The 144,179-nt window shown below is 48.5% G+C and overlaps 1 protein-coding gene across 1 annotated transcript; it reads right to left on the bottom strand.

The window, feature by feature from the left end:
- Positions 1–23,766: 23,766 nt before the first annotated feature.
- Positions 23,767–93,737, bottom strand: LOC120909824 (T-cell surface glycoprotein CD4-like). Its single transcript, XM_040321552.1, has 10 exons — positions 93,524–93,737; positions 65,089–65,159; positions 60,775–60,942; positions 49,859–49,996; positions 40,698–40,931; positions 37,925–38,272; positions 34,518–34,760; positions 34,127–34,251; positions 33,976–34,043; positions 23,767–25,449 (listed from the first exon to the last, which is right to left on the bottom strand). The coding sequence occupies exons 2-10, from the start codon at positions 65,129–65,131 to the stop codon at positions 25,416–25,418; spliced, it is 1,401 nt and encodes a 466-aa protein (XP_040177486.1). The 5' UTR covers positions 65,132–65,159; positions 93,524–93,737; the 3' UTR covers positions 23,767–25,415.
- Between the last annotated feature and the right edge of the window lie 50,442 nt (positions 93,738–144,179).

Below are 144,179 nucleotides of genomic sequence, written 5' to 3'. Positions count from 1 at the left end.
GTCGCACCGAGTAAATAGATACCCAACATGTCAAACCTCAAAATTGCCTGTGCCGTGAAATGGTGACAGACTTCAGTACTCAATATTTTCCATAGGTGACGTCTGAAAAGTACCTCCAGGTCCTCAGAGGGGCGGGGTTAGTCTCCCGGTCCTCAGAGGGGCGGGGTAAGTCTCCAGGTCCTCAGAGGGGCGGGGTTAGTCTCCCGGTCCTCAGAGGGGCGGGGTTAGTCTCCAGGTCCTCAGAGAGGCGGGGTTAGTCTCCAGGTCCTCAGAGGGGCGGGGTTAGTCTCCAGGTCCTCAGAGGGACGGGGTTAGTCTCCAGGTCCTCAGGGGGGCGGGGTTAGTCTCCAGGTCCTCAGAGAGGCAGGGTTAGTCTCCAGGTCCTCAGAGAGGCGGGGTTAGTCTCCAGGTCCTCAGAGAGGTGGGGTTAGTCTCCAGGTCTTTAGAAAGGCGGGGTTAGTCTCCAGGTCTTCAGAGAGGCGGGTTTGGCTCCAGGTCTTCAGAGAGGCGGGGTTAGTCTCCAGGTCCTCAGAGAGGTGGGGTTAGTCTCCAGGTCCTCAGAGAGGCGGGGTTAGTCTCCAGGTCCTCAGAAAGGTGGGGTTAGTCTCCAGGTCCTCAGAAAGGCGGGGTTAGTCTCCAGGTCCTCAGAGGGGCGGGGTTAGTCTCCAGGTCCTCAGAGAGGCAGGGTTAGTCTCCAGGTCCTCAGAGAGGCAGGGTTAGTCTCCAGGTCCTCAGAGAGGTGGGGTTAGTCTCCAGGTCTTTAGAAAGGCGGGGTTAGTCTCCAGGTCTTCAGAGAGGCGGGGTTAGTCTCCAGGTCCTCAGAAGGGCGGGGTTAGTCTCCAGGTCCTCAGAGAGGTGGAGTTTGTCTCCAGGTCTTCAGAGGGGCGGGGTTAGTCTCCAGGTCCTCAGAGAGGCAGGGTTAGTCTCCAGGTCCTCAGAGAGGCGGAGTTTGTCTCCAGGTCTTCAGAGAGGCAGGGTTAGTCTCCAGGTCCTCAGAGAGGTGGGGTTAGTCTCCAGGTCCTCAGAGAGGCGGGGTTAGTCTCCAGGTCCTCAGAAAGGCGGGGTTAGTCTCCAGGTCCTCAGAAAGGCGGGGTTAGTCTCCAGGTCTTCAGAGAGGCGGGGTTAGTCTCCAGGTCCTCAGAGAGGCGGGGTTAGTCTCCAGGTCCTCAGAAAGGCGGGGTTAGTCTCCAGGTCCTCAGAAAGGCGGGGTTAGTCTCCAGGTCCTCAGAGAGGCGGGGTTAGTCTCCAGGTCTTCAGAGAGGCGGGGTTAATCTCCAGGTCCTCAGAGAGGCGGGGTTAGTCTCCAGGTCCTCAGAGAGGCGGGGTTAGTACCGCATTAAAGCTGAGTTCCAGGTATGGATATTTTTGTGTAGCTACATCATCGCCCCGCCTCCTCCAATCAGGGAACTCTGTTCTCTCCGTGGCGCCTTGTGGCTCCCTGGGGCCCCATCAACTGTTGTGGCAGCCATTTTGGGCACACTCAGTAGGATATCATCTGAGGGCAAATTAACCTACTGGCGTGTTTTTGGAGTGCCCAACCGAGGTCCTTCATGGCAGGACCCCGCCCCTCGGCCCCCTCCCCCCGCTCCGCCCCTCCGCCCCCGCCCCGCCCCCAGGACCTCTTGGGCCCTTTTTTTCTGTGGCTCAAAGTGTGAAATGATCTCCGCGGCTGCGTTCGGCACTCCAGGGTTTGCCGTTTCTATCTGTAGACCGGCACACAAATTCCATCCAAGGCCAAACCGACCGGCATGGAAGCCATCGCGGCGAGGCAGAAGTGCTAATCACTAAACCACCACGTTGTCCGGGTTTCTTTCCGGTAATATTCGTCCTCCTTGTGTGCGGGAAGAGCGACCTCCGGGGTCTCCACTCAAAGCCGATTCTTCTCCACTTCTTAGTGTCCCTATTTTTAGCATCTTATATTCTCCTCGTTATAAACTCCACTAAATGTTCCCTTTACGCGTTTCACGGCATTCACGTGACTTTCCATTGCCCCCGGCACTCATTCTCATGAATATCTCACCTTCCCCCGCCGCCGCCATGGTTATTTATATCCGGCAGTCACACGTCTGTACTAGATGGAGGAAGGAGAAGAGCCTCGGAAATGCACCCGCAACTGGACGCTTCCTCCACTCTGCAAGGCTACTACCCAACAACGAGGACACCACCTCTATCATCACTGAGCAACGAGGACACCACCTCTACCATCACTGACCCACAAGGACACCACCTCTACCATCACTGAGTCACGAGGACACCACCTCTACATCACTGAGCAATAAGGACACCACCTCTACCATCACTGACCCACAAGGACACCACCTCTACCATCACTGAGTCACGAGGACACCACCTCTACATCACTGAGCAATAAGGACACCACCTCTACCATCACTGACCCACAAGGACACCACCTCTATCATCACTGAGCAATGAGGACACCACCTCTATCATCACTGAGCAATGAGGACACCACCTCTATCATCACTGAGTCACGAGGACACCACCTCTATCATCACTGAGCAACGAGGACACCACCTCTACCATCACTGAGTCACGAGGACACCACCTCTATCATCACTGAGCAATGAGGACACCACCTCTACCATCACTGACCCACAAGGACACCACCTCTACCATCACTGAGTCACGAGGACACCACCACCTCTACCATCACTGAGCAACAAGGACACCACCTCTACCATCACTGAATCACGAGGACACCACCTCTACCATCACTGAGCCACGAGGACACCACCTCTACCATCACTGAGAAACAAGGACACCACCTCTATCATCACTGAGCAATGAGGACACCACCTCTATCATCACTGAGCAACAAGGACACCACCTCTACCATCACTGAGCAATGAGGACACCACCTCTACCATCACTGAGTCACGAGGACACCACCACCTCTACCATCACTGAGCAACGAGGACACCACCTCTATCATCACTGAGCAACGAGGACACCATCTCTACCATCACTGAGCAACGAGGACACCACTTCTACCATCACTGAGCAATGAGGACACCATCTCTACCATCACTGAGAAACAAGGTCACCACCTCTACCATCACTGAGCAATGAGGACACCACCTCTACCATCACTGAGCAACGAGGACATCACCTCTACCATCACTGAGCAACGAGGACACCACCACCTCTACCATCACTGAGCAATGAGGACACCACCTCTATCATCACTGAGCAACGAGGAAACCACCTCTATCATCACTCAGCAACGAGGACACCACCTCTATCATCACTGAGCAACGAGGACACCACCTCTATCATCACTGAGCAACGAGGATGCCACCTCTATCATCACTGAGCAACGAGGACACCACCTCTATCATCACTGAGCAACGAGGACACCACCTCTATCATCACTGAGCAACGAGGACACCACCTCTATCATCACTGAGCAATGAGGACACCACCTCTATCATCACTGAGCAACGAGGACACCACCTCTACCATCACTGAGCAATGAGGACACCACCTCTATCATCACTCAGCAACGAGGAAACCACCTCTATCATCACTGAGCAAAGAGGACACCACTTCTACCATCACTGAGTCACGAGGACACCATCTCTACCATCACTGAGCAACGAGGACACCACCTCTATCATCACTGAGCAGCGAGGACACCACCTCTACCATCACTGAGCAATGAGGACACCACCTCTACCATCACTGAGCAACGAGGACACCACCTCTACCATCACTGAGTCACAAGGACACCACCTCTACCATCACTGAGTCACGAGGACACCACCTCCATCATCACTGAGCCACAAGGACACCACCTCTACCATCACTGAGTCACGAGGACACCACCTCTACCATCACTGAGCAATGAGGACACCACCTCTACCATCACTGAGCAACGAGGACACCACCTCTACTATTGCTGAGCAACGAGGACACCACCTCTACCATCACTGAGCAACAAGGACACCACCTCTACCATCACTGAGTCACGAGGACACCACCTATACCATCACTGAGCAACGAGGACACCACCTCTACCATCACTGAGTCACGAGGACACCACCTCTACCATCACTGAGCCACGAGGACACCACCTCTACCATCACTGAGCCACGAGGACACCACCTCTACCATCACTGAGCAACGAGGACACCACCTCTACCATCACTGAGCAACGAGGACACCACCTCTACCATCACTGAGTCACGAGGACACCACCTCTATCATCACTGAGCAACGAGGACACCACCTCTACCATCACTGAGCAACGAGGGCACCACCTCTACCATCACTGAGCAACGAGGGCACCACCTCTATCATCACTGAGCAACGAGGACACCACCTCTATCATCACTGAGCAACGAGGACACCACCTCTATCATCACTCAGCAACTAGGACACCACCACCTCTATCATCACTGAGCAACGAGGACACCACCTCTACCATCACTGAGTCACGAGGACACCACCTCTATCATCACTGAGCAATGAGGACACCACCTCTATCATTACTGAGCAATGAGGACACCACCTCTATCATTACTGAGCAACGAGGACACCACCTCTATCATTACTGAGCAACAAGGACACCACCTCTATCATCACTCAGCAACAAGGACACCACCTCTACCATCACTGAGCAACAAGGACACCACCACCTCTATCATCACTGAGCCACGAGGACACCACCTCTACCATCACTGAGCAACGAGGACACCACCTCTATCATCACTGAGCAACGAGGACACCACCTCTACCATCACTGAGTAATGAGGATACCACCTCTACCATCACTGAGCAACGAGGACACCACCACCTCTACCATCACTGAGCAATGAGGACACCACCACCTCTACCATCTCTGAGCAACAAGGACACCACCTCTACCATCACTGAGTCACGAGGACACCACCTCTACCATCACTGAGCAACGAGGACACCACCTCTACCATCACTGAGAAACGAGGACACCACCACCTCTACCATCACTGAGCAACGAGGACACCACCACCTCTACCATCACTGAGCAACAAGGACACCACCTCTACCATCACTGAATCACGAGGACACCACCTCTATCATCACTGAGCCACGAGGACACTACCTCTACCATCACTGAGCAACGAGGACACCACCTCTACCATCACTGAGAAACAAGGACACCACCACCTCTACCATCACTGAGCAATGAGGACACCACCTCTATCATCACTGAGTCATGAGGACACCACCTCTACCATCACTGAGCAACGAGGACACCACCTCTACCATCACTGAGCAACGAGGACACCACCTCTACCATCACTGAGCCACGAGGACACCACCTCTACCATCACTGAGCAACGAGGACACCACCTCTATCATCACTGAGCAACGAGGACACCACCTCTACCATCACTGAGCAACGAGGACACCACCTCTACCATCACTGAGCAACGAGGACACCACCTCTATCATCACTGAGCAACGAGGACACCACCTCTACCACCCTTGGGCAAGTGCTCTAGTCCATAAAGTCCAGCATTGCCTACTCTCCAGCCTAAAGCTCCCCTTCTTTGCTCTGCAAGGGTACTACCCAACACTGAGGACACCACCTCTACCATCACTGAGCAGGTCCTTGTTTGCGCCCCCCCCCAAAAATGTTGAGTACTAGCCGCCACTGGGGAGGAGGAAGAAGAAGGAAGTACGAAGGAGGAGGAAGAAGAAGGAAGTAGGAAGAAGGAAGGAGGAAGAAGAAGAAGGAAGAAGAAGGAAGGAGGAGGAAGAAGAAGAAAGTAGGAAGAAGGAGAAGGAGGAAGTAGGAAGAAGGAATGAGGAGGAAGAAGAAGGAAGAACAATTAAGAAGAAGGAAGGAGGAAGGAAGTAGGAATGAGGAGGAAGAAGTAGGAAGTAGGAAGAAGGAAGGAGGAAGAACAATTAAGAAGAAGGAAGGAAGAAGAAGGAAGTAGGAAGAAAGAAGGAAGGAGGAAGGAAGAAGAAGGAAGTAGGAAGAAGGAAGAAGAAGGAATGAGGAGGAAGAAGTAGGAAGAAGGAAGGAGGAAGAACAATTAAGAAGAAGGAATGAGGAAGAAAGAAGGAAGGAAGAAGAAGGAAGTAGACAGAAGGAAGGAGGAAGGAAGTAGGAAGAAGGGGGAAGAACAATTAAGAAGAAGGAAGGAGGAAGGAAGAAGAAGGAAGTAGGCAGAAGGAAGGAAGAAGAAGGAAGGAAGAACAATTAAGAAGAAGGAAGTAGGAAGAAGGAATGAGGAAGGAAGAAAGAAGTAGGAAGAAGGAAGTAGGCAGAAGGAAGAAGAAGGAAGTAGGCAGAAGAAGGAAGAAGGAAGTAGGAAGAAGGAATGAGGAAGGAAGAAGAAGGAAGTAGGAAGAAGGAAGTAGGCAGAAGGAAGGAAAAAGAAGAAGGAAGTAGGCAGAAGGAAGGAGGAAGGAAGAACAATTAAGAAGAAGGAAGAAGAAGGAAGTAGGAAGAAGGAAGTAGGAAGTAGGCAAAAGGAGGAAGAAGGAATGAGGAAGGAAGAAGAAGGAAGTAGGAAGAAGGAAGTAGGCAAAAGGAAGAAGGAAGGAAGAAGTAGGAAGAAGGAATGAGGAAGGAAGAAGAAGGAAGTAGGAAGAGGGAAGTAGGAAGAAGGAAGTAGGCAAAAGAAGGAAGAAGGAAGTAGGAAGAACAATTAAGAAGAAGGAAGGAGGAAGAATTCTTCTTACTACTACTACTAATGTTATTTTAATGATGGTAATATTATAGAAATATTATTATTAGTAAGAATTTATTTGGGTTCCAATAATATTAATAATAATAAAAAGAAGAAGAAGAAGAAGGAGCAGATTTGTTATTAATAATAATAATAATAATAATAATTAGGATAATATATCGGTATTAGAATGATTATAGATTTATAGGGGGGGCACGGATATCGGATTCGCGTTTTTTTCTGCTTCTCTTCCGATCGTTGTGGTGAATAGCGATCGTTATATCCGAGTGAATCGGCCGATTGTGTCAGGAAATAAATGAAATGTGGGCGGGGATCTGGCGTGGAACATGTGAGGGGGGAGGGGTCTGATACACTGAGAGACAATGGGAGCGGAGGGAGCGGGAGTGCGATGGCGGCCGTTGCTATAGTTACCTTCTTGATGCCGCTTGTAAGACTATAGAAGAGGAGGGGGGGGGGAGGGGGTAATGTCTGATCTTAGAGGATCGGATCTGTAATATTACCAAATAAATGCAACAAATGATCCCATCCAATCAGAAATCATCACAGCCCACCAATCACCTGACGAGGGAAAGATGAGATCTGATTGGTGGTTTATAATTCTGTATATTGTCTTCTCAGAACCTTTACACTCTCCATGTATGAAGGAACTCTCCTGTCATCACATCGTTACATTGTTATAGTGTTACATAGTTACATAGTGTTACATTGTTATAGTGTTACATAGTTACATAGTGTTACTGTATATAGTGTTACATTGTTATAGTATTATATTGTTACATTGATACATAGTAGGTGAGGATGAAAAGACACAAGCCCCGCCTCTGTGTGATGATTGGTCAGGATTAAATTGTAGCAACTGAATAATAATAATAATAATAAAAAAACATTTTATTTTATGATGAAAAACAGCCCTTGCGCTCCAATCCGGTGACTTTGGCTGATATGATGTAATCAGTCTGCTGCAGGCAGGAGGAAGTATTTCCTCAGTCTCCCCTCCCCCAGTGATCAGACTGTACATTGTAACTTTGTAGCGAGTCACAAGGTGAGAGGCTGCAGCCCCGGGGCTGATCTGTGTCAGACATTTGTGAACACACAGCCAAGTCCTGCACAGGCACCAGGATTTACCTGATGGGGTCACCTCTGAGCGGGTGCAGGAAGTAGCCGGTGACCCCGGATAATGTCTGAAGAACGATGGCTCCAACCTGCAACACAGAAAAATCAGCGTACAGAATGGAAATTGGCAGTTGAGTTTTGGTGTACTGTAGGGAATTGGCTTTTGAATCTTGGGGGGAATCGGCAGTTGAGTCTCGGAGGGAATTGGCAGTTGTGTCTGGGTGGGAATCGGCAGTTGAGTCTTGGTGGGAATCGGCAGTTGAGTCTAGGAGGCAATCGGCAGTTGAGTCTCGGAGAGAATCGGCAGTTGAGTCTCGGAGGGAAGCGGCAGTTGAGTCTCGGTAGGGAATTGGCAGTTGAGTCTCGATGGGAATCGGCAGTTGAGCCTCGGAGGGAATCAGCAGTTGAGTCTTGGTGGGAATTGACAGTTGAGTCTCGGAGGGAATTGGCAGTTGAGTCTCGGTGGGAATTGGCAGTTGAGTCTTGGGGGGAATGGGCAGTTGAGCCTTGGTGGGAACCTGCAGTTGAGTCTTGGTGGGAATTGGCAGTTGAGTCTCGGAGGATATTGGCAGTTGAGTCTCGGTGGGAATCAGCAGTTGAGTCTCGGTGGGAATCGGCAGTTGAGTCTCGGTGGGAATCGGCAGTTGAGTCTCGGTGGGAATCGGCAGTTGAGTCTCGGTGGGAATCGGCAGTTGAGTCTTGGAGGGAATCGGCAGTTGAGTCTCGGAGGGAATCGGCAGTTGAGTCTCGGTGGGAATCGGCAGTTGAGTCTCGGTGGGAATCGGCAGTTGAGTCTTGGAGGGAATCGGCAGTTGAGTCTCGGAGGGAATCGGCAGTTGAGTCTCGGTGGGAATCGGCAGTTGAGTCTCGGTGGGAATCGGCAGTTGAGTCTTGGAGGGAATCGGCAGTTGAGTCTTGGAGGGAATCGGCAGTTGAGTCTCGGAGGGAATCGGCAAAAAAAATATTATTTTTTATTATTATTATTTTTATTATTATTGAATATGTTTTATAGCACAAAGTACAAATATTTTTTATTTACATTTCATTTGATATGTTTTATAGCAGAAAGTAAAAATTATTGTTGTTTTTTTTTTTTTTTTTATACATTTTATTGGATACGTTTTATAGCAGAAAACACTAAATATTTTTTTTTTTAACATTTTTATTGAATATGTTCTGCTACAATATATATATTGTAGCAGAAAGTACAATATATATATATATTAAAAAAAAAAATATGTTTCATAGCACAAATTATTGTTTTTTTTACATTTTATTGCATGTTTTATAGCAGAAAACACAAAATGTTGTTATTTTTTTACATTTTTATTAAATAAGTTTTATAGCAGAAAGTACAAAATATTGTTTTTTTTTTTGTTTTGTTTTTTTACATTTAATTGGATATGTTTATAGCACAAAGTACAAATTATTGTTGTTATTTTTTTACATTTTTATTGAATATGTTGTACAAATGTTGTACAAAGTACAAATATATTTTTTATTTTTTTACATTTCATTTGATATGTTTTATAGCAGAAAGTACAAAATATTTTCTTTTTACATTTTTATTGAATATGTTTTATAGCAGAAAGTACAAATTATTGTTGTTTTTTTAAAAAAAAATATTGGATATGTTTTATAGCAGAGGGTACAAAATATCTTTTTTTTTTTTTTTTTTTTTACATTTTTATTGAATATGTTTTATAGCACAAAGTACAAATATTTTAATTTTTTTTACATTTCATTGGATATGTTTTATAGCAGAAAGTACAAAATATATTTTTTTATATTTTTTTAATATGTTTTATAGCACAAAGTACAAATTATTGTTGTTGTTTTTTTTACATTTTTATTGAATATGTTGTATAGCACAAAGTACAAATATATATATATATTTTTTTACATTTCATTTGATATGTTTTATAGCAAAAAGTAAAAATTATTGTTGTTCTTTTTTTTTTTTTTTTTACATTTTATTGGATACTTTTTATAGCAGAAAACACGAAAAAAAAATTTTTAACATTTTTATTGAAAATGTTTTATACCAGAAAGTACAATATATATATATATATCTACATTTTTATTGAATATGTTTTATAGCACAAAGAAAAAATTATTGTTGTTTTTTTTTTACATTTTATTGGATGTTTTTTATAGCAGAAAGTACAATATATATATATATTTTAATATGTTTTATAGCACAAAGTACAAATTATTGTTTTTTTTCACACGTTATTGGATATATATTTTTTTTTAGCAGAAAACACAAAATATTTTCTTTTTAACATTTTTATTGAATATGTTTTATAGCACACAATACAAATATTTTTTTTTATTTTTTTACATTTCATTTGATATGTTTTATAGCAGAAAGTACAAAATATATATATATATATATTTTTACATTTTTATTGAATATGTTTTATAGCACAATGTACAAATTATTGTTTTTTTTTTTTTTTACATTTTATTAAATATGTTTTATAGCAGAAAGTACAAAATATATATATTTTTTTTACATTTTTTTTAATATGTTTCATAGCACAAATTATTGTTTTTTTTTTAAATTTTATTGGATATGTTTTATAGCAGAAGGTACAAAATATATTTTTATTTTATTTTATTTTTTACATTTAATTGGATATGTTTTATAGCAGAAAGTACAACATATTTTTTTTTAAATTTTTTGGTAATTTTTCATTTATATTGCAGAGGTGATCATTTACCACCAAAAGAAATCTCCATTTTTGTGGAAAATATAATACAAATGTTGTTTTGTGCACAGCGTTGCATGACCGCATAATTACCAGGTAAAGTAGCGCAGTGCTGAGTAGCAAAACATGTCCTGGTCATGAAGGGGGGTAAAACCACCCTGAGGTGAGGGGGTTAAATTTGCGATAGTTTATTTGTATGGATGGGCGGAGGTGTCATTCTCCTGTCAGACACTAGATGGCGGACTTGAACCTAGCAGCGTCGCTCTCACATGTTTCAGGTCTCTTCATATTGGATTTATAACAATCGCCTTCATCCGATTTTATCGTCCATCAAATGTGAGCAAAAAATACATTTCCTGTCAGCCCCGGTGGGTGGCGGGGAATCAGTCTGGGGGGAGGGGGAGGAGCCGAGCGATTCGGGTGAAATCGGCTGAATTCGCATTAATTTGTTTTATATTTGTGAAGGAAACTTCATCAGAATTATCCGCGAGTTTCCCCCGATGTGACTTCCTCAGGACATTCAGTGTAACCCCTTCGTGCCCAAAACTTTTTCTGACATTTTGTTACTTACAAGTGAAAATCCGTGGGCCAGATTCACATATACTTGCACTTGCGCCGCGTATCCTAGATACGCTACGCCGCCGTACCTTACCTGGCGTATTTTGAAATCCTCAAAGATTTTGCGCCTTAAGTTACGGCGGCGTAGTGTATTTCTGGCGGCGGAATTTAAATTGGATGGGTAGGGGGCGTGATTCATTTAAATGAAGCGCGTCCCCGCGCCGATTGAACTGCGCATGCTCCGTTTCAAAAATTCCCGCCGTGCTTTGCGCGAAATGACGTCGCAACGACGTCATTTTTTGAACTTAGACGTGAGTTACGTCCATCCCTATTCACGGACGACTTACGCAAAAAAAATTGAAATTTCGACGCGGGAACGACGGCCATACTTAACATGGCAAGTCTATCTATACGCCGCAAAATAGCAGCTTTAACTATACGCCGGGAAAAGCCGACTAGCGACGACGTAAGAGAATGCGACGGCCGCGCGTACCTTCGTGGATCGTCGGAAAAAGCTAATTTGCATACCCGACGCGGAAAACAAAGCAAACTCCACCCAGCAGGCGGCCGAAGTATTACACCTACGATCCGAAGCCGTACGCCTGTCGGATCGAAGCCAGAAGCCGATGTATCTTGTTTTGAGGATTCAAACTAAAGATACGACGCAGGAAATTTGAAAGTACGCCGGCGAATCAGGAGATATCAGTAGACACGCGGCGTACTCTCACTGTGGATCTGGCCCTGTATTTTTTGAACCCCCAAAAATGTTATATATTTTTTAGTAGAGACCCTAGAGAATAAAATGTCGTTCTACGGAATATCTAATGTCACACGGTATTTGCGCAGCGCTCTTATAAATGCAATTTTCTGGGAAGAAATAAATGTGAAAGATGATGTCACGCCGAGTAAATCGATAGATTTCTTATTTATTTTATTTTTTATATTTTTGCACTGTCCCTTAAAAAAAAAAAAAAATGATGACTTTTTTATTGCTGTCCCAAGGAATGTAAACATCCCATGTGACAGTAATAGGAGGTGACAGGTCCTCTTTATGGAGGGGGAGTGTCCAGTATTGAAGGGGGGGAGTGTCCGGTATTGAAGGGGGGAGTGTCCGGTATTGAAGGGGGGAGTGTCCGGTATTAAAGGGGGAGTGTCTGGTATTAAAGGGGGAGTGTCTGGTATTGATGGGGGGGAGTGTCCGGTATTGAAGGGGGACTGTCCGGTATTGAAGGGGGGAGTGTCCGGTATTGAAGGGGGGGAGTGTCCGGTATTGAAGGGGGGAGTGTCTGGTATTGAAGGGGGAGTGTCTGGTATTGAAGGGGGGGAGTGTCCGGTATTGAAGGGGGGAGTGTCTGGTATTGAAGGGGGGAGTGTCCAGTATTGAAGGGGGAGTGTCCGGTATTGAAGGGGGGAGTGTCCGGTATTGAAGGGGGGAGTGTCCGGTATTGAAGGGGGGAGTGTCTGGTATTGAAGGGGGGAGTGTCCGGTATTGAAGGGGGGAGTGTCTGGTATTGAAGGGGGGAGTGTCCGGTATTGGAGGGAGTTTCCGGTATTGAAGGGGGGAGTGTCCGGTATTGAAGGGGGAAGTGTCTGGTATTGAAGGGGGGAGTGTCCGGTATTGAAGGAAGGAGTGTCCGGTATTGGAGGGGGGAGTGTCCGGTATTGAAGGAAGGAGTGTCTGGTATTGAAGGGGGGAGTGTCCGGTATTGGAGGGAGTTTCCGGTATTGAAGGGGGGGAGTGTCCAGTATTGAAGGAAGGAGTGTCTGGTATTGAAGGGGGAAGTGTCCGGTATTGAAGGGGGGAGTGTCTGGTATTGAAGGGGGAGTGTACGGGATTGAAGGGGGGAGTGGCCAGTATTGAAGGGGGAGTGCCCGGTATTGAAGGGGGGAGTGTCTGGTATTGAAGGGGGGAGTGTCCGGTATTGGAGGGAGTTTCCGGTATTGAAGGGGGGGAGTGTCCGGTATTGAAGGAAGGAGTGTCCGGTATTGAAGGGGGGGAGTGTCCGGTATTGAAGGAAGGAGTGTCCGGTATTGAAGGGGGAAGTGTCCGGTATTGAAGGGGGGAGTGTCTGGTATTGAAGGGGGAGTGGCCAGTATTGAAGGGGGGAGTGTCCGGTATTGAAGGGGGAAGTGTACGGGATTGAAGGGGGGAGTGGCCAGTATTGAAGGGGGAGTGCCCGGTATTGAAGGGGGGAGTGTCTGGTATTGAAGGGGGGGAGTGTCCGGTATTGAAGGGGGAGTGTCTGGTATTGAAGGGAGGGGGGAGTGTACAGTATTGAAGGGGGGAGTGTCCGGTATTGAAGGGAGGGGGAGTGTACGGGATTGAAGGGGGGAGTGTCCGGGATTGAAGGGGGGAGTGTCCGGTATTGAAGGGGGGAGTGTCCGGGATTGAAGGGGGGAGTGTCCGGTATTGAAGGGGGGAGTGTACGGGATTGAAGGGGGGAGTGTCCGGTATTGAAGGGGGGAGTGTCCGTTTTGAAGGGGGGAGTGTCCGGTATTGAAGGGGGGAGTGTCCGGTATTGAAAGGGGGGAGTGTCAGGTATTGAAGGGGGAAGTGTCCGGTATTGAAGGGGGGAGTGTCTGGTATTGAAGGGGGAAGTGTCCGGTATTGAAGGGGGGAGTGTCCGGTATTGAAGGGGGGAGTGTCCGGTATTGAAGGGGGGAGTGTCCGGTATTGAAGGGGGGAGTGTCCGGTATTGAAGGGGGGAGTGTCCAGTATTGAAGGGGGAAGTGTCCGGTATTGAAGGGGGAAGTGTCCAGTATTGAAGGGGGAGTGTCCAGTATTGAAGGGGGGAGTGTCTGGTATTGAAGGGGAGGAGTGTCCGGTATTGAAGGGGGAAGTGTCCGGTATTGAAGGGGGAGTGTCCGGTATTGAAGGGGGAGTGTCCGGTATTGAAGGGGGGAGTGTCCGGTATTGAAGGGGGGAGTGTCCGGTATTGAAGGGGGGAGTGTCCGGTATTAAAGGGGGGAGTGTCCGGTATTGAAGGGGGGAAGTGTCCGGTATTGAAGGGGGAGTGTCCGGTATTGAAGGGGGGAGTGTCCGGTATTGAAGGGGGGAAGTGTCTGGTATTGAAGGGAGGAGTGTCCGGTATTGAAGGGGGGAGTGTCCGGTATTCAAGGGGGGAGTGTCCGGTATTGAAGGGGGGAAGTGTCCGGTATTGAAGTGGGGAAGTGTCCGGTATTGAAGGGGGGAGTGTCCGGTATTGAAGGGAGGGGGAGTGTCCGGTATTGAAGTGGGGAAGTGTCCGGTATTGAAGGGGGGAGTGTCCGGTATTGAAGGGGGGAGTGTCCGGTATTGAAGGGGGGAGTGTCCAGTATTGAAGGGGGGAGTGTCCGGTATTGAAGGGGGGAGTGTCCGGTATTGAAGGGGGGAGTGTCCGGTATTGAAGGGGGGAGTGTCCGGTATTGTAGGGGGGAAGTGTCCGGTATTGAAGGGGAGGTGTCCATTATTGAAGGGGGAAGTGTCAGGTATTGAAGGGGGGAGTGTCCGGTATTGAAGGGGGAGGGTCCGGTATTGAAGGGGAAGTGTCCGGTATTGAAGGGGGAGTGTCTGGTATTGAAGGGGGGGAGTGTCCGGTATTGAAGGGGGGAGTGTCCGGTATTGAAAGGGGAAGTGTCTGGTATTGAAGGGGGGAGTGTCCGGTATTGAAGGGGGGAGTGTCCGGTATTGAAGGGGGGAGTGTCCGGTATTGAAGGGGGAGTGTCCGGTATTGAAGGGGGGAGTGTCCGGTATTGAAGGGGGGAGTGTCTGGTATTGAAAGGGGGAGTGTCCGGTATTGAAGGGGGGAGTGTCCGGTATTGAAGGGGGGAGTGTCCGGTATTGAAGGGGGAGTGTCCGGTATTGAAGGGGGGAGTGTACGGGATTGAAGGGGGGAGTGGCCAGTATTGAAGGGGGAGTGCCCGGTATTGAAGGGGGGAGTGTCTGGTATTGAAGGGGGGAGTGTCTGGTATTGAAGGGGGGGAGTGTCCGGTATTGAAGGGGGGAGTGTCCGGTATTGAAAGGGGAAGTGTCTGGTATTGAAGGGGGGAGTGTCCGGTATTGAAGGGGGGAGTGTCCGGTATTGAAGGGGGAGTGTCCGGTATTGAAGGGGGAGTGTCCGGTATTGAAGGGGGGAGTGTCCGGTATTGAAGGGGGGAGTGTCTGGTATTGAAAGGGGGAGTGTCCGGTATTGAAGGGGGGAGTGTCCGGTATTGAAGGGGGGAGTGTCCGGTATTGAAGGGGGAGTGTCCGGTATTGAAGGGGGGAGTGTCCGGTATTGAAGGGGGAGTGTCCGGTATTGAAGGGGGGAGTGTCCGGTATTGAAGGGGGAGTGTCCGGTATTGAAGGGGGGAGTGTCCGGTATTGAAGGGGGGAGTGTCTGGTATTGAAAGGGGGAAGTGTCCGGTATTGAAGGGGGGAGTGTCCGGTATTGAAGGGGGGAGTGTCCGGTATTGAAGGGGGGAGTGTCCGGTATTGAAGGGGGGAAGTGTCCGGTATTGAAAGGGGGAGTGTCCAGTATTGAAGGGGGGAGTGTCTGGTATTGAAGGGGAGGAGTGTCCGGTATTGAAGGGGGGAAGTGTCCGGTATTGAAGGGGGAGTGTCCGGTATTGAAGGGGGAGTGTCCGGTATTGAAGGGGGGAGTGTCCGGTATTGAAGGGGGGAGTGTCCGGTATTGAAGGGGGGAGTGTCCGGTATTAAAGGGGGGAGTGTCTGGTATTGAAGGGGGGAAGTGTCCGGTATTGAAGGGGGAGTGTCCGGTATTGAAGGGGGGAGTGTCCGGTATTGAAGGGGGGAAGTGTCTGGTATTGAAGGGAGGAGTGTCCGGTATTGAAGGGGGGAGTGTCCGGTATTGAAGGGGGGAGTGTCCGGTATTGAAGGGGGGAAGTGTCCGGTATTGAAGTGGGGAAGTGTCCGGTATTGAAGGGGGGAGTGTCCGGTATTGAAGGGAGGGGGAGTGTCCGGTATTGAAGTGGGGAAGTGTCCGGTATTGAAGGGGGGAGTGTCCGGTATTGAAGGGGGGAGTGTCCGGTATTGAAGGGGGGAGTGTCCAGTATTGAAGGGGGGAGTGTCCGGTATTGAAGGGGGGAGTGTCCGGTATTGAAGGGGGGAGTGTCCGGTATTGAAGGGGGGAGTGTCCGGTATTGTAGGGGGGAAGTGTCCGGTATTGAAGGGGAGGTGTCCATTATTGAAGGGGGAAGTGTCAGGTATTGAAGGGGGGAGTGTCCGGTATTGAAGGGGGAGGGTCCGGTATTGAAGGGGAAGTGTCCGGTATTGAAGGGGGAGTGTCTGGTATTGAAGGGGGGGAGTGTCCGGTATTGAAGGGGGGAGTGTCCGGTATTGAAAGGGGAAGTGTCTGGTATTGAAGGGGGGAGTGTCCGGTATTGAAGGGGGGAGTGTCCGGTATTGAAGGGGGGAGTGTCCGGTATTGAAGGGGGAGTGTCCGGTATTGAAGGGGGGAGTGTCCGGTATTGAAGGGGGGAGTGTCTGGTATTGAAAGGGGGAGTGTCCGGTATTGAAGGGGGGAGTGTCCGGTATTGAAGGGGGGAGTGTCCGGTATTGAAGGGGGAGTGTCCGGTATTGAAGGGGGGAGTGTCCGGTATTGAAGGGGGGAGTGTCTGGTATTGAAAGGGGGAAGTGTCCGGTATTGAAGGGGGAAGTGTACGGGATTGAAGGGGGGAGTGTCCGGTATTGAAGGGGGAGTGCCCGGTATTGAAGGGGGGAGTGTCTGGTATTGAAGGGGGGAGTGTCTGGTATTGAAGGGGGGGAGTGTCCGGTATTGAAGGGGGGAGTGTCCGGTATTGAAAGGGGAAGTGTCTGGTATTGAAGGGGGGAGTGTCCGGTATTGAAGGGGGGAGTGTCCGGTATTGAAGGGGGAGTGTCCGGTATTGAAGGGGGAGTGTCCGGTATTGAAGGGGGGAGTGTCCGGTATTGAAGGGGGGAGTGTCTGGTATTGAAAGGGGGAGTGTCCGGTATTGAAGGGGGGAGTGTCCGGTATTGAAGGGGGGAGTGTCCGGTATTGAAGGGGGAGTGTCCGGTATTGAAGGGGGGAGTGTCCGGTATTGAAGGGGGAGTGTCCGGTATTGAAGGGGGGAGTGTCCGGTATTGAAGGGGGAGTGTCCGGTATTGAAGGGGGGAGTGTCCGGTATTGAAGGGGGGAGTGTCTGGTATTGAAAGGGGGAAGTGTCCGGTATTGAAGGGGGGAGTGTCCGGTATTGAAGGGGGGAGTGTCCGGTATTGAAGGGGGGAGTGTCCGGTATTGAAGGGGGGAAGTGTCCGGTATTGAAAGGGGGAGTGTCCGGTATTGAAGGGGGGAGTGTCTGGTATTGAAGGGGGGAGTGTCCGGTATTGAAGGAGGGAAGTGTCCGGTATTGAAGGGGGGAGTGTCCGGTATTAAAGGGGGGAGTGTCCGGTATTGAAGGGGGAAGTGTCCGGTATTAAAGGGGGAAGTGTCCGGTATTGATGGGGGGGAAGTGTCCGGTATTGAAGGGGGGAGTGTCTGGTATTGAAGGGGGGAGTGTCCGGTATTGAAGGAGGGAAGTGTCCGGTATTGAAGGGGGGAGTGTCCGGTATTAAAGGGGGGAGTGTCCGGTATTGAAGGGGGGAGTGTCTGGTATTGAAGGGGGGAGTGTCCGGTATTGAAGGAGGGAAGTGTCCGGTATTGAAGGGGGGAGTGTCCGGTATTAAAGGGGGGAGTGTCCGGTATTGAAGGGGGGGGAGTGTCTGGTATTGAAGGAGGGAGTGTCCGGTATTGAAGGGGGGGGAGTGCCCGGTATTGAAGGGGGGGGAGTGCCCGGTATTGAAGGGGGGAGTGTCTGGTATTGAAGGGGGGAGTGTCCGGTATTGAAGGGGGAGTGTCCGGTATTGAAGGGGGAAGTGTCCGGTATTGAAGGGGGAGTGTCTGGTATTGAAGGGGGAGTGTCCGGTATTGAAGGGGGGAGTGTCCGGTATTGAAGAGGTGGAGTGGCTAGTATTGAAGGGGGGGAGTGTCCGGTATTGAAGGGGGGAGTGTCCGGTATTGAAAGGGGGGAGTGTCCGGTATTGAAGGGGGGAGTGTCCGGTATTGAAGGGGGGAGTGTCCGGTATTGAAGGGGGGAGTGTCCGGTATTGAAGGGGGGAGTGTCCGGTATTGAAGGGGGAGTGTCCGGTATTGAAGGGGGGAGTGTCCGGTATTGAAGGGGGGAGTGTCTGGTATTGAAAGGGGGAGTGTCCGGTATTGAAGGGGGGAGTGTCCGGTATTGAAGGGGGGAGTGTCCGGTATTGAAGGGGGAGTGTCCGGTATTGAAGGGGGGAGTGTCCGGTATTGAAGGGGGAGTGTCCGGTATTGAAGGGGGGAGTGTCCGGTATTGAAGGGGGAGTGTCCGGTATTGAAGGGGGGAGTGTCCGGTATTGAAGGGGGGAGTGTCTGGTATTGAAAGGGGGAAGTGTCCGGTATTGAAGGGGGGAGTGTCCGGTATTGAAGGGGGGAGTGTCCGGTATTGAAGGGGGGAGTGTCCGGTATTGAAGGGGGGAAGTGTCCGGTATTGAAAGGGGGAGTGTCCGGTATTGAAGGGGGGAGTGTCTGGTATTGAAGGGGGGAGTGTCCGGTATTGAAGGGGGGAGTGTCCGGTATTAAAGGGGGAGTGTCCGGTATTGAAGGGGGGAGTGTCTGGTATTGAAGGGGGGAGTGTCCGGTATTGAAGGAGGGAAGTGTCCGGTATTGAAGGGGGGAGTGTCCGGTATTAAAGGGGGGAGTGTCCGGTATTGAAGGGGGGGGAGTGTCTGGTATTGAAGGAGGGAGTGTCCGGTATTGAAGGGGGGGGAGTGCCCGGTATTGAAGGGGGGGGAGTGCCCGGTGTTGAAGGGGGGAGTGTCCGGTATTGAAGGGGGGAGTGTCTGGTATTGAAGGGGGGAGTGTCCGGTATTGAAGGGGGAGTGTCTGGTATTGAAGGGGGGGAGTGTCCGGTATTGAAGGGGGAGTGTCCGGTATTGAAGGGGGAGTGTCCGGTATTGAAGGGGGGAGTGTCTGGTATTGAAGGGGGAGTGTCTGGTATTGAAGAGGGGGAGTGTCCGGTATTGAAGGGAGGGGGAGTGTCCAGTATTGAAGGGAGGGGGAGTGTCCGGTATTGAAGGGGGAGTGTCCGGTATTGAAGGGGGGAGTGTCCGGTATTGAAGGGGGAGTGTCCGGTATTGAAGGGGGGAGTGTCCGGTATTGAGGAGGGGGAGTGGCCAGTATTGAAGAGGGAGTGTCCGGTATTGAAGGGGGGAGTGGCCAGTATTGAAGAGGGGGAGTGTCCAGTATTGAAGGGGGGAGTGTCCGGTATTGAAGAGGGGGAGTGGCCAGTATTGAAGAGGGAGTGTCTAGTATTGAAGGGGGGAGTGGCTAGTATTGAAGGGAGGGGGAGTGTCCGGTATTGAAGGGAGGGGGAGTGTCCAGTATTGAAGGGAGGGGGAGTGTCCAGTATTGAAGGGAGGGGGAGTGTCCAGTATTGAAGGGAGGAGGAGTGTCCGGTATTGAAGGGAGGGGGAGTGTCCGGTATTGAAGGGAGGGGGAGTGTCCAGTATTGAAGGGAGGGGGAGTGTCCAGTATTGAAGGCAGGAGGAGTGTCCAGTATTGAAGGGAGGGGGAGTGTCCGGTATTGAAGGGAGGGGGAGTGTCCAGTATTGAAGGGAGGAGGAGTGTCCAGTATTGAAGGGAGGGGGAGTGTCCGGTATTGAAGGGAGGGGGAGTGTCCAGTATTGAAGGGAGGGGGAGTGTCCAGTATTGAAGGGAGGGGGAGTGTCCAGTATTGAAGGGAGGGGGAGTGTCCGGTATTGAAGGGAGGGGGAGTGTCCAGTATTGAAGGGAGGGGGAGTGTCCAGTATTGAAGGGAGGAGGAGTGTCCGGTATTGAAGGGAGGGGGAGTGTCCGGTATTGAAGGGAGGAGGAGTGTCCTTAATTGAAGAGGGGGAGTGGCTAGTATTGAAGAGGGGGAGTGTCCAGTATTGAAGGGGGGAGTGTCCGGTATTGAAGAGGGGGAGTGTCCGGTATTGAAGAGGGGGAGTGGCCAGTATTGAAGAGGGGGAGTGGCTAGTATTGAAGGTGTTAATGTAAGGTAGGTAATGAAATCTCCATGGCCCCCCTACATTCTGGGGCCCCCCGGGGCAGCCATGTTTTCTGTCACTCTTATCATCCGTGTCCCGGGTGGGTGAGGGGTTAATGGGATGGCGGCTCTGGATGCGGCACGGGTGGCGCTGCGACGCACAGCTGGCATTCTGTATATAAAGAGATTAGGGGGGTAATAATCCGCAGATTGATGGCGCGGGGGGGGGGGGGGGGGGGGGATTACATGGATGGATCCTGGAGAGACGCGGCAGATCACAGGCGGGACCGGCGGCTTAAAGCGTAACTCCGTCTTCCTGACACAATGTAGACAGCCAGGCATGACAGCCGCATCGGTTCCCAAGCGACGTCTTGATTTCCTTTCTACTTTGTGGAATGGTTGTCAGTGAAGAACTCAGCGGCCCCCGGGGGCCCCCCACAGGGGGCGGAGTTATGAAATCTACATCCAGAAATAAAGAGAACTCCGCTTTGTGAGGAAAATAATAATCCATTGTATATCCGATCGATACAAACGTCAGATTGTGATTGGATGTTATTAGAAATGTCCTTTCCTTATCGATCCGCAGCCGCTGTCATTTCCTGTAAAATACAATATGGCCGCCTGGAGGCGCTCTGTACACAGCTGGTATACAGAGCTCCGCCCCCCCAGAAATATAATTGTGTGATTGGCTCACTGATTTTCCCAGGAGTCCGCACTAAGATACAAGTCAGATTATTGGGCATCCCCTGCAACACAAATGTCATTTTTGGAGAGATTCTTCCAATAGGAAATCCCGTCTAAAGGGATGCAGATCCTGTCACTTCCCTCATTAGAGCCCTGCAGGTGCAGCAGCTGATTGATAATTATAGAGTCCCTCCCAGTCACTTGGACGCAGAGAAAATAGGATTTTTTCATACAGCTTACCCGTAAAATCCTTTTCTTGGGAATACATGACGGGACACGGAGCCTTAATTACTTCATGGGTTATGTAGTCACCTCAGCTGATTGGACACTGGCAAACCCAATTAGAATTGACTTCCTCCCCTATATAACCCCTCCCACATGGGGAGTGCCTCAGTTTTGTAGCAAAGCAATAAGTGTTCCCAGGGCCGCCATCAGGGGGGTGCAGGCGGTACACCTGTAAGGGGCCCCCGGAGGTCCCCAGGGGCCCGGATGGCAGCCCCCTTTTTTTTTATTTATTTGTTATTAAAAATATATATTTTTTTTTTTATTAAAAACAAAAAAAAAATTTTTTTTAGAGGTCCCCAGGGAATAATATTTTTTTTAATATATTTTTTTGATTTTATTTTTTATTAAAGGGCCAACTTTTTTTTTTTTTTAGGGGTCCGGAGGTCCCCAGGGCCCCGGATGACAACCCTCCTTTTTTTTATAATTTTTTTTTTTTTTTTATATATATTTTTTTATTTCTTTTATTTTTATATATATATATATATATTTATTATTATTATTATTATTATTATTATTATTAAAGGGCTCAGAGGTCCCCAGGGGCCCATGTGGCAAACCCCCCCCTTTATTTATAAATGTTTATTTTTTTATTTTTGTTTATATATATATATATATATATTTTTTAAAGGGCCCTAGATGGCAACCCCCCCCCCCCCCTTTTTTTTATAAATGTTTTTTTTTTTTATATATTTATATCTTTTTTATTTATTTTTATTAAAGGGCCTGGAGGTCCCCAGGGCCCCGGATGGCTACTACCCCCCTTTTATTATATATATTTTTCTTTATTTCTTCATTTTTTTGTAAAGGGCCCCCCCGCTTCTCAATTCGCAGCAGCCCCCCCCCCCGCTTCTCAATCTCAGGCGGAAGCACCCCCCCCCCCGCTTCTCAATCTCAGGCGGCAGCACCCCCCCCCCCCCCCACTTCCCTGCTCCAGGAGGGCCCATGCCTGAAGCTGTGTAAGGGGCCCCATAATGGCTAGAGTGGCGAGGAACTGTATCTACTACTACTGAGCGCAGGATTGCTCTTTCTCATATCCAGGCCTGATACTGCGAAGTTCTAATCCTAACCTTTCCTCTCTCCTCAGGTTGATATTGGTCATGTTGGGCCGAGAAATAAAGTATTGAGAAAACCTTCATTTATTGTCTGGACATTCGCTCACTACTCTACTCATCAACTTCCCCCCTAGACAACGGTAAGAGGTAACTTAATACGCCGATCCCAACAACCAGCGGCTCCTGAGGGGGTAGCGCTACACTACGAATAAGCATCCCGCGATGTGAAACGCGTTAGCCATTCTTTTCCTGTTCTCCATCTTTTATTTTTGACTGTACAGCTTTGGATTATTTTTGATTTAAATCATTAACCCCTTCCCGACCTCCTCATGTACATTTACGTCAGCAGAATGGCACGGACAGGCACAATCACGTACCTGTACGTCCTCTGCTAGACGTGGGTGGGGGGTCCGATCGGGACCCCCCCTGGTACATGCGGAGGTCGGGTCCGCTCGGGGAGCGATCCGGGACGACGGCGCGGCTATTTGTTTATAGACGCTCCGTCGCGATCGCTCCCCGGAGCTGAAGAACGGGGAGAGCCGTGTGTAAACACACCTTCCCCGTGCTTCACTATGGCGGCGCATCGATCGTGTCATTCCCTTTATAGGGAGACTCGATCGATGACTTCATTCCTACAGCCACACCCCCCTACAGTTGTAAACACACACTAGGTGAACCCTAACTCCTACTGTGCCCCTTGTGGTTAACTCCCAAACTGCAACTGTCATTTTCACAATAAAATGACAATGTTTCCAAAAATGTGTCAAAATTGTCCGAAGTGTCCGCCATAATGTCGCAGTCACGAAAAAAAACGCTGATCGCCGCCATTAGTAGTAAAAAAAAAAAAATATCAAAATGCAAAAAAACTACCCCCTATTTTGTAAACGCTATACATTTTGCGCAAACCAACCGATAAACGCTTATTGCGATTTTTTTTTACCAAAAACATGTAGAAGAATACGTATCGGGATAAACTGAGGGAAAAAAAAAATGTTATATATGTTTTTGGGGGATATTTATTACAGCAAAAAGTAAAAAATATTGCATTTTTTTAAAAATTGTGGCTCTATTTTTGTTTATAGCGCAAAAAATAAAAACCGCAGAGGTGATCAAATACCACCAAAAGAAAGATCTATTTGTGGGGAAAAAAGGACGCCAATTTTTTTGGGAGCCACGTCGCACGACCGCGCAATTGTTTGTTAAAGCGACGCAGTGCCGAACTGTAAAAACCCCTTGGGTCTTTAGGCAGCATATTGGCCCGGGGCTTAAGTGGTTAAAGACGTCATTCAAACGGAGTGCGGCAGTCCAGGATATTTTCTTCTCTCATTAAGAGGTCCGACTCAGCAACTTCCCATCATCTACGGCCCTGGAGCCCAAATCAGCAGCCCGGGGGCCACACAGTGCCAAAGGGGCCCCTGCACACAGCAATCTGGTTCGGTGCTTACTCAAAGCAGGCCAACAATTCTTTAGACTGACTTCAGGGTGTAAATGGTTCGGGTTTCTTACTTTCTATCTTAAAAATAAAGACGCTGAAGTGTGACCCGAGCCGGATAAAGGATAATGAAATACCACATGCGACTTACACTGCTTCTATACAATGTATTTATTTAAAAAAAATAAAAAATCACAGTTAGCGCCATCTAGTGGTCATGTTGCAGTATTTTCCTGAAACACCTCAATCAGAAAAATCCTGCATTATGGCCACTAGATGGCGCTGACTGTCATAGGAAATAAGCATTGTATACATAATAATGTGATTATTTGTGACAACTGTGCAAATGCTTAAGGCGTAAATAAATATACAGTATATAGGCCCCTCATGTAGCTATTTAATGCAGAACAAGTGCTTTTTCAGACAACTGTAGGGAGAAAAATATGTGGAAGCTTTGACTTGTAAAAGGGGAATTTCATAGCGATGGTCTTCAGCAGTCCCCAGTCTCTGACCATCTCCTGGAGGGACTATCCCCCGTCTTCAACAACTCGCTGGCAGCCTGACCAAGTCTTGTTCCATGTCTTGACTCCAACCTCTTTCTGTAGCATTACATACACTGACTATTATGTGTGGCCCTATGGTGATGTCTGGGGCCGCACTTGTGGCCCCCTTTATAAAGTAAGTTGACCACCATTGGTCTATGGAGCTTCAGTCAGATCTTTCACTCTGTGCTCCTCCTTCACATTTCACAAAATAATCTTGGAAGATAGAGGGGGCCACAAGTGCGGGGGGTGTAAGCTGACCACCCTATGGAGTCTCAGTCAGCCCTGTGGCCCTCCTTCATATCTGACGGATTTGTCTTGGATGATAAAGGGGGCCACAAGTTCGAAGGTTGTAAGTTGACCACCCTATGGAGTCAGCCCTGTGGTCCTCCTTCACATCTGACAGGGTTGTCTTGGAAAATCAGGGGGCTTCCTGTACCTGTGACCCCTTTATCAAATAAGGGGACCACCATTGGTCCATGGAGCCTCAGCCAACTCTTTCACCCCGTCATCCTCCTTCACATCTGTGGCCCCCTTTATTAAGCAAGTTGACCACCCTATGGAGTCCCAATCAACTCTGTGCTCCTCCTTCACATCTGACAGATTTGCCTTGGAAGATAAAGGGGTCCCCATATTTGTGGCCCCCTTTATGAAGAAAGGTGACCACCACTGGTCTGTGGAGCCTCAGTCAGATCTTTCACCCCGTGCTCCTCCTTCACATCTCACAGATTAATCTTGGAAGATAGAGGGGGCCACAAGTGTGGGGTTGTTGTAAGTTGCCCACCCTATGGAGTCTCAGTCAGCTCTGTGCTCCTCCTTCACATCTGACAGATTCGCCTTGGAAGATAAAGGGGTCCCCATATTTGTGGCCCCCGTTATGAAGTAGGGAGACCACCATTGGTCTATGGAGCCTCAGCCAGCCCCGTGCTCCTCCTTCACATCTCTCAGATTCATGTCCGATAAAAAAAATCTTCTGCAGACTATTTGTCTATATACAGCGGCAGTATATATATATACAGTGTGATATAAGTCCATACAAGGGGCGGGGCTTATATATACAGTGTGATACAAGTCCATACAAGGGGCGGGGCTTATATATACAGCGGCCCGTAGACGGACCATCATCATGTCACATGACCGTCTCATGGAAGAGTCGGAAGGGGCCGTGAAGTATCCAGTTCCTCATTGGAGGGATCTGATCTCTTCCAGTATAGGGATTCAGTCCATCTAGAAGTGCAATGGCCTGCAGGGGACAATCAGTGCAATATTCTGCAGGATATCCAGCGCAGTCAGACGTTCTCTCTGAGCCTCTTGGGTGCAAACCTGGAAGACAGGAGAGGTCAGAGGTCATTTACTATATATTACCGATATAAATATATATATATATACACACACAGGGGAACCTCGGGTTACGAGGAACGCGTTTAACGTGCATTTTGAAAGACGAGCAACGGGGGAGAGCACAGCACGGAGGGGGACAGAAGATGGCACAGGGGAGAGCACAGCGCGGAGGGGGACAGAAGACGGCACGGGGGGAGAGAAGACGGCACGGGGGAGAGCACAGCATGGACTTGGACAGAAGACGGTAGGGGGGAGAGAAGATGGCACGGGGGAGCACAGCACGGAAGGGGACAGAAGACGGCACGGGGGGGGGGGGGGAGAGAAGACGGCACGGGGGAGAGCACAGCATGGATTTGGACAGAAGACGGCACAAGGGAGAGAAGATGGCACGGGGGGAGCACGGCACAGAGGGGGACAGAAGACGGCACGGGGGAGAGCACAGCATGGATTTGGACAGAAGACGGCACAAGGGAGAGAAGATGGCACGGGGGGAGCACGGCACAGAGGGGGACAGAAGACAGCAGGGGGCGGGGAAGAGAAGATGGCACAGGGGAGAGCACAGTGCGGAGGGGGACAGAAGACGGCACGGGGGGAGAGAAGACGGCACGGGGGAGAGCACAGCATGGACTTGGACAGAAGACGGTAGGGGGGAGAGAAGATGGCACGGGGGAGCACAGCACGGAAGGGGACAGAAGACGGCACGGGGGGGGGGGGGAGAGAAGACGGCACGGGGGAGAGCACAGCATGGATTTGGACAGAAGACGGCACAAGGGAGAGAAGATGGCACGGGGGGAGCACGGCACAGAGGGGGACAGAAGACGGCACGGGGGGGGAGAAGATGGCACGGGGGAGAGCACAGCACGGATTTGGACAGAAGATGGCATGGGGGGAGCACAGCACGGAGGGGGACAGAAGATGGCACGGGGGGGGGGGGAGAGAAGATGGCGCGGGGGAGAGCACAGCACGGAGGGGGACAGTAGATGGCACGGGGGGAGAGAAGATGGCACAGGGGAGAGCACAGCACGGAGGGGGACAGAAGACGGCAGGGGGAAAGAAGATGGCACGGGGGGAGCACAGCACAGAGGGGGACAGAAGACGGCACGGGGGGGGGGAGTAGATGGCACGGGGGAGAGCACAGCACGGATTTGGACAGAAGATGGCACGGGGGAGCACAGCTCGGAGGGGGACAGAAGATGGCACGGGGGGGGGGGGGGGAGAAGATGGCACAGGGGAGAGCACAGCACGGAGGGGGGACAGAAGACGGCAGGGGGGGAAAGAAGATGGCACGGGGGAAAGCACAGCACAGAGTTGGACAGAAGACGGCACGGAGGGAGAGAAGACGGCTCGGGGGAGAGAAGATGGCACGGAGGGGGAAAGAAGACAGCAGGGGGGGAGCACAGCACGGAGGGGGGCAAGACGGCATGGGGGACGAGAAGACAGCACGGGGGGGAAGACAACACTGAGAAGACTTGTAACTCCCCCCACCACCCGATACCTGACTGCCCAGGTATCGGGTGAAGCATCGGAGTACAAGTTCCCGGGGGAAATGCTCGGTATCGGGACATCCCTAATATATATATATCCTATCTACAAGGGTATCCTATCTCCTTCAATACGTTGAGTGCACTTTATATATTAATCGATCGATGTGCCGACCGTATTAAAGGAGATCGCTGCACCTCGTAGGTAGAAATATTTATTGCACGTGGAGAGCTGATTGGACGCAGACTGGCGTTTAGCTCCTCCTATATCATTTCGTTTTGTAGCGCGGTGTTCTTATTTAGCTGTAAGGATAGTGTGGAAGGTTTATTTATAAATATATAGCAGTCTCCCAATATATTACATATCTACACTGATCAGCCATAACATTATGACCCCCCCCCCCCAGGAATTATGGGGCCCCTTACACAGCTTCAGGCATGGGCCCCCTGGAGCAGAGAACCCTAAGGCTGCCGCAAATTGAGAAGCGGGGGGGGGGGTGCCACAAATTGGGGGGGGGTTGCTCTGGGGAACTCTAGGCCCCTTACAAAGAAAAAAAAGAAAGAAAAAAATATATATCCCTGGGGACCTCTGGGCCCTTTAATAAAAAAATATGCAGCGCTAATAAAACACTTATAAAGGTATAAAAGTGAGAAACATGCGTCAATGTGATAAGATCACAGTAGCCTGTGAATGAGTGTCCATTTGAAATGAAAAACACAAAACAAAAAGTCCATCTATAGGGGGTGTACGGCCACATCCTCATCACAGGAAAGACTTTCTGCACGGTGAAGACAGGAGTAGATGGAATACTCTTACCGGATAGCGTGGATCTGCTTGTCAGCGACAACAGATCATAAACGCATGGAAGGACTCCACTCGAATCTGCTCGGCTGGACGAGGGCCCGATGGTAGACTCCACACAGGATATCCAGATGGATGGCTGTAGTCCTGGACTGGAACCTCACCGTGGGTGTACTCGCTCCAACTCAGATTCGTAGACAGGAACAGAAGGTCAGCTTGTTCAAAGCGACAAACGATGATGTAAACAGTGGTGTCCACTGATGGAAGGTGCGCACAAACATGGAGTATGAAAAACTTTGTATCCCAGCAGGTCATGCAGGAGAAAGAAAAAAAACAATGCTCCGGATGGTGCAGGTAAAAGGATAGGTTTTATTGTAATAAAACCAAATTACATAAAAGTGATCACTTCAGTATAAAAATGGATAAAAGCAATATGGGGAGCAGGTATAGCAAGCCCGACGCGTTTCGTCCAAGTGGACATCAGATGCCCCAGTTGAAGTCCACTTGGACGAAACGCGTCGGGCTTGCTATACCTGCTCCCCATATTGCTTTTATCCATTTTTATACTGAAGTGATCACTTTTATGTTATTTGGTTTTATTACAATAAAACCTATCCTCTTTTATCTGCACCATCCGGAGCATTGTTTTTTTCTTTCTCCTGCATGACTTGCTTGGATACAAAGTTTTTCATACTCCATGTTTGTGCGCACCTTCCATCAGTGGACACCACTGTTTACATCATCGTTTGTCGCTTTAACCACTTCCCTACGGCCGTACGACTATTGACGGCCGCAGGGTGGTTCTACATCTCTGAGCCGCCGTCAATTGACGTCCGCCCCTTTCCGCGCTCCCGAGCGCGCAGCGGGGAACTTCTGTACTGGCCGTGTCCCTTGGACACAGCCAGTCACAGATCGCCGTGAACGGCCAATCGGAGCGGCCGTTTCCTAGGCGATCTGTGCGGCCAATGAGAGACGATCTCATATGTTTACATATGAGATCATCTCTCATTCCCGGCTCTCGCAGACAGCGGTGCTGTCAGGGGAGAGAGGAGACGGATCTGTGTCTCTTGTACATAGAGACACAGATCGGTCACCCCCCCAGTCACCCCCCTCCCCCCACAGTTAGAACACTAATATTAGGGTACACATTTAACCCCTTCCTCACCCCCTAGTGTTAACCCCTTCCCTGCCAGTCACATTTATACAGTAATTAATGCATTTTTATAGCACTGATTGCTGTATAAATGTGAATGGCGCCAAAAATGTGTCAAAAGTGTCCGATGTGTCCGCCATAATGTCGCAGTCGCAATAAAAATCGCAGATCGCCGCCATTACTAGTAAAAAAAATAATAATAAAAAAATAATAATTCTGTCCCTTATTTTGTAGGCGCTATAACTTTTGCGCAAACCAGTCGCTTATTGCGATTTTTTTTTTTTTTTGTTTACTAAAAATATGTAGAATACGTATCGGCCTAGACTGAGGATAAAAAATGTTTTTTTTTAAAAAATTGAGCTATTTATTATAGCAACAATTAAAAATGTTTTATTTTTTTTTCAAAATTGTCGCTCTATTTTTGTTTATAGCGCAAAAAATAAAAACCGCAGAGGTGATCAAATACCACCAAAAGAAAGCTCTATTTGTGGGAAAAAAAGGACGCCAGTTTTGTTTGGGAGCCGCGTCGCACGGCCGCGCAATTGTGAGTTAAAGCGACGCAGTGTCGAATCGCAAAAAGTCCTCTGGGCAGGAAGGGGGTTTAAGTGGCCAGTAAGGAAGTGGTTAAACAAGCTGACCTTCTGTTCCTGTCTACGAATCGGAGTTGGAGCGAGTACACCCACGGTGAGGTTCCAGTCCAGGCTTACAGCCATCCATCTGGATATCCTGTGTGGAGTCTACCATCGGGCCCTCGTCCAGCCGAGCAGATTCGAGTGGAGTCCTTCCATGCGTTTATGATCTGTTGTCGCTGACAAGCAGATCCACGCTATCCGGTAAGAGTATTCCATCTACTCCTGTCTTCACCGTGCAGAAAGTCTTTCCTGTGATGAGGATGTGGCCATACACCCCCTATTGATGGACTTTTTGTTTTGTGTTTTATTTTTCATTTCAAATGGACACTCATTCACAGGCTACTGTGATCTTATCACATTGACGCATGTTTCTCACTTTTATACCTTTATAAGTGTTTTATTAGCGCTGCATATTTTTTCACTGTTTCTATTCAATTCTTGTCATATTGCTTGTGTAGCCGCTCACTTTATATTTCTAGATTAGCGCCGTTTTTTCTCTTTTTTACCCTTTAATAAAAACAAAACAATAATAAAAAAAAAAATAAATGTACATTTTTTTTAAATAAAAAATAAATAAAAAAAAGGGAGGGTTGCCATCCTGGGGCCTTGCGACCTCCGGGGGCCCTGGGGACCTCTGGGCCCTCCAATAAAACAAAAAAAATAATAAAAAAAAGGGGGGGTTGCCATCCGGGGCACTGGGGACCTCTGGACCCTGTAATAAAAACAAACAAAAAATATATAAAAAATGTATTTAATTATTTTTATTAAAAAAAGGGGGGTTGCCATCTGGGGCCCTGGGGACCCCCAGGCCCCTGGGGAACCTCTGGGCCCTTTAATAAAAACAAAAAATAAATACAAAACAAAATAAATATATCATGTTTTTTTATAAAAAAAATTAAATAAAAAAAAAGTGGTTTGCCATCTGGGGCCCTGGGGTCCTCCAGGCCCCTTACAACAAAAAACATAAAAAAAGGGGGTTGCCATCCGGGCCCCTGGGGAACTCTGGGCCCCTTACAGGTGTACTGCCTTTACCCCCCTGATGGCGGCCCTGGATATATGAATACCATAGAGTTGTGTTGCTGAGCGGCTCATCATAGGACAGTCTCTAGTAGAGATAATAGGGGGCCCCCTGGTGTTGGAATCGGGGAGAAGACGTGAGACCCCCATGAGACACAGGAAGGGAGAAGCATGATGAGAGTTCTATTGATAATAACGCTTCATGATGTGATTACATTGTAACTTTATACTAGTTGGAAACAGCGGCGGCTCATGAGGGGCGCCGGACACATGGATTCCAATGAGGTTCTAATTGGCTAAAAAAAAGGGTGGGCTCGGGGCGCAGAGCATTACATCCCGAGCTCACCCAGTTGTGTGACAATAACAGATGAATATTCACTAATATCTTCCTGCTTCTCCTCCCAGCCAATCAGGAAGCAGGTCCTGAAACCCGATTGGTTGCGAGTCCTAAGTCCTGATTGGCCGGGAGAAGAAGTCGCCAGGGTCGTGATCTGGATGGGGTAAGTGCAGGGTTGGCAGGGGGGGCCTGGTGAGCGATGGGGGGAATTGGTGAGCGAGTGCTCGGGGGGGGGGGGTCTGGTGAGCGATGGGGGGGAATTGGTGAGTGAGTGCTCGGGGGGGGGGGGCCTGGTGAGCGATGGGGGGAATTGGTGAGTGAGTGCTCGGGGGGGGGGGGGGCCTGGTGAGCGATGGGGGGAATTGGTGAGTGAGTGCTCGGGGGGGGGGGGGCCTGGTGAGCGATGGGGGGAATTGGTGAGTGAGTGCTCGGGGGGGGGGGCCTGGTGAGCCATGGGGGGGAATTGGTGAGTGAGTGCCCGGGGGGGGGGCCTGGTGAGCGATGGGGGGAATTGGTGAGTGAGTGCTCGGGGGGGGGGGGGGGGCCTGGTGAGCGATGGGGGGAATTGGTGAGTGAGTGCTCGGGGGGGGGGGGCCTGGTGAGCGATGGGGGGAATTGGTGAGTGAGTGCTCGAGGGGGGGGCCTGGTGAGCGATGGGGGGGGAATTGGTGAGTGAGTCCTCGGGGGGGGCCTGGTGAGCGATGGGGGGAATTGGTGAGTGAGTGCTCGGGGGGGGCCTGGTGAGCGATGGGGGGGGAATTGGTGAGTGAGTGCTCGGGGGGGGGGGGGTCTGGTGAGCGATGGGGGGAATTGGTGAGTGAGTGCTCGGGGGGGGGCCTGGTGAGCGATGGGGGGGATTGGTGAGTGAGTGCTCGGGGGGGGGGCCTGGTGAGCGATGGGGGGAATTGGTGAGTGAGTGCTCGGGGGGGGGGCCTGGTGAGCGATGGGGGGAATTGGTGAGTGAGTGCTCGGGGGGGGGCCTGGTGAGCGATGGGGGGGAATTGGTGAGTGAGTGCTCGGGGGGGGGCCTGGTGAGCGATGGGGGGGAATTGGTGAGTGAGTGCTCGGGGGGGGGCCTGGTGAGCGATGGGGGAATTGGTGAGTGAGTGCTCGGGGGGGGGGCCCCTGGTGAGCAATGGGGGGAATTGGTGAGTGAGTGCTCGGGGGGGGGGGCCTGGTGAGTGATGGGGGGGGAATTGGTGAGTGAGTGCTCGGGGGGGGGGGGCCTGGTGAGCAATGGGGGGAATTGGTGAGTGAGTGCTCGGGGGGGGGGGCCTGGTGAGTGATGGGGGGGGAATTGGTGAGTGAGTGCTCGGGGGGGGGGGGGGTCTGGTGAGCGATGGGGGGAATTGGTGAGTGAGTGCTCGGGGGGGGGGGGCCTGGTGAGCGATGGGGGGAATTGGTGAGTGAGTGCTCGGGGGGGGGGCCTGGTGAGCGATGGGGGGAATTGGTGAGTGAGTGCTCGGGGGGGGGCCCTGGTGAGCGATGGGGGGAATTGGTGAGTGAGTGCTCGGGGGGGGCCTGGTGAGCGAGGGGGGGAATTGGTGAGTGAGTGCTCGGGGGGGGGGGGCCTGGTGAGCGATGGGGGGAATTGGTGAGTGAGTGCTCGGGGGGGGCCTGGTGAGCGATGGGGGGAATTGGTGAGTTAGTGCTCGGGGGGGGGGCCCTGGTGAGCGATGGGGGGGGCCCTGGTGAGCGATGGGGGGGAATTGGTGAGTAAGTGCTCAGGGGGGGGCCCGGTGAGCGATGGGGGGGAATTGGTGAGTGAGTGCTCGGGGGGGGGGGCCTGGTGAGCGATGGGGGGAATTGGTGAGTGAGTGCTCGGGGGGGGGGGCCTGGTGAGCGATGGGGGGAATTGGTGAGCGAGTGCTCGGGGGGGGGGGCCTGGTGAGCGATGGGGGGAATTGGTGAGTGAGTGCTCGGGGGGGGGGCCTGGTGAGCGATGGGGGGGAATTGGTGAGTGAGTGAGTGAGTGCTCGGGGGGGGGGCCTGGTGAGCGATGGGGGGGAATTGGTGAGTGAGTGCTGGGGGGGGGCCTGGTGAGCGATGGGGGGAATTGGTGAGTGAGTGCTCAGGGGGGGGCCCGGTGAGCGATGGGGGGGAATTGGTGAGTGAGTGCTTGGGGGGGGGGGCCTGGTGAGCGATGGGGGGAATTGGTGAGTGAGTGCTCGGGGGGGGGGGGGGCCTGGTGAGCCATGGGGGGGAATTGGTGAGTGAGTGCTCGGGGGGGGGGGCCTGGTGAGCGATGGGGGGGAATTGGTGAGTGAGTGCTCGGGGGGGGGCCTGGTGAGCGATGGGGGGAATTGGTGAGTGAGTGCTCGGGGGGGGGCCTGGTGAGCGATGGGGGGAATTGGTGAGTGAGTGCTCGGGGGGGGGCCCTGGTGAGCGATGGGGGGGAATTGGTGAGTGAGTGCTCGGGGGGGGGCCTGGTGAGCGATGGGGGGGAATTGGTGAGTGAGTGCTCGGGGGGGGGCCTGGTGAGCGATGGGGGGAATTGGTGAGTAAGTGCTCGGGGGGGGCCTGGTGAGCGATGGGGGGAATTGGTGAGTTAGTGCTCGGGGGGGGGGCCTGGTGAGCGATGGGGGGGGCCTGGTGAGCGATGGGGGGGAATTGGTGAGTAAGTGCTCAGGGGGGGGCCCGGTGAGCGATGGGGGGGAATTGGTGAGTGAGTGCTCGGGGGGGGGGGCCTGGTGAGCGATGGGGGGAATTGGTGAGTGAGTGCTCGGGGGGGGGGCCTGGTGAGCGATGGGGGGAATTGGTGAGCGAGTGCTCGGGGGGGGGGGGCCTGGTGAGCGATGGGGGGAATTGGTGAGTGAGTGCTCGGGGGGGGGCCTGGTGAGCGATGGGGGGAATTGGTGAGCGAGTGAGTGCTCGGGGGGGGGGTCTGGCTGGGGGGAGAGGGGAGGGAATGTTCCGTGTCAGGTGGTTTCTGCTCTCTGTGTCACCGTTGTCACCAGAACAGAACAGGACAGGAAATTCAACAGTTGTCACCAGAACAGGAAGTGAGGGGAAATCTTCCAATGGGGACAACAGATATAAATATTGAAGAGTGCCCCCCCCAGTGCCCCCGGGGTGGTGCCACTTACCCGTTGCACTCGCACACCCTCTGCTGGTGGAGGTTCTCCAGTAACCAGGCTCTGTACCGCGCACGCCTCTGCAGATAGAGAAGAGATCAGATCCGCGCCGAGCGCACCGATCACAGAGCAAAACACTGACAGCCGTCCAATCAATACTCACCACCCTGCGACACCGAGCCGCCATGACCGCGACGATCACCGCGAGTAACAGGAGGACGACGACTCCCACCGCCACCGTCACCCAGAAGAGGGCGCCGGAGGGATGGAAGAGGCTCAGGGTGACCTCTGCGGACGAAGAACGAAAGATAATTATCTATAAATCGATCAATCGATCACCTGCCAATGAATAGATTTATACGAATATACAATATCTCACAAAAGTAAGTACACCCCCCTCAGTCAGATTTCTTGTATCTTTTCATGTGACAACACTGAAGAAAAACGGGAGGGGGGCCGGCCGGGCCTGTAAGGACGATGTCACATGAAAAGATACAAGGGGTGTACTTACTTTTGTCTCTCTCGCTATCTTATCCCCCCCGGTGGTCGCTCACCCAGTGTCAGATTAGCGCCGGCCGCGATATTTCCTCCAATCAGAACATTGCAGGTCCAGTTCCCCAAGGTCTCGGGCACGGCGGTGATATTCTTGGTGAAGGTTCTCTGTCCCGGCGCTCCGCACACCTTCTGTCCAATCAGATTGGAGCCCCAGCAGAGCTTCCCCTCCGGGTCCAGGCAGGTGACGGAACATGCGAGGGTCACATTGGACTCCATGCTGAAGAAGGCCGGGGAAGCCGAGACTGCGAGGAAGAAGAAAACGCTAATGTGAGATTTCCACCAATCAGCAGAGAGAGACATTTTCTTTCTCACCACCAACATATAAAACTATGGTGTCAAAAGTATTGGGACGCCTCCCCTCCCCCCATTATATATATACCCCCCCCCCCTCCTCTACACTATGGTGTCAAAAGTATTGGGACGCCGGCCTTTACACACACATGAACATTAATGACCCCCCCAGTCTTAGTCCAGAGGGTTCAATATTGAGTTGGCTCCGCCCTTTGCAGCTATAACACCTTCACCTCTTCTGGGAAGGCCGTCCACAAGGTTTAGGGGTGTGTCTATGGGAAGGCCGTCCACAAGGTTTAGGGGTGTGTCTATGGGAAGGCCGTCCACAAGGTTTAGGGGTGTGTGTCTATGGGAAGACCGTCCACAAGGTTTAGGGGTGTGTCTATGGGAAGGCCGTCCACAAGGTTTAGGGGTGTGTCTATGGGAAGGCCGTCCACAAGGTTTAGGGGTGTGTCTATGGGAAGGCCGTCCACAAGGTTTAGGGGTGTGTCTATGGGAAGGTCTGTCCACAAGGTTTAGGGGGGTGTCTATGGGAAGGTCTGTCCACAAGGTTTAGGGGTGTGTCTATGGGAAGGTCCATCCACAAGGTTTAGGGGTGTGTCTATGGGAAGGCCGCCCACAAGGTTTAGGGGTGTGTCTATGGGAAGGCCGTCCACAAGGTTTAGGGGTGTGTCTATGGGAAGGCCGTCCACAAGGTTTAGGGGTGTGTCTGTGGGAAGGCCGTCCACAAGGTTTAGGGGTGTGTCTATGGGAAGGCCGTCCACAAGGTTTAGGGGTGTATCTATGGAAAGGCCGTCCACAAGGTTTAGGGGTGTGTCTATGGGACGGCCGTCCACATGGTTTAGGGGTGTGTCTATGGGAAGGCCGTCCACAAGGTTTAGGGGTGTGTCTATGGGAAGGCCGTCCACAAGGTTTAGGGGTGTGTCTATGGGAAGGCCGTCCACAAGGTTTAGGGGTGTGTCTATGGGACGGCCGTCCACATGGTTTAGGGGTGTGTCTATGGGAAGGTCGTCCACAAGGTTTAGGGGTGTGTCTATGGGAAGGCCGTCCACAAGGTTTAGGGGTGTGTCTATGGGAAGGCCGTCCACAAGGTTTAGGGGTGTGTCTATGGGAAGGCCGTCCACAAGGTTTAGGGGTGTGTCTATGGGAAGGCCGTCCACAAGGTTTAGGGGTGTGTCTATGGGAAGTCCGTCCACAAGGTTTAGGGGTGTGTCTATGGGAAGGCCGTCCACAAGGTTTAGGGGTGTGTCTATGGGAAGGCTGTCCACAAGGTTTAGGGGTGTGTCTATGGGAAGGCTGTCCACAAGGTTTAGGGGTGTGTCTATGGGAAGGCCGTCCACAAGGTTTAGGGGTGTGTCTATGGGAAGGCCATCCACAAGGTTTAGGGGTGTGTCTATGGGAAGGCCATCCACAAGGTTTAGGGGTGTGTCTATGGGAAGGCCATCCACAAGGTTTAGGGGGGTGTCTATGGGAATGTTTGTCCATTCTTTCAGAAGGACATTTGTGAGGTCAGGCACTGATGTTGGATGAGAAGGCCTGGCTCAGTCTCCGCTCTAATTCATCCCAAAGGTGTTTAGGGGGACGGCCATGTCTTGGTAGGTTTGCGGTTGTGCCGTACTCTTTCCATTTTCCGATGATGGATTGAACAGAAGCTCCGTGAGATCTTATAACCCAACCCTGCTTTATACTTCTCCACAACTTTATCCCTGACCTGTCTGGTGTGTTCCTCGGCCTTCATGATGCTGTTTGTTCACTAAGGTTCTCTAACAAACCTCTGAGGGCTTCACAGAACAGCTGTATTTATACTGAGATTACATGACACACAGGTGGGTTCTATTTACTAATTAGGTGACTTCTGAAGGTGATTGGTTCCTCTAGATTTTAGTTATCAGAGTAAATGGGGCGCCATACAAATGCCCCTCCCCCCACACACTTTTCACAGATTTATTTGTATCATTTTCCTTCCACTTCACAATTATGTGACACTTTGTGTCTCTCACAGAAAATCCCAATAAAATACATTTATGTTTCTGGGTGTAACCTGAGAAGATGTGGAGAATTGTAAGGGGTATGAATACTTTTTCACATTCATTCTATGATCCGGATATCAAATATCTTTGGACAGGAAGGGGAGGAGTCGGGACGGTTTTACTTTCAGGGATATTTTCCTCAACTCGACAAATAAGATGAAGCTCTGCTGACTTTTTTTTTTTACTCATGATCCTAAATCCTCCCTCCAGCTCCTCCCCTTCAGTCTCACACAGGTGTACCGACTCCTCCCCTTTAGTCTCAGACAGGTGTACCGTCTTCTCCCCTTCAGTCTTACACAGGTGTACTGGCTCCTCCCCTTCAAACGCGCACAGGTGTACCGGCTCCTCCCCTTCAGTCTTACACAGGTGTACAGGCTCCTCCCCATTTTTTAAATCATAACCTTAAATCCTCCCTCCGGCTCCTCCCCTTCAGTCTCGCATGGGTGTACCGGCCCCTCCCCTTCTGTCTCACACAGGTGTATCAGCTCCTCCCCTTCAGTCTCACACAGGTGTACCAGCTCCTCCCCCTTTCCTTAACCATTACCTTAAATCCTCCCTCTGGTCCCTCCCCTTCAGTCTTACACAGGTGTACTGGCTCCTCCCCTTCAGTCTCGCACAGGTGTACCAGCTCCTCCCCTTCAGTCTTACACAGGTGCAGGCTCCTCCCCTTCAGTCTCACACAGGTGTACCGGCCCCTCCCCTTCTGTCTTGCACAGGTGTACCGGCCCCTCCCCTTCTGTCTTGCACAGGTGTACCGGCCCCTCCCCTTCTGTCTTGCACAGGTGTACCGGCCCCTCCCCTTCTGTCTTACACAGGTGTACCGGCCCCTCCCCTTCTGTCTTGCACAGGTGTACCGGCCCCTCCCCTTCTGTCTTACACAGGTGTACCGGCTCCTCCCCTTCAGTTTTTTATAGGTGTACTGGCCCCTCCCCTTCTGTCTTGCACAGGTGTACAAACTTCCTCTGGTTTCACTGCATACTGTGAGCGTCTCACCATGTGCACTAGAAGCCCCCCCCCCCTCATTTCCTGGCTGGAGGGCATCCGGCATCATCTAGCCCTTTCCTCCGCAGCCCCCTATATCTTACCTGTGACGTTGGACACACAGACCTCCCTGGTGAGGCGTCTCTTGCGGGCCCCCAGCTGTAGGTGGATCTCCATGCGGTAGGGGCCACACTTGGGGTTGGTGAGGGTGAAGCTCAGGTCTTTAGATTGCTCTTCTGATATTTTGGTGTCACACTCCGCCTCCCAGCACCCGGCTCCGCCCCTATCCGCCATCTCTTTGATCTTCTGGGAGGAGAAGGAGACGTTCCCTCCCAGGACCCTCACCTCCTTCTCTAAGGGGGTCTTCCGCACACCGAAATTAAAGATCCACGGGAGGAGGAGCGATCGTTTCCGATCGGAGATGTACACGATGGACGGGGAGCGGGAGAAACCTGAGGGGGGAGGGGAAACGTTTATATAGACAGGCAGAGATCACAGAACCGATCATTAACACTTACAGGTCCTGTCCCCTCCCCCCACCCAGCCTGTGATTGGACAGGTAAAGGAGAAGCAGCAGACTCATGAAAGAACCTCACCCTGCTCTCTCCTCCTGTCCACACTGCACAAATATCACGTGACCACCGTTTTATTCTCCGGGGCCTCTGCTTTCAGAAAATATATCATGTTTGGGGGGCAGGGCGGCCATCACACATTTTGGGGCCCCTTACACAGCTTTAGGCAGAACAGAGAACTGGGGGGGGGTGCTGACGGATGCAAGATAATAAGGGGGGGCGGCCGGGCCTGTAAGGGGCCCTAGGGACCATCGGGCCCCTTACAGGTGTAATGCAAAAAACATTGGGGGGGGGGGGGGGCCAGGCCTGTAAGGGGCCCCGGGGACCATCGGGCCCCTTACAGGTGTAATGCCTGTACCCCCCCCTGTTTGGGGGTTCTAAGTAACTTCCTAGCTAGAAAAACTTTTTATAATAACGTGTGTGAAATATGAAAAAATTGCCTTGGACAGGAAGTGGTTAAAGGTTGGTGGGCGGGGTGGGGGGTGGCTCCGGGCGGGGTGGGGGGGTCTCCGGGCGGGGTGTGGGGGGTGGCTCCGGGCGGTGGGCAGGGTGGGGGGGTCTCCGGGCGGTGGGCGGGGTGGGGGGGTCTCCGGGCGGTGGGCGGGGTGGGGGGGTCTCCGGGCGGTGGGCGGGGCGGTGGGCGGGGGGTGTCATACTAAACCAATAGACTCCTAGGTCTGTAACTGATTGCCATAATGGGCATCTGGGTTTACAAAACTCTCCCGGAATTGGGCTGTGATTATATTTTATGATAAATATGTATCTATATTATATTTTATATCGTTTAAAGATACAATATAATGAAGTAATAATAATAATAATAATAATAATATTGGTAAACTATATAAGATATAATATAACAAATAAAAATAAATAATATCTTATATAGTTTACCAATATTATTATTATCACTTCTTTATATTGTGTCTTAGATAGTTATCTAATAATAAAATTATTGTTATACATTACAACTAATAAAAAAGTAACCACTCGCTGCCCCGCCTTTTTTTTAACCACTTAAGGACCGGACCAATATTCTGCTACATGACCCAAGGGGTTTTTACAATTCGGCACTGCGTCGCTTTAACAGACAATTGCGCGGTCGTGTGGCGTGGCTCCCAAACAAAATTGGCGTCCTTTTTTCCCCACAAATAGAGCTTTCTTTTGGTGGTATTTGATCACCTCTGCGGTTTTTATTTTTTGCGTTATAAACAAAAATAGAGCGACAATTTTGAAAAAAATGCAATTTTTTTCCTTTTTGCTATAATAAATATCCCCCAAAAATATATAAAAAAAAAAATTTTTTCCTCAGTTTAGGCCGATACGTATTCTTCTACCTATTTTTAGTAAAAAAAATTGCAATAAGCGTTTATCGATTGGTTTGCGCAACATTTATAGCGTTTACAAAATAGGGGATAGTTTTATTGCATTTTTATTATTTTTTTTTTTTACTACTTATGGCGGCGATCAGCGATTTTTTTCGTGACTGCGACATTATGGCGGACACTTCGGACAATTTTGACACATTTTTGGGACCATTGTCATTCTCACAGCAAAAAATGCATTTAAATTGCACTGATTACTGTGAAAATGACAGTTGCAGTTTGGGAGTTAAGCACAAGGGGGCGCTGTAGGAGTTAAGTGTTCCCTGAAGTGTGTTTACAACAGTAGGGGGGTGTGGCTGTAGGAGTGACGTCATCGATTGTGTCTCCCTATAACAGGGATCACTCGATCGATGCGCCGCCACAGTGAAGAACGGGGAAGCCGTGTTTACATACGACTCTCCCCGTTCTTCAGCTCCGGGGAGCGATCGCCGCACAGCAGCGGACCGGGTCGCGGGAGCGCGCCGCGGGCACGCGCCCACGACCCACGGCTGGGTACTAGTACAGGACGTACCTGTACGTGCTTGTGCCCAGCCATGCCATTCTGCCGACGTATATGTGCAGGAGGCGGTCCGGAAGTGGTTAAATCCATATTTTTTGCTTGAAAATTACTTATGTTTTATATTTTATTTTATTTATTTATTTATTTATTTTAGTAGAGACCCTGGAGAAAAAAAATGCCGATGGTTACAATTTTTTATGTCACGCCGTATTTGCGCAGCGGTTTTTCAAATGCAATAAAAAAAAATAATAATAATAATAATAATAATAATAATAATACACTTTAATGGAATGTAACCACTTACAGTTTCCGATGTGCACTGCGCTCGGGAAGTGGATCATTAATTATTATTATTATTATTATTTTATATCTTCCCATCAGATGATCGGTGAAGGGAATGTCGATGATCGGGATACTTTACCGCTGACTTCTATCTTCACATCGATCTCTTTTCTCAGTCCGTCGCCGATCTCTACGTGGGCCTTGTAGGTCCCTTGGTCCTCGATCTGCACGTTGTCCTTCTTCAGGATCGGCCCGTCGGCGATCGTCTTCTGGCCCCTCCTCCAGGACACGATGGGAGACGTTCCAGGAGGGAGTTTAATGGTCAGCATTAGATCTTCGGAGGCCAGGAGGTTCACGGAAGGAACGGCATCCACTGGGGGAGAAATCAGAGAGGAAATTATTCTAAAGAAAAGAAACATTTATAACTGAGATAAAATGTCCCGCCGATCCCGCCGATCCCAAACAACCCGAGATTTCAACAATTTTCAACAATAAACAATTAGTAGGAAGTGGGGGGCCAACAATGAACAATTAGTAAGAAGTGGGGGGCCCAACAATGAACAATTAGTAGGAAGTGGGGGGCACAACAATGAACAATTAGTAGGAAGTGGGGGGCACATCAATGAACAATTAGTAGCAAGTGGGGGGCACATCAATGAACAATTAGTAGGAAGTGGGGGGCCAACAATGAACAATTAGTAGGAAGTGGGGGGCCCAACAATGAACACTTAGTAGGAAGTGGGGGGCCAACAATGAACAATTAGTAGGAAGTGGGGGGCCCAACAATGAACAATTAGTAGGAAGTGGGGGGCCCAACAATGAACAATTAGTAGGAAGTGGGGGGCCCAACAATGAACAATTAGTAGGAAGTGGGGGGCCCAACAATGAACAATTAGTAGGAAGTGGGGGGCCCAACAATGAACAATTAGTAGGAAGTGGGGGGCCCAACAATGAACAATTAGTAGGAAGTGGGGGCCCAACAATGAACAATTAGTAGGAAGTGGGGGGCCCAACAATGAACAATTAGTAGGAAGTGGGGGGCCCAATTTTGAACAATTAGTAGGAAGTGGGGGCCCAACAATGAACAATTAGTAAGAAGTGGGGGGCCCAATTTTGAACAATTAGTAGGAAGTGGGGGCCCAATATTAAACAATTAGTAGGAAGTGGGGGCCCAACACTGAACAATTAGTAGGAAGTGGGGGGCCCAATAATGAACAATTAGTAGGAAGTGGGGGGCCCAATAATGAACAATTAGTAGGAAGTGGGGGGCCCAACAATGAACAATTAGTAGGAAGTGGGGGGCACAACAATGAATTAGTAAGAAGTGGGGGGCACAAGAATGAACAATTAGTAGGAAGTGGGGGGGGGGCAACAATGAACAATTAGTAGGAAGTGGGGGGCCCACAAATTAACAATTAGTAGGAAGTGGGGGGCCCAACAATGAATTAGTAAGAAGTGGGGGGCACAAGAATGAACAATTAGTAGGAAGTGGGGGGCCCAACAATGAACAATTAGTAGGAAGTGGGGGGCACAACAATGAACAATTAGTAGGAAGTGGGGGGGGGGCCAACAATGAACAATTAGTAGGAAGTGGGGGGCCCAACAATGAACAATTAGTAGGAAGTGGGGGGCCCAAAAATTAACAATTAGTAGGAAGTGGGGGGGCCCAACAATGAACAATTAGTAAGAAGTGGGGGGCCCAACAATGAACAATTAGTAGGAAGTGGGGGGGGCCCAACAATGAACAATTAGTAAGAAGTGGGGGGCCCAACAATGAACAATTAGTAGGAAGTGGGGGGCCCAAAAATTAACAATTAGTAGGAAGTGGGGGGGGCCCAACAATGAACAATTAGTAGGAAGTGGGGGGCCCAACAATGAACAATTAGTAGGAAGTGGGGGGCCCAAAAATTAACAATTAGTAGGAAGTGGGGGGGGCCCAACAATGAACAATTAGTAGGAAGTGGGGGGCCCAACAATGAACAATTAGTAGGAAGTGGGGGGCCCAAAAATTAACAATTAGTAGGAAGTGGGGGGCCCAACAATGAACAATTAGTATGAAGTGGGGGGCACAATATTGAACAATTAGTAGGAAGTGGGGGGCCCAACAATGAACAATTAGTAAGAAGTGGGGGGCCCAATATTGAACAATTAGTAGGAAGTGGGGGGCCCAACAATGAACAATTAGTAGGAAGTGGGGGCCCAACAATGAACAATTAGTAGGAAGTGGGGGCCCAACAATGAACAATTAGTAGGAAGTGGGGGCCCAATAATGAACAATTAGTAGGAAGTGGGGGGCCCAACAATGAACAATTAGTAGGAAGTGGGGGCCCAACAATGAACAATTAGTAAGAAGTGGGGGGCACAACAATGAACAATTAGTAGGAAGTGGGGGGCCCAACAATGAACAATTAGTAGGAAGTGGGGGGGGCCCAACAATGAATTAGTAAGAAGTGGGGGGCACAAGAATGAACAATTAGTAGGAAGTGGGGGGCACAATATTAAACAATTAGTAAGAAGTGGGGGGCCCAACAATGAACAATTAGTAAGAAGTGGGGGGCCCAATATTGAACATTTAGTAGGAAGTGGGGGGGGCAAAACAAAGAACAATTAGTAGGAAGTGGGGGGCACAACAATGAACAATTAGTAGGAAGTGGGGGGGGGCCAACAATGAACAATTAGTAGGAAGTGGGGGGCCCAACAATGAACAATTAGTAGGAAGTGGGGGGCCCAAAAATTAACAATTAGTAGGAAGTGGGGGGCCCAACAATGAACAATTAGTAGGAAGTGGGGGCCCAACAATGAACAATTAGTAGGAAGTGGGGGGGCCCAACAATGAACAATTAGTAAGAAGTGGGGGGCCCAACAATGAACAATTAGTAGGAAGTGGGGGGGGCCCAACAATGAACAATTAGTAAGAAGTGGGGGGCCCAACAATGAACAATTAGTAGGAAGTGGGGGGCCCAAAAATTAACAATTAGTAGGAAGTGGGGGGGGCCCAACAATGAACAATTAGTAGGAAGTGGGGGGCCCAACAATGAACAATTAGTAGGAAGTGGGGGGCCCAAAAATTAACAATTAGTAGGAAGTGGGGGGGGCCCCAACAATGAACAATTAGTAGGAAGTGGGGGGCCCAACAATGAACAATTAGTAGGAAGTGGGGGGCCCAAAAATTAACAATTAGTAGGAAGTGGGGGGGGCCCAACAATGAACAATTAGTAGGAAGTGGGGGGCCCAACAATGAACAATTAGTAGGAAGTGGGGGGCCCAACAATTAACAATTAGTAGGAAGTGGGGGGCCCAACAATGAACAATTAGTAGGAAGTGGGGGGCCCAATAATGAACAATTAGTAGGAAGTGGGGGGCCCAACAATGAACAATTAGTAGGAAGTGGGGGGCCCAACAATGAACAATTAGTAGGAAGTGGGGGCCCAACAATGAACAATTAGTAAGAAGTGGGGGGCACAACAATGAACAATTAGTAAGAAGTGGGGGGCCCAACAATGAACAATTAGTAGGAAGTGGGGGCCCAACAATGAACAATTAGTAGGAAGTGGGGGGGGCCCAACAATGAACAATTAGTAGGAAGTGGGGGGCCCAACAATGAACAATTAGTAGGAAGTGGGGGGGCCCAACAATGAACAATTAGTAGGAAGTGGGGGGCCCAACAATGAACAATTAGTAAGAAGTGGGGGGTCCAACACTGAACAATTAGTAGGAAGTGGGGGCCCAACAATGAACAATTAGTAGGAAGTGGGGGGCCCAACAATAAATAATTAGTAGGAAGTGGGGGCCCAACAATGAACAATTAGTAAGAAGTGGGGGGCACAACAATAAACAATTAGTAAGAAGTGGGGGGCCCAACAATGAACAATTAGTAGGAAGTGGGGGGCACAACAATGAACAATTAGTAGGAAGTGGGGGGCCAACAATAAACAATTAGTTGGAAGTGGGGGGCACAATAATGAACAATTAGTAGGAAGTGGGGGGCAAAACAATGAACAATTAGTAGGAAGTGGGGGGCCCAACAATAAACAATTAGTAAGAAGTGGGGGGCCCAACAATGAACAATTAGTAGGAAGTGGGGGGCCCAACAATGAACAATTAGTAGGAAGTGGGGGGGGCCCAATATTGAACAATTAGTAGGAAGTGGGGGGCCCAACAATGAACAATTAGTAGGAAGTGGGGGGCACAACAATGAACAATTAGTAGGAAGTGGGGGGCACAACAATAAACAATTAGTAAGAAGTGGGGGCCCAACAATGAACAATTAGTAAGAAGTGGGGGGCACAACAATGAACAATTAGTAAGAAGTGGGGGGCCCAATATTGAACAATTAGTAGGAAGTGGGGGGCCCAACAATGAACAATTAGTAGGAAGTGGGGGGCCCAATATTGAACAATTAGTAGGAAGTGGGGGCCCAATATTGAACAATTAGTAGGAAGTGGGGGCCCAATATTGAACAATTAGTAGGAAGTGGGGGCCCAATATTGAACAATTAGTAAGAAGTGGGGGGCACAACAATGAACAATTAGTAGGAAGTGGGGGGGGCCCAACAATGAACAATTAGTAAGAAGTGGGGGCCCAACAATGAACAATTAGTAAGAAGTGGGGGGCCCAATATTGAACAATTAGTAGGAAGTGGGGGGGGCAAAACAAAGAACAATTAGTAGGAAGTGGGGGGCACAACAATGAACAATTAGTAGGAAGTGGGGGGGGCCCAACAATGAACAATTAGTAGGAAGTGGGGGGCCCAACAATGAACAATTAGTAGGAAGTGGGGGGCCCAAAAATTAACAATTAGTAGGAAGTGGGGGGCCCAACAATGAACAATTAGTAGGAAGTGGGGGCCCAACAATGAACAATTAGTAGGAAGTGGGGGGGCCCAACAATGAACAATTAGTAAGAAGTGGGGGGCCCAACAATGAACAATTAGTAGGAAGTGGGGGGGGCCCAACAATGAACAATTAGTAAGAAGTGGGGGGCCCAACAATGAACAATTAGTAGGAAGTGGGGGGCCCAAAAATTAACAATTAGTAGGAAGTGGGGGGGGCCCAACAATGAACAATTAGTAGGAAGTGGGGGGCCCAACAATGAACAATTAGTAGGAAGTGGGGGGCCCAAAAATTAACAATTAGTAGGAAGTGGGGGGGGCCCAACAATGAACAATTAGTAGGAAGTGGGGGGCCCAACAATGAACAATTAGTAGGAAGTGGGGGGCCCAACAATTAACAATTAGTAGGAAGTGGGGGGGCCCAACAATGAACAATTAGTAGGAAGTGGGGGGCCCAACAATGAACAATTAGTAGGAAGTGGGGGGCCCAACAATGAACAATTAGTAGGAAGTGGGGGGCCCAACAATGAACAATTAGTAGGAAGTGGGGGGCCCAATAATGAACAATTAGTAGGAAGTGGGGGGCCCAACAATGAACAATTAGTAGGAAGTGGGGGGCCCAACAATGAACAATTAGTAGGAAGTGGGGGCCCAACAATGAACAATTAGTAAGAAGTGGGGGGCACAACAATGAACAATTAGTAAGAAGTGGGGGGCCCAACAATGAACAATTAGTAGGAAGTGGGGGCCCAACAATGAACAATTAGTAGGAAGTGGGGGGGCCCAACAATGAACAATTAGTAGGAAGTGGGGGGCCCAACAATGAACAATTAGTAGGAAGTGGGGGGCCCAACAATGAACAATTAGTAGGAAGTGGGGGGCCCAACAATGAACAATTAGTAGGAAGTGGGGGGCACAACAATGAACAATTAGTAGGAAGTGGGGGGCCCAACAATGAACAATTAGTAGGAAGTGGGGGGGCCCAACAATGAACAATTAGTAGGAAGTGGGGGGCCCAACAATGAACAATTAGTAGGAAGTGGGGGGCCAACAATGAACAATTAGTAGGAAGTGGGGGGCCAACAATGAACAATTAGTAGGAAGTGGGGGGCCCAACAATGAACAATTAGTAGGAAGTGGGGGGCCCAACAATGAACAATTAGTAGGAAGTGGGGGGCACACAATGAACAATTAGTAGGAAGTGGGGGGCACAACAATGAACAATTAGTAGGAAGTGGGGGGCCCAACAATGAACAATTAGTAAGAAGTGGGGGGCCCAACAATGAACAATTAGTAGGAAGTGGGGGGCCCAACAATGAACAATTAGTAGGAAGTGGGGGGCCAACAATGAACAATTAGTAGGAAGTGGGGGGCCAACAATGAACAATTAGTAGGAAGTGGGGGGCCCAACAATGAAACAATAGTAAGGGGGGGGCCCCCAACAATGAACAATTAGTAGGAAGTGGGGGGCCCCAAAATGAACAATTGTAGGAAGTGGGGGGCACAACAATGAACAATTAGTAGGAAGTGGGGGGCACAACAATGAACAATTAGTAGGAAGTGGGGGGCCCAACAATGAACAATTAGTAGGAAGTGGGGGGCCCAACAATGAACAATTAGTAGGAAGTGGGGGGCCCAACATTGAACAATTAGTAGGAAGTGGGGGGGCCCAATAATGAACAATTAGTAGGAAGTGGGGGGCCCAACAATGAACAATTAGTAGGAAGTGGGGGGCCCAATAATGAACAATTAGTAGGAAGTGGGGGCCCAATATTGAACAATTAGTAGGAAGTGGGGGGCCCAACAATGAACAATTAGTAGGAAGTGGGGGCCCAACAATGAACAATTAGTAGGAAGTGGGGGCCCAACAATGAACAATTAGTAAGAAGTGGGGGGTCCAACAATGAACAATTAGTAGGAAGTGGGGGGCCCAACAATGAACAATTAGTAGGAAGTGGGGGGCCCAACAATGAACAATTAGTAGGAAGTGGGGGGCCCAACAATGAACAATTAGTAGGAAGTGGGGGCCCAACAATGAACAATTAGTAGGAAGTGGGGGGCCCAACAATGAACAATTAGTAGGAAGTGGGGGGCCCAATATTGAACAATTAGTAGGAAGTGGGGGCCCAATATTGAACAATTAGTAGGAAGTGGGGGGCCCAACAATGAACAATTAGTAGGAAGTGGGGGCCCAATAATGAACAATTAGTAGGAAGTGGGGGGCCCAACAATGAACAATTAGTAGGAAGTGGGGGGCCCAACAATGAACAATTAGTAGGAAGTGGGGGCCCAACAATGAACAATTAGTAGGAAGTGGGGGCCCAACAATGAACAATTAGTAGGAAGTGGGGGCCCAACAATGAACAATTAGTAGGAAGTGGGGGGCCCAACAATGAACAATTAGTAGGAAGTGGGGGCCAACAATGAACAATTAGTAAGAAGTGGGGGCCCAACAATGAACAATTAGTAGGAAGTGGGGGGGGCCCAACAATGAACAATTAGTAGGAAGTGGGGGCCAACAATGAACAATTAGTAGGAAGTGGGGGCCAACAATGAACAATTAGTAGGAAGTGGGGGGCCAACAATGAACAATTAGTAGGAAGTGGGGGGCCCAATAATGAACAATTAGTAGGAAGTGGGGGGCCCAATAATGAACAATTAGTAAGAAGTGGGGGGTCCAACAATGAACAATTAGTAGGAAGTGGGGGGCACAACAATGAACAATTAGTAGGAAGTGGGGGCCCAACAATGAACAATTAGTAGGAAGTGGGGGGCCCAACAATGAACAATTAGTAGGAAGTGGGGGGCACAACAATGAACAATTAGTAAGAAGTGGGGGCCCAACAATGAACAATTAGTAGGAAGTGGGGGGCCCAACAATGAACAATTAGTAGGAAGTGGGGGGCACAACAATGAACAATTAGTAGGAAGTGGGGGGCCCAACAATGAACAATTAGTAGGAAGTGGGGGGCACAACAATGAACAATTAGTAGGAAGTGGGGGCCCAACAATGAACAATTAGTAGGAAGTGGGGGGCCCAACAATGAACAATTAGTAGGAAGTGGGGGGCACAACAATGAACAATTAGTAGGAAGTGGGGGGCCCAACAATGAACAATTAGTAGGAAGTGGGGGGCACAACAATGAACAATTAGTAGGAAGTGGGGGGCCCAACAATGAACAATTAGTAGGAAGTGGGGGCCCAACAATGAACAATTAGTAGGAAGTGGGGGGCACAACAATGAACAATTAGTAAGAAGTGGGGGGCCCAACAATGAACAATTAGTAGGAAGTGGGGGGCCCAACAATGAACAATTAGTAGGAAGTGGGGGGCCCAACAATGAACAATTAGTAGGAAGTGGGGGGCACAACAATGAACAATTAGTAAGAAGTGGGGGGCCCAACAATGAACAATTAGTAGGAAGTGGGGGGCCCAACAATGAACAATTAGTAGGAAGTGGGGGGCCCAACAATGAACAATTAGTAGGAAGTGGGGGCCAACAATGAACAATTAGTAGGAAGTGGGGGCACAACAATGAACAATTAGTAGGAAGTGGGGGGCCCAACAATGAACAATTAGTAGGAAGTGGGGGGCCCAACAATGAACAATTAGTAGGAAGTGGGGGGCCCAACAATGAACAATTAGTAGGAAGTGGGGGGCCCAACAATAAACAATTAGTAGGAAGTGGGGGGCACAACAATGAACAATTAGTAGGAAGGGGGGGCCCAACAATGAACAATTAGTAGGAAGTGGGGGGCCCAACAATGAACAATTAGTAGGAAGGGGGGGCCCAATATTGAACAATTAGTAGGAAGTGGGGGGGCCCAATATTGAACAATTAGTAGGAAGTGGGGGCCCAACAATGAACAATTAGTAGGAAGTGGGGGGCCCAATATTGAACAATTAGTAGGAAGTGTTCATTGTTTTCCAGGGGGGCAACCTTAGATTCTATCTCCTGTACAAATATACAGAGGAACCTCGGATTACGAGGATATATCGGTTCCAGGAGAACGCTTGTAATCCAAAGCACTCTCATATCAAAGCGAGTTTCCCCATAGAAGTCAATGGAAAGGAAGATAATTTGTTCCGCATTGACTTCAATGGCATGCAATACCGCATGTGGCCAGAGGCGGAGGGGCGCCAGAGAGACTTGGAAACGGCCGAGGACAACGTGGCTGACCTTGGCAAACCTCAGAAAGACTCCGACACCGAGCCTTTCCGGGGTCAGCCAAACTGTCTACAGGTCTTTCCAAACAGCGCCGGCGCCCCCCCCACCTCAGGCCAAACGCGGTACTGCGCACTGCTCTGGCCTGAGTCCTCCTCGTTTTGTGAGAAAACACGCTGAGTCAGGATTTTAGGAAATACAGCGTTCGTATGGCGAAACGCGTTACTCGCAGTCCGGCGTTCCACTGTATATATATGTAGCCAATCAGACACAAGAATCCCCCCAACCCTCATCCGGGCCGCACCTTGGAGGACCAGAACTTGGACCGTCCGCGACGCTTTGTTCTTCTCCTCGCAGCTGTAATTTCCGGAATCAATGAGGACGATATCCGAGATCTGCAAGTCTTTCGTAGCGCCGTCCGGAACACTGAAACGTTGTTGGTCTGTACAAAAATAAAATACAAAAATAAAATACAAAAAAATACACAAAATAAAATAATTATTTGAAATGTAATTTCTCTAATTTCCCAATAGATGAATTCCTTTCTCATGAGCGCCACCTAGTGGCCAGAATGTGGTATTGAGGTATTTCAGAAAGCTATACCACATTATGGCCACTAGGTGGCGCTCATGATAAAGGAATTCATCTATTGGGAAAATTACAGACGTTTGGCCAACAAATGTTTTATAAATTGACCCCTTACTGACCTCGGGGGCGGGTCCAAACTATGGAGCGTCAGCTGTTTATGAACTACAATTCCCAGCATGTCTGAGTTTTTACAATGCCCAACATGCACCTCCCAACTTTCTGAGCCGGGAATGAGGGACACCTATCAGCAAGAATATGCAGGCATAGGACACGCCCCTTGTCACACCCCCTTAAAGGAGAATTGTGCAAAAAAACAAGATTGGTTACACCCACAAGGGCTTTTTTACCACTTTTATTCTTTTATATCGGCTTCCGGAATTTACAAATTCAGCAATTTAGACATCAGATGAAAGGTTTAGTGCTACCTGACCTAACACCCCCTTACTCACCACCCTGCCCCGCTTCCCCATCACTTGCCCCTCCCCCTGCTCTCACTACCTGACCTAACACCCCCTTACTCACCACTCTGCCCCGCTTCCCCATCACTTGCCCCTCCCCCTGCTCTCACTACCTGACCTAACACCCCCTTACTCACCACTCTGCCCCGCTTCCCCCATCACTTGCCCCTCCCCCTGCTCTCACTACCTGACCTAACACCCCCTTACTCACCACTCTGCCCCGCTTCCCCCATCACTTGCCCCTCCCCCTGCTCTCACTACCTGACCTAACACCCCCTTACTCACCACTCTGCCCCGCTTCCCCCATCACTTGCCCCTCCCCCTGCTCTCACTACCTGACCTAACACCCCCTTACTCACCACCCTGCCCCGCTTCCCCATCACTTGCCCCTTCCCCTGCTCTCACTACCTGACCTAACACCCCCTTACTCTCCACCCTGCCCCGCTTCCCCATCACTTGCCCCTCCCCCTGCTCTCACTACCTGACCTAACACCCCCTTACTCTCCACCCTGCCCCGCTTCCCCATCACTTGCCCCTCCCCCTGCTCTCACTACCTGACCTAACACCCCCTTACTCACCACCCTGCCCCGCTTCCCCATCACTTGCCCCTTCCCCTGCTCTCACTACCTGACCTAACACCCCCTTACTCTCCACCCTGCCCCGCTTCCCCATCACTTGCCCCTCCCCCTGCTCTCACTACGTGACCTTACACCCCCTTACTCACCACCCTGCCCCGCTTCCCCATCACTTGCCCCTCCCCCTGCTCTCACTACCTGACCTAACACCCCCTTACTCTCCACCCTGCCCCGCTTCCCCATCACTTGCCCCTCCCCCTGCTCTCACTACCTGACCTAACACCCCCTTACTCTCCACCCTGCCCCGCTTCCCCATCACTTGCCCCTCCCCCTGCTCTCACTACGTGACCTTACTCACCACCCTGCCCCGCTTCCCCATCACTTGCCCCTCCCCCTGCTCTCACTACCTGACCTTACACCCCCTTACTCTCCACCCTGCCCCGCTTCCCCATCACTTGCCCCTCCCCCTGCTCTCACTACCTGACCTAACACCCCCTTACTCTCCACCCTGCCCCGCTTCCCCATCACTTGCCCCTCCCCCTGCTCTCACTACGTGACCTTACTCTCCACCCTGCCCCGCTTCCCCATCACTTGCCCCTCCCCCTGCTCTCACTACCTGACCTTACACCCCCTTACTCTCCACCCTGCCCCGCTTCCCCATCACTTGCCCCTCCCCCTGCTCTCACTACGTGACCTTACACCCCCTTACTCACCACCCCGCCCGCTTCCCCATCACTTGCCCCTCCCCCTGCTCTCACTACGTGACCTTACACCCCCTTACTCTCCACCCTGCCCCGCTTCCCCATCACTTGCCCCTCCCCCTGCTCTCACTACCTGACCTAACACCCCCTTACTCTCCACCCTGCCCCGCTTCCCCATCACTTGCCCCTCCCCCTGCTCTCACTACGTGACCTTACACCCCCTTACTCACCACCCTGCCCCGCTTCCCCATCACTTGCCCCTCCCCCTGCTCTCACTACGTGACCTTACACCCCCTTACTCACCACCCTGCCCCGCTTCCCCATCACTTGCCCCTCCCCCTGCTCTCACTACGTGACCTAACACCCCCTTACTCTCCACCCTGCCCCGCTTCCCCATCACTTGCCCCTCCCCCTGCTCTCACTACCTGACCTAACACCCCCTTACTCTCCACCCTGCCCCGCTTCCCCATCACTTGCCCCTCCCCCTGCTCTCACTACGTGACCTTACACCCCCTTACTCTCCACCCTGCCCCGCTTCCCCATCACTTGCCCCTCCCCCTGCTCTCACTACGTGACCTTACACCCCCTTAGTCTCCACCCTGCCCCGCTTCCCCATCACTTGCCCCTCCCCCTGCTCTCACTACACAACCTTACACCCCCTTACTCTCCACCCTGCCCCGCTTCCCCATCACTTGCCCCTCCCCCTGCTCTCACTACGTGACCTTACACCCCCTTACTCTCCACCCTGCCCCGCTTCCCCATCACTTGCCCCTCCCCCTGCTCTCACTACGTGACCTTACACCCCCTTACTCACCACCCCTGCCCCGCTTCCCCATCACTTGCCCCTCCCCCTGCTCTCACTACGTGACCTTACACCCCCTTACTCTCCACCCTGCCCCGCTTCCCCATCACTTGCCCCTCCCCCTGCTCTCACTACGCAACCTTACACCCCCTTACTCACCACCCTGCCCCGCTTCCCCATCACTTGCCCCTCCCCCTGCTCTCACTACCTGACCTAACACCCCCTTACTCTCCACCCTGCCCCGCTTCCCCATCACTTGCCCCTCCCCCTGCTCTCACTACGTGACCTTACACCCCCTTACTCTCCACCCTCCCCCTGCTCCCCCATCACTTGCCCCTCCCCCTGCTCTCACTACGTGACCTAACACCCCCTTACTCTCCACCCTGCCCCGCTTCCCCATCACTTGCCCCTCCCCCTGCTCTCACTACGTGACCTTACACCCCCTTACTCTCCACCCTGCCCCGCTTCCCCATCACTTGCCCCTCCCCCTGCTCTCACTACCTGACCTAACACCCCCTTACTCTCCACCCTGCCCCGCTTCCCCATCACTTGCCCCTCCCCCTGCTCTCACTACGTGACCTTACACCCCCTTACTCACCACCCTGCCCCGCTTCCCCATCACTTGCCCCTCCCCCTGCTCTCACTACGTGACCTTACACCCCCTTACTCACCACTCTGCCCCGCTTCCCCATCACTTGCCCCTCCCCCTGCTCTCACTACGTGACCTTACACCCCCTTACTCTCCACCCTGCCCCGCTTCCCCATCACTTGCCCCTCCCCCTGCTCTCACTACGTGACCTTACACCCCCTTACTCACCACTCTGCCCCGCTTCCCCATCACTTGCCCCTCCCCCTGCTCTCACTACGTGACCTTACACCCCCTTACTCACCACCCTGCCCCGCTTCCCCATCACTTGCCCCTCCCCCTGCTCTCACTACGTGACCTAACACCCCCTTACTCTCCACCCTGCCCCGCTTCCCCATCACTTGCCCCTCCCCCTGCTCTCACTACGTGACCTTACACCCCCTTACTCTCCACCCTGCCCCGCTTCCCCATCACTTGCCCCTCCCCCTGCTCTCACTACCTGACCTTACACCCCCTTACTCTCCACCCTGCCCCGCTTCCCCATCACTTGCCCCTCCCCCTGCTCTCACTACGTGACCTAACACCCCCTTACTCTCCACCCTGCCCCGCTTCCCCATCACTTGCCCCTCCCCCTGCTCTCACTACGTGACCTTACACCCCCTTAGTCTCCACCCTCCCCCTGCTCCCCCATCACTTGCCCCTCCCCCTGCTCTCACTACGTGACCTAACACCCCCTTACTCTCCACCCTCCCCCTGCTCCCCCATCACTTGCCCCTCCCCCTGCTCTCACTACGTGACCTTACACCCCCTTACTCACCACCCTGCCCCGCTTCCCCATCACTTGCCCCTCCCCCTGCTCTCACTACGTGACCTTACACCCCCTTACTCACCACCCTGCCCCGCTTCCCCATCACTTGCCCCTCCCCCTGCTCTCACTACCTGACCTAACACCCCCTTACTCACCACCCTGCCCCGCTTCCCCATCACTTGCCCCTCCCCCTGCTCTCACTACCTGACCTAACACCCCCTTACTCTCCACCCTCCCCCGCTTCCCCATCACTTGCCCCTCCCCCTGCTCTCACTACGTGACCTTACACCCCCTTACTCTCCACCCTCCCCCTGCTCCCCCATCACTTGCCCCTCCCCCTGCTCTCACTACGTGACCTTACACCCCCTTACTCTCCACCCTGCCCCGCTTCCCCATCACTTGCCCCTCCCCCTGCTCTCACTACCTGACCTAACACCCCCTTAGTCTCCACCCTGCCCCGCTTCCCCATCACTTGCCCCTCCCCCTGCTCTCACTACGTGACCTTACACCCCCTTACTCTCCACCCTGCCCCGCTTCCCCATCACTTGCCCCTCCCCCTGCTCTCACTACCTGACCTAACACCCCCTTACTCTCCACCCTGCCCCGCTTCCCCATCACTTGCCCCTCCCCCTGCTCTCACTACCTGACCTAACACCCCCTTACTCACCACCCTGCCCCGCTTCCCCATCACTTGCCCCTCCCCCTGCTCTCACTACGTGACCTTACACCCCCTTACTCTCCACCCTGCCCCGCTTCCCCATCACTTGCCCCTCCCCCTGCTCTCACTACGTGACCTTACACCCCCTTACTCTCCACCCTGCCCCGCTTCCCCATCACTTGCCCCTCCCCCTGCTCTCACTACCTGACCTAACACCCCCTTACTCTCCACCCTGCCCCGCTTCCCCATCACTTGCCCCTCCCCCTGCTCTCACTACGTGACCTTACACCCCCGTACTCACCACCCTGCCCCGCTTCCCCATCACTTGCCCCTCCCCCTGCTCTCACTACGTGACCTTACACCCCCTTACTCACCACCCTGCCCCGCTTCCCCATCACTTGCCCCTCCCCCTGCTCTCACTACCTGACCTTACACCCCCTTACTCACCACCCTGCCCCGCTTCCCCATCACTTGCCCCTCCCCCTGCTCTCACTACGTGACCTTACACCCCCTTACTCTCCACCCTGCCCCGCTTCCCCATCACTTGCCCCTCCCCCTGCTCTCACTACCTGACCTAACACCCCCTTACTCTCCACCCTGCCCCGCTTCCCCATCACTTGCCCCTCCCCCTGCTCTCACTACGTGACCTTACACCCCCTTACTCTCCACCCTCCCCCGCTTCCCCATCACTTGCCCCTCCCCCTGCTCTCACTACGTGACCTTACACCCCCTTACTCTCCACCCTGCCCCGCTTCCCCATCACTTGCCCCTCCCCCTGCTCTCACTACGTGACCTTACACCCCCTTACTCTCCACCCTGCCCCTGCTCCCCCATCACTTGCCCCTCCCCCTGCTCTCACTACGTGACCTAACACCCCCTTACTCTCCACCCTGCCCCGCTTCCCCATCACTTGCCCCTCCCCCTGCTCTCACTACCTGACCTAACACCCCCTTACTCTCCACCCTGCCCCGCTTCCCCATCACTTGCCCCTCCCCCTGCTCTCACTACGTGACCTAACACCCCCTTACTCTCCACCCTGCCCCGCTTCCCCATCACTTGCCCCTCCCCCTGCTCTCACTACGTGACCTTACACCCCCTTACTCACCACTCTGCCCCGCTTCCCCATCACTTGCCCCTCCCCCTGCTCTCACTACGTGACCTAACACCCCCTTACTCTCCACCCTGCCCCGCTTCCCCATCACTTGCCCCTCCCCCTGCTCTCACTACCTGACCTAACACCCCCTTACTCTCCACCCTGCCCCGCTTCCCCATCACTTGCCCCTCCCCCTGCTCTCACTACGTGACCTTACACCCCCTTACTCTCCACCCTGCCCCGCTTCCCCATCACTTGCCCCTCCCCCTGCTCTCACTACGTGACCTTACACCCCCTTACTCTCCACCCTGCCCCTGCTTCCCCATCACTTGCCCCTCCCCCTGCTCTCACTACCTGACCTAACACCCCCTTACTCTCCACCCTGCCCCGCTTCCCCATCACTTGCCCCTCCCCCTGCTCTCACTACGTGACCTTACACCCCCTTACTCACCACTCTGCCCCGCTTCCCCATCACTTGCCCCTCCCCCTGCTCTCACTACGTGACCTTACACCCCCTTACTCACCACCCTGCCCCGCTTCCCCATCACTTGCCCCTCCCCCTGCTCTCACTACGTGACCTAACACCCCCTTACTCTCCACCCTGCCCCGCTTCCCCATCACTTGCCCCTCCCCCTGCTCTCACTACGTGACCTTACACCCCCTTACTCACCACTCTGCCCCGCTTCCCCATCACTTGCCCCTCCCCCTGCTCTCACTACGTGACCTTACACCCCCTTACTCTCCACCCTGCCCCGCTTCCCCATCACTTGCCCCTCCCCCTGCTCTCACTACGTGACCTAACACCCCCTTACTCACCACCCTGCCCCGCTTCCCCATCACTTGCCCCTCCCCCTGCTCTCACTACCTGACCTAACACCCCCTTACTCTCCACCCTGCCCCGCTTCCCCATCACTTGCCCCTCCCCCTGCTCTCACTACGTGACCTTACACCCCCTTACTCTCCACCCTGCCCCGCTTCCCCATCACTTGCCCCTCCCCCTGCTCTCACTACGTGACCTTACACCCCCTTACTCACCACCCTGCCCCGCTTCCCCATCACTTGCCCCTCCCCCTGCTCTCACTACGTGACCTTACACCCCCTTAGTCTCCACCCTCCCCCTGCTCCCCCATCACTTGCCCCTCCCCCTGCTCTCACTACGTGACCTAACACCCCCTTACTCTCCACCCTGCCCCGCTTCCCCATCACTTGCCCCTCCCCCTGCTCTCACTACCTGACCTAACACCCCCTTACTCTCCACCCTGCCCCGCTTCCCCATCACTTGCCCCTCCCCCTGCTCTCACTACGTGACCTTACACCCCCTTACTCACCACTCTGCCCCGCTTCCCCATCACTTGCCCCTCCCCCTGCTCTCACTACGTGACCTTACACCCCCTTACTCACCACCCTGCCCCGCTTCCCCCATCACTTGCCCCTCCCCCTGCTCTCACTACCTGACCTAACACCCCCTTACTCTCCACCCTGCCCCGCTTCCCCATCACTTGCCCCTCCCCCTGCTCTCACTACGTGACCTAACACCCCCTTACTCTCCACCCTGCCCCGCTTCCCCATCACTTGCCCCTCCCCCTGCTCTCACTACCTGACCTAACACCCCCTTACTCTCCACCCTGCCCCGCTTCCCCATCACTTGCCCCTCCCCCTGCTCTCACTACCTGACCTAACACCCCCTTACTCTCCACCCTGCCCCGCTTCCCCATCACTTGCCCCTCCCCCTGCTCTCACTACGTGACCTTACACCCCCTTACTCTCCACCCTGCCCCGCTTCCCCATCACTTGCCCCTCCCCCTGCTCTCACTACGTGACCTTACACCCCCTTACTCACCACCCTGCCCCGCTTCCCCATCACTTGCCCCTCCCCCTGCTCTCACTACGTGACCTAACACCCCCTTACTCACCACTCTGCCCCGCTCCCCCATCACTTGCCCCTCCCCCTGCTCTCACTACCTGACCTAACACCCCCTTACTCTCCACCCTGCCCCGCTTCCCCATCACTTGCCCCTCCCCCTGCTCTCACTACCTGACCTAACACCCCCTTACTCTCCACCCTGCCCCGCTTCCCCATCACTTGCCCCTCCCCCTGCTCTCACTACGTGACCTTACACCCCCTTACTCTCCACCCTGCCCCGCTTCCCCATCACTTGCCCCTCCCCCTGCTCTCACTACGTGACCTTACACCCCCTTACTCACCACCCTGCCCCGCTTCCCCATCACTTGCCCCTCCCCCTGCTCTCACTACGTGACCTAACACCCCCTTACTCACCACTCTGCCCCGCTTCCCCATCACTTGCCCCTCCCCCTGCTCTCACTACCTGACCTAACACCCCCTTACTCTCCACCCTGCCCCGCTTCCCCATCACTTGCCCCTCCCCCTGCTCTCACTACGTGACCTTACACCCCCTTACTCTCCACCCTGCCCCGCTTCCCCATCACTTGCCCCTCCCCCTGCTCTCACTACGTGACCTTACACCCCCTTACTCTCCACCCTGCCCCGCTTCCCCATCACTTGCCCCTCCCCCTGCTCTCACTACATGACCTAACACCCCCTTACTCTCCACCCTCCCCCTGCTTCCCCATCACTTGCCCCTCCCCCTGCTCTCACTACGTGACCTTACACCCCCTTACTCTCCACCCTGCCCAGCTTCCCCATCACTTGCCCCTCCCCCTGCTCTCACTACGTGACCTTACACCCCCTTACTCACCACCCTGCCCCGCTTCCCCATCACTTGCCCCTCCCCCTGCTCTCACTACGTGACCTAACACCCCCTTACTCACCACTCTGCCCCGCTCCCCCATCACTTGCCCCTCCCCCTGCTCTCACTACCTGACCTAACACCCCCTTACTCTCCACCCTGCCCCGCTTCCCCATCACTTGCCCCTCCCCCTGCTCTCACTACCTGACCTAACACCCCCTTACTCTCCACCCTGCCCCGCTTCCCCATCACTTGCCCCTCCCCCTGCTCTCACTACGTGACCTTACACCCCCTTACTCTCCACCCTGCCCCGCTTCCCCATCACTTGCCCCTCCCCCTGCTCTCACTACGTGACCTTACACCCCCTTACTCACCACCCTGCCCCGCTTCCCCATCACTTGCCCCTCCCCCTGCTCTCACTACGTGACCTAACACCCCCTTACTCACCACTCTGCCCCGCTTCCCCATCACTTGCCCCTCCCCCTGCTCTCACTACCTGACCTAACACCCCCTTACTCTCCACCCTGCCCCGCTTCCCCATCACTTGCCCCTCCCCCTGCTCTCACTACGTGACCTTACACCCCCTTACTCTCCACCCTGCCCCGCTTCCCCATCACTTGCCCCTCCCCCTGCTCTCACTACGTGACCTTACACCCCCTTACTCTCCACCCTGCCCCGCTTCCCCATCACTTGCCCCTCCCCCTGCTCTCACTACATGACCTAACACCCCCTTACTCTCCACCCTCCCCCTGCTTCCCCATCACTTGCCCCTCCCCCTGCTCTCACTACGTGACCTTACACCCCCTTACTCTCCACCCTGCCCCGCTTCCCCATCACTTGCCCCTCCCCCTGCTCTCACTACGTGACCTTACACCCCCTTACTCACCACCCTGCCCCGCTTCCCCATCACTTGCCCCTCCCCCTGCTCTCACTACGTGACCTTACACCCCCTTAGTCTCCACCCTCCCCCTGCTCCCCCATCACTTGCCCCTCCCCCTGCTCTCACTACGTGACCTAACACCCCCTTACTCTCCACCCTGCCCCGCTTCCCCATCACTTGCCCCTCCCCCTGCTCTCACTACCTGACCTAACACCCCCTTACTCTCCACCCTGCCCCGCTTCCCCATCACTTGCCCCTCCCCCTGCTCTCACTACGTGACCTTACACCCCCTTACTCACCACCCTGCCCCGCTTCCCCATCACTTGCCCCTCCCCCTGCTCTCACTACCTGACCTAACACCCCCTTACTCACCACCCTGCCCCGCTTCCCCATCACTTGCCCCTCCCCCTGCTCTCACTACCTGACCTAACACCCCCTTACTCTCCACCCTGCCCCGCTTCCCCATCACTTGCCCCTCCCCCTGCTCTCACTACGTGACCTTACACCCCCTTACTCTCCACCCTGCTCCGCTTCCCCATCACTTGCCCCTCCCCCTGCTCTCACTACGTGACCTAACACCCCCTTACTCTCCACCCTGCCCCGCTTCCCCATCACTTGCCCCTCCCCCTGCTCTCACTACGTGACCTTACACCCCCTTACTCTCCACCCTGCCCCTGCTCCCCCATCACTTGCCCCTCCCCCTGCTCTCACTACGTGACCTAACACCCCCTTACTCTCCACCCTGCCCCGCTTCCCCATCACTTGCCCCTCCCCCTGCTCTCACTACCTGACCTAACACCCCCTTACTCTCCACCCTGCCCCGCTTCCCCATCACTTGCCCCTCCCCCTGCTCTCACTACCTGACCTAACACCCCCTTAGTCTCCACCCTCCCCGCTTCCCCATCACTTGCCCCTCCCCCTGCTCTCACTACGTGACCTTACACCCCCTTACTCTCCACTCTGCCCCGCTTCCCCATCACTTGCCCCTCCCCCTGCTCTCACTACGTGACCTTACACCCCCTTACTCTCCACCCTGCCCCGCTTCCCCATCACTTGCCCCTCCCCCTGCTCTCACTACCTGACCTAACACCCCCTTACTCTCCACCCTGCCCCGCTTCCCCATCACTTGCCCCTCCCCCTGCTCTCACTACGTGACCTTACACCCCCTTAGTCTCCACCCTCCCCGCTTCCCCATCACTTGCCCCTCCCCCTGCTCTCACAGAGATGGATCTGATAGGACGTCATGTATAATAATAGAGGGACCTGATAGGACGTCATGTATAATAATAGAGGGATCTGATAGGACGATATATATATAATAATAGAGGGATCTGATAGGACGATATATATATAATACTCTCACTTGTTTTGTCCTTTGTTGCACCGAGAATGGTTTTTCCTTTTTCGATCTTTATTATACGCGTCCCGTTTTTCTTCCACTCGATGTCCCCGGGGGAATTCATGCCGCACGGCACTGTGACCCGATCACCCGCCTTATACAGGAACCGCTCACCGGACGCCAGGGACAGGTCTGAAAAACACAATTTATATCAAAAGAGAGAATAAAAATGTCATCTATGTTCTGCAGAAGAGAGGGAGGTGTTTTGTAGTCCCAATACGCTCCTTGTCCCAAGGCTGACAGTCAGTGGCGGCTGGTGCTCAAAATTTTTGGGGGGGCGCAAAGGAAAAAAAAAATTGCAGTCTCACTGTGCCCAAACGCAGTCACTGTTACATGCCATCAAACGCAGCCACTGTGCCAATTGTCCCCACTGTGCCATACATTGTCACCACTGTGCCCTTTAATGGTCGCCGCTGTGCCAATTGTCCCCACTGTGCCCTGTAAATTGCGTTCCCCCCCCCGCCCGGCACTTACCTTTACTGGAGTCAGGCATCCACGTCCCACGATGTCTTCTCCCGCCCTCCCTCGATGACTGACAGGCGTCTCAGCCAATCAGGTTACAGGTAGCCAGAACCGGCCAACCTGATTGGCTGAGACGCCTGTCATCTTATTCAAGGGGCGTACAGTCTGTGCGCTCCGAGAATAAGCTTCCGGGACCCGAGGGCTGTATTGGGAAAGCCTATCAGAGCTGTTGGCTTTGATAGACATTTCCTTACAGCCAACCAGCTGGCGTTATTCAGATGGCCGGACATTGAGCGCCGACCATCTGAATAACAGCGGCAGCGGCGAAAATAACATCGATTCGTGCAATGCATGGATCTATGTTATTTCACTCAGTGGCAGTGAGAGCCAGAGGGGGCGGCGCTCCAGCGCTCTCTATGGACGAACCGCCACTGGCTGACAATGCTGCTCAGTACGGCGGTCACCCTGGGACAGGAAGCGGGATAATGTTGGGATTTCCAGGTTAAAATAAAAGAAAACAAGTGTGAAAAAAGAAAACCAACGCCGCCGTCACATAATAAGCTGAAATGCTATAAATGTGAGAAGTCCGGGGGCGGGCTCTGCAAAGGAACCAATCAGCTTCCAGGCTTTATTGTCAAAGTTTAACTGAACAAGCTAAAGAGAGAAGCTGAGCAATGGCAGCCGCTCCATGAAACGCGCAGTGGCACCGCCCCCTCCAAATCCATGTACCCGCCCACTAATCTACATACAGGCACCGCCCCCGAATCCATGTACCCGCCCCCTAATTTACATACAGGCACCGCCCCCCCGAATCCATGTACCCGCCCACTAATCTACATACAGGCACCGCCCCCTCCTAATCCATGTACCCGCCCCCTAATCTACATACAGGCACCGCCCCCCCCAAATCCATGTACCCGACCACTAATCTACATACAGGCACCGCCCCCGAATCCATGTACCCGCCCCCTAATCTACATACAGGCACCGCCCCCCCGAATCCATGTACCCGCCCACTAATCTACATACAGGCACCGCCCCCTCCTAATCCATGTACCCGCCCCCTAATCTACATACAGGCACCGCCACCCCGAATCCATGTACCTGCCCACTAATCTACATACAGGCACCGCCCCCCCCAAATCCATGTACCCGCCCCCTAATCTACATACAGGCACCGCCCCCCCGAATCCATGTACCCGCCCCCTAATCTACATACAGGCACCGCCCCCCCCCGAATCCATGTACCCGACCACTAATCTACATACAGGCACCGCCCCCGAATCCATGTACCCGCCCCCTAATCTACATACAGGCACCGCCCCCCCCGAATCCATGTACCCACCCACTAATCTACATACAGGCACCGCCCCCTCCTAATCCATGTACCCGCCCCCTAATCTACATACAGGCACCGCCACCCCGAATCCATGTACCTGCCCACTAATCTACATACAGGCACCGCCCCCCCCAAATCCATGTACCCACCCACTAATCTACATACAGGCACTGCCCCCTCCTAATCCATGTACCCACCCACTAATCTACATACAGGCACCGCCCCCCCGAATCCATGTACCCACCCACTAATCTACATACAGGCACCGCCCCCCCGAATCCATGTACCCACCCACTAATCTACATACAGGCACCGCCCCCCGAATCCATGTACCTGCCCCCTAATCTACATACAGGGCGCCGGACGCATGGAGTCCAATGGGGCTTTTCTTTATTTTGAAGCACATGATTAGAGCCTGAGGTTCTAATTGGCTCTAAGAAAGGGTGGGCTCAGGGCGCAGAGCATTGCGCCCTGATCCCACCCAGTTGTGTGACAATAGCAAATTAATATTCATCAATGTCTTCCTGCTTCTGCTCCCGGCCAATCAGAAAGCAGATCTGGAGACCTGCTTGGCCAGGGAGTCTTAGGGCTTCCCAACCAATCGGGTCTCAGGACTCACATCCTGTACGGCCTGGGAGGAGAAGCAACGGCCCTGACTTTTCCCTCGGCAAGCTGCAGCAGATGGAGGGGTGGAGGGGCAGAGGGGCAGCTTCCAGGAGCCCCACCCCCGATCCGGCACCACCTCCTAAGGTAAGGACATGGGCAGCCACCTTCCCGCGTGTGTTCTTCCATCCCCCACATCCCTGTATATTGTGTTCAAGATGCCCATCTAAGGGTTGTGTGAAAGATCTATACTTCCCGCTGTCTCCACTGATTGTGGAAGGGAGTTCCACATCCTTACTGCTCTGACAGTAAAGAACCCTTCTGTCCAACTTCATTGAGTCGCAGCATTTCGTCTTCAGCTCTCTGAGACTCTGAATAGTTTTCTCCCCGTAATATCATCGCCCTTCAGCCCTTCGTTTGTAGATCTCTATCATATCTCCTCCCAGCGTCTCTTCTTCGGGGAGAATGTTTAGTGCTTGTAGTTGTTCCTCGTAACTGAGCTCCTCCCTTCCCCGTAGCTGAGATCCTCCCCCATAGCTGAGCTCCTCCAACCTCCATAGCTGAGCTCCTCCCTCCGTCATAGCTGAACTCCTCCCTCCCCCAGAACTGAGCTCCCCCCATAGCTGAGCTCCTCCCTCCCCCATAGCTGAGCTCCTCCCTCCCCAGAACTGAGCTCCTCCCTCCCCCATAGCTGAGCTCCTCCCTCCCCCATAGCTGAGCTCCTCCCTCCCCCAGAACTGAGCTTCCCCCCATAGCTGAGCTCCCCCCCATAGCTGAGCTCCTCTAACCCCCATAGGTGGGCTCCTCCCCCATAGCTTAGCTCCTCCCTCCTCCATAGCTTAGCTCCTCCCTCCCCATAGCTGAGCTCCTCCCTTCCCCAGAACTGAGCTTTCCCCCATAGCTGAGCTCCTCTAACCCCCATAGGTGGGCTCCTCCCCCATAGCTTAGCTCCTCCCTCCTCCATAGCTTAGCTCCTCCCTACTCCATAACTGAGTTCCTCCCTCCTCCAAAGCTGAGCTCCTCCCTCCGTCATAGCTGAGCTCCTCCCTCCCCCATAGCTGAGCTCCTCCCTCCCCCACAGCTGAGCTCCTCCAACCCCCATAGCTGAGCTCCTCCCTCCCCCATAGCTGAGCTCCTCCCTCCCCCATAGCTGAGCTCCTCCCTCCTCCATAGCTGAGCTCCTCCCTCCCCCATAGCTGAGCTTCTCCCTCCCCCATAGCTGAGCTCCTCCCTCCCCCATAGCTGAGCTCCTCCCTCCCCCATAGCTGAGCTCCTCCAACCCCCTTATTATCTCAGTTGGCCTTCTCTAGATTCTCTCCAGTTCCAGCACATCTTTCCTGAGGACTGGTGACCAGAACTGGACGGAATACTCCAGATGTGGCCGGACCAGAGTCTTGATTAGAATTATAGTCCTACCTCTGGGCATAGGCGTGCGCACAGGGTGTGCCAGGTGTGCCCAGGCACACCCTAATCACCCTTTACAGCACAGATTCCCCCTACTTTGCTGGCTTCCCCCTGCAGTGCTACCAGCTTCCCTCCTCTCCCGCCAGCTGTTGTAGGATGTTTTAGGATGTGTGGAGGAAGGTGCCGGTAAATATGTAATTGGCCATCTCCTTCCCCTTCTGAATGAACTTTGTGAGTGATCAGTACTGTGTGTTTGAGCTTTGGGGTGCACACCCTAATGCAATACACTGCGCACACCTCTGGGGTAGATACTCTTTTCAATGCATGATGATTAGGAATTCATCTTTTAGAAAACATGCAGAGATATTTTGGCCAGCTTGCAGTAAAACCTCGGGGCATCACATGCTCTTACCCCCCCCCACCCCCGCCCCCCGTGGGTTGTCACCGAAGGGTTGCCTGGTGTCACTCACATGTCTGCAGATACAGAAGACAAACGCAGACTCCCTTCTTCATGTCTCCAAATGTTGATAGAAAATCTCTTCTGATTATAGAAAAAGAAAAACAAAATGTAACAAAAAGTAACAAAAAGTAACAAAAAGTAACAAAATGTAACAAAATGTAACAAAATGTAACAAAATGTAACAACAAGTAACATTTCCTGTGATGAAGATTTGTATCCAACCCGGGAAATGATAAAATTGGAGCAAAGTGACCGATCATCTCCAGTGCGGGGAAAACCGATCACACATATTACAATCCACATCCTTCACATACAAATCTTATCCTAAAATATGAAAATAAATCTTTGTACTGCCTGAATATTGATCGGTGATCAGAGAACACAAGTCTGATCAATACAAGACTCCCGCCTGCGGGTGACCCCAACACCCCATCCAGAGATACACAGATTTCCTGGAGGGGGAGACACCGGGGGGGGGGAGAAGATTACTAATATTAGGATACTGATAGACAGATAGATAGATAGATAGATAGATAGATAGATAGATAGATAGATAGATAGATAGATAGATAGATAGATAGATAGACAGACAGACAGATAGATATATCAGTATCAGTATCCTGTCTATCTATCAGTATCCTAATATTAGTAATCTTCTTTCTTCCCCCCCAGGAAGTCTGTTTATCTCTGGATGGGGTGTTGGGGTCACCGGCAGGCGGGAGTCTTGTATCGATCAGACTTGTGTTCTATGATCACCGATCAATATTCAGGCTGTACAAAGATTTATTTTCATATTTTAGGGCCGGATAAGATTTGTATGTGCAGATAGATAGATAGATAGATAGATAGATAGATAGATAGATAGATAGATAGATAGATAGATAGATAGATAGATAGATAGATAGATAGATAGATAGAGAATATAGAGATAGATAGACAGATAGACAGACAGACAGACAGACAGACAGACAGACAGACAGATAGACAGATAGATAGATAGATAGATAGATAGATAGATAGATAGATAGATAGATAACAAGATAGATAGACAGCATGCATACTCTATCTGTATTATATTTTTCTTCCTTTCTTTCTTTCTTTCTAGATAGATAGATAAATAAATATAGACACATATAGATATAGATAGATAAATATAGATACATATAGATACATATAGATAAATATAGATACATATAGATAAATATAGATAAATATAGATACATATAGATAAATATAGATAAATATAGATACATATAGATAAATATAGATACATATAGATAAATATAGATAAATATAGATACATATAGATACATATAGATACATATAGATACATATAGATACATATAGATACATATAGATAAATATAGATACATATAGATACATATAGATAAATATAGATACATATAGATACATATAGATACATATAGATACATATAGATACATATAGATACATATAGATACATATAGATAAATATAGATACATATAGATAAATATAGATACATATAGATAAATATAGATACATATAGATAAATATAGATAAATATAGATACATATAGATACATATAGATACATATAGATACATATAGATAAATATAGATACATATAGATACATATAGATAAATATAGATACATATAGATACATATAGATAAATATAGATACATATAGATACATATAGATACATATAGATACATATAGAGAACTCTATTTATTTATCATTGTTTTTCTCTCACGGATAATGTTTTAGAATAATATTGATCTTTATCTATCACCTCTCCAGGATAAAGTTCTATTGTATAAAATTGTATTTTGGATTTTTTTTGGCATCAGATGGGAAAAGAATGAGATCAGACACCCCTCGTCCCGTACAATATGTGGGGTGACATATGGGGTGTCCGGTACAATATGTGGGGGACATGTGGGGTGTCCTGTACCATATTTGGGGGGACATATGGGGCGCTCGGTACCATTTTTGGGGGGACATATGGGGCGCTTGGTACAATATTTGGGGGGACATATGGGGCGCTCGGTACAATATTTGGGGGGACATATGGGGCGCTTGGTGCCATATTTGGGGGGACATATGGGGCACTCGGTGCCATATTTGGGGGGACATATGGGGCACTCGGTACAATATTTGGGGGGACATGTGGGGCGCTCGGTACCATATTTGGTGGGACATGTGGGGCGCTCGGTACCATATTTGGGAGGACATGTGGGGCGCTCGGTACCATATTTGGGAGGACATGTGGGGCGCTCGGTACCATATTTGGGGGGACATATGGGGCGCTCGGAACCGTATTTGGGGGGACATATGGGGCGCTCGGTACCATATTTGGGGGGACATGTGGGGCGCTCGGTACCATATTTGGGGGGACATATGGGGCGCTCGGAACCGTATTTGGGGGGACATATGGGGCGCTCGGTACCATATTTGGGGGGACATGTGGGGCGCTCGGTACCATATTTGGGATGACGTGGGGCGCTCGGTACCATATTTGGGAGGACATGTGGGGCGCTCGGTACCATATTTGGGGGGACATGTGGGGCGCTCGGTACCATATTTGGGGGGACATATGGGGCGCTTGGTACCATATTTGGGGGGACATATGGGGCGCTCGGTACCATATTTGGGGGGACATATGGGGCGCTTGGTACCATATTTGGGGGGACATGTGGGGCGCTCGGTACCATATTTGGGGGGACATATGGGGCGCTCGGTACCATATTTGGGGGGACATATGGGGCGCTTGGTACCATATTTGGGAGGACATGTGGGGCGCTCGATACCATATTTGGGGGGACATGTGGGGCGCTCGGTACCATATTTGGGGGGACATGTGGGGGGCTCGGTACCATATTTGGGGGGACATGTGGGGGGCTCGGTACCATATTTGGGGGGACATGTGGGGCGCTCGGGACCATATTTGGGGGGACATGTGGGGCGCTCGGTACCATATTTGGGGGACATGTGGGGCGCTCGGTACCATATTTGGGGGGACATATGGGGCACTCGGTACCATATTTGGGGGGACATGTGGGGGGCTCGGTACCATATTTGGGGGGACATGTGGGGCGCTCGGGACCATATTTGGGGGGACATGTGGGGCGCTCGGTACCATATTTGGGGGACATGTGGGGCACTCGGTACCATATTTGGGGGGACATGTGGGGCGCTCGGGACCATATTTGGGGGGACATGTGGGGCGCTCGGGACCATATTTGGGGGGACATGTGGGGCGCTCGGTACCATATTTGGGGGGACATATGGGGCACTCGGTACCATATTTGGGGGACATGTGGGGCGCTCGGTACCATATTTGGGGGGACATATGGGGCACTCGGTACCATATTTGGGAGGACATGTGGGGCGCTCGATACCATATTTGGGAGGACATGTGGGGCGCTCGATACCATATTTGGGGGGACATATGGGGCGCTCGGTACCATATTTGGGGGGACATGTGGGGCGCTCGGTACCATATTTGGGGGGAAGATTTTTTGGTTACATTGTGTACAGATTTTGGATACAACAATCAGAGATATTTCCTGTCACATCCTAGAATTTGATGTACGGTGTCGGTGCGCAGGGTGTGAAGGGCGTTGGGGTCGTGAAGGGCGCGCGGGTCGGAGCGGCAGACCGCAGTGCGTTTGATTCTGGCAGACGGAGGACTGGGGGGGTCTGAAGTGGTTTTGTGGGTACCCCCCTCCCCCATCTTCCGCTCCTAGTATCCTCTCTCCCAGCGCACACCATCGAACGTTTCCTGTTGTTGTGGGGAGACCACAGCCAATCAGGAGAGACGACGAGGCACAGCGGAGAGGAATATAGGAAGGAGAGGCGACGGAGACCACAGGTGGGGGGAGGGGGGGGGCATAGAAAATATATCAAAGACACCCAGAAAATCTGTGCAGGAGCAGAACGTGATTCAGATTCCTAAATCTCAGATGATTTGTAGAAGTGGCCGATTCCGGGACCCGGGCCTGCTATTGGACAGTGAGGAGCTCTTCTCCCGGTCACTCTGCCCTCTCCTCCTATCAGCACCTGCCCCCTAGATGCCCTCCTAGTCCGATGACCAGTCCTGGACTCGCCCCCCCCCAGCCCCTGATTGGACAGCGAGGAGCTCTTCTCCCGGTCACTCTGCCCTCTCCTCCTATCAGCACCTGCCCCCTAGATGCCCTCCTAGTCCGATGACCAGTCCTGGACTCGCCCCCCCCAGCCCCTGATTGGACAGCGAGGAGCTCTTCTCCCGGTCACTCTGCCCTCTCCTCCTATCAGCACCTGCCCCCTAGATGCCCTCCTAGTCCGATGACCAGTCCTGGACTCGCCCCCCCCAGCCCCTGATTGGACAGCGAGGAGCTCTTCTCCCGGTCACTCTGCCCTCTCCTCCTATCAGCACCTGCCCCCTAGATGCCCTCCTAGTCCGATGACCAGTCCTGGACTCGCCCCCCCCAGCCCCTGATTGGACAGCGAGGAGCTCTTCTCCCGGTCACTCTGCCCTCTCCTCCTATCAGCACCTGCCCCCTAGATGCCCTCCTAGTCCGATGACCAGTCCTGGTCAATCTCCACTTCCAATCAGATAACGCCTTGTATTTATAAAAAAATAATGAATATATAAAAAGGAATATAATAATTATCACAAGAGATGATCAATGTGTAAAGAATATATAAAATATATATAAGAAATTGATGACCCGCCAACCACCGTGGAAGTGATTTCACAACAAAATAAATGATATAAATCAGTGTATCGCAGCAAAAAAAAAAAAAAAAAAAAAAATTTATATATTGTGAATTTGAATCCAAAATACAATAAATTAATGTACATTTATTTGTTTATTTATTGGGGGGGGGGTGGGATTTATATTCACAATATATAAATATTTTGTATTGTTTTTGCTGCGTGACACTGATTTATATCATTCAAAAATAATCCTCATTTTCTCACAGCGGAGAATTGAAGACGTGGGGGGGGGAGGGGATTTAAAAAATAAATTAAAAAAAGAAAGAAAATTACTTTTGGGAAAATAAATATTTACAAAGTCATCTCATTGACAGTGACCTACTATTGCCACATGGCCATATTAGGTCAATGTACTTGGCCATGTGGTCATATTAGGTCACTGGGGCAGATTCAGGTACCGCTGCGCACTCCTTATGGAGGCGCAGCGTCCCGTTTTTGCCCTGCGCCCCCGCAAATTATTTGCGCTACGCTTCATTCACGAAGCAGTAGCCACGTAATTTGCGTGGGCGCTCCTCAAAAATGCCCGGCGTAAGGGTGCGTAATTTAAATGATCCCGTAGGGGCCGTGGATCATTTAAATTAGGCGCGTTCCCGCGCTGAACGTAGTGCGCATGCTCCGTCGGGAAACTTTCCCTACGTGCATTGTGGCAAATGACGTCGCAAGGACGTCATTTGCTTCAAAGTGAACGTGAATGGCGTCCAGCGCCATTCACGATTCACTTACGCAAACAACGTAAAATTTTAAATTTGCGACGCGGGAACGACGGGTATACGTAGCATTGGCTGCCCCTGCTATTAGCAGGAGCAGCTTTACGCGAAACCCGACGTACGCAAACAACGTAAACTGCGTACGCAGTGCTCGCGTAGGGTTGTAAATCGGCGTTAGTATGCAATTTGCATACTATACGCTGACCACAACGGGAACGCCCCCTAGCGGCCATCGCAAGAATGCAGCCTACGATATGACGGCATAAGAGCCTTATGCCAGTCATATCTTAGGCTGCAGTCGGCGTAACGAGGTTCCTGAATCAGGAGCATTCGAAACGCCGGCGCAAGTAAGCAATTGTGCTGCGTAACTATGGTTACGCAGACGCAATTGCTTCTTGAATCTGGGCCAATGTACTTGGCCATGTGGTCATATTAGGTCGATGTTCTTGTCCATGTGGCCATATTAGGTCAATGTTCTTAGCCATGTGGCCCTATTAGGTCAATGTTCTTGTCCATGTGGCCATATTAGGTCAATGTTCTTGGCCATGTGGCCATATTAGGTCAATGTTCTTGTCCATGTGGCCATATTAGGTCAATGTTCTTGTCCATGTGGTCATATTAGGTCGATGTTCTTGTCCATGTGGCCATATTAGGTCAATGTTCTTAGCCATATGGCCATATTAGGTCAATGTTCTTAGCCATGTGGCCATATTAGATCAATGTACTTGTCCATGTGGCCATATTAGGTCAATGTTCTTGGCCATGTGGCCATATTAGGTCAATGTTCTTGTCCATGTGGCCATATTAGGTCAATGTTCTTGTCCATGTGGCCATATTAGGTCAATGTTCTTGGCCATGTGGCCATATTAGGTCAATGTTCTTGGCCATGTGGCCATATTAGGTCAATGTTCTTAGCCATGTGGCCCTATTAGGTCAATGTTCTTGTCCATGTGGCCATATTAGGTCAATGTTCTTAGCCATGTGGCCCTATTAGGTCAATGTTCTTGTCCATGTGGCCCTATTAGGTCAATGTTCTTGTCCATGTGGCCATATTAGGTCAATGTTCTTGTCCATGTGGCCATATTAGGTCAATGTTCTTGTCCATGTGGCCATATTAGGTCAATGTTCTTAGCCATGTGGCCCTATTAGGTCAATGTTCTTGTCCATGTGGCCCTATTAGGTCAATGTTCTTGTCCATGTGGCCATATTAGGTCAATGTACTTGTCCATGTGGCCATATTAGGTCAATGTTCTTGGCCATGTGGCCATATTAGGTCAATGTTCTTGTCCATGTGGCCATATTAGGTCAATGTTCTTAGCCATGTGGCCCTATTAGGTCAATGTTCTTGTCCATGTGGCCATATTAGGTCAATGTTCTTGTCCATGTGGCCCTATTAGGTCAATGTTCTTGTCCATGTGGCCATATTAGGTCAATGTTCTTGGCCATGTGGCCATATTAGGTCAATGTTCTTGGCCATGTGGCCATATTAGGTCAATGTTCTTAGCCATGTGGCCCTATTAGGTCAATGTTCTTGTCCATGTGGCCATATTAGGTCAATGTTCTTAGCCATGTGGCCCTATTAGGTCAATGTTCTTGTCCATGTGGCCCTATTAGGTCAATGTTCTTGTCCATGTGGCCATATTAGGTCAATGTTCTTGTCCATGTGGCCATATTAGGTCGATGTTCTTGTCCATGTGGCCATATTAGGTCAATGTTCTTAGCCATGTGGCCATATTAGGTCAATGTTCTTGGCCATGTGGCCATATTAGGTCAATGTTCTTAGCCATGTGGCCATATTAGGTCAATGTTCTTAGCCATGTGGCCATGTTAGGTCAATGTTCTTGTCCATGTGGCCATATTAGGTCAATGTTCTTAGCCATGTGGCCATATTAGGTCAATGTACTTGGCAATGTGGCCATATTAGGTCAATGTACTTGTCCATGTGGCCATATTAGGTCAATGTTCTTGGCCATGTGGCCCTATTAGGTCAATGTACTTGGCAATGTGGCCATATTAGGTCAATGTTCTTGTCCATGTGGCCATATTAGGTCAATGTTCTTGGCCATGTGGCCCTATTAGGTCAATGTACTTGGCCATGTGGCCATATTAGGTCAATGTTCTTGGCCATGTGGCCATATTAGGTCAATGTTCTTGGCCATGTGGCGATATTAGGTCAATGTTCTTGGCCATGTGGCCATATTAGGTCTTTGTTCTTGGCCATGTGGTCATATTAGGTCAATGTTCTTGGCCATGTGGCCATATTAGGTCAATGTACTTGGCCATGTGGCCATATTAGGTCAATGTTCTTGGCCATGTGGCCACGTTAGGCCAATGTTCTTGGCCATGTGGCCATATTAGGTCAATGTTGTTAGCCATGTGGTCATATTGGGTCTTTGGTATTGACCTTAAAATAGCCTTTTAGCCATATCAGGTGATCGATGTCAAAAGCATCACTGCCTGTTTGTGAACATAACCTCCAGGAGGGGAAACCTCCTGCCCTCAGCTCATAGGTCCAGGAGTGACGGCTACCTTCCAGGTTCAGACTGAAGCCACCATAACCTGTTGAACTTTGGTTGCTTTCTGCCCCCCGGCACCGGTATGGGGCTCTGAGGTCTATTGTCTCACCATGTATGACGGAAGGCTCTGCAGCTGGTGGCTTCTGTGGGTGAGATGGAAAGGAAATCATCTACAGTACGTTGGTAGAGGATTCTTCTCTCAATCCCGAACACAAAGAAAGTCTTTTTCAGATTTCTTATCACAGAAGATTTGTCAACAGGAAGAGGTGGGAGGATGTGAGCGAATCGCGTGGAAAGAGCGAGAAATGAGATTTCCTCTTCCAAGTATCCAAACGCAGACGTCTCAGTTCTAGATCTCTAGATATCTCCATCCAAAGCCGAGTATTATGGGAGGGCGCTTCTAAGAGTAACCATCGCAATATGAAGAAGCCACGGGGTCCGGCTCAGAATTCTCAGACTCTGGACGTCGTTCATCATACTTGTTGTGACAATAGACCATTAAAGGAAAAGTTCACCTTTTTCATAAAAAATGGAGGTGAACTGACACCGGAATCCCTCCGCACCCCTCCAGGTCCCTGCTGAGCTCAGCTGGTTCCATGCCACACTTCTGCTACCCCTACCAGACACTTGTACAGGTCACACACTTATAGCCCCAGCAGGAATGTAGCATCCCCTTTAGACCTACCATTGACTATGTAGTGCAAGGGCCGCCGTCTACCTGATTTGATACTAAATAAATAGATAGATTGGCCCGGATTCACAAAGCACTTACGCCGACGTATCTCGAGATACGCAGCGTAAGTGTAAATGTGCGCCGTCGTATCTGTGCGCCGTGCCCACAAAACTAGATACGCCTGAAAATAGGCTTCCTACGCCGTCGTATCGTGGGCGCATATTTACGCTGGGCGCATTTTCCGCTCCCATTGATTTTCTATGCACATATGCAAATGAGGGAGATACGCCGATTCACGAACGTAGTTGCGCCCGGGGCATAATATACACGGTTTACGTAAGTCGTACGTCCGGCGTAAAGTTATTCCCCATATGGGAGGCGCAACTCATGCAAAGGTATGGACCAAGGAACAGCCGTCGTATCTTTTGTCGTTTACGTAGTACGTGAATATGACTGGGCGTAGGTTACGTTCACGTCGTAGGCAGTGATTCAGCGTATCTTAGGCAGTTGTTTCGACGTGATTCTGAGCATGCGCACTGGGATGCGTCCACGGGACGGCGCATGCATGGGGTCACGCCTCATTAGCATGGCTCACGCCCACTTCCACCTACGCCGGCTTACGCCGAGGGAACCCAGCGTATCTTTAAGAGCGAGTGGGGGCGAGTGCTTGGAGAATCCAGTGCTTGCCTCTGTGCGCTGCGCCGGCGTAGCGTAAAAGAGATACGCTACGCCGGCATAAATATGCGCCGATGTATGTGAATCCGGGCCAATGTTTCAATTTGTCTTCATATATTACATGGTTTTGGTAAGGCCCCTTTCACACTACTGCGACTTCAAAGTCACATGATTTTACCGCGATTTCGTTGGCCGTGATTTTGCCGCCATTTCAGGGAATGCCTGTGTAACTGCCATCATAAATCGGACCAAAGAAGTGCAGGGACCACTTTGAAGTCGTACTACTGTAATAGGAATAGTTGTCATTGGAAATCATGGGAAACGACTCGTCATGCGACTTCGCCGTCACAAATCGCGGGAAAAGTCGTATAAGTGTGAAAGGGGCCTAAACGGGATTGTATAGTGTATTGCTGTCTGAAGGTACAGTAGGACTTTAGATTGAAAGCTCCCTGGGCCAGGGACTGATGTGAATACAGCTGTGTGAATTGTCAGCACTCTATAAACATCTGGAATAAAAAATATAGATATATAAATAATTACTTTTCAAAATGCAATAAGAATCTATATTGCAAAAAAAAAAATCTATATACATTTGCACCGTCTTATGGTTTTCTGCTATTGGATCAGCCGTTATGTCTATGGGGGGGGGGGGGGGTGTATAGATATGTGTGGGGGGGGGCTCTGTGTATTGATGTGTGTGTTTTGTATAGATGTGTGTGGGTGTAGAGCAGTGAATGGAGATGATCGGAGGGCTTGTGGTGGGTTCCTGGTAGGTTTGATCTTCACCAGAGATATATTCTGATTTACCAGCCGCTTCCGAAGTCACATTTACACCTCGAGACCTCCTTCCGCAGAGACGCCGCGAGGTGACATCACACGAATCGCTCGCCCCTACCTTTAGATTGTAAGCTCTTAGGAGTAGGACCCGCCTGACCCCCCTGTATTGAGTTGTATTGTAACTGTACAGCATTTGCAAACTGTTGGCCCTGTATAAATCCTGAATAGTGTTATTAATAAAGTTCTGTAGCCCTACAAAAGGATTGGAGGCCATCAAAAAATGAACCTCCCGGCTTCTGTCTGACCCCTGATGGTGATCCAGACTATCTGATCTGGGGGTGCGTTATAAAAAGTCCGGGGGGCATAATGTCAACACTGTGATAGATATGTAGAGAACGCGCGTTCCCCATTCACTCAGCGCACCTCTGTACCGCGAGTCATAACCCGGAAATAACAACTGACCAGAGGAGGCACCGGAGTGACTGAGAATTCTAGAATGTATTAGGAGGATTAAACAGAACCTGCGCTTCCTTATATCAGGGGTTCCCTTAGATCAGTCTCCCATCAGAGTGCCCCTTTAAATCCGGTGTCCACAACAGAGTCCCCCTTACATCAACTGTCCCAACCAGAGTCCCCCTTACATTTATTGCCCTAATCAGAAACACTCTTACATCAATTGTGCCCATCAGAGTCCCCCTTACATCAGGGTGCCTTTTACATAATTCGTCCTCATCCGAGTTCCCCTTTACATTATTTTTCCCATCAGACTCACCCTTACATCAATTGTCCCCATCTGTCCCCATCAGAGTCCTCCCCCTTATATCAACTGCCCCTATCAAAGCCTTGTAACACTAACGAGTCACATGACATGGGGGGAGGGAAAATGGCTAATTGGGCCCAATTTGGACATTTTCACTTAGGGGTGTCCTGACTTTTGTTGCCAGCGGTTTAGACATTAATGGCTGTGGGTTCAGTTATTTGTTATACAAGCTGTACCCCCCCCCCCCCCTGTGTATACCCCTCCCCCCGTACACTCACTACACAACATTGTAGATACATTCAGGTAGATTGGCCTAACTTTAGGGCGGCCTAGCCTAGCCTTTTTAGGCTACACCGCCGTAAATTAGCTAGACTAGTAGTGATTCTCAATCTACTTACCTGCTAATCTATGGCGGTGTAGCCTAAAACGAGCGGGCATAAGGGCGCCTAATTCAAATGACTGGGAGGGGGGCGTGTTTTATGGTAATGAGGCTTGACCTCACGTTTTTTTACGTTTTTGACTACTGCGCATGCGCCAGGCGCCTACATTTCACAGTGCGCATTGCGGCTAAGTACGCCGTACGGGCCTATTGATTTCGACGTGGATGTAAACGACGTAAATCCCGATTCACGGACGACTTACACAAACGACGTAAAAAATTCGAACCTCGCGGTGGGAACGGCGGCCATACTTTAACATTGTTATTCCACCTAATAGGTGGAATAACTTTAGGCCGCCTGAGGCCTTACGGAAACTACGTAATTCGACTGCGGCGGCCTGGCGTACGTTCGTGAATCGGCGTATCCCCTCATTTACATAATCTACACCGGCCGCAATGGAAGCGCCACCTAGCGGCCATCCGAAAAATTGCAATCTAAGATAGAACGGCGCAAGCCGGCCTATCTTAGCTTTGTTTAAGCGTATCTCTGTTTGAGCATACACTTATACATAGGCCGGCGCAGATTCTGAGTTAGGTCGGCTTATCTACTGATATCTACTGATATGCCGGCCTAACTCTTTCCGAATCTACCTAAAAGTGTAATTTCTTCAGTGTTGTCACATGAAAAGATACAAGAAATGTGTACTTACTTTTGTCAGATACTGTGTTTGCTATCACTAGCCACTATGGCCCGGATTCACATACAGCGGCGTATATTTATGCCCCCGTAGCGTATCTCCTTTACGCTACGCCGACGCAGCGCAGAGAGGCAAGCACTGTATATATTATATTATTATATATATTTTTGTTAAAAAATAATATATATATATATATATATATCATTTTAAACAAAATTGTATTCTTGTTTAATATACATTGTATATATATATATATATATATATATATATATTTATTTATAATATTATATTGCTTTAAACTATGTTTTATTCTTGTTATATATAAATAAATATATATAAAAAATGTGGGGGGGGGGATAAGAGAAGGGGGCTGCTGAACTTTGACCTTGAAATGTGGATTGAAGTTTCCGGGTTCCCAATTTGCAGCAAAGTTTAATAAAATAAAATAAAATAAAAATCTGCGGAAGGATCGGAGGATCTGTCCCAATAGTTCCGCCTGTCACCAATCCTTTCCCAGAATAAAGCTGACAGCGGCGTTTTGCTGGCGATGGAATTATCTTCTCTCTTTGTATTCACCACATAAAAGGACATTTCTGTAATAATAATAAAAGGCCGCAGGCGCAGATATTCCATAGGAAAAAATGAGGACAGCGGGGGAGGGGGGGGGGCCCTATCATAGATTTCGGGGCCTATTTGGCGTGTGTGGGGCCTGCAGAACACGTCACCGCCGCCGTAGCGAGAATCTACCGCCATGTAATTAGGATAACATGAATGAAAAGTCATTTGTTCAATTTTTATATAGAGTCGTGCAATAAGAAAAGCCAGACTCACTTCACTGCAGCAAAAGGAGTGAGACACCAAAACGGTGCGGAGAGGAAAGGAAATTTCTCCACCAAAGTCCTTAATATGATCCATTTAATTAAATAAAGTATAAATGAACTAAACATAATGGCCCGGATTCAGAACGAAGTTACGCTGGTGTATCTATTGATATCTATTGATACGCCGCGTAACTTCCAGGATGCGCCGGCGTATCTTTTTTCTGTATTCAGGAAACAAGATACGTCGGAATTTTGGTAAGATCCGACTGGCGTAAGCCTCTTACACCGTCGTATCTTAGTTGCATATTTACGCTGGCCGCTAGGTGGCGCTTCCGTAGATTTATGCAAGGAATATGCAAATTAGGTAGATACGCCGATTCAGAAACGTACGTCCGCCCGACGCATTTTTTTACGTTGTTTATGTAAGGCTTTTTCCGGCGTAAAGTTACCCCTCATAAAGCAGGAGTAAGTCATGTTAGGTATGGACGTCGGAAACGTACGAACAGCGCCGTATTTTACGTCGTTTGAGTAAGTCGTTCGCGAATAGGGCTGTACGTAAGTTACGTTCCCGTCGAAAGCATTGACAGTTTGCGGCGTAATTTGGAGCATGCGCACTTGGAAACGTTCACGGACGGCGCATGCGCCGTTTGTAAGAAACGTCACTTACGTGGGGTCACAAGTAATTTAAATAAAACACGCCCACATCATCCACATTTGAATTAGGCGGGCTTACGCCGACACATTTACACTACGCCGCCGTAACATAGGGCGCAAGTTCTTTCTGAATACGGAACTTGCGCCCTAAGTTACGGCGGCGTAGTGTATCTGAGATACGATATGCCCGCCGATAGATACGATAATGTATCTGAATCCGGGCCAATATTAGTAGCTATAATAAAAAATATAATAAATATTACAAATATATAATAATATGATAATAAATATAATAAAATATAAATATTATAAATATATAATAATATGATAATAAAAATAATAAATATAAATATTATAAATATATAATAATATGATAATAAAAATAATAAATATAAATATTATAAATATATAATAATATGATAATAAATATAATAAATATAAATATTATAAATATATAATAATATGATAATAAAAATAATAAATATAAATATTATAAATATATAATAATATGATAATAAATATAATAAATATAAATATTATAAATATATAATAATATTATAATAAAAATATAAATTAGAGTGCAGTATACGAGTCGGCTCCCCTCCCCCATCATTCACAAGTCGTATAAAGAAGAAATAGGAAATAACCTGGAACTAATATTCTGTATTTTCTGAATAAAATAATTTTTATAAATATGTCAAATTGCGAACACAAAAAAAGAGCGTCTCCCGTATCCAAATCTATAAATCAGAACGGTCTTTCCACACTGAGAGGTCTGTATATAAAAACTGCACACAGCCAATCATCCAGCCAATCGGCATGAACATTCATTCTGAGCGAATTGAACAACAAATGTTCTTTACATACATACGTCTTTGTAACAAGAGATACAACGTAACAAATTTTAGAGAACGCTAGAGGGAATTAGCAAATAAATGTACCCAATGGAATATATTTTCTCATTATGGGCCATATTCTGAGTAAAGTTACGATGGAGTAACTCAGGATACTCCATCGTAACTCCCTTTTTAGGCCCGTGTATCTATGCTCCTGATTCTCAGAATCATTTTCGCATAGATACACTTAAGATCCGCCATCTGTAAGTCACTTACACTGGCGGATCTTAAATGCAATGACGCCGGCCGCCGCTAGATGGCATTTAAGTGAAGGAGTCATTTGCGTATGCAAATGATCCTTCTACGCCGATTCACGAACGAGTTCGCGTCGCGCAACCGTCGCTAACGTCGTTTGCGTAAGCGGAAACTTACCCCTGCTATATGAGGGGTAAGTTTCCGCAAGTCTCGCGTAGGCCATGTTACGGATGGCGTCGGGTCCCCGTCGTGTTTTTTCGTCGGATACGTCGTTTACGTAAGTCGTTCTTGAATACGACTTTACGTCAATTACGCACACGTCGGCGTCATTGACGTTTTCCGCCGAGAACTGGAGCATGCGCACTGGGCTTTTTGCAGCCCGGCGCATGCCCAGTTCTTTTGTATCGGGGGCGCGCTTCATTTGAATAGAAGACGCCCCCTTGGAGATCCGCCAGGCTACGCCGGGACACTTACACTCCGCTGTCCCAACTTATGGAGCAAGTGTTTGGGGAATACAACACCTGCTCCTGTAAGTTGGGACAGCGGAGTGTAAGTGCCCTAAGCGAAGCTGGCGGAGATTTACTCAGAATATGGCCCTCTGTATTTTCCATAAAATGTATAAAGGTAAAACACACTGGGGCAGATCCACATACATCTGCCCCGGCGCATCGTATCTGACATACGCTATGCCGCCGTACCTTACCTGGCTTTGGTTTGAATCCATAAAGATTTCACGCCGTAAGTTACGGCGGCGTAGTGTATCTCAAGCGGCGTAACGGCGCGGAATTCAAGTTGGGCGGGTAGGGGGCGTGTTTCATTTAAATGAAGTGCGTCCCCGCGCCGAACGAACTACGCATGCGCTGTCCCTAAATTTCCCGCCGTGCATTGCGCGAAATGACATCGCAAGGACGTCATTGTTTAGACTTGGACGTAAATTACGTCCATCTCGCGATTCACAGACGACTTACGCAAACAAAAAAAAATTCAAATTAAACGCGGGAACGACGGCCATACTTAACATAGCAAGTCTAACTATACGCCACAAAACAGCAGCTTTAACTATACGCCTGAAAAAGCCGACTAGCGACGACGTAAGAGAATGCGACGGCCACGTGTACGTTCGTGGATCGTCGGAAATAGCTAATTTGCATACTCGACGCGGAAAACGACGCGAACTCCACCCAGCGGACGCCGAAGTATTACGCCTACGATCCGAAGCCGTACGCCTGTCGGATCGAAGCCAGAAGCCGTCGTATCTTGGTTTGAGGATTCCAAATAAAGATACGACGCGGGAAATTTGAAAGTACGCCGGCGTATCAGTAGATATTAGTAGATACACCGGCGTACTGGCTATGTGGATCTACCCTTCTATAAATAATTGCGCCAGCGTTCTGTAGTGAGTGTGGAGGGGGAGGGGGAAAAACTGACCCAATTTACATATTTGGACAGGCTTGCCCAGTGTATAATGGGGGGGAGGGACTAATTTTATGTGTTTACAATTTGATACAAATAATAAAAGTTCATTTTGATACATTTTTTCTGCAATCCCCCCGTGGCGGTTGCGGCTTCTCTCCTATTTCTTCCTTTTATATAATGTTCAAATCTCTGTGTGGTGAAGAGACCCGATATAAAATGAGATTTCATTATTTGTAAAATTGTTGTGGCTCCCGGTTCCGGATATTCCACTTCTTGTATCACCCCCCCTCCCCCCCCCGCGCAATTCCATTATTATATAATATTATAGCCCGACCACAATATGGTAATGGGGTTCCTATTTCTGGGGTCCCTATTAAATCTATAAAAAAAAAATGTAAAATTCATACCACACAAAAATGTTTAAAATACAATTTTAAATGAAAAAGTGAACTGAATTGGCACATCAATAAATATACAAAAACTACAAATTCAGAACAAACCTGCTGTGCAAATGAATAAAGCTGCATTAATAATTAACTTGCACAGAATTTTTGCATGAATTATTATAGATATAATGGGCCAGATTCAGAGAAGAAGTACGCCAGAGTATCTGCTGATATCTGCTGATACTCCGGCGTAGTTTCAAATTTGCCGCGTCGTATCTTAATTTGTGATTCACAAACAAAGATACGACGGCATTTGGCTAAGATCCGACAGGCGTACGGCTTCGGATCTTAGGCTGCAATACTTCGGCTGCCGCTGGGTGGAGTTCGCGTCTTTTTCCAGCGTTGGGTATGCAAATTAGCTTTTACGGCGATCCACGAAGGTACGCGCGTTCGTTACGTCATCGTAAGTCATTTTTTTCCGTCGCAAAGTTAAGCCTGCTTTAACATGGCTTAAATTTAGACCAGCCATGTTAAAATATGGCCGTCGTTCCCGCATTGAATTTAAATTTTTTTTTTTTGCGTAAGACGTCCGGGAATACGAAAGTACATTATGCACGTCGCCGTTCAAAAAAATGACGTCACTTCACGCAAAGCACGGCGGGAATTTCAAAACGGAGCATGCGCAGTATGTCCGGCGCGGGAGCGCGCCTAATTTAAATGGTACACGCCCCATTTGAATTAGGCGGGCTTGCGCCGGACGGCTTTACGTTACACCACCGTAAGTTTACACGCAAGTGCTTGGTGAATCAGGCACTTGCGCTGAAAACTTGCGGCTGTGTAACGTAAAGACGATACGCCGCCGGATTTGTACCTGAATCTGGCCCATAGTGTGTGTATATATATATTTAAAATAATTATAAACACTGTATATCTATAAAAATTCATGCAAAAATGCTGTGCAAATTAATAATTTATGCAGCTTTATTCATTTGCACAGCAGGTTTGTCCTGAAGTGTAATATTATGTATTAAATTATTGTGGTTTTAATCATAAGAAATATAATATTATAATATTACCTATTATTTATACTATAATATTATATTATATTGTTATTAGTTATATATTATACTTATTATTTCTTTATAATTATTGATGCAAGTATTGATTTATTGCATTTATTATTTGTATAGATTATATGTATTTATTATTATATAATATATAAATACTACTGCAAAGAAGTGGAGGAGAACTGCACTCGGTATACAACAAGTGCCAGCAAACAGGTCTTCCCACCGACCATATATATACGAGAAAAGTTCAAGGGTTGCTGCACTTAAAATGATTTTATTTTTCCAAATATTCTCGTAAAGGTTACATTCATTGGTATGTAACCTTTACGAGAATATTTGGAAAAATAAAATCATTTTAAGTGCAGCAACCCTTGAACTTTTTTTGTATATATATATTTACTCATATATATATATATATATATATATAATAAATACATATAATCCATGCAAATAAGAAATGCAATTAATCAATAAGTATATAGAAATAATACGTATAATATATATCTAATAATAATATAATATAATAAAATTAATTTAATAAAATTAATTTCTGCGCTCATCCCAAAACCCAACCAAAATATCTGAAAGACATTAAATTATGTATGCAACACACAGCACTGGCCAAAAAAATATGGGCCAGATTCACGTAGAATCGCGGCGGCGTAACGTATTGCATTTATGTTACACCGCCGCAAGTTTTATGGGCAAGTGCTTGATTCACAAAGCACTTGCCTGAAAACTTGCGGCGGCGTATCGTAAATCCGTCCGGCGCAAGCCCGCCTAATTCAAATGGGGCGTGTATCATTTAAATTAGGCGCGTTCCCGCGCCGAACGTACTGCGCATGCTCCGTTTTGAAATTTCCCGCTGTGCTTTGCGCGAAATGACGTCGCACCGACGTCATTTTTTGAACGTCGACGTGAGTTATGTCCTTTCCTATTCACGGACGACTTACGCAAAAAAAATAATAAATTGAAATTCGACGCGGGAACGATGGCCATACTTTAACATGGCAAGTCTAAAGATAGGCCACAAAATACCAGCTTTAACTATACGCCGGGAAAAGCCGACTAGTGACGACGTAAGAGGATGCAACGGCCGCGCGTACCTTCATGGATCGCCGTAAACAGCTAATTAGCATACCTAACGCGGAAAACGACGCGAACTCCACCCAGCGGACGCCGAAGTATTGCACCTACGATCCGAAGCCATGCACCTGTCGGATCGAAGCCTAAAGCTGTCGTATCTTGGTTTGAGGATTCAAACTAAAGATACGACGCGGGAAATTTGAAAGTACGCCGGAGTATCAGTAGATACGCCGGCGTATTTCGACTGTGAATCTGGCCCATAGTGTGTGTATATATATATTTAAAATAATTACAAACACTGTATATCTATAAAAATTCATGCAAAAATGCTGTGCAAATTAATAATTTATGCAGCTTTATTCATTTGCACAGCAGGTTTGTCCTGAAGTGTAATATTATGTATTAAATTATTGTGGTTTTAATTATAAGAAATATAATATTACTTATTATTTATACTATAATATTATATTATATTGTTATTAGTTATATATTATACTTATTATTTCTTTATATTTATTGATGCAAGTATTGATTTATTGCATTTATTATTTGTATAGATTATATGTATTTATTATTATATAATATATAAATACTACTGCATATATATATATATGTATATATGCGCAAAGAAGTGGAGGAGAACTGCGCTCCGTATACAACAAGTGCCAGCAAAAAGGTCTTCCCACCGCCATATATATATACGAGAAAAGTTCAAGGGTTGCTGCACTTAAAATGATTTTATTTTTCCAAATATTCTCGTAAAGGTTACATACCAATGTATACGAGAATATTTGGAAAAATAAAATCATTTTAAGTGCAGCAACCCTTGAACTTTTCTTGTATATATATATATATATATATAATAAATACATATAATCCATGCAAATAAGAAATGCAATTAATCAATACTTGCATCAATAAGTATATAGAAATAATACGTATAATATATATCTAATAATAATAATATAATATAATAAAATAAATTTAATAAAATTTATTTCTGCGCTCATCCTAAAACCCAACCAAAATATCTGAACGACATTAAATTATGTATGCAACACACAGCACTGGCCAAAAAAAAATATATATCTATTTAAAAAAAAAATTATAAATAATTATATATATATATATATATATATATATATATATATATATATATATATATATAAACATAATTTAATGTCATTCAGATATTTTGGTTGGGTTTTAGGATGAGCGCAGAAATTCATTTGATTAAATTAATTTTATTATATTATATTATTTTTTAGATATATATTATACGTATTATTTCTATAAACTTATTGATGCAAGTATTGATTAATTGCATTTCTTATTTGCATGGATTATATATATATATATATATATATATATATATGTGTGAGTGAGTAACTTATATAGCGCTTACAAATGCGAACTGAATCGCCCTTAAGGCGCTTTTGTCCAACTTGTCCAAGGTCCTTCAGAAGAGGTGAGTCTTGAGTTTTTTCCTGAAGGCGGATATTATTATTATTATTTTATTTTTTATATAGATATAGATATATATATATTTGGCCAGTGCGGTGTGTTGCGCACATCATTGAATGTCATTCTGATATTTGGGTTTTCGGGGAGCGCAGACATTTTTTATTTTCCTCCCTGAACTTCTATTTCTCTAACAATTTGCTGAAGACATAACATTTGTATCGGTTTGTAGAAAGTATTATTAGAATTCTCTTTCTCTGGAAGCACACATCGGAATTAGTGACGTTCTCTTGTGACTGTTGGGTGGGTCCCCCGTGTGCGATTCTCCGGTGAACCCGCAGGTTTCGTCTTCTTCTTCTGCTGTGGAGTCATCTTCAGATTGAGTCATTCGGGGGAAATACTTAGCAGAATATCACAATTTTGTTGCCAGTGAAGGGAACCAATCAGAGGCCTCTCTCGGTTTTCACAAAGAGGCAGAAGACGTACACGGGGCTGAGTTACTAACGGCTGTTTACTTTGCAAAGGAATTTCCCTCAAATCTTAGAAAATGTATTACTTTGCAAAAAAAAAAATACCAAATCATGTGCAAGGAAAATAACGAGTGCAGCATTTTTCTCTGCACATAATTGGATGGTGGAAGTCAGCAGAGCTTCACTTCATGAACAGCCTATTTGCCTTTAGCAAATCAACCCCAGAGAGGGCCAAAACCAGAAGACATGGGGGTTGGGGGGTGATTTTCTAAAGGCTGTTTCAATCATCTCAGGCAGTGGGCGGGCCTCAGTGATGCCAGAGAGAAAAAACATTCCCACCCCAAACCAACCCAACACAACCCAACCCAACACAACACAACCCAATACAAACCAACACAACCCAACACAACACAACCCAACACAACCCAACACAACCCCAACACATACCCAACACACACCCAACACAACACAACACAACCCAACACAACACAACACAACCCAACACAACACAACACAACCCAACACAACCCAACCCAACACAACCCCAACACACACCCAACACAACCCAACCCAACACACACCCAACACAACCCAACCCAACACAACCCAACACAACACAACCCAACCCAACACAACCCCAACACACACCCAACACAACCCAACCCAACACAACCCAACACACACCCAACACACACCCAACACAACCCAACACAACCCAACACACACCCAACACAACCCAACACAACACAACCCAACACAATCCAACCCAACCCAACCCAACCCAACACACACGCAACACAACCCAACACACACCCAACCCAACACAACCCAACACACACCAAACACAACCCAACACACACCCAACACAACACACACCCAACCCAACCCAACACACACCCAACACAACCCAACCCAACACACACCCAACCCAACCCAACACACACCCAACACAACACAACCCAACACAACACAACCCAACACACACCCAACACAACCCAACTCAACACACACCCAACCCCAACACACACCCAACACACACCCAACACAACCCAACACAACCCAACACACACCCAACACAACACAACCCAACACACACCCAACACAACACAACCCAACCCAACACACACGCAACACAACCAAACACACACCCAACACAACCCAACACACACCCAACACAACACAACCCAACACACACCCAACACAACACAACCCAACCCAACACACACGCAACACAACCCAACACACACCCAACCCAACCCAACACACACCCAACACAACCTAACCCAACCCAACACAACACAACCCAACCCAACACAACACAACCCAACCCAACACACACCCAATACAACCCAACACACCCAACACAACACAACCTAACCCAACCCAACCCACACGCAACCCAACACACACCCAACCCAACCCAACACACACCCAATACAACCCAACACACCCAACACAACACAACCTAACCCAACCCAACCCACACCCTGCTGATAAGCTAGGTCAGTGGTGGAGAACCTCGGCACCCCAGATGTTTTGGAACTACATTTCCCATGATGCTGAGCTACACTGCAGAGTGCCTGATGGGAAATGTAGTTCCAAAACATCTGGGGTGCCAAGGTTCTCCCATCACTGACCTAGGTCTTCCCCAGCTCTGAGCCCCCCCGAGGTTACCACGCCTTCGAGCAGCTTGGCTTTCTTCGGTTTATTGTAGAATACCACCCCACCCGTTGGTGTTGGTTTTCTAGGAGTGGAAATCGTTTTTATTGTCCCCGAGACCCATAATAGGGGCAAACCTACGAAATTCCCCCTCCAACTCAATACACCCTGCTGATCAGTTAGATCTTCCCGGGTCTGAACCCCTGTGATGAGCATTCTGAGGTTTCCACTCCTTCGAGCGGCTTGGCTTTTTTTGTGTTAAAGCAGATGAACCATTTTACCCAACAAGTGCTCCAAGTTGAGAGTCGCCGGACCATCAGCAGTGGGGAGAAGACATGAATATCTCACCACTTCCAGGGATGGAAAACCTTTCTGGGTGTTCCTAAGACCCATAATGGAGGCAAGCCTAAGAATTCTATCTCTCCAACTCAACACACCCACCATAGGCATGCGCAAGGAGTGTGCCTGGGCACACCCTAATCCTGGAGTTGGCAACCCGTCAATTGTGGGCAGGTGACAGGTAAGCCGCGATCCTTATTTGCCGACCCCAGAACCTGTACAGAAGAGGCGGCTGGAGTGGAAATTAATAAACCGATCTGTGTTTTCTTCTGCAGCAGCTGGAAGTAGGCTTCTCCTCCTCTTCCTTTTGCCGATATTCGGCTGCCACAGGGGGAAAATACAGGGGATTGGTACCAATGTATGCCACCCCTTTTGTCCCAGTTCCCTTTGTTTCTGCTGCCCAGGTCCCCCTGTGTGCTCACATGAATGTCTTACCAATTCCAAGAGTGGAAACCCTTTCTGGGGACTCCAAGACCTATTATAGGGGCAAGCCAATAGATATGCTCCCTTCAACTTAACACACACCCTGTTAATCAACTAGGCCTTCTCCTGGTCTGAACCCTCTTCTCTTGGTCTGAACCCTCTTCTCCTGGTCTGATACTTCTTCTCTGGGTCTGAACCCTATTCTCCTGGTCTGAACCCTCTTCTCCTCGTCTGAACCCTCTTCTCCTCGTCTGAACCCTATTCTCCTCGTCTGAACCCTATTCTCCTCGTCTGAACCCTATTCTCCTCGTCTGAACCCTCTTCTCCTCGTCTGAACCCTCTTCTCCTCGTCTGAACCCTCTTCTCCTCATCTGAACCCTCTTCTCCTGGTCTGAACCCTCTTCTCCTCGTCTGAACCCTCTTCTCCTCGTCTGAACCCTCTTCTCCTGGTCTGAACCCTCTTCTCCTGGTCTGATACTTCTTCTGTTGGTCTAAACCCTCTTCTCCTGGTCTAAACCCTCGTCTCCTGGTCTGAACCCTCTTCTCCTGGTCTGAACCCCCTTCTCCTGGTCTGAACCCTCTTCTCCTGGTCTGAACCCTCTTCTCCTGGTCTGAACCCCCTTCTCCTGGTCTGAACCCTCTTCTCCTAGTCTGAACCCTCTTCTCCTAGTCTGAACCCTCCTCTCCTGGTCTGAACCCTCCTCTCCAGGTCTGAACCCTCTTCTCCTAGTCTGAACCCTCCTCTCCAGGTCTGAACCCTCCTCTCCTAGTCTGAACCCTCTTCTCCAGATCTGAGCCATCTTCTCCAGGTCTGAACCCTCTTCAAGAAACAAACTCCTGCGCACAAGTGGGATCCTTGATGATTGATCAAATATCTACATACAGATCTCCTTGAAAGTCAAAAAAACGTAGTAACAGAGGCCTTGCTGCCCTTCATGGATGGGGAAATCCTGGTAGAAGACAAAAAGGGAGAAAAAAAGGCGCACCAGCCTCGTGTACTACCGTTTGACAGTTTTAATGGAATAACATAATAATGAAAACTACTCACAAACAAAGAATGATAAAAGGCTTGTCAAACGATAATTAAAATACCCCTCGACCCACACTCCGGAATGTAGGGGGGGGTGGCGAGGTGCGTTGCTGCTGGCTTACGCGTTTCGAGGTAACAGAGACCTCTTGACTGCTGGGCTCTGAGGAAGAGGTCTCTGTTACCTCGAAACGCGTAAGCCAGCAGCAACGCACCTCGCCACCCCCCCTACATTCCGGAGTGTGGGTCGAGGGGTATTTTAATTATCGTTTGACAAGCCTTTTATCATTCTTTGTTTGTGAGTAGTTTTCATTATTATGTTATTCCATTAAAACTGTCAAACGGTAGTACACGAGGCTGGTGCGCCTTTTTTTCTCCCTTTTTGTCTGAACCCTCTTCTCCTGGTCTGAACCCTCTTCTCCTGGTCTGAACCCTCTTCTCCTGGTCTGAACCCCCTTCTCCTGGTCTGAACCCCCTTCTCCTGGTCTGAACCCTCTTCTCCTGGTCTGAACCCCCTTCTCCTGATCTGAACCCCCTTCTCCTGGTCTGAACCCTCTTCTACTGGTCTGAACCCTTTTCTACTGGTCTGAAACCCCCTTCTCCTGGTCTGAACCCTCTTCTCCTGGTCTGAACCCTCTTCTCCTGGTCTGAACCCCCTTCTCCTGGTCTGAACCCCCTTCTCCTGGTCTGAACCCTCTTCTCCAGGTCTGAACCCTCTTCTCCTGGTCTGAACCCCCTTCTCCTGGTCTGAACCCCCTTCTCCTGGTCTGAACCCCCTTCTCCAGGTCTGAACCCTCTTCTCCTGGTCTGAACCCTCTTCTCCTGGTCTGAACCCTCTCCTCTTGGCCTGAACCCTCTTCTCCTAGTCTGAACCCTCTTCTCCTGGTCTGAACCCTCTTCTCCTGGTCTGAACCCTCTTCTCCTGGTCTGAACCCCCTTCTCCAGGTCTGAACCCCCTTCTCCAGGTCTGAACCCCCTTCTCCAGGTCTGAACCCCCTTCTCCTGGTCTGGACTCTCTAAAATTAGACAACTCAGCTCTGTAAAATGGTATTAATATTGAGAAAAGCCAAATTACATAACGATCTGGAAAACGGGACAAATGACAATATGGCAAAATAAAGCATGAAAAAGTGATACAAAATTGATTGAAATATAAAATAATGAAAGCGGTCGGTAACATCAAAAGTCGTCATGAAAACATGGAAAACAAAGAAACATAGAGGCTCTGAAGAGGTCACAGGACTGCCGTGATGGGGGTCACCATGGAGGAACATGGAGGCTCTGAAGAGGTCACAGGACTGCTGTGATGGGAGTCACCATGGAGGAACATGGAGGCTCTGAAGAGGTCACAGGACTGCCGTGATGGGGGTCACCATGGAGGAACATGGAGGCTCTGAAGAGGTCACAGGACTGCCGTGATGGGAGTCACCATGGTGGAACATGGAGGCTCTGAAGAGGTCACAGGACTGCCGTGATGGGAGTCACCATGGAGGAACATGGAGGCTCTGAAGAGGTCACAGGACTGCCGTGATGGGAGTCACCATGGAGGAACATGGAGGCTCTGAAGAGGTCACAGGACTGCCGTGATGGGGGTCACCATGGAGGAACATGGAGGCTCTGAAGAGGTCACAGGACTGCTGTGATGGGAGTCACCATGGAGGAACATGGAGGCTCTGAAGAGGTCACAGGACTGCCGTGATGGGGGTCACCATGGAGGAACATGGAGGCTCTGAAGAGGTCACAGGACTGCCGTGATGGGAGTCACCATGGTGGAACATGGAGGCTCTGAAGAGGTCACAGGACTGCCGTGATGGGAGTCACCATGGAGGAACATGGAGGCTCTGAAGAGGTCACAGGACTGCCGTGATGGGAGTCACCATGGAGGAACATGGAGGCTCTGAAGAGGTCACAGGACTGCCGTGATGGGGGTCACCATGGAGGAACATGGAGGCTCTGAAGAGGTCACAGGACTGCTGTGATGGGAGTCACCATGGAGGAACATGGAGGCTCTGAAGAGGTCACAGGACTGCCGTGATGGGGGTCACCATGGAGAAACATGGAGGCTCTGAAGAGGTCACAGGACTGCCGTGATGGGGGTCACCATGGAGGAACATGGAGGCTCTGAAGAGGTCACAGGACTGCCGTGATGGGAGTCACCATGGAGGAACATGGAGGCTCTGAAGAGGTCACAGGACTGCCGTGATGGGAGTCACCATGGAGGAACATGGAGGCTCTGAAGAGGTCACAGGACTGCCGTGATGGGAGTCACCATGGAGGAACATGGGGGCTCTGAAGAGGTCACAGGACTGGGAGTCACCATGGAGGAACATGGAGGCTCTGAAGAGGTCACAGGACTGCCGTGATGGGGGTCACCATGGAGGAACATGGAGGCTCTGAAGAGGTCACAGGACTGCCGTGATGGGAGTCACCATGGAGGAACATGGGGGCTCTGAAGAGGTCACAGGACTGGGAGTCACCATGGAGGAACATGGAGGCTCTGAAGAGGTCACAGGACTGCCGTGATGGGAGTCACCATGGAGGAACATGGAGGCTCTGAAGAGGTCACAGGACTGCCGTGATGGGAGTCACCATGGAGGCTCTGAAGAGGTCACAGGACTGCCGTGATGGGGGTCACCATGGAGGAACATGGAGGCTCTGAAGAGGTCACAGGACTGCCGAGATGGGGGTCACCATGGAGGAACATGGAGGCTCTGAAGAGGTCACAGGACTGCCGTGATGGGAGTCACCATGGAGGAACATGGAGGCCACACCTCGGGAATGTTCTCCACGTATTCATGACGACTTTTTATGTTACCAGACACTTTCATTATTTTATATTTCAATCAATTTTGTATCACTTTTTCGTACTTTATTTTGACTTTTGTCATTTGGGCAATTTAAAGTCCCGTTACGGGGGAGTTTTCTCCCTTTTCTAGATTTATTGGGATGTAGGCCCATTCCATTGGTCATCCACACCACTTCCTTCTTTCATACAAACAAAATTGCCGTCCTTTTTTTCCCCACAAATAGAGATTTCTTTTGGTGGTATTTGATCACCTCTGCGTATTTTATGCGCTATAAACAAATAAATAAATAAATAAATAAAATATAAAATGTAAAAAATAAAATTTGCACTGTGTTACTTCAACTGACAATTGCGCGGTCGTGCGACGCTGTACCCAAATAAATATGTAATTTTTTTCCCCGCAAATAGAGATTTCTTTTGGGGGTATTTAATGCAGTTTTTTTTTTTTTCTGCACTATAAACAAATAGAGACAGACAATTTCGAAAAAGAAAAAACAATATTTTTTACTTTCTGCTATAAATTATTCAATAAAAGACTGTACAAAAATGTCATTGCGTTACTTTAACTGACAATTGCGCGGTCGTGCGACGATGTACCCAAATAAAATTGATGTCCTTTTTTTCCCCACAAAAAAAAGCTTTCTTTTGGTGATATTTGATCGATTGATATTTTTTTTGTGCTATAAACAAAAAAAGACAGACAATTTGGGAAAAAAAAACAATATTTTTTACTTTGTGCTATAAATTATTCCCCAATTTCGGTCAATATGTATTCTGCTAAATATTTTTGGTACAAAAAAATCCCAATAAGTGTATATTGATTGGTTTGTGTGAAATTTATACAAACTATGGGCCAGATTTACGTAGGTGAGCGGCGGCGTAACGTATCTTAGATACGTTACACCGCCGCAAGTTTTCATCGCAAGTGCCTGATTCACCAAGCACTTGCGATGAAAACCTACGCCGGCGGCCGCCGGTGCAAGGCGGGCCAATTCAAATGGACGTCGCCATTTAAATTAGGCGCGCTCCCGCGCCGGACCCTTGCGCATTCTCCGTTTCCTAACTCCCGCCGTGCTTTGCGTGAAGTGACGTAATTTTTTCGAACGGCGACGCGCGTAGCGTATTTCCGTATTCCTGGACGGCTTACGCAAATGACGTTATTTTTTAAATTTCGACGCAGGAACGACGGCCATACTTTATACAGCACATACGTGTGCTGCGTAAAGTTAGGGCACCAAAAAAAAACGACTAACTTTGCGATGGGAAACTAGACTAGCGGCGACGTAGCGAACGCTAAGAGAACGGCAGAATGTTGCGCTGTTCAGCTTTCACGCGGAGGAAGGTCATTCAGCTTTTAAATATTAATAATTGAATAATTAATTAAATATAAACCAATGGCAATTAATCAAATTAAAATAATGTCCAGATCTGACATTTGCCAGTTTGAATGTTTGTACTTCCAGGATCACTTCTCCCGCATTAAGAAAAGATAAACGCCGGGGGGGGGGGGGGTGAGAGGGAATCATACGAAGCGAGGAGATAAAACAAATCGTTTCCCAGAATTTCCGAAAAAAATTCAGAACATTTTCTGAAAAAATGTCAGAAAAATTTCGGAAAAATTTCAGAAAAAATAAATATAATTTTTGGGTATTCTGATTAATAAAAACAACAACAAAGTTGCATAATAATAATAATAATAATAATAACAACATTTATATTATGATTCTATATTTTGTGCAATGGTGATACAACAAATCCCAGACATCATTTCCATTTTCCAGTCTCTTGTCATTATGAAGACGTTACTCACCAGTCTTGCGATGTTCCCGGCTCACCACCAAAGTTTTCTTCTTTGCTCCTTCACCGTTGTCTGCTCTTTATTCTTCCTCTTGTTGTTTCTTGTAAGTCTTTATAGACACGCCTGTCAGGGTACACACAGGTTACTCCCTCCTTGTAATCTGATTGGCATTCTCATTTCAAGACACCGCCCAGTTCCGCCCCTTGCCTCTCTGATTGGTTGGTGTTCTTATCTCTAAACAGTGTCTACTCTTTTTATGTTTCTGATTATATAGAACATGCAGTATGTAGCCAAAGCAAGAGCAACATTTACAAAGTCCAACAAAAAAAGTCCTCAGGACTTCTCTACAGATGAATCCTAGTTCCCTCAGGACTTTCACTCTACAGATGAATCCTAGTTCCCTCAGGACTACGACTCTATAGATGGATCCTAGTTCCCTCAGGACTACGACTCTACAGATGAATCCGAGTTCCCTCAGGACTACGACTCTACAGATGGATCCTAGTTCCCTCAGGACTTTCACTCTACAGATGGATCCTAGTTCCCTCAGGACTACGACTCTACAGATGAATCCAAGTTCCCTCAGAACTACGACTCTACAGATGAATCCGAGTTCCCTCAGGACTACGACTCTACAGATGGATCCTAGTTCCCTCAGGACTACGACTCTACAGATGAATCCGAGTTCCCTCAGGACTACGACTCTACAGATGGATCCTAGTTCCCTCAGGACTTTCACTCTACAGATGGATCCTAGTTCCCTCAGGACTACGACTCTACAGATGAATCCAAGTTCCCTCAGAACTACGACTCTACAGATGAATCCGAGTTCCCTCAGGACTACGACTCTACAGATGGATCCTAGTTCCCTCAGGACTACGACTCTACAGATGGATCCTAGTTCCCTCAGGACTATCACTCTACAGATGAATCCGAGTTCCCTCAGGACTACGACTCTACAGATGGATCCTAGTTCCCTCAGGACTACGACTCTACAGATGGATCCTAGTTCCCTCAGGACTACGACTCTACAGATGAATCCTAGTTCCCTCAGGACTATGACTCTACAGATGAATCCTAGTTCCCTCAGGACTATGACTCTACAGATGAATCCTAGTTCCCTCAGGACTATGACTCTACAGATGAATCCTAGTTCCCTCAGGACTACGACTCTACAGATGGATCCTAGTTCCCTCAGGACTTTCACTCTACAGATGGATCCTAGTTCCCTCAGGACTACGACTCTACAGATGAATCCAAGTTCCCTCAGAACTACGACTCTACAGATGAATCCGAGTTCCCTCAGGACTACGACTCTACAGATGGATCCTAGTTCCCTCAGGACTTTCACTCTACAGATGGATCCTAGTTCCCTCAGGACTACGACTCTACAGATGAATCCAAGTTCCCTCAGAACTACGACTCTACAGATGAATCCGAGTTCCCTCAGGACTACGACTCTACAGATGGATCCTAGTTCCCTCAGGACTACGACTCTACAGATGGATCCTAGTTCCCTCAGGACTATCACTCTACAGATGAATCCGAGTTCCCTCAGGACTACGACTCTACAGATGGATCCTAGTTCCCTCAGGACTACGACTCTACAGATGGATCCTAGTTCCCTCAGGACTACGACTCTACAGATGAATCCTAGTTCCCTCAGGACTATGACTCTACAGATGAATCCTAGTTCCCTCAGGACTATGACTCTACAGATGAATCCTAGTTCCCTCAGGACTACGACTCTACAGATGGATCCAAGTTCCCTCAGGACTACGACTCTACAGATGGATCCTAGTTCCCTCAGGACTACGACTCTACAGATGAATCCTAGTTCCCTCAGGGGCTCAGGTTGGGTGCTCGTCCGGGATGACAGGGACTCAGGTTGGGGGCTCATCCGTGATGACAGGGGCTCAGGTTGGGGGCTCATCCTGGATGACAGGGGCTCAGGTTGGGGGCTCGTCCGGGATGACACGGGCTCAGGTTGGGGGCTGGTCCGGGATGACATGGGCTCGGGTTGGGGGCTCGTCTGGGATGACATGGACTCAGGTTGGGGGCTCTTCCGGGATGACATGGGCTCGGGTTGGGGGCTCGTCTGGGATGACAGGGACTCAGGTTGGGGGCTTGTCCGGGATGACATGGGCTCGGGTTGGGGGCTCGTCCGGGATTACACGGGCTCAGGTTGGGGGCTCGTCTGGGATGACACGGACTCAGGTTGGGGGCTTGTCCGGGATGACATGGGCTCGGGTTGGGGGCTCGTCCGGGATTACACGGGCTCAGGTTGGGGGCTCGTCTGGGATGACACGGACTCAGGTTGGGGGCTTGTCCGGGATGACATGGGCTTGGGTTGGGGGCTTGTCCGGGATGACATGGGCTTGGGTTGGGGGCTTGTCCGGGATGACATGGGCTTGGGTTGGGGGCTCGTCCGGAATGACAGGGGCTCAGGTTGGATGTTGCTAGGGACATGTAACAGCAGGAAAAAAAGTACCGCAGAGAAATCTCTGGATTGAAGGTGAATATTGCAGCTTCATTGCCGGTCATTTGGGCTCATTTTTATCTTTGATTGGAGTTGTGCTTCTGTAATGAACACGACCCACATGAACGTGAGGGTAGGGGGGTGGCAGGAAATGGTAACCTACATTAGTTTAGCGGGCTGAACATGACTTTTCTCTGAGGTTTTGACAAGTTAATCCAGAAACTGCCAATAATTTGTTTCACTTTTAACAACTTCACCAACTAAAACCGTCACAAGTTTCACAAAGGACTACCCAATGATGGGGGAGGGGTGTCATCATTACTGCACCGCAGAGCATTGACAATGGCGCAGAGTTGTGTTTTATAAGACGGATTTACTATAAAATCCTCATCCATTCATATATTCCCTCCTCCTCCCCCGACACTCAGAGGCTACACCAACAGGGATAGAATCGCTGCAACTCCCAAACCGCATGGCAATCGCTGCGAAACGCGTGATATGCATTTGGGTGCCACTTAATCTAAATGCAATCCCAAAGGTGGCGCAGTTTTGCTGTGATTGGTCACGCTACAATTGCCGTGAAACGCGCCTTTTAGAAATCGCATGAAGTTTGTTGCAGAAAAAGGAGATGGAGCTTCTTTATGGACAATAAAGGCGCATAGGAAGCCCATTGAAGCGAATGCGTGACACGGGCAAACGCACCGGCCTTTGACGGCTAACTTAGTGCTAGATTGCTATAGTACTGAACCTGCTGTTACCTATCTGTTTCTGACCCAGTTTGCCTGACCTGACTACTTTCTCTTGCCTACCACCTGCCTCTACCTCTGCCTGGATCTTAATACTCTCTTGCCTTCTGTCTGCCTTGACCTCTGCTTAGACCTGACTCTTCTCTTGCCTACCACCTGCCTTACCCTCTGCCTGGACCTGACCACTCTGTCATCTGCCACCTGCTTTGACCTCTGCCTGGACCTGACTTCTCTCTTTTCTGCTGCCTGCCTTACCCTCTGCTTTGACCTGACTCTTCTCTTGCCTACCACCTGCCGTACCCTCTGCCTGGACCTGACTACTCTGTCATCTGCCACCTGCTTTGACCTCTGCCTGGACCTGATTTCTCTCTTTTCTGCTGCCTGCCTCAACCCCTGCCTGGACCTGAGTTTTCTCTTGCCTACCACCTGCCTTGACCTTTTCCTAGACTTGACTACTCTCTCAGCAGCCACCTGCCTTGACCTCTGCCTGGACCTCACTTCTCTCCTTCCTGCCATTTGTCTCAACCTTAATCTAGACCTGACTACTCTTGTGCCTGCTGTCAGCCTCAACCTCTGCCTGGACCTGAGTTTTCTCTTGCTTACCACCCACCTTGACCTCTGCCTGGACCTGAATACTCTCTCAGCTGCCAACTGCCTTGACCTCTGCCCAGACCTGACTTCTATCTTGCCTGCTGCCTGCCTCAACCTCCGCCTGTACCTGACTACACTCTTGTCTACCATCTGTCTTGGCCTTTGCCTGGACCTGACTACTGTCTCAGCTGCCTTGACCTCTGCCAGGACCTGACTTGTCTTTGGCCTGCTGCCTGCCTCAACCTCCGCCTGTACCTGACTACACTCTTGCCTTCCATCTGTCTTGGCCTTTGCCTGGACCTGACTACCGTCTCAGCTGCCTTGACCTCTGCCAGGACCTGACTTCTGTCTTGCCTGCTGCCTGCCTCAACCTCCGCCTGTACCTGACTACACTCTTGCCTACCATCTGTCTTGACCTCTGCCAGGACCTGACTACCGTCTCAGCTGCCTTGACCTCTGCCAGGACCTGACTTCTGTCTTGCCTGCTGCCTGCCTCAACCTCCGCCTGTACCTGACTACACTCTTGCCTACCATCTGTCTTGGCCTTTACCTGGACCTGACTACCGTCTCAGCTGCCTTGACCTCTGCCAGGACCTGACTTGGTTTTGGCCTGCTTCTTGCCTCAACCTCTGCTTAGACCTGATTACTCTCTTTTCTGCCACTTGCCTCAACCTTGTCTAGAGACCTGACTACTCTCTTGCCAGCTGCCTGCCTTACCTTCTGCCTGGACTTGACTATTCTCTTGCTGGGCCACCTGTCTCGACCTAAATACTCTTTTCCCTGCCTCAACCTTGAGGACTGAAGTTGAGAAACACTGGTGTAACCAGGGGAGGGCTGGGCCGGGGGGCAGGGTGACAGTTGCCTCCCAGGCCGCCCTAACTTATGTTCAAAATGCCCACTACCATTTTATTTTTTATTCTGGTCTTGGAAGTCGGGCCGACCACTAGCTGTTGCATTCCAGGAGTTGTAGTCCACGCTCAAGCTCCCGTTGGGTGGAAAACAGAGCAGCGCAGAGGAAACTACAACTCCCTGGGACTGGATTCTTGGAAGCAGGCAGAGGCAGGGCATGCCAGGGAGTCGGGACACAGGGTTGGGCACTGGCTGAAACTTGACCCCAGGACCAGGAGCATTACCCCCCCCCCCCAGGAGGCCGTGGCGTGCAAGGACCTGCTGAGCTGAGATCACTGAGGTGAGAGACCCTACCACCCCTAGCTGACCCCCATCCCCCCCATACACCCCATGTAAACTGTCACAGTGATCAGGCTGTATTAATGGGCACTGGTGAGGCTGCATTGAAAAACCAGATGGGCCATGGATGGTGAGCTGATTCAGCGGTTCAATGGGCCACTTGACTGGCCCCCCAGGCTTAAGGCTGCCAGCCCTCCCCTGGGTGTAACAGATGATGAAGTTTCATTGGCTGGTGTAGTTTTTTTATAAGAGGATGATATTGGTCTGAGGCACAGGCAGCAGGACTGCTTTGGTGAAGACCAACTGTCACTTAGACACCAAGCCTCATCGTATGCCAGGGGGGTACATTGTAACGGCAGGAGAGACTCACCAGGAGGCCAGCCGCCCAACACAAATTGACGTTGGATGCTAAAGATTCATTGGCCAAGAGCTCCATGGAACGGCAGGAGGAGGACGACCATTATAGAAATTGTCTGGCTGAAGAGGAATCACCATAGAAATGTCCCGTCTAAGGCTGAGCTGCTTGACCTTTCACCGGCACACAAATAGGTAAATTTATTCGCAGCAACAAAACGGCACCAGGGAAGAATTCCGTTCTCGTTTTCTAAGCTCTTCTAAACAAATTCGATCTGACAAAAGATTTAGACCTGAACACGAGAGTTAAGTGAGAAGGACATTTCCCATCTGTGCCAATGACAGGATCTCCCGCAGCTCCGCGTCTCGGTAATTCCTCCCCCTCATCTCCATTACACCCAATAAATGCCACCCCCTCATCTCCATTACACCCAATAAATGCCACCCTTTGTGGCTCCATCGCACCATAAACACATTTTATACTAAACTTCAATTATTTAGAGCTTTTCGAAAAAATCAACATTTTACAAAACGACATCAAATACAAATAAAGTCTCTCAAACGCGACGCATCATAAAAAAAAAAACCCTGGGGTAGATTAAGGTACCAATTATGCCTGCGTATCCATAGATATGCAGCATAATTGTTAGTAGCGCCGGCGTATCAACTTTCTGTATTCAGAAAGCTCGATACGCCAACTGCAGCTTAAGATATGACTGGCATAAGGCTCTTATGCCGTCGTATCTTAGGCTGCATTCCGACGCTGGCCGCTAGGTGGCGTTCCCGTAGTTGTCAGCGTAGAGTATGCAAATTGCATACTCACGCCGATTCACAAACGTACGCGCGCCCGGCGGTCGTGTTTTACGTCATTTGCGTTCGTCGCAAGGCTGCTCCTGCTATTAGGAGGCGCAGCCAATGGTAAGTATAGACGTCGTTCCCGTGTTGCGATTTTCGAAATTTACGTCGTTTGCGTAAGTGGATCGTGAATGGCGCTGGACGCCATTTACGTTCACGTCGAAGCAAATGACGTCCTTGCGACGTCATTTATCGCAATGCACGTCGGGAAATTTTCCCAACGGAGCATGCGCAGTACGTTCGGCGCGGGAACGCGCCTAATTTAAATGATCCACGCCCCCTACGGGATCATTAAAATTATGCGTGCTTACGCCGGCCCCTTTTACGAAACACCGCCGCAAATTACGGAGCAAATGCTTCGTGAATGAAGCGTTGCTCAAGTAATTTACGGAGGCGTAGCGTAAAAACGGTACGCTGAGCCGCCGTAGCAGTGCGCGCCCCTACCTGAATCTACCCCAATGTCTTCTTGTAATCTCCATAAACAATTCAAAGAAGAAATGTGGCAGAAGAAGACGGGTCAGAGTCTTTTCAAAGGATTCGATTCTCTCGTATTCTCGGGAAGAGAAGTGCAGAATTTTGGGTCGTCAGAACACAAAGCCAGCTCCGCACTTTTTAGATTTTTATATATAAAAAAAAAAAAAAATAACCGACAAATTTATTTTTTATTGATTTAGCTGGAGTAGAATTATCAATCACATTACTGAACTGCGCCGGGCCCCTCCATACAAACATCTCACACTTATTCAAAGAGACAATTCTAAAAAGCAAATATTTGCTACAAAGAGGAAAAAGTGATTTGGGGGAAATTGGTTTTGCTACAAAATTGCCAATTTGGAGACTTAAAGGGCCCCTCTGCTCCTTCCTGTAATGAATTGTATTGTAATTGTACTGTCTGCCCTCGTGTTGTAAAGAGCTGCGCAAACTGTTGGCGCCATCAAAATCCTGTATAATAATAATAATAATAATAATAATAATAATAATCATATGTAAATCCTGAATAATAATAATCATATATAAACCCTGTATAATAATAATAATAATAATAATAATAATAATAATAATCATATGTAAATCCTGAATAATAATAATAATCATCATATGTAAATCCTGAATAATAATAATAATAATAATCATATATAAACCCTGTATAATAATAACAACAATTATTATTTTTTTTCAATACATTTTAATTAGGCAGCTCATTGAGTGAAATTAGGAGTTTCCATTCCACTTTAGGTCTCCAAATTGGCAATTTTGTAGCAAAATCAATTTCCCCAAAATCACTCTTCCCTCTTTGTAGCAGATCTTTGCTTCTTACGACTCTTTGAATAAGTGTGAGATGTTTGTATGGCGGGGCCCGGCGCAGTTCAGTAATGTGATTCATAATTCTACTCCAGCTAAATCAATACAAATTCATTTTTAGAGAGCTTACAATCTGCTTTATGTAGCAGGTGTTCTTTTTGGGAAGTAAAGGATATAAAGCCAAGTTTACACTTGTGTGTGTGTCTGCATTCACATGAGTTTTATTTCTTTATTTTTTTCGTGAATTTTTATACACGTTTGATGTGTTTAAGCATTTTTCAATTTTTTTTATGCATTTTTTTATTTATGAGCTCCTATTGAAATCTAACGCCGCGTACACACGGTCGTTTTATGTGATGGAATAAAACAAAGTTTTTCATCATGAAAAAAAAACAAAGTTTTTCTAACTTCATCATAAAAAACGACGTTGCCCACACACCATCGTTTTCTGAAAATGCTCTAGCAAAGCGCGGTTACGTACAACACGTACGACGGCACTCTGTTCCATTCAATCTCCCATCTCATAACTTGCTTCTGAGCATGCGCGGCTTTAAAACGTTGTTTTAGACCACAAACGATCGTTTTAAATGACGTTTTTAAAAACGACCGTGTGTACGCGGCATAAGGGGCCAAAAATAAATTTGCGCCAAAAGGAAAATGCAAACTGTTGATGTACAATGAAGAGGAATTCCAATATTGTCTGAGGGGCCGCTTCACATCTATGCAACCAGGGGCGGACTGACCATTGGGACTCTCGGGCACTGCCTGAGGGCCCCATGCCTCTAGGGGGCCCCATCAGGGTTGCCAGGCTCAGTAAAACCAGGGACAGTATGTAAAAATCTATGTTTTTTTTACCTGTCCCTGATATGTCCAAAAATGACATGCTTTTGATGTGAAAATTCTGAGATTTTAGCTGCCCCGCCTCTGCACTGCCTCCTGGCGTGGTGGCCATCTATAAGCCCAGGGGCCCCATAATCTTCTATTGCCCGGGGGGCCCCATGAGTTGTCAGTCCGCCCCTGTAAAGGATATAAAGCTAAGTTTACACTTGTGTGTGTGTGTCTGCATTCACATTAGTTTTATGTGTTTTTTAAGCATTTTTCAATTTTTTTCATGCATTTTTTTATTTATGAGCTCCTATTGAAATCCAAGGGGCCAAAAATAAATTTGCACCAAAAGGAAAATGCAAACTGTTGATGTGCAATGAAGAGGAATTCCAATATTGTCTGAGGGGCCGCTTCACATCTATGCAACGCACTCCCATGGAAAAAGATGCAGGTGCTTCTTTTTGGGGCAAATGCATTTTTAGCCCCTTCAATAGGAGCTCATAAAAAATGCTTGAAAAACACATCAAATATGTATAAAAATGAATGCTAAAAAAATCATGAGACTGCAAGACACACAAGTGTAAAGTTAGCTTTATATCCCCAACGTCCCAAAAAAAGAAGACCTGCTACAGAAAGCAGATTTTATTTTTCTTGTTCAATGTTTTTATTGAATTTTTAGGAATATGGTAGTTTAGGTCCAAACATTCAAATGAGATAAGTACATTGTGAACATCAATAATAAAAAAAGGGGGGTGTCATGTACAATTAGTTGAACTTGAACAAAATGATCGACAATAGGTTGAAACAGTTGGATCTCAAAAGGACGAGTACAGAGGGACTCCGTGGGAAATGTTGACTATGCCTCCGGTCCACCCAACCACCCCTACGGGGAACAAACTGTGGACGGGTGGGGGGCACATCCCAGACTATTTTATTTTCCCGTACAATGTTTTGAGATAGGAGAAAAGGGAAAATAGATAATAAATTCCCATGCTGGGGATATGGACATGAAACATAAAGGAGTTCACGTAAAAGTACATATTAAAGTATATATTATAGGGGTGCGGATTATAAAGTGATACCGACCCACCAGCCAGGGGTCAGTGCGTTATGCCTGAGCCTTGAGACCCAGGGGCTAAGGCAGGCAGGGGGGGGGGAGAAAAAAAACACGCACAACAGTGGGGGGGGGGGGGGGGTGTAGAACAGAGCAGTGAGTAAGAGGCCCAGAAACCGAGAAGGAATAGGAAAGAGAAGGGAGGCTCCCCCAGGCTGGGGATGGGGGTCACATTAAATTAACCCCTTCATTACTGGGCACTTAAACCCCCTTCGTGCCCAGACCAATTTTCAGCTTTCAGCGCTGACGCATTTTGAATGACAATTGCGCGGTCATACAACACTGTACCCAAATTATATTTTTATCATTTTTTCCCCACAAATAGAGCTTTCTTTTGGTGGTATTTGATCACCTCTGCAATTTTTATTTTTTGCGCTATAAACATAAAAAAACTGAAAATGTTGAAAAAAAAAACACAATATTTTTTACTTTTTGTTATAATAATATCCCAATTTTTTTTAAAAAAAATAAAAATTTCCCTCGGTTTAGGCCGATACGTATTCTTCTACATATTTTTGTTAAAAAAAATCGCAATAAGCGTATATTGATTGGTTTGCGCAAAAGTTATAGCGTTTACAAAATAGGGGATAGATTTATAATTTTTTTTTTTTTACTAGTAATGGCTGCGATTTGCGTTTTTTTTGTCAGGCCTGCGGTATTGCGGCGGACGTATCGGACACTTTTGACACAATTTTGGGACCATTCACATTTATACAGCGATCAGTGCTATAAAAATGCACTAATTACTGTATAAATGTGACTGGCAGGGAAGGGGTTAAATGTATTCCCTCATTGTGTTCTAACTGTGTGGGGGGAGGGGACTGACTGGGGGAGGTGACCGATCTGTGTCCCTATGTACAAGGGACACAGATCGGTCTCCTCTCCTCTGACAGGACGTGGAGCTCTGTGTTTACACCCCATCATTACACACAGAGCTTCACGTCCCTGCTGTGTCACCGACGATCGCGGGTGTCTGGCGGACATCACGGCCGCCAGGCACTCGCATCGGCTCCCGAGTGATGCGCCGGGCACGTTGTTTCCCCACTGCGCGCACCCAGCGGCGCGCACGGGGAACAACAACAACAGGACGTCCAGGGACGTCCACTTGGCACTTGAGAGCTGCGCTGTGGACGTCTTTTGTCTATAGCGCGGCCCTCTGGTGGTTAAGAGACCTAGACTAGTCAGGTGTAGATTAGGGAGTGTAAAAGACCACCACGGGGCCCACACCTTAAGGAATTTTGCATGGGAGTCGTGAAGGACGCTGAACATTTTTTCACGGATCATAAGGGTGTTTTTCTTTTTTTTTAAATACATTTTTAATTAGGCGGCTCATTGAGTGAAATTACGAGTTTCCACGTAAGTCTCCAAACTGGCAATTGTGTAGCAAAATCAATTTCAGCAAAATCGCTCTTTTTTCTATCCTCTAAAAATTCATGGAAAAAAAAGAAACAAAAAACAAATGAAAACATCATGAAAATGCAGACATTGCGCACGTTTCGCCAGACAAATCGCACCGGTTGTGAACAAGGACAAACAATGGATTTGTTTACATTGTTTCCTGTATAAAAATAAAAATGTATTTTATTTTTTTTTTTTCATGCATTTTTATACATATTTGATGTTACCGTACACAAAAAATCGAATGCAGAAAAAAAAAGGAAAAACAAACGTTTTTCCTTTTTTTTCTGCATTAGATTTTTTGTGTACGGTAACATCAAATATGTATAAAAATGCATGAAAAAAATAAAAATAAAATAAAAAACTGATGAGAATGCAGACACACACACACACAAGTGTAAAGTTAGCTTTGTATCCTCTACGTCCCAAAAAGAACACCTGCTACGGAAAGCAGATGGTTTTTCTTCAAGACATTTGTGATTAGGCGACATTTCATCTTATTTTTTTTTTCTTTTCATTCACTGTCTTTCTTTGAAAAAATAAATAAAAATGATTTAAATAATGGGACTTTTTTTTTATTGATAGAAGGTTATTGATAGAAGCTTCTGCAACCCTCATGAATGTTTTAAAGCCCATTAAAAATCATCTTAATTTTCCTCTAAAATTGAATATAATTTACCAAAATGGTAAGATTTTGCCAAAATCTCCCAATTTTTGCTAAAACTAAAAGAAAAAAAAAAATTCAAACTCTCACTTCATCTCAACCCTTTACTGGTAAACTTTGTAAAAAAAAAAAAAAATATTGATAATCCAAAAACTAAAATAAAAACATTCATCGGTCGGATTATGTGATCTGTAAAGTGCGCAGTTTTTCACCAAACTCACTATTTTGCGCTAATTAATTTTATTAATGAAGTCTACAAGACACAAAAGCATACACGTTAGTAATATAGAATAATAATCATAAATAAATAATTAAATGCATTCTACTTGCGCTGAAATGTTTACGTCAGCGAGAAGCAGACATTGACTTCCTCCAACTTGTTGCCTTTTCTCACATCCAGGCTCGCCGGCAATTGATCGCTAAATGCAAAAAAAATTGAAACTTATCAGCTAAAGCAACAGGGAAGGTAAGAAGCCGGAACAGCGGCCTGACTGCGCCGCGCTGGAGACGTGTGCAGATTATTGAACCTCCTGTAACTGAATAAAGGTCACGCAGCTCCCTGATTGAATAAGCAACTCATGCAAATAACTTGTTTATTCAATATTATTATATTTTAACTGCATCTTATCCATGCAGAAAAATCACAGATCAGCATAAAACTAACATTTCATAATAAGATATATATATAAAAAAATATTATATATACACATTCATTTTTTTAATATAATATTTTTCTTTGCAGAATACATATTGGCAGGGCTTTTTTTCAGGGGGAACTTGGGGGAACTCAGTTCCACCACCTCTGGCTCAGACACTTTGGTGCCCGCTCACCACAATCACTTGTAAACACAGAAGTCCAGTTTCTGTGTTTACAAGTGACAGCTCTGCACTCTGTGTGTAACCCCCCTGAACTCTGCACTCTGTGTGTAATGCAATTCTGGTATTTATTGCCCCTTTAAGACCCTTCTACTGTTTGTGAAATCTGAACTGGGTCGTGGTTGAGTTCCTGCACCTATTTTCGGAGAAAAAAAGCTCTGCATATCGGCCTAAATTGATGAAGAAATTTGATTTTATATATATATATATGCCCCACCGAAGCCTCATTGAAGCCTCATTAAAGTCCCATCGAAACCTCATTGACGCCCCACTGAAGCCTCATTAAAAGCTCACCAAAGCCTCATGGAAGCCCCATCAAACCCTTATGGAAGCCCACCTAAGCCTCATTGAAGCCCCACCGAAGCCTCATCAAAGCCCCACCAAAGTCTCATGGAAGCCCCATCAAAGCCTCATGGAAGCCCCATCAAAGCCTCATGGAAGCCCCATCAAAGCCTCATGGAAGCCCACCGAAGCCTCATTAAGGCCCCACTGAAGCCTCATCGAAGTCCCACCAAAGCCTCATGGAAGCCCCACTGAAGCCTCATGAAAGCCCCACTGAAGCCTCATCAAAGCCCCACCAAAGCCTCATGGAAGCCCCACCGAAGCCTGGGGAATAGTGCCCCATCATTGCTGTTCCTGGGAGGGGCCACTGTGCCCATCAATTGCTGCCAGTGTGCTCATCAATTGCCGCCACTGTGCCCATCAATTGCCGCCACTGTGCCCATCAATTGCCGCCACTGTGCCCATCAATTGCAGCCACTGTGCCCATCAATTGCAGCCACTGTGCCCATCAATTGCAGCCACTGTGCCCATCAATTGCAGCCACTGTGCCCATCAATTGCAGCCACTGTGCCCATCAATTGCCACCACTGTGACCATCAATTGCCACCACTGTGCCCATCAATTGCCACCACTGTGCCCATCAATTGCCACCACTGTGCCCATCAATTGCCGCCACTGTGCCCATCAATTGCCACCAGTGTGCCCATCAATTGCCACCAGTGTGCCCATCAATTGCCGCCAATGTGCCCATCAATTACTGCCAGTGTGCCTATCAATTGCAGCCACTGTGCCCATCAATTGATGCCAGTGTCCCCATGCAATGCATGAATCTATCGAAGGTAATAGACAGGTGGCCGGATATAAGGGGCGGCGCCCGTGCGCCCTTTATGGACACACCGCCTACTCAGGCATGGGGGGCAGTGGTGGTTGGTGCTCGAAATTTTTGGGGGGCGCAAACAAACGAAAAAAAACACAAAAAAAAAAGCAGCCTCACTGTGCTCATCAATTGCAGCCACTGTGTCCATGATATGTCGCCACTGTGCCCTTTAATTGTTGCCACTGTGCCCTTTAATTGTTGCCACTGTGCCCTGTAACATTTTTCAAAACCCCGGACACACTGGGGCCCTACAAGTAGTTTATGTATTTCTAGGGTTTGCTCTTCTATTTGCATCACGGTGCGATGATCTATCCTGCTATAAATCACACATCCTGGTTGTTGTGCGCTCTCTGTGGCCTGCATAGTGCCTCCTCCCCGTGGCCCCCCGGCTCTTCCTTCATGGGGGACCCTCTTGGGGGCTCTGAGGTGGTAACCTCCTGTCTTTGGTGAAATTTGGCAAATTTTTTTTTTTTATCTGTGTAAATGTGATTTGCCCATTTTGATGTATTTTCTCACGTAGTGCTTTTTTGTTTCTGTTAAGTTGATTCGTATATTATCCCTGATGAAGCCATAAGGCGAAACATGTTGGGATAACATACAACTATTCAATCTCTGTTCAACTGGAAGCCTCTATATATATGATCACCATACTGGAGGTTCAACAAAACTCAACCAACTGCCATGTTTTCTTACTGGTTTTATCACGTTTCTAATAAAACTTTACTGTACAGTAAAACCTTGGTTTGAGAGCGTTCTGCCTTGATATACAAGCGATGTCTTGGTATACAAGCAATGTCTTGATATAAGAGTAGCGTCATGTCACCGCTGAGTATAAAAGAGAAGAGAGGCTCCTCCTCTAAGTGTAGCAATCTGGTTACATGTAATGAAGGGACAACATTTAGCAACTTATTGCTACACTTGTAGCCAGATTCAGGTATCCGTGCCTAACGTTAGGCAGGCGTAGCGTATCTCATATAAGATACGCCGCCGTAAGTTAGAGAGGAAAGTTCTGTATTCACAAAGCACTTGCCTCCTAAGTTACGGCGGCGTATCGTAAATGTGTCGGCGTAAGCGCGCCTAATTCAAATTGTGAAGAGGTGGGCGTGTTTTATGTAAATAAAGCATGACCCCACGTAAATGACGTTTTGAACGAACGGCGCATGTGCCGTCCGTGGACGTATCCCAGTGCGCATGCTCCAAATTACGCCGCAAGGACTTATTAGTTTCGATGTGAATGTGAATTACGCCCAGCCCCATTCACGGACGACTTACGCCAATTTGACGCGGTTCCGACGTCCATACTTAACATTGGCTGCGCCATCTTTTTGGTGAAATAACTTTAGGCCTGAAAACACCCTACGTAAACAGCGTATCTTTACTGCGACGGACAAGCGTACGTTCATGAATAGGCGTATCTCGCTGATTTACGCATTCTAGGCATAAATCAGCGTACACGCCCCTAGCGGCCAGCATAAATAGACAGCTAAGATACGGCGGCGCCGGTGGTCGTATCTTAGCTAGATTTAAGTGTATCTTAATTTGAGAATACACTTAAATATACGACGGCGCAGATTCAGAGTTACAACGGCGTATCTCTACCTGAACCTGGCTATTAGAGGCGCCTCTCTTCTCTTTTATACTCTGGAGCTCCTCCTGGATTTTACTTCTAATCCCCTTGTGGAGGATTCCATTGGTGGACATTTTATGGTCACACAACCAATCACATCGCTTGAATCTTTTTATAGGGACTATAAACTGAAGGACTTATAAATAAATGTTTGTGGAACCAATCATCTGAGTTTCCATTATTTCTTATGGGGAAATTTGCTTTGATATACAAGTGCTTTGGATTACAAGCATGTTTCCGGAACGAATTATCCTCACAATCCGAGGTTTTTACTGTATTTTTTTTGGTTTCCATTATTATTTGTAAAATAATTTGTTTAAATAGATTGGCCCGGATTCACAGACAGCGGCGCATATTTATGCCGCCGTAGCTTATCTCCTTTATGCTACGCCGACGCAGCGCAGAGAGACAAGCACTGAATTCACAAAGCCAGTGCTGCCAAATCTGCGCTGGGTTTCCTAGGCGTAAGCCGGCGTAGGTGGAAGTGGGCGTGACCCCATGCAAATGATGGGCCAAGTCTCAGACAGATACGTATAATGAACGGCACATGCCCTGTCCCGTGGAGACCAATGGGTGTGTCCCTTGTACATAAGAAAACCGATCGGTCACCTCCGCCAGTCAGTCCCCTCCCCCCACAGTTAGAATCACTCCCTAGGGAACACATTAACCCCTTCCTCACCCCCTAGTGTTAACCCCCTTCTACAGGGGGTCTAAAGGGTCCTACATTTCACAGCAGTGGTCACCATGCAAGATCATTGATTTTCACCAGCAAGACGCACGTTTCTCACTTCTACTGTAAGAATGCAAAAAGCGGGGGGAGGGCTTGTGCAGTGGGCTTAGGATATTGGGGGGTTCAATGGAGAAAAGATGCGACAAGAGTATAAAAGAGTATTCAGAGATCTTCTGGGTCCACCATAACTATTGGGTGGCATTGAGTGAGTGAGAAACTTATATAGCGCAACGCCTGCGAACTGAATCGCCTCTGCCGCCCAACCATCTAGACTGGTCATGTGAAAGAAGCCGCAAATCACAACAATAAAGGATAAAATCATCATAACAATCTAATCTCTTAAAACACAGCAACTCTTTATATTTTATTGAAGAATCACATTTCCTGGTCATTTATCTCTAAATACTCGGACATGTTAATCACCAAGCCCAGAAGAAAGATTCTAAGGCATCACAAAATCTTGTATCCTAACTACTAAAAGGTATCAGCAGGGGCGGACTGACCATTGAGTCACTCGGGCACTGCCCGAGGGCCCCATGCCACTAGGGGGCCCCATCCGGGTTGCCAGGCTCAGTAAAAGCAGGGACAGTATGTAAAAATCTGTGTTTTTTTTTGTTTTACATCTGTCCCTGATATGTATGAAACCGACATGTTTTAGCCGCCCCACCTCTGCACTGACTCCTGGCGTGGTGGCCATCTGTAAGCCTGGGGGCCCCATAATCTTCTATTGCCCGGGGGCCCCATAATCTTCTATTGCCCGGGGGCCCCATAATCTTCTATTGCCCGGGGGCCCCATGAGTTGTCAGTCCGCCCCTGGGTATCAGTTCCATTATACTCCAAACTTTCATCCCACAAGACCCCCTAGTTCTTCTTTTAAGTTATGACTTATCATCCACCTTCATGGCTATGGGCCCCTAGATTAGGGTGACCAGACATCCCCGGTTTCAGAGGACAGTCCCCTGATTGAGGACACTGTCCCCAGACCAAGTCTGTCCCTGGTTTTGTCCCCAGATTGGATTTAATAGGGGGAGGGGCAATTTCAAAGACAATCAGTGCAGAATTAAAATAAAACCGCTCCTACTAGCATAGGGGGGGGGGGTGTATTTTTCCCATTATCTGTGCCCCTTCTGATGATCATGTGCTGGAGGGAATATTTCTTCAGTTTCGGGGGCATGCCCATTCGGCTCCGCCCGCATGTTCTTCTGCCTTGGCTCACGTCTCGGCCAGCCGCCTGCCTATCTCCTTGCCTTCCCTGGCGGAGGGATCTTCCTCCACACCCCACCCAGTAGTAGCCGGGGCCCGAAGAGTAAGGCCCCGTACACACGGTTGGACAAAACTGATGAGAATGGACAGAGGTTTCATCAGTCCAAACCAACCGTGTGTACGGCCCATCGGTCTGTTGTCCTTCGGTCCAAAATTTTAAAACATGCTTTAAAATCGAACCGATGGTTAGTACAGAAAGCATCGGTTCAAAACCCGCGCATGCTCAGAATCAAGTCGACGCATGCTTGGAAGCACTGAACTTCATTTTATTCAGCACGTCGTGTGTTTGACGTCACCGCGTTCTGACCCCATCGGATTTTGGAACGATGGTGTGTACGCACATCAGACCATCAGGCCACTTCAGCGGTGAACCGATGGAAATGGCCCGTTGGACCATTCTCATCGGTTTGGAACGGCCGTGTGTACGGGGCCTCAGACTTGAGAGGCTGTGAGGCGGGCGGTGACAGGCAGAGAGTCGCTGATTGCCGCCATTACTAGTAAAGAAACAATATGTCCCCGGATTTCATTTAAAAAATCTGGTCACCTTACCCTAGATAGGGGCCACAGAGTGGATTCATCCATGTCTTGTGGCATCCAGATGGTGCTTCATACACGCCTAGATCTCCGATTGTCCTCCAACCATCAAAGATGTTCACAAGAACCTTCAACAGCTTTTCTTTGTTGAGAAACTAGACCCAGGAATGTATCTTTGTACAAGTCCTGCGCCTTTCTTCAGGAGGTGAAAACTCGTTATTGGAGCTACTTTTACCATGGCTGGCTATCTCCATTTAAATATACCGTGTTTAATGCTTTGGTCCAACTTACCTATAGACTGCGTTCTCTGCAACTTACATGAGAGACGGATTGTTATCCTTTCAACTTCTGTTAGCGAAAATCTCCTTCCCTTTACTGAGTATAAATGTTCTTCTGATAGTTAGTTTCTTTCTATCATCATCATCATCATCATCATCACCATCCTCATCCTCATCATCATCACCATCCTCATCCTCATCATCATCATCATCAGCAGCCTACAAAGTCACCAATCACAGGAGCCGTTTCACTGACATAACATTTAATGTTACATTGTTGCTCTCCTCATGTAGGAAAATAAATGTATTTTGCTCTCCAATATCTGCAGAGGATGTTTTGATTTGTCTATTTGAAAACAAAAGATTGCTGATGGTTAAGTCATTAACTCCTCCTATCAATCGTCCTGCGTTTCATTTAATCGTGTTGACCCAAGCAGGGGCTCTGCCAAACCCTTCTGACCATAAGACAGTCCCCGGCAAGAATCCTTACCAAATCTTTTCTCTTATGCCGCGTACACACCCTCAGAAATTCCGACAAGAAAAGTCAGATGAGAGCTTTTGTTCGGAAATTCCAACCGTGTGTAGGCTCCGTTGGACTTTTTCTGCTGGAATTTCTGCCACGTAGGTTTGAGAGCTGTTCTCAAATTTTCTGACAAGAAAAGTTCTCTATGCAATTCGGACGCACCAAAAACCACACATGCTCGGAATCAAGTCGACGCATGCTCGGAAGCATTGAAGTTCATTTTTCTCGGCTCGTCGTAGGGTTTTACGTCACCAGCGTTCTTGATGGTCGGGATTTGGTGTGACCGTGCGTATGCAACACAAGTTTCAGCCAAAATTCCATCGGAAAAAAAATCCACGGTTTCCTTGTCGGATTTTCCGATCGTGTGTACGCGACATTACTGTTTCATTATATTTTATTTTAATGTCTTATTTTTCTATTTTATATGCAACACTCTGCTAAGAATTTTTTACACCTTTATTATTCCTAACTATCCAACATTCGCTTAACATAAAGGTGAATATTTGGTCCATTGTGGACCTTCACTTTCTGTAATTATCTTTTCTATTTTGTACATTGTTATTTCTGAGAATCCTTTGATTTGTAATTTTCTTTCTCTTCAAAAATGTTTTTATTGTTATCTGTTTGGTGTGTTTTTTTATTGTTGATACTTTGTGGATTCATTTGACATATTTGTATGTATGTTTAATAATAATAATAAAAAAATTGATTTAAAAAAATATATATTTTATTGCAATTTTTTTTTAAATAAAATGCGTTTGTAAGAAAAAAAAAGGAAGTTCAAGCTTTCTGCAATAAAAATTAATATAATCCTCCCTTCTACGTTGTAAGAACACGTTTTATGCCGAGAACACGGCTCCGTACTCAGCTCCCTACTCAGCTCTGTACTCAGCTCCCTACTCAGCTCCGCACTCAGCTCCGCACTCAGCTCCCTACTCAGCTCCGCACTCAGCTCCGCACTCAGCTCCCTATTCAGCTCTGTAGTCAGCTCCCTACTCAGCTCTGTAGTCAGCTTCCTACTCGGCTCCGCACTCGGCTCCCTACTCGGCTCCCTACTCGGCTCCGCACTCAGCTCAGCACTCAGCTCAGCACTCAGCTCAGCACTCAGCTCAGCACTCAGCTCCCTATTCAGCTCTGTAGTCAGCTCCCTACTCAGCTCTGTAGTCAGCTTCCTACTCAGCTTCCTACTCGGCTCCCTACTCGGCTCCGCACTCGGCTCCGCACTCGGCTCCGCACTCGGCTCCGTATCACACTGGAGATCAATGGGAATGAAAAAATATTTGGGTGATTTTTGCTTGGCTTTTGTTCCCTATGTTCTTGCCTTAGAATTGTCTGACAAGTGCATAGAGGTGGTGATGACGCTTTGTGTATCTTTACAGCGCCAAAAGAACAAAAGATCAACCGAGAGAAAAACCTTCTACAAAAACAAACCAGCAGCCAACTCTTCATCACGGATTTTTCTTTGTTTCAATGATTTTTTTTTAAGATTTTCTGGACAGTCGGAAGGTTAGAAGATATAATGTAACAGAAATCTGAATCACGATACAGAAAACTTTTTTGGGAAGAATGCCGACATCGTTTGACCAAAAACTCCCTGAGAACTGAGCATTCTGGGAAAACTGTTATACCGAATATAAAGACCTTCCCATCACATATTATTCTTAATCATGGTTACATTTTCTCTTAGCATCGTAAAACCAATACTCCAGATATTTCTAGTCATTTATATACAGTATATGTTACGTTACGACTACAAATTACAACTGCGGCACAAATGACACTAAACTTGTCTCTACCACCCAGGAAAGAACATGTTCAGTAATTAGACCAACTAACACCATCCTGCTCAGTCACTCTCTGAGTTATCTACAACAGGGGTGTCCAAACTTTACAGTACGAGGGCCTCAGAGTATATTTTACAAATATTTGTGGTCTGAATAAAAACTCCCATCAGGGACCCCCTTACAACAGATTCCTCCTAACATCTGGGTCCTTATCAGAACCCCCCTTACATCAAGATCTCTATTAGAGCCTCCCCCTTACATTAGGGTCCCCATCAGAGTCCCCCTCACATTGGGGTCCTCATCCAAACCTCTCTTACATCAGGTCAAAGCAGAGACCATAAGCAGCCTCTGCTGTCCCTAATCCTCAATCAGTGCTCAATGAAGAAATGCCATTGACCCTAGATGTGAGCTAGCGGGCCAGATGTGGCCAGGGGCCATAGTAAGGTGACCCTTCTTCATTGACCACCAATGTAAGGGGACACTTCTACACTGATCCATAGTGTAAGAGGACACTTCTAAATTGGCCATCGATATAAGGGGAAGCTTTGAAATTGGCATTGTAAAGGGACCTCTATACCGACCACCAATCTAAGTGGACACTTCTACACAGACCACCAATCTAAGTGGACACTTCTACACCGACCACCAATCTAAGGGGATGGTCCTACATTGACCACGAATGTACGGGGACACTTCCACATTGACCACCAATGTAAGGGGACACTTCTACACTGGGCAGCAATATAAGGGGACACTAGTACATTGGCAAACCGATGTAAGGGGAAACTTCTACACCGACCACCAATCTAAAGGGGACACTTCCACACAGGGTATGGTTCTAAATTGAGCACTAATGTAAGGAGACACTTCTACATTGACCACCAATCTATGAGGACACTTCTACATTGACCACCAATCTATGAGTATACTTCTACATTGACCACCAATCTATGAGTACACTTCTACATTGACCACCAATCTATGAGTACCCTTCCCATGACCACCAATCTATGAGGACACTTCTACATTGACCACCAATATAAGGGGATGCAAGTAAATTGGCACACCAATGTAAGGGGAAACTTCTACACTGACCACCAATATACTGTAAGGACATTCTTCTGCATTGGCCACCAATGACTACCAAGGAAAGGGGACTTCTTTTGTGAGAGGTTGGCAACAAAATTATCTTCCCTGATGTCAAATATTCTTGCAAAACTTTCGACATATCGATAGCGCTAATGGCCATGCGTTGTGGGTATAATCTTTTTTACAGGCTTACCCCGAGACCTGAATATCATTTCAAGGTTCCTTCGAAGGGGAAAAAGAAAGGGCGCCGCGTGTTATATAGATATCAAAATATATTCCTTATTTCTTTACCAAAACCGTCATCCAGACTGAAATTTGACTTTAGGAGAAAATGTTGCCGTAGACGTCACAGAAGCATTTATCAATACTGAATATTTGAGAATGGAGTGTAATTTTTATAATTAAATTAGAACTCGGGAATCTTTTCTTTTGCGCGATATCGGGGCTGAAATTCGGCTTCCAGAGAAAAATGTTCCCCCGGACTTGACAAAAGCATTTATCAACACCGAATATTACAGGCGAGACTTTCCAATGCAGCATCCTATCTATAATTAAACTCCAAATTCGAGAATCTTTTCTTTTCTAAGTGATCGGGACTGAATATTGACTTCAATAGAAAAATGTTCCCCCGGACTTCACAAAGGTATTTATCAATAGCGAATATTGGAGACGCGTTTAATGGAGCATCCTATCTAAAATAAAACTCAACACTCAAGAGGCGTTTTTCTTCTGCCTGTAGATGAACCATCCACAAGAAAAATATGAAAAGTACAGAGATAAGACCGATAGAGAAAATAACAGGAAGCTGTCAGGCCGGGGAGAATTCACGAGAATAATATATATGTGTGTCGTGTGCGACTTCTCTGGGCCCTCGTCAGCATTACTGCACCGCTAATGGGGGGTAATAATACTCAAAGGTTCATCTTCAGAGAAATTCAAACGTTCCTTCTTTCATTATTAGGACAAGTTCCTCTTTACTTGCATCGTATTGGCAGAACACCAAAAATGTGAAGAAACATTATTTAGCTCACAAATTAGAAGGCTGATCCCCAAATGTTCGTTTCATTTTCTGTGCGTCTTAAATCACTTGCTTCAAAGTTTCAACTGCTTTTATTCATTTTTTTTATTTTACTTAAACTTAAATTCAACACTTGGTGCATCTTAGGCCTTGTACACACGGGCAAACATGTACGATGAAGCTTACATGCCCACCCGGAGATTTCTGTATGATGGCTGTACACACCATCATACAGAAATCCACGCGTACACGATACGCGGTGACGAGGCCCTGGAAGGTCAATGCTTCCACGCATGCATCAAAGTAATGCGACACATGCGAGGGATGGCGGCCGCTCGGACATGTACGGTAAGTCTGTACGACGGGCAGGATTCCAGCGGGCATGTTTCTAAGCAAGTTTAGAAACATTTGCCCGCTCGAAAACGGTCTGGCGGGCAAATGTACGCTGGAATCCTGTCCGATCGGCCGTACACACGACCGAACATGTCTGCTGAAACTGGTCCGCGGACAAATATCAGCAGACATGTTCGGTCGTGTGTACGGGGCCTTAAATTTAAACCATAGTCATGGATTTTTAGGTTTACAGAAATCACTGATATTTTATGAAAACAATGTGATACATGTTCAAAAACTGATACATTGTTTCAGCTGTTTGGTCATATATTGGAATACATCATATTGTTTCATAAAATATCAGTTATTTCCATAAATTTAAATATCAGTGATTCCGTAAAATAAAATATCAGTGATTCCCGTAAAATAAAATATCAGTGATTCCCGTAAAATAAAATATCAGTGATTCCCGTAAAATAAAATATCAGTGATTCCCTGTAAAATAAAATATCAGTGATTCCCGTAAAATAAATATCAGTGATTCCCGTAAAATAAAATATCAGTTATTTCCATAAAATATCAGTTATTTCCATAAAATATCAGTGATTCCCATAAAATAAAATATCAGTGATTCCCATAAAATAAAATATCAGTGATTCCCATAAAATAAAATATCAGTGATTCCCTGTAAAATAAAATATCAGTGATTCCCGTAAAATAAATATCAGTGATTCCCGTAAAATAAAATATCAGTGATTCCCGTAAAATAAAATATCAGTGATTCCTGTAAAATAAATATCAGTTATTTCCATAAATTTAAATATCAGTGATTTTTTGAAAATAAAATATCAGTGATTCCCATAAAATAAAATATCAGTGATTCCCGCAAAATAAAATATCAGTGATTCCCGTAAAATAAAATATCAGTGATTCCCGTAAAATAAAATATCAGTGATTCCCGTAAAATAAAATATCAGTGATTCCCGTAAAATAAAATATCAGTGATTCCCATAAAATAAAATATCAGTGATTCCCGTAAAATAAAATATCAGTGATTCCTGCAAAATAAAATATCAGTGATTCCCGTAAAATAAAACATCAGTGATTCCCGTAAAATAAAATATCAGTGATTCCCGTAAAATAAAATATCAGTGATTCCCATAAAATAAAATATCAGTGATTTTTGGAAAATAAAATATCAGTGATTTTTGGAAAATAAAATATCAGTTATTTCCATAAAATAAAATATCAGTGATTCCCGTAAAATAAAATATCAGTGATTCCCGTAAAATAAAATATCAGTGATTCCCGTAAAATAAAATATCAGTTATTTCCATAAAATATCAGTTATTTCCTTAAAATAAAATATCAGTGATTCCCGTAAAATAAAATATCAGTGATTCCCGTAAAATAAAATATCAGTGATTCCCGTAAAATAAAATATCAGTGATTTCCGTAAAATAAAATATCAGTGATTTTTAGAAAATAAAATATCAGTGATTTTTAGAAAATAAAATATCAGTTATTTCCATAAATTAAAATATCAGTGATTCCCGTAAAATAAAATATCAGTGATTCCCGTAAAATAAAATATCAGTGATTCCCGTAAAATAAAATATCAGTGATTCCCGTAAAATAAAACATCAGTGATTCCCGTAAAATAAAATATCAGTGATTCCCGTAAAATAAAATATCAGTGATTCCCGTAAAATAAAATATCAGTGATTCCCGTAAAATAAAATATCAGTGATTTTTAGAAAATAAAATATCAGTTATTCCCGTAAAATAAAACATCAGTGATTCCCGTAAAATAAAATATCAGTTATTTCCGTAAAATAAAATATCAGTGATTCCCGTAAAATAAAATATCAGTGATTCCCGTAAAATAAAATATCAGTGATTCCCGTAAAATAAAATATCAGTGATTTCCGTAAAATAAAATATCAGTGATTTTTAGAAAATAAAATATCAGTGATTTTTAGAAAATAAAATATCAGTTATTTCCATAAATTAAAATATCAGTGATTCCCGTAAAATAAAATATCAGTGATTCCCGTAAAATAAAATATCAGTGATTCCCGTAAAATAAAATATCAGTGATTCCCGTAAAATAAAATATCAGTGATTTTTGGAAAATAAAATATCAGTGATTCCCCGTAAAATAAAATATCAGTGATTCCCGTAAAATAAAATATCAGTGATTCCCGTAAAATAAAATATCAGTGATTCCCGTAAAATAAAACATCAGTGATTTTGGTTTAAATTCAAGACGCACCAAGTGTTGAATTTAAGTTTTAGTTCATCTTGACTTTCCATGCGGGAAATTAAAAGCATAAAATCCCTTTTTATCCTTCTTTAGCTCCAATGAATTTTGTATTCTTTTTGTTAATTTGGTGTAGTAGTAGTAATGTTATATTATTTGATTATGAAAAATGTACAGTATGTGGGTTAAACGCTTTATAACAAGAGCCTAATCCAAGCGATTGATCAATTAAAGCCGTAGTCCAGCTTTGCGATCACAAAATAGTTTGTTTCGGTCAGCTTGGCGCGAACAAACTACTTAAAGGGATAGCAAGGCTGAAACCCAGCTTTGAAGCTCCTGCAGCATTTTTTTCTTGTCTTTTCTATTTTTATTACAAGAGAATAGATAACTTAAGTGACAATATTACAGCTGTGCACTGTGGTCTCACTGTAAATGAACGCTCACAACTCTTTGTACATCTGAGGATTGTTATGGGCCTGATAGGCCTTTTCAGAAGTGCGCCGTCCTCTACAGAAGATTACATGTTTGTGCTTTACATGTTACAATGTTTATCATAATATTATGCTAGGTGTTGTCTAATCAGTATATAGTATGTTTATGTTGTCTATTTGATCATATATATTATATTATAATATTATACTATCAGCCCCTATGTGTCTCTGTATACATTATTATGAGGTGTATTGGATGTTTGGTGTGGATCCATTATGCAGAAGGTATTTGCCGTCTCTGTATTATTTCTTACTGCATGCATTTGTTATTATTTAATAAATATCTTATTAGTTAGGCCCCATACACACGAGAGGATTTATCCGCAGATACGGTCCAGCGGACCGTATCCGCGGATAAATCCTCTCGTGGATTTCAGAGGATTTCTATGCGATGGCGTGTACACACCATCGCATTGAAATCCGCGCTGAAATCCTCTGCCGATGACGTGTCGCGCCGTCGCCGCTATTATGACGCGGCGACGGGCGCGACGCTGTCATATAAGGAATTCCACGCATGCGTCAAGTCATTACGACGCGTGCGGGGAATCCCTTTAGACGGATGGATCCGGTGAGTCTGTACAGACGAGCGGATCCATCCGTTGGAATGGATTCCAGCAGATGGATTTGTTGAGCATGTCAGCAAATATCCATCTGCTGGAAATCCATCCCAGGGGAGATTTATCTGCGGATAAATATCCCACGGAGTGTACACACCATAGAATCTATCCGCTGAAACCCGTTTGCACGGATTTATCTGCGGATAGATTCTATCGTGTGTATGGGGCCTTACTGTTTTTTAGTTTTATGAATGATTTGCAAATTGTTTGTAAGCTTTTTTATCTGTAAAAACTTAATACAAATCAATTTAAACACATTGGGGCAGATTCACGTACATTTGCATGGGCGCAGCGTATGTGAGATACGCTACGCCGCTGTAACTTACTTTTCAAAGCTTTGAATCCAGAAAGAATTTGCGACGTAAGTTACGGTGGCGTAGTGTATCTCTCTCGGCGTAACGGCGCATAATTAAAATCAGCGAGTAGGGGGCGTGTTTCATTTAAATGAAGCGCGTCCCCGCGCCGAACGAACTGCGCATTCGCCTTCCCTAAATTTACAAGGACGTCATTGTTTTGATGTGGACGTAAATTACGTCCAGCCCCATTCACGGACGACTTAGACCCCGTACAGACGACCGAACATGTCTGCTGAAACAGGTCCGCGGACCAGTTTCAGCAGACATGTTCGGTCGTCTGTACAGCCGAGCGGGCAGGATTCCAGCGTACATTTGCCCGCCGGGCCTTTTTCCAGCGGGCAAATATTTCCAAACTTGTTTAGAAACAGCCCGCTGGAATCCTGTCCGCTCGGACAAGTTCGGTCGTCTGTACAGACCTACCGTACATGTCCGAGCGGCCGCCATCCCTCGCATGCGTCGATTGACTGACGCATGCGTGGAAGCATTGAACTGGCAGGGCCGCGCACGTCGCCGCGTATCGAGTACGCGCGGATTTCTGTATGATGGTATGAGTACAGCCATCATACAGAAATCCCCGGCGGACCGTTTTCATCGTACATGTTTGCCCGTGTGTACAAGGCCTTACGCAAACAAAAAAAAATATTTTCAAATTCGACGCGGGAACGACGGCCATACTTAACATTGCGTACGCCACCAAATAGCAGCTTTAACTATACACCGAAAAAAGCCGAACGGAAACAACGTAAAAGAATGCGACGGCCGTTCGTACGTTCGTGGATCGGCGGAAATAGCTAATTTGCATACTCGACGCGGATTACGACGTGAACGCCACCCAGCGGACACCGAAGAATTGCATCTACGATCCGAAGACGTACGCCTGTCGGATCTAACCCAGATGCCGTCGTATCTTGTTTTGAGGATTCAAACTAAAGATACGACACAGGAAATTTGAAAGTACGCCGGCGTATCAATAGATACGCCGGCGTACTTCCTTTGTGGATCTGCCCCTGTATATTTGTTACTGCATATAAATAAATAACAATAATATAAATAAATAGTAAGTAACAAATAAATATAATATGTGTTACTGAATGCATGGAAACACTTTTTTTTAGGGTGAAAAGTAGGGCTTTCTGATACCGGCCCCCTTTATATTCGCCATTGGACTGAAGTATTCACCCCAATAACTGGTAGCGGTGAATCCGGGAATAGAGAGAATAGAGACGTCTGGAGATGTGGAAGGACTTGTAATGTGATTTGTTGTTATCGATTTATCGCGAGAAATGATTTCATGGTTACGATTGTAGCGGAAGGTTGTATCGTCTTTTCCATCAATGAATGTATTAAGCTGGGAGTCGAAGTGAATGATCCCCTTTTATCGGTTAATGTAAGTTATTACAGATACTTGCGACTGTCGGCAGGATTATCAGTAATTGTTTTGCTCTTTCTTAGGCCCCTTTCACACTACCAAGACTTCACACGATTTTACAGTGATTTCGCCGCGATTTTGTCGTGATTCGCGGCCACGATTTCAGGGTAAGTGGCATCAAAATCGGACCAAAGTAGTGCAGGGAGTACTTTGAAGTCGTACTCATAGGAATGGTTGTCATTGGAAATCATGGGAAATGACTTGTCATGCGACTTTGCCGTCACAAATCGCGGGACACGTCATATAAGTGTGAGAGGGGCCTTAGTCAGACTAGGCCAAGGTCCATAGAAAGAAGAGAAATTGACTCCCTATGGGGTTTATACGCAGCTTCAAAATATATATTTACTCTTAAATAAAGTTTCAACTAAATTTTATTAAACAAGTATCCCCGCATCACCCTGACAGCGCCCGATCTTTTCCGATCTCAGAGGCTAAGCAGGGGCGGGTCTGGATGGGAGACCGCCCTGGAATACCAGGTGCTGGAGACTTAATAATAAAATGTAATTGAAACTTTATTTAAGAGTAAATCTATTTTCTGAAGCTGCGTATAAACCCCCTAGGGAGTCAATTCCTCTTCTCTCTACATCCAATTGGACGAGCCGCCGCAGTCCAGACACTGGGGGGCGGGAACCTTGTTTCTGTTCCGTCCAGAAAAATATCCAATTGTAACGATAATGGAAAGAAGGGAAGAGATTGTTATTGTGACAAAGTCTGTGAGCGAATCTTCTCCGGGGGTTGGGGGTCTTACAACCAAAAATTGTGACTTGTCAGCACTTTATAAATTACAACCTTCACATATTACCAATTATAACGCAACGCACCTAAATGTATCTAATGTCACTGTAATGTATCTAATGTATATAATGTCACTATAATGTATCTAATGTATATAATGTCACTGTAATGTATCTAATGTCACTATAATGTATCTAATGTCACTGTAATGTATCTAATGTCACTATAATGTATATAATGTCACTATAATGTATATAATGTCACTATAATGTATATAATGTCACTGTAATGTATCTAATGTATATAATGTCACTATAATGTATCTAATGTATATAATGTCACTGTAATGTATCTAATGTCACTATAATGTATATAATGTCACTGTAATGTATCTAATGTCACTATAATGTATCTAATGTCACTGTAATGTATCTAATGTATATAATGTCACTGTAATGTATCTAATGTCACTGTAATGTATCTAATGTAACTATAATGTATCTAATGTCACTGTAATGTATCTAATGTATATAATGTCACTGTAATGTATATAATGTCACTATAATGTATCTAATGTCACTGTAATGTATATAATGTCACTATAATGTATCTAATGTCACTGTAATGTATCTAATGTATATAATGTCACTGTAATGTATATAATGTCACTATAATGTATCTAATGTCACTGTAATGTATATAATGTCACTATAATGTATCTAATGTCACTGTAATGTATCTAATGTCACTGTAATGTATCTAATGTATATAATGTCACTATAATGTATCTAATGTATATAATGTCACTGTAATGTATCTAATGTCACTGTAATGTATCTAATGTCACTGTAATTGGCGCTTCTGATAACATGACAACATATCTGTGTCCCCAATCTGACAAATCTTGAGCCGTAGTCACCTTTTAAAGTTGCAATCAAAATACAAAAAGTTGAAAACTTTTTCATCGAAGATTTGCTCGTCTGTGACCCCCCCCCCTCCCCCCAATGTTATCATTATATTCGTTATCCATCCCGCTTTATACTGTAAATTGAGGGGAATTGCCTCGGTGGAATTGTTGAACAAATAGGGTTGTGGGGGGGGGGGGGGGGGTACCGTCATTCTTAAATTAGACACTGGAAAGACAGAAGGGGTTGTCGGGGGGAGACCCCAAAACTCTGCCGCTGTCCCACCAATGTCACAGGTCTACTGAATGGAGGGGGGGGGGGTGAGTTTGGATTGGATAGATTTCGGAGGGCCCGTCGCTCCCACCATCACCCACTAGGCCGTCCTCAATAAACATTCATTGATGGAATTACCAATAATCAGAACACAGAATATCAATAATCAAATCTTTCTTCTTAAAAACAAAAAATAAACATTTGCCTGTAAAATAAAAAAGGAAGAAGATTTGCATTGACAATATAAGAAAGTATAAATGCGGAGAGAAGCGAGCGCGCCGCGTGCGTCTTACCTGCAGGATCTGGGGCACAGATGTCTCGGCTCCCGGTCTTCTCTTCCCTTCGGGGGTGAGATCGCTATCCTCCTCCCACCGCACACAGGAAACCGATCGTCTCATCTGGGGCAACAAATCACTTGGCGAACTGAAGACGCCGAGCAGCTGAGAGGATGGCGGAGAAAAATGTTCAAACGAAGACTTTGTGCAACAAAAGTACAAAAGTGTATGAAGTTCTTCCGCTGAGAACCGCGAGAGAAAGTCAAGAAAAAAAAGAGATTCTACAACGTGACTGAAGGGCTATAAAGGTGATTTCCGGCCTTCCCTTCAGTCTTACACAGGTGTACCGGCTCCTCCCCTTCAGTCTTACACAGGTGTACCGGCTCCTCCCCTTCAGTCTTACACAGGGGTACCGGCTCCTCCCCTTCAGTCTTACACAGGGGTACCGGCTCCTCCCCTTCAGTCTTACACAGGGGTACCGGCTCCTCCCCTTCAGTCTTACACAGGGGTACCGGCTCCTCCCCTTCAGTCTTACACAGGGGTACCGGCTCCTCCCCTTCAGTCTTACACAGGGGTAGCAGCTCCTCCCCTTCAGTCTTACACAGGGGTAGCGGCTCCTCCCCTTCAGTCTTACACAGATGTAGCGGCTCCTCCCCTTCAGTCTTACACAGGGGTACCGGCTCCTCCCCTTCAGTCTTACACAGGGGTAGCAGCTCCTCCCCTTCAGTCTTACACAGGGGTAGCGGCTCCTCCCCTTCAGTCTTACACAGATGTAGCGGCTCCTCCCCTTCAGTCTTACACAGGGGTAGCGGCTCCTCCCCTTCAGTCTTACACAGGTGTACCGGCTCCTCCCCTTCAGTCTTGCACAGGTGTACCAGCTCCTCCCCTTCAGTCTTACACAGGGGTAGCGGCTCCTCCCCTTCAGTCTTGCACAGGGGTAGCGGCTCCTCCCCTTCAGTATTGCACAGGTGTAGCGGCTCCTCCCCTTCAGTCTTGCACAGGTGTACCGGCTCCTCCCCTTCAGTCTTGCACAGGGGTAGCGGCTCCTCCCCTTCAGTCTTGCACAGGGGTAGCGGCTCCTCCCCTTCAGTCTTGTACAGGGGTAGCGGCTCCTCCCATTCAGTCTTGCACAGGGGTAGCGGCTCCTCCCCTTCAGTCTTACACAGGGGTAGCGGCTCCTCCCCTTCAGTCTTACACAGGGGTAGCGGCTCCTCCCCTTCAGTCTTGTACAGGGGTAGCGGCTCCTCCCCTTCAGTCTTGCACAGGGGTAGCGGCTCCTCCCCTTCAGTCTTACACAGGGGTAGCGGCTCCTCCCCTTCAGTCTTACACAGGGGTAGCGGCTCCTCCCCTTCAGTCTTGCACAGGGGTAGCGGCTCCTCCCCTTCAGTCTTGTACAGGGGTAGCGGCTCCTCCCCTTCAGTCTTGCACAGGGGTAGCGGCTCCTCCCCTTCAGTCTTACACAGGGGTAGCAGCTCCTCCCCTTCAGTCTTACACAGGGGTAGCGGCTCCTCCCCTTCAGTCTTACACAGATGTAGCGGCTCCTCCCCTTCAGTCTTACACAGGGGTAGCGGCTCCTCCCCTTCAGTCTTACACAGGTGTACCGGCTCCTCCCCTTCAGTCTTGCACAGGTGTACCAGCTCCTCCCCTTCAGTCTTACACAGGGGTAGCGGCTCCTCCCCTTCAGTCTTGCACAGGGGTAGCGGCTCCTCCCCTTCAGTATTGCACAGGTGTAGCGGCTCCTCCCCTTCAGTCTTGCACAGGTGTACCGGCTCCTCCCCTTCAGTCTTGCACAGGGGTAGCGGCTCCTCCCCTTCAGTCTTGCACAGGGGTAGCGGCTCCTCCCCTTCAGTCTTGTACAGGGGTAGCGGCTCCTCCCATTCAGTCTTGCACAGGGGTAGCGGCTCCTCCCCTTCAGTCTTACACAGGGGTAGCGGCTCCTCCCCTTCAGTCTTACACAGGGGTAGCGGCTCCTCCCCTTCAGTCTTGCACAGGGGTAGCGGCTCCTCCCATTCAGTCTTGCACAGGGGTAGCGGCTCCTCCCCTTCAGTCTTACACAGGGGTAGCGGCTCCTCCCCTTCAGTCTTACACAGGGGTAGCGGCTCCTCCCCTTCAGTATTGCACAGGGGTAGCGGCTCCTCCCCTTCAGTCTTGCACAGGGGTAGCGGCTCCTCCCCTTCAGTCTTACACAGGGGTAGCGGCTCCTCCCCTTCAGTCTTGCACAGGGGTAGCGGCTCCTCCCCTTCAGTATTGCACAGGGGTAGCGGCTCCTCCCATTCAGTCTTGCACAGGGGTAGCGGCTCCTCCCCTTCAGTCTTACACAGGGGTAGCGGCTCCTCCCCTTCAGTCTTACATAGGTGTAGCAGCTCCTCCCCTTCAGTATTGCACAGGTGTAGCGGCTCCTCCCCTTCAGTCTTGCACAGGTGTACCGGCTCCTCCCCTTCAGTCTTGCACAGGGGTAGCGGCTCCTCCCCTTCAGTCTTGCACAGGGGTAGCGGCTCCTCCCCTTCAGTCTTGCACAGGGGTAGCGGCTCCTCCCCTTCAGTCTTGCTCAGGTGTACCGGCTCCTCCCCCTTCAGTCTTGCACAGGTGTACCGGCTCCTCCCCTTCAGTCTTGCACAGGTGTAGCGGCTCCTCCCCCTTCAGTCTTGCACAGGTGTAGCGGCTCCTCCCCCTTCAGTCTTGCACAGGTGTAGCGGCTCCTCCCCCTTCAGTCTTGCTCAGGGGTAGCGGCTCCTCCCCTTCAGTCTTGCACAGGTGTACCGGCTCCTCCCCTTCAGTCTTGCACAGGTGTAGCGGCTTCTCTTCTGGACTTAAACGTCTTCCTCTGATATCACCGCACACTGTGAGCTCCTCACCATGTGCGTTAGAAGCTGCAGCCAGTCAGAAAAGAGCCCCGCCCCATTTCCCAGTTTGAGGACGTCCAGCGTCATCACCTTTCCTCATCAGCCTGAGGCTAAGCATTAGAACCACAGGTTGCAAGAAAACAAAATCGCACATTTCCCCCATGTTAATGGGGGAATCCCTCCCACGGCAGAGTCTTGCCAGCAGGGACCCTTCCCAGCCTGCCCATAGACAAATGAAATCTTGTCCGGCCCCTGCTGAAGCAGCCAAGATTCGATCCATCCATGGCCGGTTCGGCTGGCCCTCCCCCTCATATATACCTGTTGGTTGGGACTTTAATATGAGGCCCCATGACCACCCAGTGCCCAGGGCTCCACCCCTAAAAATATGGAAAAAAGGGCAATCCAATGGGTTTCTGGCCAATAGCTGACTCCTCATGGAGCGTCCGGTCCGGTGGCAGCGGGTACGGGACAGCAAAGGCCTCTAGGTGGCGGCAGTGTCCAGATGACATCTCTGCAGCATGTGGGGCCCTGAGGCAGCTGGGACTGCTCCTTCAGCCCCCGCCCGCTTCACACCTGCCCGGCTGGCACTGGCATGGAAGGTACTGTACTGAGCATCACACCTTCCCACAGACAGGGACTGCAGACTGGCACAGGGGGCACATGAGTGGGCGGAGCCTCATGTCAAAGCCTGGAGCCACCTCTGACAAGCGGCCCTTTTGAGGACAATCATAATGCTGATGAGGCCCAAAATGAAATGGAGTCTGACACCCTTGATTGGGACCCGATCTCAAAAAAAGAAAAAAAGTGAAATTCTTTATTAGAAAATAATAAAAAAACATATAAACATTAGACCCCCCCCCCCCCGATTGTGTAGCAAAGTCAGCAGATACCCCAATACAGCCGACACAGAGGCAGGACCCTCGTATAATTGTATATAGAGGATCGAATCTGTGAGAAAAAATATAGAAGATCCAACAAAGCCTTCATGCTTGTCAACGCATTTCACCGTTTCATAGCTTCCTCAGGAGATTCTGGGTAGGCGCTCCAATCATCTCACCACTGGACAATAGTGTTGAGCAGAATACGCCATATTCGATTTCGCGATATATCTCGAATATATAGTCGAATATTCGAGATATATTCGCTAAATTCGAATATTCGTGATATTTTATCGAAATGAAATGATTGCGAATTTTCGCTATTGCGAATGCGAAAATAATTGCGAATTTTCGATAACTGCGGAAGGAGCACTCTGATTGGCTCAGAATATTCTTGATATTTTACAATACAAAATAATTGCGAATATTCGGCAAATGCGGAAGGAGCACTCTGATTGGCTCAGAATATTCTTGATATTTTACAATACAAAATAAAAAGTGTTTTGCATTGGTGGTGATTCTTTACTCTATCCATCTGTCACAGCCGTTTGTCAATCAAACACCTTGAAGATTGAACACGTTCATGCTGCATGCTTTGGACTTTTTTTCACTTCACATATCAAAGACATTTTTATGAAAGATTATTTTTCTATTATTGGGACTATATTTCTTTATATATTTGTTTCACTGTGTATTTCACAAGTTATTTGCACTTGCTTATTTTATAATTTGCCCACATGTCTTGTCACTAGACATATTTTTTATTCTTGTAGAGCGACTCCATTTTCTGTCTTGTATTAATTTATGTTGTATAACATTTTTGAGTTGCTGCTGTATTCTCCCCTTTTTTTAAGGTATGCGCAATTTTTTCCTTCTTACAAAAAAAAATAATATCAAACATACAAATATTCATAACAGAAACATACACAAAGCCCCCCCCCCCTTTTGCATCAGAGACAATCAGAGTTCTCCTACCACAGTTATCGAAAATTCGCAATTATTTTCGCATTCGCATTAGCGAAAAATCGCAATTTTTTTTTTTTTATATTCGGCAACATAAAAGGATCGCCTCAGCTTAGCTACTCGGCCCAGGGTCTCTAATCATACCAGCAATGCTTTTACACGTCGATAGGATGTGATCTGTTTTAAAAATCAAATTGAAAAAATGCGAATATTCGGAATTGCGAATATTCACCGCGAAATTCGAAATATATCGCGAATACTCGAATATGCCATATTCGAGCCGAATATTCGCAATACGAATATTCGTGAGCAACACTACTGGACAATGAGGTCCCTGCGAGTCCAATGGCCTCCACACCTCATCCAATAGAGACCCTTTGGGATGTGGTGGAATGGGAGGCAAGGGGGATCTAATAAAGGGGGTCCAACCCGCTACTAGCAAGGGGGACCTAATAAAGGGGGTCCAACCCGCTACTAGCAAGGGGGACCTAATAAAGGGGGTCCAACCCACTACTAGCAAGGGGGATCTAATAAAGGGGGTCCAACCTGCTACTAGCAAGGGGGACCTAATAAAGGGGGTCCAACCCACTACTAGCAAGGGGGACCTAATAAAGGGGGTCCAACCCGCTACTAGCAAGGGGGACCTAATAAAGGGGGTCCAACCTGCTACTAGCAAGGGGGCCATAAAGGGGGTCCAACCCGCTACTAGCAAGGGGGACCTAATAAAGGGGGTCCGACCCGCTACTAGCAAGGGGGACCTAATAAAGGGGGTCCAACCCTCTACTAGCAAGGGGGACCTAATAAAGGGGGTCCAACCCGCTTCTAGCAAGGGGGACCTAATAAAGGGGGTCCAACCCACTACTAGCAAGGGGGACCTAATAAAGGGGGTCCAACCCGCTACTAGCAAGGGGGACCTAATAAAGGGGGTCCAACCCGCTACTAGCAAGGGGGACCTAATAAAGGGGGTCCAACCCGCTACTAGCAAGGAGGACCTAATAAAGGGGATCCAACACGCTACTAGCAAGGGGGACCTAATAAAGGGGGTCCAACCCGCTACTAGCAAGGGGGACCTAATAAAGGGGGTCCAACCCGCTACTAGCAAGGGGGACCTAATAAAGGGGGTCCAACCCGCTACTAGCAAGGAGGACCTAATAAAGGGGATCCAACACGCTACTAGCAAGGGGGACCTAATAAAGGGGGTCCAACCCGCTACTAGCAAGGGGGACCTAATAAAGGGGGTCCAACCCGCTACTAGCAAGGGGGACCTAATAAAGGGGGTCCAACCCACTACTAGCAAGGGGGACCTAATAAAGGGGGTCCAACCCGCTACTAGCAAGGGGGACCTAATAAAGGGGGTCCAACCGGCTACTAGCAAGGAGGACCTAATAAAGGGGATCCAACCGGCTACTAGCAAGGGGGACCTAATAAAGGGGGTCCAACCGGCTACTAGCAAGGGGGACCTAATAAAGGGGGTCCAACCCGCTACTAGCAAGGAGGACCTAATAAAGGGGATCCAACACGCTACTAGCAAGGGGGACCTAATAAAGGGGGTCCAACCCGCTACTAGCAAGGGGGACCTAATAAAGGGGGTCCAACCGGCTACTAGCAAGGGGGACCTAATAAAGGGGGGCCAACCCGCTACTAGCAAGGAGGACCTAATAAAGGGGGTCCAACCTGCTACTAGCAAGGGGGCCATAAAGGGGGTCCAACCCGCTACTAGCAAGGGGAACCTAATAAAGGGGGTCCAACCCACTACTAGCAAGGGGGACCTAATAAAGGGGGTCCAACCCGCTACTAGCAAGGGGGACCTAATAAAGGGGGTCCAACCCGCTACTAGCAAGGGGGACCTAATAAAGGGGGTCCAACCGGCTACTAGCAAGGGGGACCTAATAAAGGGGGGCCAACCCGCTACTAGCAAGGAGGACCTAATAAAGGGGGTCCAACCTGCTACTAGCAAGGGGGCCATAAAGGGGGTCCAACCCGCTACTAGCAAGGGGGGCCTAATAAGGGGGGTCCAACCCACTACTAGCAAGGGGGACCTAATAAAGGGGGTCCAACCCACTACTAGCATGGAGGACCTAATAAAGGGGGTCCAACCTGCTACTAGCAAGGGGGACCTAATAAAGGGGGTCCAACGCGCTACTAGCAAGGGGGACCTAATAAAGGGGGTCCAACGCGCTACTAGCAAGGGGGACCTAATAAAGGGGGTCCAACCCACTACTAGCAAGGGGGACCTAATAAAGGGGGCCAACCCACTACTAGCAAGGGGGACCTAATAAAGGGGGTCACTAGCAAGGAGGACCTAATAAAGGGGATCCAACCCACTACTAGCAAGGGGGACCTAATAAAGGGGGTCCAACGCGCTACTAGCAAGGGGGACCTAATAAAGGGGATCCAACCCGCTACTAGCAAGGGGGGCCTAATAAAGGGGGTCCAACCTGCTACTAGCAAGGGGGACCTAATAAAGGGGGTCCAACTCACTACTAGCAAGGGGGGCCTAATAAAGGGGGTCCAACCTGCTACTAGCAAGAGGGACCTAATAAAGGGGGTCCAACCCGCTACTAGCAAGGGGGACCTAATAAAGGGGGTCCAACGCGCTACTAGCAAGGGGGACCTAATAAAGGGATCCAACCTGTTACTAGCAAGAGGGACCTAATAAAGGGGGTCCAACCCGCTACTAGCAAGGGGGACCTAATAAAGGGGGTCCAACCCGCTACTAGCAAGGGGGATCTAATAAAGGGGGTCCAACCCGCTACTAGCAAGGGGGATCTAATAAAGGGGGTCCAACCCGCTACTAGCAAGGGGGACCTAATAAAGGGGGTCCAACCCACTACTAGCAAGGAGGACCTAATAAAGGGGGTCCAACCCGCTACTAGCAAGGGGGACCTAATAAAGGGGGCCAACCCACTACTAGCAAGGGGGTCCTAATAAAGGGGGCCAACCCGCTACTAGCAAGGGGGACCTAATAAAGGGGGCCAACCCGCTACTAGCAAGGGGGACCTAATAAAGGGGGTCCCAACCCGCTACTAGCAAGGGGGACCTAATAAAGGGAGTCCAACCCGCTACTAGCAAGGAGGACCTAATAAAGGGGGTCCAACCCGCTACTAGCAAGGGGGACCTAATAAAGGGAGTCCAACCCGCTACTAGCAAGGGGGACCTAATAAAGGGGGTCCAACCCGCTACTAGCAAGGGGGACCTAATAAAGGGGGTCCAACCCGCTACTAGCAAGGGGGACCTAATAAAGGGGGTCCGACCTCCTACTAGAAAGGGGGACCTAATAAAGGGGGTCCAACCCACTACTAGCAAGGGGGACCTAATAAAGAGGGTCCAACCCGCTACTAGCAAGGAGGACCTAATAAAGGGGGTCCAACCCTCTACTAGCAAGGGGGACCTAATAAAGGGGGTCCAACCTCCTACTAGCAAGGAGGACCTAATAAAGGGGGTCCAACCCACTACTAGCAAGGGGGACCTAATAAAGGGGGTCCAACCGGCTACTAGCAAGGGGGACCTAATAAAGGGGGTCCAACCCGCTACTAGCAAGGGGGACCTAATAAAGGGGGTCCAACCCACTACTGGCAACAAAAGTCAGGACACCCCTAAGTGAAAATCTCCAAATTGGGCCCAATTAGCAATTTTCCCCTCCCCCGGTGTCATGTGACTCGTTAGTGTTACAAGGTCTCAGGTGTGATAAATTTATCAGTGCGATTTTCAGTATTTTTTGTAGATACATATTGAAGCCATCCTCAGTACCAGTGGTGGCCCGACAATTAGGGGTGCACGGGCGCCGCCCCCCTATCCAATGCATTCTGCCCCCCTAATCTACATGCAGGGCGCCGGACGCATGGATTCCAATCAGGGTTTTTTTTTTAGCACGTGATTAGAGCCAGAGGCTCTAATAGGCTTAAATAAAGGGTGGGCTTGGAGGGCAGAGCATTGCGCCCAAAGCCCACCCAGTTGTGTGACAATAGCGAATGAATATTCGCTATTGTAACACTGATTCTTCTCCCAGCCAATCAGGAAGCCAGTCATGAGACCCCTCGCCCGATTGGCCCAAAGGAGATCTGATCTGATTGGCCGCCAGTAGGAGGAGGGAGGAGTCGCAGGGGAACTGGGACAGCAGCCTCCCGCAGCCCAGAGCACTGCCCGCGAGATGGGATAAGTGTGGGGCCCCGACTGACCAACCTGGGGGGGTTCCACCCGTGACCCCCATGACCTGGCCAAAACACTCTGGGCCGGATTCAGAGAGATCGGCGCATCTTTAGATAGGCGTAGCACATCTCATATGCGCTACACGCGGACGTAACATTGAGAGGCAAGCTGAGTATTCACAAAGCACTCGCTCCCATATTTACATATTTACATTACGCCGGCGTAAGCCTGCGTAAATCAAATTAGGAAGGCAGTGGGCGTGTTGTATTATAATGAAGTGTGACCCCATGTAAATGCAGCGCCGAACGAACGGCGCATGCTCAGAATCACGTTGAATTTACTCCCTAAGATACGCTGGGTCCATTCATGCGACGTGAATGTAACTTACGCCCAGCCCCATTCACGTACGACTTATGTAAACGATGTAAAATACGACGCTGTTCCCGCGCCCATACCTTAACATGACTTACCCCTGCTTTATGAGGGGTAACTTTACGCCGGATGTAAGCCTTACGTAAACGGCGTAGCTTACTGCGACGGGCGCAAGTACGTTTCTGAATCGGCGTATATAGGTCATTTGCATATTCGACACGTAAATCTAGGGAAGAGCCCCCTAGCGGCCAGCGTAAATATGCGCCCCAAGATACGACGGCGTAGGAGACTTACCTCGGTCGGATGGAGCCAGAATTCAGGCGTATCTTGTTCCCAGAATAAGGCGCATAGATACGACGGCGCACATTTGGACTTACGACAGCGTATCTGGAGATACGTCGTAACTCCTTTCTGAATCCGGCCCATTGTGTTTATTTTACTTACAAAAAGCACCCAAAATCTTCTAGTAAGTGCGCACAGCGCCTTTTACTAAACCACGACACCCCTCCCCCCCTTTTTTTTTTAACATAACTGAAAGAAAAAAATATAGAAACATGAAATGAAAGAAGCACCTGCGAGAGTTCAGAGCGCCGAGAGCGTCGGATCCCTTCGCATTTCTGTCCCACTTTATGAGATTCTCTGCTTTGTATTGAACGGCATGAAGTGCGGAGACATCTGCTGGTGGTTTGGGGGCACTGCGCCCATGTTGGGGTCTCCTTCTGACTTCCCCTCCAGGCGTCTTCTTCGCTTTGTTTGGTTCCCCCGAAATTTGGATGAAATTTTCATTATTTGGAGATTCGGAGAATCGGATGTATCCAAATTCCCAAATTACAATAGTAACACATTTTAAAACGAATTCGAAATAATGAAACGAAATGTCGTCCGAAATAATCGATTGTCCAAATTGGAAATTAAAGCCGATTTCCTTCAGAGACTGCGAGTGGGGGGGGGGGGGGGTGGACTTGGGGGGAGGGGGGGGTGATTTACTAAAACCGGAGAGAGCGCAGAATCTGGTGTGACCCGGACGTGAGCACTGCCGAAAAAATCCTTTTCATTGGATGATTCGCTGTGTTTGGCATTCGTTATTTCGGATAATTCGAGACTTTGGATGCATTTGTATTTCTTACATTCGCACAACGAATCCTGCATCCGAACAAATTAATAATAATAATAAATAATAATAATAATAATAAATAATAACAATAATAATAATAATAAATAATAACAATAATAATAATAAATAATAATAATAATAATAATAATAATAATAAATAATAATAATAATAATAATAATAATAATAATAATAATAATAATAATGATAATAATAATAATAATAATAATAATAATAATAATAATAACAATAATAATAATAATAAATAATAATAATAATAATAATAATAATAATAATAATAAATAATAACAATAATAATAATAATAATAAATAATAATAAATAATAACAATAATAATAATAATAATAATAAATAATAACAATAATAATAATAATAATAAATAATAATAAATAATAACAATAATAAATAATAATAATAATAAATAATAATAAATAATAATAATAATAATAATAATAATAAATAATAATAAATAATAATAATAATAATAATAAATAATAATAAATAATAATAAATAATAATAATAATAATAATAATAATAAATAATAACAATAATAAATAATAATAATAATAAATAATAATAATAATAAATAATAATAATAATAAATAATAATAAATAATAATAATAATAATAAATAATAATAAATAATAATAATAAACTCTTCATTTCTAGGAATTGGAATTTCCTTAGTGAAAGTAACGAGTGAGAATTCTCCGAAATCACGAATCCCGCATCGGAATGAATTAATAATAAATAATATTCATTTGCTTCTCTATCATTATTATTATATATTTCTCAGATGCGGGATTTGTGATTTCGGAGAATTCTCACTCGTTACTTTCACTAAGGAAATTCCAATCCCTAGAAATAAAGAGTTTATTATTATTATTTATTATTATTATTATTATTTATTATTATTATTTATTATTATTGATTAAAAAAAACTATAATAATGGTCAATAATTTAATTCTAATAGAAAATACGAAAAACAAAATTATCTAAAACTTTTTGTTCTTATTTTCAAATTTTCCCCTCTAAATCAGGGTCGGCAGAGTTCCCCTCTACATCAAGGTCCGCAGAGTTCCCCTCTACATCAGGGTCCGCAGAGTTCCCCTCTACATCAGGGTCCGTAGAGTTCCCCTCTACATCAAGGTCCGCAGAGTTCCCCTCTAAATCAGGGTCGGCAGAGTTCCCCTCTACATCAAGGTCTGCAGAGTTCCCCTCTACATCAGGGTCCGCAGAGTTCCCCTCTACATCAGGGTCCGCAGAGTTCCCCTCTACATCAGGGTCCGCACAGTTCCCCTCTACATCAGGGTATGCAGAGTTCCCCTCTAAATCAGGGTCGGCAGAGTTCCCCTCTACATCAAGGTCCGCAGAGTTCCCCTCTACATCAGGGTCCGCAGAGTTCCCCTCTACATCAGGGTCCGTAGAGTTCCCCTCTACATCAAGGTCCGCAGAGTTCCCCTCTAAATCAGGGTCGGCAGAGTTCCCCTCTACATCAAGGTCTGCAGAGTTCCCCTCTCCATCAGGGCCCGCAGAGTTCCCCTCTACATCAGGGTCCGCAGAGTTCCCCTCTACATCAGGGTCCGCACAGTTCCCCTCTACATCAGGGTATGCAGAGTTCCCCTCTACATCAGGGTCGGCAGAGTTCCCCTCTACATCAAGGTCTGCAGAGTTCCCCTCTACATCAGGGTCCGCAGAGTTCCCCTCTACATCAGGGTCCGCAGAGTTCCCCTCTACATCAGGGTCCGCACAGTTCCCCTCTACATCAGGGTATGCAGAGTTCCCCTCTACATCAGGGTCCGCAGAGTTCCCCTCTACATCAGGGTCCGCAGAGTTCCCCTCTACATCAAGGTCTGCAGAGTTCCCCTCTACATCAGGGTCCGCAGAGTTCCCCTCTACATCAGGGTCCGCAGAGTTCCCCTCTACATCAGGGTCCGCAGAGTTCCCCTCTACATCAAGGTCTGCAGAGTTCCCCTCTACGTCAGGGTCCGCAGAGTTCCCCTCTACATTAGGGTCCGCAGAGTTCCCCTCTACATCAGGGTATGCAGAGTTCCCCTCTACATCAGGGTCCGCAGAGTTCCCCTCTACATCAAGGTCCGCAGAGTTCCCCTCTACATCAGGGTCCGCAGAGTTCCCCTCTACATCAGGGTCCGTAGAGTTCCCCTCTACATCAAGGTCCGCAGAGTTCCCCTCTAAATCAGGGTCGGCAGAGTTCCCCTCTACATCAAGGTCTGCAGAGTTCCCCTCTACATCAGGGTCCGCAGAGTTCCCCTCTACATCAGGGTCCGCAGAGTTCCCCTCTACATCAGGGTCCGCACAGTTCCCCTCTACATCAGGGTATGCAGAGTTCCCCTCTACATCAGGGTCGGCAGAGTTCCCCTCTACATCAAGGTCTGCAGAGTTCCCCTCTACATCAGGGTCCGCAGAGTTCCCCTCTACATCAGGGTCCGCAGAGTTCCCCTCTACATCAGGGTCCGCACAGTTCCCCTCTACATCAGGGTATGCAGAGTTCCCCTCTACATCAGGGTCCGCAGAGTTCCCCTCTACATCAGGGTCCGCAGAGTTCCCCTCTACGTCAGGGTCCGCAGAGTTCCCCTCTACATCAGGGTCCGCAGAGTTCCCCTCTACATCAGGGTCCGCAGAGTTCCCCTCTACATCAGGGTCCGCAGAGTTCCCCTCTACATCAAGGTCTGCAGAGTTCCCCTCTACGTCAGGGTCCGCAGAGTTCCCCTCTACATTAGGGTCCGCAGAGTTCCCCTCTACATCAGGGTATGCAGAGTTCCCCTCTACATCAGGGTCCGCAGAGTTCCCCTCTACATCAAGGTCCGCAGAGTTCCCCTCTACATCAGGGTCCGCAGAGTTCCCCTCTACATCAGGGTCCGCAGAGTTCCCCTCTACATCAGGGTCCGCAGAGTTCCCCTCTACATCAGGGTCCGTAGAGTTCCCCTCTACATCAAGGTCCGCAGAGTTCCCCTCTAAATCAGGGTCGGCAGAGTTCCCCTCTACATCAAGGTCTGCAGAGTTCCCCTCTACATCAGGGTCCGCAGAGTTCCCCTCTACATCAGGGTCCGCAGAGTTCCCCTCTACATCAGGGTCCGCACAGTTCCCCTCTACATCAGGGTCCGCAGAGTTCCCCTCTACATCAGGGTCCGCAGAGTTCCCCTCTACATCAGGGTCCGCAGAGTTCCCCTCTACATCAGGGTCCGTAGAGTTCCCCTCTACATCAAGGTCCGCAGAGTTCCCCTCTACATCAGGGTCTGCAGAGTTCCCCTCTACATCAGGGTCCGCAGAGTTCCCCTCTACATCAAGGTCCGCAGAGTTCCCCTCTACATCAGGGTCTGCAGAGTTCCCCTCTACATCAGGGTCTGCAGAGTTCCCCTCTACATCAGGGTCCGCAGAGTTCCCCTCTACATCAGGGTCCGCAGAGTTCCCCTCTACATCAGGGTCTGCAGAGTTCCCCTCTACATCAGGGTCTGCAGAGTTCCCCTCTACATCAGGGCAGGGCCATCTTACTAGAATCATGGGCCCCTGGGCAAAGTAATGCGCTGGGGCCCCTACAATGATGACAGTGCAGGTAAACAGACATCAAGTAGGTAGGAGGCAGACTGCCTCCCCTGTGTATCCATCACTCTCAGTGCCACCATGGGACCCCCAATTTCGGGGCAGTGTGGGCTCAAGGACCAGCTGCTTTGGGGAAAGTACAGGGCCCCCCATGCAGCTGGGGCCCCTGGGCAGTGCCCAGGTGTGCCCTCTCATTAAGACAGCCCTGCATCAGGATCTGCAGAGTTCCCCTCTACATCAGGGACCCCACTGTCCCTTTAATTTTTTTTATTCCTATAACAAGAAATATAAACATCCCTTGTGATAGAAATAAGGGTGCAAGCCTCACTTGTCATAATCACTGCTGATGTCACTACTACTGTCAGGCGTGTTATACGGAAGGCGCCCCATTCCTACACTAAACCATTGCGCCCAGGGCATCCACGCCTTTTGCCCACCCCTTGTACCAGCCCTGACTGCGGGACCCTAATAAAGGCCCCCTCCCCCCCCCCCCACAGGACTGAAGGCCGACCCCCTGTGTAGATCTACAATGGCCGCCTATGGATAGTAAAATGTGTGGTGCTTGTTGCACAGATGTGACGTGTTTGGTATCTATTTACTCGGCGTGACGTCGTCTTTTATATTTTACCCACAATTTGGGTTGTTTTGTGTTTTTTGTAATAAAAGTCAAAAAGGTGTATTTTTTCCAAAACAATTGTGTTTAAAAAACCACCGCGCAAATACCGCGTGACGTAAAGAATTACAAAACCCTCCGATTTATTCTCCGGGGTCTCTGCTTGTGTTTGGGGTTCTCAGCAATTTTCTAGCAAAAATAAATAAATAATTGTTTTAACTCTCAGCGTACCTCTGTACTTTGCAGCCAGGCCACACCCACTTCCCCCCGCTGACCTATCAGAGGATGACGTGAGTTCTGGGAGGGAATGGAAATGATACTTTGTAAACTTTATTATAAAATAAACAAAACTTTGAAAGAGCCGAGAAATCTTCCCGTATTTCTGTGTCATCATCTCACCGAAGTATTTATATCTAGAAGATCGGAGATCGTGGAACATGACGCACGCCGATCGCCGCTTTCATCTGTGAGAACGGAAACGTTGAGTGATCCTCCGCTCATCGCTCTGCTGACATGAAGAATGAAGTTTCAGTTTTGTAATATCTGAGTGATGGTGGGATGATAACATCCATGAATGAACGGAAAAACAACGATCGTACGGGTCTGTACACCCCGCTGTGCCCCATTATGAGGGGTTCTCACCATCCCTGTGCTGGGAACCCCTCATAATGGGCACAGCGGGTGTACAGACCCGGGAACTCAGCACAGGGATGGTGGGAACCCCTCATAATGGGCACAGTGGGTGTACAGACCCGGGAACTCAGCACATGGATGGTGGGAACCCCTCATAATGGGGCACAGCGGGGGTACAGACCCGGGAACTCAGCACAGGGATGGTGGGAACCCCTCATAATGGGGCACAGCGGGGGTACAGACCCGGGAACTCAGCACAGGGATGGTGGGAACTCCTCATAATGGGGCACAGCGGGTGTACAGACCCAGGAACTCAGCACAGGGATGGTGGGAACCCCTCATAATGGGGCACAGCGGGTGTACAGACCCAGGAACTCAGCACAGGGATGGTGGGAACCCCTCATAATGGGACACAGCGGGTGTACAGACCCGGGAACTCAGCACAGGGATGGTGGGAACCCCTCATAATGGGGCACAGCGGGTGTACAGACCCAGGAACTCAGCACAGGGATGGTGGGAACCCCTCATAATGGGGCACAGCGGGTGTACAGACCCGGGAACTCAGCACAGGGATGGTGGGAACCCCTCATAATGGGCACAGGGGGTGTACAGACCCCGGAACTCAGCACAGGGATGGTGGGAACCCCTCATAATGGGCACAGGGGGTGTACAGACCCCGGAACTCAGCACAGGGATGGTGGGAAACTGCCATTCCACTCCTTGTCAGTGAAGGGTGTGGTTGCTGGTTCCTTTGCTCCTGTGCTCCAGAGACCAGGGGCTAGAGTGGCTTCTCTGCCCCAGGAGGGATGCTGGATCCTGGGGAAGAGCCGGGCGGGGCCCCCCTGGATAGGCCTGTGGAAGATTCTGGGCCTACCCAAAGGAAAGATGAGTCCCTGTCAGCCTCCAGACAGAGGACTGTCAGTAAGTTGAAGCGGATTGAGAAGGAGGAGGAGAAATTGATGGTTTTGATGGCCGAGTTCAGGAAGAAAAAACAGATCTGTGCTAAAGTATACAGTAAGAAAAGACCGGCTCTGAGGCCTGAGCTGAAGGACCTGGAACAAGCTGTGAGGAAACAGAAGGATTTGCTGTATTCTCTGAAGGAGAAGAGCGGAATATTTAAAAAAATATATAAGAATGAGGAGCGATTTAATCGCATGAGAAGAGGAGCCGCTTCATGCATGGAGGGTGAGGAGACCAGCGAAGAGATGCGAGTACAGTCAGCAGTGAGTGAGACGGTGGGCCCGGAGGATGAGCCCATCAGTTCAACACCTCGGGAATCTGCTGAGCCCTCAATGGCGGAGGCCTCTGTCCCTCTCCCTCCCCAGCAATGTGGGACATCTCAGGAGGGTGAAGGTTCTGCCATGATGGAGTTTATCACCAAGCTGGAATCCCCTCCTGATGCAATTTCCCCGGATAATGATAAGATGGACACTGTTCCTGGCCCTGTGGAAGACAAACCTGTGCCCAGAGCGAGATCCACCATAAAGTCTGCAACAACTGGGAAGAAATCTGACCCCACCATCAGCCATGACATCGCTGCGGTGACATCACAGCAAGCAGGTGCAGTGTGTGTGCAAGATGGTGTGAACTTTAATGACAATGCATCTGCTAATAACTGTCAGCATCAGTCTGAAGAAAGGTCCATGGACAATACAGAGACTTTGCCTGGACCAGGCACATCGGCTGTACCTGCGAATGATGGAGGTGATGCTGGGTGCAGTAGTGCCACAACTCCCCAGGAGTGTGCAGTGGACAGGACTGGAGCTGTGTGTACAGAGCGGGGGGAGGGGGTGGGTCCTGCCTCTGCTAATACAATCCCAGCTGAATCAGACGCTTTGCCGGCAGGTGTGACTGTGTCTAAGGACAGGACTGCAAGTACTGGGGGTGGAAGGAAATCCTATGCTGGTGTTGCTGCTGCAGGATCTGGGAAGGGGGAACAAGCAGGGAAGGAGCATGGGAATGGGTTGTCTTCCTCCCTGTTTAAAAGGAGGAATGTTGTGCAGCTGAGGTGGGAAGGCGGTGGAATCCCCCCACACAGGAGGGCGGTGGTGGATAAGATTCTACAGATGGGGTTCACGCCCGCAGATATCTTCGCCCTGATCAGTCCGGCAGGTTCCTATGAGTATGATTTGTCCTTTCTCCGTCCGGAGTCTTTGGACATTTTTTGGGAGAAATATGAGCATGTGTGTAGGGGCCTGCCGGACTGGAAGGGGCTCATGCCCAAACTTGTCTCCCGCCAGCCCCTCATTAAAGTGGTCACGATTCTGGTCCGTAATGAGTCCATACCACCGGGGGATCTATGTATATGGCTGAGGAGGTATGGAGACGTCCTGGGCCCCCTAAAGAAGATTCTGGATGATCGGGGAATATGGACGGGGGGATGGTCTGCTCAGTTGAAACTAAAAGTCATTGACCATGTCGTCCAGCATCTGCCATCCTCAGCTTTCCTGGGGAGGGACAGGCTGACCATCTTCTATCCAGGCCAGCCAAAGCTCTGCAATAAGTGTGGAGACAAGAGTCACCTTGCGTCCTCCTGTCCAGTGATGAAGTGCTCTCTGTGCCAGGGTATAGGACATCTGGCTAAGGATTGTAACCTCATAAGGTGCAATCTGTGCAATGCGGTGGGACATCCTTACAGCCAGTGTCCTGAGGCAATGCACAATAAGCCTGAGCTCATGAGGGAGTTCTTCCGCCTGGACATGGAGGATGCTCGGAGCTCAACAGCTGGAGGGCCTGTGAGTCCATCTGAGTCTGTGCCAATTCCCAATGTGTCCGTGGTGCCCCAGTCTGTGCCAATTCCCAATGTGTCCGTGGTGCCCCAGTCTGTGCCAATTCCCAATGTGTCAGTGTCTTCCCAGTCTGTAAGTAAGGTGTCAGTTGCAGAGAATGTGTCCAATCCTTCTGTGTCTTCTAAAATTGCAGAGGCAGCAAGAGGTGCTGGTGCATCAGGTGCGGTGCCAGTCCCCCTCCCTCGATGCTGCAGGGTTCCTGTTAAGGATCGTGGGGTGCAGAGGAGTGGGGAGGATGGTGAAGAGGCTGGCCTGGGGGTAGATAAGGGAAGGGAGTATGGGGGGGAGGGGGGTGAAGGGTGTGGGGAGGCTGCTGACTCCGGGTTGTCCAAGGATGATATGGAGTGGTTGGAGGATAAAAGGAGGAGAGGCAAAAAGAAGGGGAAAAAAGGAGGTACAGTTACCTTAAGTCCTGAGGTTTTGCCTTTGGCGAATACATTTACGGTACTGTCTGAGGATGACTATGAATGGGACTCGTTCAGTTCTGCATCCTCTATGGATGAAGAGTGCCAGGGTGCAACGAAGCGCGCTGGTTCTCCAGGGAGAGGGAGTAGCCAGGCTGGGAAACGGCCTCAGCCACCTTAATGGCGGTTCCCACTCACTTTATATAAAAGGTGACATGCATGGTGATGCTCTTTAGTCTGGCTCTCCCGTAGGGATTATGTTGTGCGCAATTTGGTTTGCACCGTTTATTATGTTTTTGTGTTTGTTTCTGTTTTGTATAGTCATATTCAATTGTTTTGTAAATATGTTTTATTTATTATGGTTTTATTGGATATAAGTTGTTGTTTGTAAGATTTTTTCAATAAACAAAATTAACCCCTCATAATGGGCACAGCGGGTGTACAGACCCAGGAACTCGGCACAGGGATGGCGGGAACCCCTCATAATGGGCACAGCGGGTGTACAGACCCGGGAACTCAGCACAGGGATGGTGGGAAACTGCCATTCCACTCCTTGTCAGTGAAGGGTGTGGTTGCTAGTTCCTTTGCTCCTGTGCTCCAGAGACCAGGGGCTAGAGTGGCTTCTCTGCCCCAGGAGGGATGCTGGATCCTGGGGAAGAGCCGGGCGGGGCCCCCCTGGATAGGCCTGTGGAAGATTCTGGGCCTACCCAAAGGAAAGATGAGTCCCTGTCAGCCTCCAGACAGAGGACTGTCAGTAAGTTGAAGCGGATTGAGAAGGAGGAGGAGAAATTGATGGTTTTGATGGCCGAGTTCAGAAAGAAAAAACAGATCTGTGCTAAAGTATACAGTAAGAAAAGACCGGCTCTGAGGCCTGAGCTGAAGGACCTGGAACAAGCTGTGAGGAAACAGAAGGATTTGCTGTATTCTCTGAAGGAGAAGAGCGGAATATTTAAAAAAATATATAAGAATGAGGAGCGATTTAATCGCATGAGAAGTGGAGCCGCTTCATGCATGGAGGATGGGGAAGCCAGCGAGGAGATGCAGGTGCAGGCACCTCTGACATTCGCTGAGCCTTCTGCCCCCTTCACACCCCAGCAATGTGGCACATCTCAGGAGGGTGAAGGTCCTGCCATGCTGGATTTCATAACCAAGCTGGAATCCCCTCCAGATGCGGCTTCCCCGGATGGTGATGTCAAGATGGATGCCGTTTCCAATCCTGTGGAGAGAGCAAGATCCACCATGGAGTCTGCAGCAGCTGAGGGAAGCTCTGATCCCAGCCATAAAATCGCACAGGTGACAACCCAGCAAGCAGGTACAGTGTGTGTGCAGGATGGTGGTGGGAACTTTATTAATGACAATAAGCTTGCTGAGGGTTGTAGTGCTGCAGGCAGTCAGCCCATAGACAATGTACAGCATACACCTGATAAAAACTGCCAGTCTGCAGAAAGGTCCATGGACAATACAGTGACTTTGCCTGGACCAGGCACAGCGGCTGTACCTGCGAATGATGGAGGTGATGCTGGGTGCAGTAGTGCCACAACTCCCCAGAAGTCTGCATTGGACAGGACTGGAGCTGTGTGTACAGAGCGGGGGGAGGGGGTGGGTCCTGCCTCTGCTAATACAATCCCAGCTGAATCAGACGCTTTGCCGGCAGGTGTGAATGTGTCTAAGGACAGGACTGCAAATGCTGGGGGTGGAAGGAAATCCTATGCTGGTGTTGCTGCTGCAGGATCTGGGAAGGGGGAACAAGCAGGGAAGGAGCATGGGAATGGGTTGTCTTCCTCCCTGTTCAAAAGGAGGAATGTTGTGCAGCTGAGGTGGGAAGGCGGTGGAATCCCCCCACACAGGAGGGCGGTGGTGGATAAGATTCTACAGATGGGGTTCACGCCCGCGGATATCTTCGCCCTGATCAGTCCGGCAGGTTCCTATGAGTATGATTTGTCCTTTCTCCGCCCGGAGTCTTTGGACATATTTTGGGAGAAATATGAACATGTGTGTAGGGGCCTGCCGGACTGGAAGGGGCTCATGCCCAAACTTGTCTCCCGCCAGCCCCTCATTAAAGTGGTCACGATTCTGGTCCGCAATGAGTCCATACCACCGGGGGATCTATGTATATGGCTGAGGAGGTATGGAGACGTCCTGGGCCCCCTAAAGAAGATTCTGGATGACCGGGGAATATGGACGGGGGGATGGTCTGCTCAGTTGAAACTAAAAGTCATTGACCATGTCGTCCAGCATCTGCCATCCTCAGCTTT

Source organism: Rana temporaria, chromosome 8 (assembly GCF_905171775.1).
Source record: "Rana temporaria chromosome 8, aRanTem1.1, whole genome shotgun sequence".
NCBI lineage: Eukaryota > Metazoa > Chordata > Amphibia > Anura > Ranidae > Rana > Rana temporaria.
Note: the sequence above shows the minus strand (reverse complement) of the source record. Positions and strands in the feature narration are given on the sequence as shown.

Coding starts and splice junctions, on each gene's coding strand:
- LOC120909824 (XM_040321552.1), bottom strand. CDS start 65,131: ATGAAGAAGGGAGTCTGCGTTTGTCTTCTGTATCTGCAGACAT. Junction 60,943..65,088: donor TCTTCTGTATCTGCAGACAT/GTGAGTGACACC, acceptor TGTGTTTTTCAG/ACCTGTCCCTGGCGTCCGGT. Junction 34,044..34,126: donor CGGCTCGGTGTCGCAGGGTG/GTGAGTATTGAT, acceptor CTCTATCTGCAG/AGGCGTGCGCGGTACAGAGC.